At 37.9% G+C, this 144179-nt stretch overlaps 3 protein-coding genes and 1 long non-coding RNA gene across 12 annotated transcripts; 3 read left to right on the forward strand and 1 right to left on the reverse strand.

The window, feature by feature from the left end:
• Positions 1-3008: 3008 nt before the first annotated feature.
• RGS17 (regulator of G protein signaling 17) lies at positions 3009-96015 on the forward strand. 2 transcript variants are annotated; one of them, XM_078054563.1, is made up of 5 exons: positions 3009-3168; positions 63467-63610; positions 79951-80028; positions 82184-82418; positions 90882-96015. In XM_078054563.1, exons 2-5 carry the CDS (start codon positions 63492-63494, stop codon positions 91068-91070), a joined length of 621 nt encoding a protein of 206 aa, XP_077910689.1. In that variant the 5' UTR covers positions 3009-3168; positions 63467-63491; the 3' UTR covers positions 91071-96015. The 2 variants fall into 2 exon arrangements, with proteins under 2 accessions (XP_077910689.1, XP_035926033.1); XM_036070140.2 differs by having other exon boundaries at positions 79939-80028; positions 90882-95156.
• Positions 96016-99164: 3149 nt separating this feature from the next.
• On the forward strand, positions 99165-110838 carry MTRF1L (mitochondrial translation release factor 1 like). 7 transcript variants are annotated; one of them, XM_078054557.1, is made up of 8 exons: positions 99410-99548; positions 103184-103278; positions 103950-104029; positions 105276-105459; positions 105951-106114; positions 107665-107782; positions 109197-109333; positions 110340-110838. In XM_078054557.1, exons 2-8 carry the CDS (start codon positions 103275-103277, stop codon positions 110538-110540), a joined length of 888 nt encoding a protein of 295 aa, XP_077910683.1. In that variant the 5' UTR covers positions 99410-99548; positions 103184-103274; the 3' UTR covers positions 110541-110838. The 7 variants fall into 7 exon arrangements, with proteins under 7 accessions (XP_077910685.1, XP_077910686.1, XP_077910682.1 ...); XM_078054562.1 differs by having other exon boundaries at positions 105301-105459; XM_078054558.1 differs by having other exon boundaries at positions 99414-99548; positions 103189-103278.
• Positions 110839-118072: 7234 nt separating this feature from the next.
• Positions 118073-118651, reverse strand: LOC118540291 (uncharacterized). The gene is made up of 2 exons (XR_004919557.2): positions 118532-118651; positions 118073-118136 (listed from the first exon to the last, which is right to left on the reverse strand). It is a non-coding gene; the product is annotated as an uncharacterized LOC118540291 (long non-coding RNA).
• Positions 118652-118752: 101 nt separating this feature from the next.
• FBXO5 (F-box protein 5) lies at positions 118753-130195 on the forward strand. Of its 2 annotated transcripts, XM_036099403.2 has the most exons (5): positions 118753-119165; positions 124788-125505; positions 126719-126809; positions 127737-127919; positions 129300-130195. In XM_036099403.2, the coding sequence occupies exons 1-5, from the start codon at positions 119069-119071 to the stop codon at positions 129549-129551; spliced, it is 1341 nt and encodes a 446-aa protein (XP_035955296.2). In that variant the 5' UTR covers positions 118753-119068; the 3' UTR covers positions 129552-130195. The 2 variants fall into 2 exon arrangements, with proteins under 2 accessions (XP_035955296.2, XP_035955297.2); XM_036099404.2 differs by lacking the exon at positions 127737-127919.
• The last annotated feature ends 13984 nt before the right edge of the window (positions 130196-144179 follow it).

Genomic DNA, 144179 nt, shown 5'->3' on the forward strand with positions numbered 1-144179 from the left:
TCTGATATGCAGCAATGAGAACCCAAGAAGAAGCATCAGAAAAAATAAAGAATGCTTAAAAAAATAAAGAATGCTTTTTCTAAGTATGTTATTTATTCGTTCAATCATGAATTCATCCACTAAATCCTGAGTATATACAGTGTGCCGAATCTTGTTCTGAGCCCTAGAGATAAAACAGTGAAAAGTGCAGGCAAAGCTCTTGAGATACTTTATTCTAGAGGGCGAGAAGGAGATAATAATAAACAAGTAAACAAATGCAAGCTGACTCAGTGAAAAGTATTCGGAAGAAAAACAAGCAAGTGGATGCAAGAGAGAACTCTGGGAAGATTACATTGAGTTGTTAGGTAAAGCCTGAGTAGGTGATACCCAGAGACGGGTAGGATATTAAGGAGCCTACTCTAAAGATCTGGGGGCAGAGGCCTCCAGGCGGAGGACTCAAGTACTGTAAGCTAGATTTATTCAAGAAAGTAAAAGAAATAGGCTGATGTGGCTACACTACACTTAGCTATGGTCTATGGGAACATGGTATAAGAAAAGTAGGTTGGGACAAGATTACGTAGAACCTTCTTGGCAGTGCTAAGGATTACAGGTTGTATTTAAAGTACAGTGAAAACTCGTTGGAGAGCTTTAAGCAGCAGCATGACATGATGTGTTTTTGTTTTTAAATTTCTTTTTTAAGTATGCTCCACACCCAGCGTGGAACCCAACACAGGACTTGATCTCACAACCCTGAAATGGAGACCTGAGCTGAAATCAAGAGTCTAACACCCAACGACTGAGCCACCCAGGCGCCCTGATGTGATTATGTTTTTTTTTTTTTTTAAAGATTTTATTTATTTATTTGACAGAGAGAGAAACAGCAAGAGAGGGAACACAAGCAGGGGGGAGTGGAAGAGGGAGAAGCAGGCTTCCCGCGGAGCAGAGAGCCAGATGCAGGGCTCAATCCCAGGGTACTGGGATCACAACCTGAGCCGAAGGCAGATGCTTAACAACTGAGCCACCCAGGCGCCCCTGTGATTACGTTTTTAAAAGATCACTCGGCTGTCATTTAGAGAATGTATTGTTTTGGGGTTGTGGGAGAGAAACTAATTGGTGGCTTTTGTGGTAGTTCCTGTGAGAGATGATAGAAGCTTGGACTATGGTTATAGCCAATGGAGAGGGAGAGATTTGGATGAACTGGGGATACATTTTGGAGGTTGAGACAAGGTGACTTGCTAATTAATTAGAAGAGGGGTAAAAAAAAAAAAGAGAGAGACAAAACAAAGATAACATCTAAATTTTGACTAGAGTGAGTGGAACAATTTGAAGAGGAACAGGTTTGGAGGGGGTGGATATCCGCAGTTCTGCTTCTGAGATGTCTGTTAAACATAATAATAGCATCTACCTTGTAGAGAAAATAAGAAACATATGTAAAACATTTAGATCAGAACCTAACACACAGTAATGGTTCAATAAATATTAACCAGTATAATTATTCTTCAAATGGAGCCATAAAGGTAGTTGAGAACGTAAAAGTGTTCCATGAGATCAGGACTGAAGATATAAATCTGGGAGTGATACAGAGTTTGGGGCTGCCCAAACCATAAAACTTAATTTTTTCAACTTTTGTTTTGAAAAAAACTTTCTTTTAATTTATATTTCTGCATAATGGACCAATACTTCTATAAAATCCAACAAAAATGAATTACCTTACAAATAAAATAAGACATACAAAGTACAACTGACTAATGTGCTTGGATACCAAGGCATGCTATGAAAGTTTCTAAATGTTACTCTCAGTTTCTGTACTTCTCTCTCATTACAGACCAGTAAGGAACAATTTCCAGACCAACAGCAGTCCAGGGGATACACTTTGAAGAACACTAGTACCCAAAGCCATGATGTGGCTAGAGAAAGAAGGCCCTGGAGCAAAACCTGAAACATATATTTAACTCAAGTAGATAGAGAAGGGGATGGGGGAAAGCCAGGAGGCTGTTCAGTAAGGGAGCCTGAAATAAGAATTACACTGGTTGAATGTAGGGACGCACACAAAGCAATGGGAAATCACATATATTTACAAGTAAACAGTTTTAAGGAGGTATAAGAAAAAAGCCTAATCATTCCAGCCAGGAACTCACTCCTCTTCCCACAGATGTCACATCTGAAGGGAGACACCCGCTTCCCTAATTCGCCCTCACAAACACTTCAATTTAATCATCGGAGATGCAATCTAGCGCTCATGATGCATTAAGCACCCAAAGCTTCTTCACTACCAAGCTGGGCTCCGCTAGCGAAGGGAACAATTATCAGACCTGATAGCTACCGAGCTGTCCCCAAAGGATGCTCCAGGCCCCTAGCATCAACATCTCTGTTAGTAATTCACGACTCTTGCCTTGTCATCGGCTTTTCTCGCTCAAAACTCTGGTTCCAGTGTCCCAGACGCCTGGGACAGAATATATGCCCCCAGACCAGATCTGAAATAATTCTTAAGGGAAAAGGGTCAGATTTCTGGGTGAGGACGTCAATAAAGTAAAGAACTCTTCATACGGTCGAGTCCTTTCGTGAACAAAACTTGCTTAACTCCACAGTTCCTTGAAGCCCCACGCAGGACCTGCTTCCCCTGGGAGCGCGCTGCTGCAGCTCCTCCCCAGCCCCCCCACCCCCTTTAAAGACAAGCTTCTGGTTTCCAGCAGTCTCCCAGAGCGCACGAGAAAATAACGCGGGCTGCGGGCGAACGTGAAGTTGAAGGAGCCCAGCCGCCAGAGCCTCTCCAATCAAGGAAGGCTCCCAGGTCCCCGAGGCTCCCCGCGAAGCTCCGCGGTAGACCCCCGCACCGTGGGCGCGGAGCCGAGGCGAGCGCGCGGGGGCCGGGCCGCCGGGAGGGGCGGGGCCGTGACTCACGCGGCCGCGCGCCGGGGGAAGAAGCGGCACCTCGGGCCGAGCCGGGCGAGGGGCTGCGCCCGCCCGCGGGGCGCATGCGCGCTGCCGAGCGGCTCCCGCTCCCTCCCCGCCCACCCTCCCTCCTCCCCTTCCCCTCTCCCCTCCATCCTAGCCTCTCTCCCTCTCTCCTCGCCCGCTGGGTGCTGAAGTTGGGCGGATGGCAGCAAACCCGCTCCGCTAGAGGACCGAGCAGCCCAGCCTCGCGCCCCCGGACCCATCGGTGCGCTGCCCACACCTCCAGGCGACTGGGTAAGATGTTGCCTCTGAAACCGAGCGGTGCTAAGTAAATGACATCAAAATGTCTGCTTTGCACCGATGGATGAATTTTTAAAAGGTGGTGGCTGGGGGAGGTGAAGGAGAGAGGGGGCGGAGAGTGCAACTGCCGGAGCCCAGGCGGAGGTGTCTGCGGGCGCGGGGGTCTTGGCGCCGGCTGCGGCGCCGCGGGAGGGAGCGGGGGCCGCGCCGCAGGTTTGGGAAGTTGAATCCCGCGTTGCTGCCACCGCGCGGTCCGCTCGCCGCCCTCCAGCTGCTGCGGAGAGGCTGGGCGAGTGTCCTGCCCGCCCGGGGAGCCCTCGGTCGGGTCTGCAGCGGCGACCTGGGCGCCTTCGGGGAACCGGCAGAGAGGGCCGGGGGCGGCAGGGACCCCGCGGGGGCGCGAGGTCCTGCGGGATTTTCGTGGTTGTTTGTTAGAAAACCGAATGTGAAATTAACGGTGCCCAATCCACCGATCACCTCGGGGTGGTATTTTTTTTTTCTTTCATTACCTTTAGTTAAATGCACTAACCAGGTGGGGTATGTGTAAGTCAAAGGGATTGCAAAATGCATACCTAGAGCATCGGTGAGCTGAGTGTGTGTGTGTGTAGGGCGTGGGGGTCTCTTTTGTTCCTCCCCTCCCGTTAGTCGTAGGAAAGGGAGTTTTTGTGTGCTCGGTTTAGGGTAGGTCTCACAGCCACCGGGGGGACCAGGAGGAGGAACGCCCACCAAACCCCTTAGCCACTGCCCCGGTGGGTGTATCCGGGACTCCCCTGCTGGGGGTGATGATGATTCTTTTTATTATGGATGGAATCACAGTTTAATAGCTTCCTCTTCGCCAGCCTCCTTCCTCCTCTCCTCTTCTTGTGCTGCGGCAGAGTCTGGATGCAGACGCTCGGCCGTTTCCTCTTCTCCCTACCTCCCTGTCTCCGTGAAAAATGTCGGAGGACTTGAGGATGGCGGAGGGACGGAGCTGGCCTCGGAAGCCGCGGATGGGGAGATGCTCCTCGCGAGCGGGAGGCTGTTGGCAGCGCGTCCCGGGCAGCCCGCGCCAGCCTCGGGTGTCGCTGGGCTCCTGGAGACTGAGAAGGGGTCGCCTGGCCAAAAAGATGCCCGCCGTGCGGGGACCCGCCCTGCGTTCTCCGCCTCCATCCGGAGCCCGGGACACTGCTCACCTGGGACAATCTTAGTCGCTCCAGGAAGACTGACCCTGGCTCCCGGCATAGTTTTCCTAACCTCCCTGACCCTTCGATAAATGGCTCCTCCTTTAAAAGTCTCTGGAAGGTTTGTCTGGAGAACTTTGAAAGCTTCCCATAGTTGTTTCTTTCTTTCTTTCTTTTTCTATCTTTCTCTTTCTTTCTTTCTTTCTTTCTTTCTTTCTTTTTCTTTTTCTTTCTTTCTTTCTTTTCCTTTCTTTTCTTTCTTTTCTTTTCTTTCTTTCTTTCCTTCCTTCCTTCCTTCCTTCCTTCCTTCCTTCCTTCCTTCCTTTCTGTTAGATTATTTTACAGGGAGATTATTTCCATCATGGGAAGGCTATCATAAATAATAGAAATCTTATAGTTTGGTTCCCATTTAGAATAAACATTTCTGAGACTGGATGTTATCTGCATTTCCGGCGTTCATACATACCGGTTTTCCGGGTAATGAATCCTTCTGAAATCATTTAATTGGAAATATGAGAAACAGTTTTTACCGTTGTAGTAGAAAATAATGTTTTCCTCCTGGTCGCATAGCTCCTAGACACTATGTGTATTAAATAATTTTGAAAACTGAAACACTTTAAATTGTATTTGTTTCTAAAGACTTTTGTAGTAATAGTAGCAGGTACCCGTGAAATATACATTATAGCACTAATATCAAATGCAAAGGTGATTTGTACTCATTAGTTTAAATGAATGAGCAATTTGATCTCCTCCAGTTAAGTTACTGTTATTAAGCCATTTCTTCTGTTAGCATGAACTAAAACAGTAATTAGCACACTCATGGGAGAGTAGATTTACTGAGTATTTTTATAATCTTAAAAAAAACTATATTTAGAGAAACCATGGGAGGGTAGTTTATGATATTCCGAGATGATAAAACAAGTGTTTATTATTATGAGAAGATTGGATGGTATAATTTATTAAATAAGATGAATCTCCATGGCAGTGACATCTGATCTCAGAACTATGGGCACTCATCCTTCCTCCTAAATTTGTGGTCTGAAAGATGAAGAAAACCACCTAATTTACAAACAACGTAAGGTATCTATTATACCAACTTAGATGTTTTTTTGCTCTGGTTTCTCAATGATTCCTTGGTGTTTAGTCCAAATGGAAGAGAATTAACAAGGAGAGTTAATTTGCTGTCTGTGTTCAATTCTAAGGCATCCCAGGTTTTCCTTCTCAAATAGATACCTCTCTGCTTTTAGTGATCTCCCTACAAGGTCCAAATTTATTTGAACTCAATATTGAAAGTCTAAGTCATTGTCATCCATATGGACTTCTTATACTTTTTCTTAATAGTAATATTCCTTAACATTTCCTACCACTAGGGCCTGGGACTTTGTAGACAAGGAGAAATATATATTTATTTATAATATGTGTATTCTAACTTATTTGATCTTATTATAACAGCCAAGTAAAAGTAAATGATCTAAATCTAAATTGATAAAAATTTTGGTTGACTCATAAGCTAAAAAGTAAGAAAGCATTTACCTGTTAATCTACAGTTGTAGAGACAATGGCCTTCGCATTAGAAGTCATTTGCTGAAAGACATGAGCTTTTCTGGAAAAGTGGAAGGTGGGCATGGACAAAGAGATATGGAGCCAAGAGGAATGGAAATCCATCCAACTGCATTTCTGCTAAGAATCCTTTTTCTGATAGTCCAGCTCTGCTTACTTAACAATGAAAATATTGTGCCACCCAGGAAAGCAAATGTATGGCCTGTGCAGGAGAATAATACTATGTGATGTGTAAAAGCATTTTAGTTCATCTGACTAGTATAATTAGAGTAAAAGTATGAATGCATTGTAGAGGTTTCAGATTGTATGACATTAACAGGGGGTTGTCCTGGATCCTCAGAAATATTATAAGTTTTCATGGAAAGTTTAAAAAAAAACGTTCCTTAGATGTATGTAGCCAGGACTTTCAGTGTTAGACTGACAGTCTTATCTTCCCTATCTCTTTCCCTCTCCACTTATCCCCCAAAGACTTTCCTACTATCCAAAGAAAGTCATTTAGACTGGTTCTCCTGCTATTGTGCCAACATCTAGCACAATATCTGGCAAAAGACAGGTGTTAAATAAGTATTTCTTAAATGAATAAATGTTGCAGAATTGATGTGGCTCATGAAAGCCTTTGGGATTACATTTATTAAAAGGAGTGCTCATGCTCATTACTAAGTACACTTGTTTGAGATCCTAAAGATCCTATTCATGGTCTAACATCTTTGAAGGAAGCAATTTTTAGAATTGTCACTCTGTGAATATGCATACTATTAATATAACATTTGTATTCTTGATTTGTTTACAAATTATAAAGGCACTAAATGCTTATTTTAGATCCCCTAGAGCACATAAAAATATATGAAACAGAAAATTAAGATTACATGGATATGATGAATAGGAACTTTGGGTCAAGCTGACCTTAGCTTATGTCCTGGCTTCTCCATGTAAGAGCTTTCTCAGGGTGGTCATGTTACTTACCTGTTCTGAGTCTCAGTTTCTTCGGATATTCAACAGGGATAAAGACCCATTTCCTAAGATGTTTGTAAGCATAAAGGTAATGCAGTGTATATACGGTGCTGAACATATGCCTGTCATGTACTAAGAACTTATAATTATCCCAATGCCCAGAGAATTGCTATTGAAGTTACAAGGTAGTTTACCCCATTATGCATAATGTGTACTATTTTTTTAAATAATTAGAATCATATTGTAAAATTTCATACTTTTTTAAAAATTAGCATTACTTTGTTGGTGTTTCCCAAGAAATTTCCCTTCCCTGCTGGAGGACCTGCAGGGCATTCATTGAAGTTTCTCATCAGAATGCAATCAATTAAGTTGAATTATAAAACCGCATCAGATTGGAATTGTATCTTATCTCAGATTTTCAGCTGGAGGTAAAATTTAAAATACCAAAACTTAAAGCCAGTTTTGGTATTTTTAATACAATTAGTAACTGGAAAATAATTCAATGTATGGACATCTTAATTTACTTAGCCTTTGTTTTATTTTTAGATTTTTATGTTATTTCCCATATTTTACTATTGTAACTGATGTACATCCTTATGCCTGGCTTTTGTCTGCTTATCTGTTTAGCATTTTGTGTGTATGTGTGTGTATGTGTGTGTGTGTGTGTTTGTGTAGGCTTGATGCTTAGCCAGAACCTCCAGTTCTCACCAACATAATATCATCTTTTGAAAAATCTTTGCTAACTTGATAGGTGAAAATGGTATTTTTCAAACTTTTATTTCTTTTGTCACTAATGCTAATAACTTTTTTGACATGTCCATTTTTTTTTCTTTTTGGTGTTAAAGGATGGCTTGTTCAAGTCTTTTGCCCATTTTTCTCTTGGTGTTCTGGTGTATTTTTCTTATTTCTTTAAGTGCTAATGTGAATTTTTAAAAATGGCAGAAGCAAACAAAGAAAGGAAATGCTTAGTGACAAAGAGGGCATGTGGCAGAGACTCCAGAGGTCTTTGTGGCCGAACCAGACTCCAGCTTAGCTGGAGCGGAGCAAACATCACCAAAGTCTGGAGGTGGATCAGCCACAGGATTAGGACTGCTTTGCTGTCCATAACATAGTGCCACCTGTCACTATACCTGGGCGTTCCCTTTCAGAAGCCCAGGGTCACTTAATAGTTAGGGTATGCTGTTGTTCTGTTTGAGCACTGTGCTCACACACACTCACACCTTACTACATGATCAGTTCCCAGATTTTCATGGATTGTTTCTGTCATTGCCAATGCTGTAGGAGAACTTGTGGGTTTTCCTGAGATTTAAAAGGAAATATAGGAGTAGCTGGAGGACCTGCAGGGCATTCATTGAAGTTTCTCATCAGAATGCAATCAATTAAGTTGAATTATAAAACCGCATCAGATTGGAATTGTATCTTATCTCAGATTTTCAGCTGGAGGTAAAATTTAAATATTTAAAAGGTGAAAATCTAATCTAGTCTGTTAATGAATTCTGTATCTATAGTGTTTCACATGATTCAGCATCTTATAAGCTCCTGGTTTTGACTTTTTAAATTCCATAACTTTTGACAAATTTGGTTTCAAAAGCTTGAGTATTTAGCTGGAAAAATCTGCAAAGTCCCTTAGATAAGAAACTACCTAGAAAGGGTAAACAGTTATATGACTGCTGGTTCTGGTTTATCAAATATAGTAAAACCTCAGTAATTCAGCATGAGTGAACTTGGAATTTATAATGAATGGGAGGTCCCAATAGGAAAAGCAGTAAGTTGTGGTGGAAGGAGAGATCTTGTTTCAAAGAGAACTGGATTTGAATTCTTGCTCTACTCTTTACTAGATGTGTAGGCTTTTTCATTAAATTATATAAATGCTTCATACTTGGAATTCTAGCATGAGTAATAAGTATCTAAAAGCTCTCTGAATTTCTTAAACTTTGTGTTTGAGATTTTTTTAAAAATCTGTGTCAATAAATATAATTTTATTATAGACAGTGAATGTGGTTCACAAAGCAAATACTTACTCCCTTGTATTAGGTTACAGGCTTTTCGTAGTACTGCTGATTGTCTATTGAAATACAAAGGTTATAATTCAAGAGCCATGACATTACAATAAAACAGACACAACCCAAGGGAAATTATGACATAAATGAAATGAGCAGGTAAGTGTTTATTTCATTTCTTCAATTATCTCAGGTCTTCCCAATGGCATAGTGAGTTAAATCCAGTGAAAACTCTTTTGTTAAAGTTGACAACACCGTCTCTATTCTAGTCTCAGTGAAAGGCAGGGGTTTGTTTTGGGTGTGTTATGAAAGGCTATCTAATCTAGAGATTTTATGAATCAGTTTTGGTTCTAGGAAGACAAACCCATGTCTTCACCCTGTTTCTCTCACCTCTTCCACTTAGTCAGTCTTCAGTTAATCAAAATCAACAAATATTTGAAAGTCTGCTATATGAAAAGTGGCAATCTATGTGATTTAATTTAGAAGATGTGAAAAAGAATGTGGAAAATCACCCTTGAAAGAAAGGCACTTTTTTAAAGCAGAGAATGGAGTTCTGTAGAATGAGCCCAGATTTGGGATTCAAATAACCAGAAATTTAGCCTTAACTTTGTGGAGCCTTGGTATCATCATCTATAAAATTGAAGACCTGATAGTGTAGATCTCAAAAATGTGCAAGGATTAAATGAAATTATGTCTGCAAAAAGGTTTCAAATACTGGCAATCACTATGTGAGTGTTAGATACTGTGCTAGAGTTAAATAATTTAAATTAATCCAAGAAACCTCATGTAGATGGTAAGTGCTTGAAGGGATTTTAATTTCTTGCCAGTATTTGTCTTCACTAATGGGACTTTATTAATGTTGAAGGTGTTCTCTGTGTGTTTGCTGTCTTATCCTTTCCTGACCAGCTTGTTTAACCAACCAGTGAAAGGAACATCCATTCATTCATAAACACTCTTAAGCACCTACTACGTGCTGGCCTCTGTGATAAGATTTTTTAATGCAAAAATTGATTAAACATGGCCCCTTTCTGCAAGGACTTCACAATAAATTCTTCAATTTATTATTTTGCTTCTATCTAATGAGCACTGATCATTCTGTTTACAAATCATAATGAGTAATCCTTAATGAGTAAGGATCTCCTTAGGATTCAGCAGTTTTAGGCTGATTGACCTCAGAGTGTAGACTTCTCTCCTCCAAATGAAAGCAATGAAGCAGAGACTCAGATAAGGGGAAGGGAAAGCAGGAAGTGGCTCTCACTGGTGGATGATTTAACAACCACCTCCACATCCAGACAACGAAAGACTGGAGGCTTAATGCTCTTTGTGAATCCACCCCAACTCCAGTTTCTCCCTCATTAAAGAACATGTCTGTATACATCTGTACTGTGCCCTTTTCCCCCCTCACTTAAAAATTACCCTGGATGATCATTAAAATATTTTTTAAAGTATATTAAAATGTTGGGGGAGGGGTGAGCAAAGGGAATCAGAGGGAGTGATATCCCCACCTTCCTTAGGATTCACATTTCCTGTGTAATAAAAATATAAAATTTTCTCCTGACACTGTTGTAGTTCCTTCTTTGATAATAATCTTTTTGTAATGTAGTAAATTGACCAGAAATCCAGAATACTCTTTTCAGATTACATTTGATTTTGGAGAAAGAAAACCATCTTCAGTACCTACTTGTTGAAATCATTAGGGTAATCTCTTAAGCTAGCAACTAAATGTATCTTGATCTAGGAAGATTTGATATCACTTATAATATCAGGGTAAAGACTTCAAATCCTCCCTAGAAAAACGTGAATAGATAGTTAATTTACCTATATGTAGTAATGAAAGACATTGACATTATGAATGAATTAACTTGAAGGTAAGCTACACCCTCATTTCAGCCACTAAATTTAACTTGCTTGTCATTAAGCCTTTAACTGGGCTGTTAATAAGTAACCATATGTGATAATTTGAGATTTGAACCTATTTCTTTCTCAGTTTATTTCTACTCAGCACTACCATACTATGCAGCATTTTCCTGTGCCCTGTGAGTTTAGTATGATCAAGACTTACATAGGGATGCCTGGGTGGCTCAGATGGTTAAGCATCTGCCTTCGGCTCAGGTCATGATCCCAGGGTCCTGGGATCGAGCCCCACATCGGGCTCTGTGCTCAGCAGAGAGCCTGCTTCTCCCTCTCCCTCTGCCTGCCTGTCTGCCTACTTGTGATCTCTCTCTCTCTGTCAAATAAATAAATAAAATCTTTAAAAAAAGAAAAAAGACTTACATAAAAACAAAGGAAAAACCAGTATCTTTTATGGGGGGCACTAAGGCATAGACATGCTTTAAAGCAGTACAGTGACCTAGATAACTTACTTACGACTAACTGAATGTTGTATTTTGGAGTATTAAATACTCTAATGTAAATTAGAGTATTAAATATTCCATTGTGAATTGGAGTAGTATCTTCACCTACTGTGTGGGTGAAACTTGACATTTGACTTACCTTTGATCTCTTTTTAGTAGTAGTAGTATGATTGGTAATATAAGTATTATTTCTAAACAGATAAATTGAAAAGAAAGGAGTAGCAATTCTTTTTGTATATCTAACATTTTACAGAAAATAGGTGTTTGTTATTTTATATAATTTTTAGGATAGTTACATAATTTTTGCCTGAAATTTAAAACACATCAAGAACTCAAATATTAAATCTATCAGGAAAAGAAAATAAAACAACCCAGCTGTTTTATTCTCTTTTGGTAGTCAGGAATAAACTGGCTTGATTTTCGTATCTCTGTTAGTTTACGAGTAAATAATATTGGCCATTTTGATTATGCTATCAGAGCCTGTGTTTTCTTACCCTGCTCATGTCCAGTAATCTGTTTTTGCTGTTGAAGAAATATTTTAGACTAAATTATCTTTAGTAAATCCAATGCCTAATGACCCACCCATATTTATATAAATGCTGGATTTAGTGGAAGGATATATTTATTTATCATTTTTAATGCTAAAAACCAAGAGATAGAGAATCCTTATTCACTGATATAGTCTTCAAAGTTTAATATTTTGAAAAGGTAATTTTATGTGTCAGTGTCTGAGTGTATGTGTGCATTTCCCCTTTTTGTTCATTGGTTGAGAGAGAGAAACAGACCTGGTGCCAAGTGTTTAGGAGGAAAAGATGCATAAGTTAGAGTACAAGGAGAAGAACCAATGAGATGAGAAGGAAAGTCAAGTAGAAGGAAGACTGGGCTCAGAAAACAAGACCATTAGCTAAAAACTCATATCTTCAAGTATATCATTCAATATATTATTACATAATTCTGCGCTATTATGTAACCACTTCCAATTTCATGAATTTGTGTGACCTAATCTTAAGAAGGTAATTTTTTTTCATTAATTCAGTAATTTCATTGACTGAACATCTGAGTAATGCAAGTGGTGTTTTATGATGTAGAATTTCATTGAATAAATGTTAATTCCAGGAAGCAAAAAATGTGAAGCACTTTTCTTGACCTGACATAGGTTTTGTTGAATAGTTAAAAATATTTGTGGGTAATACCAACATTCACTCACATCTATTAAAAATCTGCTCCGGGGGCGCCTGGGTGGCTCAGTCGTTAAGCGTCTGCCTTCGGCTCAGGTCATGATCCTAGGGTCCTGGGATCGAGCCCTGCATCGGGCTCCCTGCTCGGCGGGAAGCCTGCTTCTCCCTCTCCCACTCCCTCTGCTTGTGTTCCCTCTCTCGCTGTGTCTCTCTCTGTCAAATAAATAAAATCTTTAAAAAAAAAAAAAAAAATCTGCTCCAATTTTTTCTTTTTAAATGTAACTATTCCAAAGTCCATCTTATATAAAATCCATTTTATTTTCATGATATAAAGAGACTTTTACATTTTGATTTAAAATACCTGCAACGAATAAATGCACATGCTAAGATTTGTTTTATTGAGCAGTGGGCAGTGCAGTGGCTTAATGGGGAAACTATTTATTAAGATTTCAGTTAGGGGTGGGGAGGAGTGACAAGTGTGCTTGGAGAAGATTATCTGCTCATTGTCATTGAGATTATTTTTAAGGGAATGTGGATTTATGGCTTAGTAGGATCACCGAATGTAGTTACTCAGTGATGCTACTGGTTACAACCAAAATCAACTTTGGCATTTAGTGTGCTGACCTCTGACCCCTAGCCCTGGGAGTTCTAGCCTGGTTAGATCTCAGGGAAGAAGAAAGAGTTCATGTGTTTGAGGGTAGAGTCCACAATTTGAAAAATGAAATCAGAGGGAGGCAGAAATAACAGAGAAAGTGATCTTTTGGTGCGCCTAAAAATACGGCCTGTGTGCGTCTGATTTTCCAAGTATTTGCATTAGATTGCCAAGTTTTCTTCAGGTTTAGCTTGTCGTCAGTTTCACCTTTTTTGTTTCCTGGCTCCTTTCTTGTAATTAATGCAACTAATTAGAGCCCTGCTCTGTAGCTGGAAATAGTAAAATTAAATAAGCCATATTTAAGATGTAAGGGCCTAAAGACCAGTTGAAGAAAGAAATATGTATGTAAATTGCTCTTGCTCTTCTATTCTAGGAGAGAAACAAAGTGCTGCGAGAACTCAGGTACTTTAGATTAATTTTTGATGGCCAGACCCAGGACCTGGCAAAAGTTTCACAGAGGTTGTGACATTTTTCTCAAGTTATTGAAAGAGAATTTTGACAGGCAGACAGGCAAACAAAGGCCTTCTGGGCTTAAAGACAATGTAAATAAAGGTGCAGAACTAGGAGCATTCGAAAAATACTCTGTGGCACAGTTATCCAGAAGTATATAATACTTGCAAGGAATCACAAGATGGTAAGGCCAGAAAGAAGGCAGGTACTGATGAGCATTGAGATGCGTGTGAGAAGCCAGCCAGGCTCAGAGCACCACAGTGCTGTTCAAGGAGGGGGTGCGGGTTAAGAACTGTCTTCATCAGGTCTGGGCCATGGTGGGGAGCTGGAGGGGAGCAGCAACAGGATTTTAGCTGTCCAGGTGAGAGAAGCCAAGCCCGGACTGGGAAACAGAGAAAGGCCCAATCCACGGCAGTGGGAAGGTGACATTTTGAGAACATGTTCAACTCCGAGCCTCAGGACTTGGTCACCAGTGAGATTTAGAAGATGTGAAAGGCACCTCGAAGCCGAGCTGGAGGATTTGAGCCTGTGTGTCTGGGTAATACAGGTGCCACTGAGATGTGAAAACAACCCGATGAAGAGGGTAGGGAGGAAATAAGCTGAGTTTACTTGAAGAAGTAGTTTGATGTACCCATCAGAGTTAAAAGCCTAGTTGATTGTGTAGGAAGCGATAGGTCTGCTCTTGGGCTGTGTCCGCAGAGACACACGGTGTCTAGAGTGAAGCTGGGGACAGTTCTGCATATTCAAACCACAGCTGGAACGTTATTATTTTGAATTTCTTTCCTTCCGGACACCGTGGTTGGAGGTTTGCAATACAGATGGTAAAATTAACAAAATCCGGTAGTTCATGTAAGAAGTGATTGGACGAATCTGTACTTTCTGAACCTGGAATAGAGCGGTTCCCCTTAGAGAATATGTGTATTTCACCATTTGGAGAAGAGTCATGGGAATAATTAGATTAATTAAAAATTGCCCCAGTGATATAATGGGAATAATAAAACCACGTGGCAGAGTTGTAGAGAGAGAATGTGTGCGGAGGTCCTGGCACACGTTTGGTATTCAGTGCATCTTAGCTCTTAATGTTACTCTTAAGAACAGCATTAGGGGCGCCTGGGTGGCTCAGTCGATTAAGCATCTGGCTCTTGATTTCAGCTCAGGTCATGATCTCAGGAACCTGAGACTGAGACCTGCTTTGGGCTCCATGCTCAGCAGGGAGTCTGCTTGAGATTCTGTCTCTCTGCCCCTCCTCCTGCCCTCAAATAAATAAATAAATCTTTTTAAAAAATAGCGTTAGAACTGGGGGGCATGTGTCATAGAAATGGATTTTGCCATCCTATTGGAAATAACTTTTTAACGGTCAAAACTGGCTAGTTAGATGGGCTGCTTTGAAAGGGAGTAAGTTTGCTATCAAATGCCTGGTGGACACACATTTGGCAAAGATGTTACAGAGGAGATTTAAGGATTGGGCGGGTAAAAGAACTGCAGGACTTCATTCTGACTCTGAGGTTCAAATGGTTCCAAGGAATTTGGAATGTGAACTCAGGAGAGACGCTGGGGCTAGAAGTACAGTTCGAAAATCTTTTACTTAAAAGTGACAGTAGTAGGTGATTGCCAAGAATAAAAGTGTAGAGAGCAGGGAAAGCTTGGAATAGAATCCTAAAGTATATCTGCATTGAATGGGCATGAGGGAAAAGAAGGAAACTAAAATACACGTGTGCACGCACGCACACACACATACACACACGTGCATGCACACACACACTCATACAGAAGATGGTCAGAATGAAAAAAAAATGTGTTAAAAGGAGAAAGAAGACACTGTAGTATGCCGTGAAACCAAGGAAGTGGAGTTGCTTTTAACCAACTTTATTTATATTTATAGTAATCTTCCCCAAAAGATTGGAAAAGGGAGACAGGTTTATGAAGGAAGAGCAGCTGAGTTATGTCATGTGGCAGAGAGGGTAAGACTAGGACCGAGGCAGCACATGGGATTTTGCAATGAGGAAGTTGCTTGTGATTGTCCAGAAGGCACTTGTGATTAATGATTTATACATCATCTATTTCCAAAAGGTCTGAGGCAGCTTAAATAAAAGCACTTTCACACAGGGCAATGAAAGTGAAACAAAATAGAGATAAGAGGCCACAAAAAGAAATGGGGGGAGAGGGTGGACATACCATAAAACATGGACAGGGCTGTTATTGTAACAGGAGCACTAGGTTTTACCTCGGAAGTTCCAGCAACCAAAATGAAAGGGTTGCAGGACAGGTTACCTATAACTCATTGTGCAATGAAAGAAAACAGTTTTCCAGAAGAAGTTTTATTTCCTGGCACTAAATTCCATGAAGGGTATATCCCATTGATTCTTAAATAAGGAAAAGTGACATATTAGACAATGTTTCTGCCTGAAGATGCAGACTTGATTTGAGTTGCTGTTTCTTTTTTAAACCCTTGAAGGTCAAGTATGTGGCATTAAGTCTGTGAAAGACTAGCTGGGCATCTGAATACTCCTGAGTCTGAAAAATCAGCATTTAGGACAGCATTATTTCTCCTAGAAGGGAGAAAGCAGAGTAGTTCGGGGAACACGAGGGAGGGAGGGCACTGAGCACCTTACAACCTCCCTGTCCTCTGTGTTTGCCACTCCCTCTGCCTAAAAAACTCTCCCCGATCCTTCTCCTCATTCAAGTTTCAGTTCAGGTGTCACTTCTTCAAAGAGACCTTTTCTGGACTCTCTGCCTCATGTTGTTCCTCTCTAACAGTAATCTGCTTTGATGAATTCGTAGCATTTACTGCTCTCTTAAATTATGATCAGTCTCCTTCAGCCCATATGGCTGAATGTACACTAGTACACTGAGCAATGCCAAGAACAGAATAGGTGCGCAGTACGGGGAGGGGATGAATGTTTTGTGGATGGGGAAGAGCTCAGTTCAGCATTGATGTGGTCTCTAAATGGAGGTAGTGCTGGGAATGGTAAGTTGACCCTAAAATGGTAGCTGAGAAGAGAATGATGATTATAATAATGACGTATTTTTTACTGGGAATCTTAAGAACACTGAGGTTTAAAAGAAGAGCACAGATTCTCTGTACATTTTCCTTTCTTTTCTTTTCTTTTCTTTTTTTTTACATTTTCCTTTCTACTCACAAGGAGCCATGGCACTAACAGGACTGGTAAGTTCATGAATATTCGTTGATCAGGTTTCTAAGGGGCGGAGTCTAAGTGGGAAGAGCACAAAGGGCCCTACATTGTGGCAAATTCCCTTTTCTCTCTCTTTGGATAAGATTATTTAATATTACCCATTTACATTTTGAAGAGTATCTTTCAAAACTATCTTATGCTATTTTAGCATAAATAATGTGGCAAGACTCTTTCTAAGAGTAATTAGCTATGAGGTACGATTCCTTTTAGGATCCCTCCTGACAGCTAACAGTAAAACCCCTATTGTGTTATATGTGTGTGTGAGCACATGTGGGTAAGGAATGCATGGTGTGCGTAGCAGAAAAGAATGCATCAAAGTTGCCTAAAATGTAAATCAAGTCACTGACATACAAAGAGAAAAGCAGAGGTGCCAGGTGAGGGAAGACCCTTAGTAATGAGGAACTAGGAAGCAGCTCTTGAGAGACTGGAACCGGAAAGGGAGGGGAGCAATAGAGATGAATTTTTTGAAAGAACTAAGGAGAGGACTAAGTGGAGGAGGGCTAACAGCAGCCTCAGGTGGGGAGCAGAGCCAAGGAAGACCTTTTTTAAACATTTATTTTGGGTGTAGAGAGGACGAAGTTTGTTGGCAGTGAGAAGCAAAATTATCAATGGAGAAGTTTTGGGGAAAATGCCGTAGACTTATCCAGAGCACTCGTTTTATTCATTCTTGAAAAATTTAAAATGTTTCTGTATCAAAATAAATATATAATATTATTCATTCATTCATTCATTCATTCAAGGTCAGGCCTGGTGCCTGGAAGAAATTTTGATTATTTAGCCCTATTTTGAGCTTTACCTCCAGAGTCCAGGGCAGTTAGCGGTGCCAGGGTAGTGGAATTTCCCCAAGGTTATGGGCAGGCAAGGGATTTTAGAACCATGGAGCATAATAAGCTCAAAAGGCACCTTGAAACTATCTGAGTCCACAGAAATAATGGGTTCTTTTTTCCCTCATCTCCTAATCACTAACATTTTAACTCATGGCTGGAAGAAAGATGTTGTGGGACAACTATTACAAATTGGGTTTTCTCTAATGGCTTTACTGGAGGCATCCAAAACGACAAGAAGCAGCTTAGAAGATAGAATAAAACATTCTCAATCTAGTTTTCCTTGTATGCTGAATGAGAAATTTTAATCATAATATTAACGGTATTAGTCAATTGATGAAATGTTTGGTTGTTAAAACAAACAAGTAAGCAGAGACTTTCCTAATTATAATTCGTTAAATCATTCCACATGGGGATGTCCGATCTAGAAAGTGTTGCCTTTGTGTAATGAGCAAAAGTAAATTATCATAGTGTCAACTGAGTAAGAATGCAAGTTTAGAAAATAGAAATTAGTGTTAAAAAGAAAAATACCTCACAAATTCGTTGGGAAGGCAGTCTTTTGAATGCAAAATGAAATAAGGTAGATTTTCATACATGCTCATTCTCCCGTTTGAAGACAGAACAGTGACCTGTCATTCAAAAGTAGTGGAATAAACAGGAAACTGAAGCTCGGATAATAACAATGAAAGGAAGAAATCAGTGTTTAACTGCAAACCTCTCAAACTACAAAGCAGAAGCTATATTCATAATCTGTGATATTTTGTTGTTGTTTGTTTTTAATACTGCACTGCATTTGGCTTTTATAGGAATAATCTGGGAATGAAGAATAAGTGATTTGGGGAAAAAGTTGTAAGTAAATTGGATCATGAATGATTGAGAGGGAGAATTTTTGTACATCACTCATCCAGTAAAGTTTCTCTTTTTTTTTTTAACACTTTTTTATTTTGTTATGTTAATCACCATACATTACATTATTAGTTTTTGATGTAGTGTTCCATGATTCATTGTTTGCATATAACACCCAGTGCTCCATTCAATACTTATTGAGCATTTACTATGTTCAGACACTGTTCTGGGAGATTCAAATTTATTAGAGAACAAAGCACACAAAAATGCCTGCCTCCATGAGCCATACATGTTTGATCTTTGATTTTTTTTTTAATAGACTCCAGAGGGAATCATATGTAAAGCACTTGGGATCCTTACAAAGCAGGACTATCAAAAAAATGTATATGTATATTCTCTCTCTCTCTCTCTCTCTCTCTCTCTCTCTATATATATATATATATATATATACACACACACAGACATATATATATTCCTTATATATGTATATGTTCTTTATATATATGTTCTTTCACTCCTATATTAGGTGTAAATAAGTGATGCTAAATGGGGGTGTACCAAAGACACGGTAGCTATATCAGACTGGAATGGAATGGGAATTTTCTAGACCTTAATTCTTTTAAAAATTGACCTGACTTGATATCAGTTCATTTCAAACCAGTATGTTGTACTACTACAAATGTATTAATTGCAAGTCAGAAAATACTGGAACGCGAGGTCAGAGGAAGGAGACTGTATTCTCCTACCTTCTCTCATTCAGGGAAATATATGGCTGATAGCATTCAAAGTTTTGGGCACAAGGGGGAGAAGTGAGCTCATTTTTCTTAGGCTACAAATCTGACTTCCCTCCAGGTTTTTCCCAGGAAGAAGCTGCCTGTTTTATGTTCATCCCTTAGTTGTTTCTTGCATTGACCTGCCAAACTTGCTTCCTAGTATGCTATGCTCTGAGGTACATTTCAGAGAATTTAGAGCATAATTAACTGAAGTAGAAGAATTCTGAAGTACATCAGAAAATGTAGATCACATTTAACAGAGGTAGAAAACCAAAGGAATAAGTCCCTGAAATGCATATTTAGACGGTAAGATAGGAATGCAGTTTTATTGTGTCTAAGCTCTTGGAAAAATCATGTATGGAAGTTGTATAATGTGCAGAGCCAGCATGGGAGTGAAATGAATAAAAATGAATAAAGTTGTAAAAGAGAAGAGGCAGAGGCAGCTTAAAATTGCAAGGAAGGATGTGGTACTTTTTTTTTCCCCTTCGGACGTGTGTTTAGGAAATTGCCCTGTAACTGACATGTACTCACAGTTTCCAATTATATTATAAGAGAAGCAATATTTCCTGGAAGAACTGGTTTGGGGCAATCCGAGCACCCCTTTTACCTGTGATTTGTCTCAGTTCGTAATGACACATACAGAATCACAGGATGGCTTTGTTTTCAAGGATGGCACTGAAGCAAGAAATGATGAATTATCAAGAGCTGTTACGGATTTGATTGTTGCCAAGGGGAAATGAAGGAAAGACATCTGAATATGTTCCTGGAAAAAATAAGTAAGGGTAGCTACGCTCTGGTTGCTATTTTATTTGTGTTTCAATAATGGACTTGAGAAGACATTACGAGTATTCCGCCACCACTTGCAATAATTTAAGGCTAAACAGAGCAAGTGATATTTTTTACAGCTGGGACTTTAAAATATTTTTTAAAGTGATGTGTTGTTTGGGTGGAATTAAAATTTGATTATCCCTGTGCCTGATGACAGAAAAGATAGTATAGACTTTAAGAGGCTTATTTTGTAATTGTTTTATACAAATAGTATGAAAAATTCATCGTAGAATTTATTTAGTTTAACTTCCAAGAACAATTAAAGGCTTCATGGTGAAATGAAATCAGCTCAAATGAAGTGTTAAATTTGTTTTTGACAAATTAGGTGTTGGGAGAAAACAGGGCGTCCGTGGCTATGCATACTGAACTGCCAGAATGTCCATTTAATCTTGACATGGGATTCAGGAGGGCCAAGTTCTAGCTCTAGCTGCAAAGGGGCTCAGTGATCTTGTGAATCCTAGCATGACAAAGAATTGTGATATTTAAGTGGGATCACCATCAGTATCACCAGGATGTTTCTGGTGGCTTCCATTCATCATCTAGGATTGCTGATCCACAGTGGACCACCATACCTCACTCAGTAGTAAATCCTCTCCCCCAAAAGGAAGATTTTAGAAGCAGACTCCAGGTCATTTGAGGACCAACCTGTTCCTCCCTTTTCTTCTCCCGCTCTTCCTACTCGCAAAGACCGATATACTTAATCTGCAGAAAATAGTTTCTCTGCTGCCACTTCCATGCCTTTCCTTGGACGTTCTTCTGTCTGGAATGCTCTACATGTTTCCCTTACCTTTTCTAAATCCTGACCATCTTTTAAGGTCTAAGCTAACGTCCTGAGACCTTCTTCATGAATCCTTCTCTGGCCACCTCAGAGGGACCTGTCCCTCCACTGAAACTGCCTGCATCACAACAGTGAGCCTTCTGTTGTTGTCTCCACCAGGAGCAAACCCTTTTCATTACCGTATTCTCGGGAGAGGGTGGCATCTACTCAGTCACTCATGCTGGACCCCCGGGAGTTGACCTTGAACCCCCTCTCACCCACACCCTGCTCCTAACTAATCTGTCCCTAACCTGGGCTTTATTTACCTCTTGAGCACGTCTTACATCTGTCCCGTTTCTCCATGTCTGTTCCCCGCATTCGCCACCACCATCCTGCCCGCGCTACCGCAGTAGCCCCTGCCTATGTTCTCACGTCATTCCGCCTGTTTCGCCGCGGGTGCTGGAATGGCCAACGTATGACTTCTGTTGCTGCTCTACACTCAGAAAGCATGCCGTGCCGCCCCATCCCCTCCAGATAAAGTCTAAATATTCTGCATGGCCCTCTCCATGATTCCTCCCTGCCTGATTTTCTCCAGTTGCTGTTACTTCTCGGGCACCTTATGCCCCAGTCACACTGAATGAATGAATGGGTGGATGGATCGATGAATGAATGGATCCTTAAAAAATAGGCCATGCTATTATAAGCCTCCTAGTTTTTGCTCATGCTGTTACCTCTAGATGAAATGTTTTGCCTGCCTTTATCCACTTAGAAAACCTCACCTTACATATTGCTTTCAATAAAACTGTCTCTGGCTACCCCTGGCCTAATTCCATGCTTGCTCTTCCACAAGTGAACACTTGGTACAGACTTTTTTGAACTCACAGCTAAGTTATAAGCTTATTGAAAGTGGGGACTAGGGCTGCCTGGGTGGCTCAGTTGTTAAGTGTCTGCCTTTGGCTCAGGTCATGATCCCAGGGTCCTGGGATCGAGCCCCGCATCGGGCTCCCTGCTCGGCAGGAGGCCTGCTTCTCCCTCTCCCACTCCCCCTGCTTCTGTTCCTGCTCTCCTTATCTCTCTCTCTCTCTCTCTCTCTCTCTCTCTCTCTCTCTGTCAAATAAATAAATAAATAAATCTTTAAAAAAAAAGAAGAAAGTGGGGACTAATTTTTGTTGGGGTTGGGGTGGCAGAGGTGAGGAGAGCTTTTTTTAAAATGCCCAGCATAGATAATAGGTGTCTAATAAATATTTATTAGCTGTCCATAAAGCTGGAATCTTACCTGTCAACACCCTCTAGAATAGGCAATGCTTTATAATATAAGGTAGATATAGAGTGACATCTGTTTGCCAAGTAACCCAAGATTAAATTGGGCTGATGAAGTAGACATACTTGGGATGCCTCAGACAGATTCATTGAAGTTGACCAGATTTCAAATTCCTTGAGGCTTCTCTGCCTAAGGTTATCATTTGGCTCTGAGTAGAACCCAGAGTCCTTAAAATGCTCTGCAGGCCCTATGTGATATGTCCGCGGCCTCCTCTCTATCTCCTGTCCTCCATAGCCCTCTGAAGTCATCACCTCCACTCCCCCACTGCTACTGTGCCCCAGCCACACAGCTTCTTGGCTGTTCGTGCAATGGGCCAGAACATTCCTAACTCAAGCCCTTTGTTCCTCCTGCCTGGAATGAGTTTCCCACAGATATCCATGTGGCTCACTTCCTTATCTCCATTATCTTTGTTCAGATGTCACCTTTTCAGGGACAACTTCCTTGACTACTATTTAAAATTGCAAGTTCCCTCTCCCTTGCTACCTTCCACCTTGCTTCTCTCTATAGCACTTAGAAGTCCTGTGTGATTTTTATGTCTTTTACTCATTTCTGTATTCCAGGTACTAAAACAGAGCCTGGCTCAAAGTAGCCATTCAATGAATATTTGTTGAATAAATCAGTGAATCCATCTGACATGTGCAACAGCTCTTCTTGGATATTTCTCTTTGAATAATCTTTATGTCCATGAACTAATTTCAGGTCCGGTAGTTGGTTAATGTCTGATCTTAGTCAAACATGTTCTGGCTTAAGAGTCATTTATCTTGGGTTTCACTCTTGGCTCTGCCACTTACCAATTATGTGACCTTGAGTGAGACATTCCATCTTTCTGGGTCTGGTTTTTCTCATTTATAAAACAGGGCTAATGATACCTAGTGAATTACCAGGAGTATGACAGATACTTCAACAAGCAAACATGTTGGTTGATAACTATTTTTATTTATTATCTGTACGAAGAACCAAAGAGGCAACATGGCATAATGAACAGTCAAACGGATGTAGATTTGATGTCTGTCTCTACCGCTTATTAGCTGTATGATTCTGAGGAACTTTACCTCCTTTCCTTAAATAAAGATGTTTTATCTCGGAATTGATTGAAATACCAAGTGAAGTAATATACCATGTTTCAACAATTCTATATACAGGTGGGTTTTTTTTTCATATTTTAATATTTTCAGAACTCAGTATGTACTTGGACTTTACAATCAGTGATATCTTATGTTCAGTGAAATGTGGCATCTACTTCAAAACTTTTATATGTTAAACAGGATGGTAATTATAGTTTAGACTCTTTGAGGTCACTCTGACAATTTTAAAATATTTGTCTCTCTCCCTTATGGGGAAAAAGTGGCTTTCAGTGAATAATGACAAAGAAGTGAATTTTTATCTTAAAATGTTTAATAGCCATTATTTTGCAGGTTGTCTTTAAAATTTGTTATTTCTTCTTCTGATTTTACACAAAAGAAAAGAAACCATATATTTATCTAACGTATTAACAAGAAGGTAATTTGCTCAGCTTAGTTCCTCATAATAAGAGGAGGGCCCTTTGTTTTTCTGGGTCCCTCTCCCTGTATCTCCACCTCGAGTTTGGTTTATGCTTTCTCTTCCCTTTGGTTTGGTCATGGAGAACAAGAATAGAAGAATATCCTGGCAACCTCAGCAACCGTACTTTAACAGAATACGGTTGCTAGGAGAAGAGGGTAGTAGCCGCACTTGAGAGGACACGTGGTTCTGCTGGCCTGGAGGAGCCAGTGGGCTGTGGCAGAAACCACCAGACAGGGCAGCCCTTCTCCACCCTGCCTTCTGCAGGAAGGCATGGAAATAGAACTCTCCTGCCATGCCCTCCGTCAACGGGTGGTAATATTTTCTGGCTATTTTAAATAAAATATACACACAAAGGGAATAAAAACGTGATTACTACTAAAGATGTCATCGTAAAGAAATGGCATATTTCAGCCCATTAGTCCTAAAACCCTCTCCTGTTACACAGAAACTACCAATGCAGTGTTATAATCAACAGTAGGCCATTACTCAAATGCTGCATCCCCCTGTATGTTTTGTGGTTTGTTGTAGTGCCCTGGTTTTTAGTTAACAGAATTGGAGAAGAGTAAATGACGAGGACTATGTGTATGACTGCAAGAAATTCTATACACATTAGCCATGCTCTTTGCTCACTGGACTATAAGCATTCTGAGATGGATGTATACTTCCATAATGATTTGCAGGGAGAAGGCTCATTGCATAGTTCATTTTATTCCTTCGACAATTATGGCTGAGGTTCCACCAAGTGCCAGCCATGGAGTATCAGGGCTGTGGCCAAAAAGAAATATTTTAAGATAGAATGCATAAAGCAAGACCCATACACAATGAAAATAGAATGCCTAATGTTTGCATTGTACTGTTCCTTTAGTTGATAAGGGCACGAAAATGTTTTGGGCTTAGCCCTTATTAGCATTTGAAAGAAAGCAATATTCAGACAAATAAACATTTTTGGATCCATCCACATAGGCTAGCCCTCATTTGGCGACTGTGATTAGATTCCTCCCCATGCACAGGGGGCCTGAGGGGACCCTGAGTGACCACCACTGTCTATGACATTGTCTGTGAGGGAGTGAGATAGGCCCACAAAAGTCAATGAACGATCCCCGGAGAATTTTAAGAAAACTCAGATAGTCATCGGTCCTGCCGGTTTTCATTATCTGCCTGATGGCTTCTGGACAAAGTCTGACCGCAGCATACACCTATTACATTCCGTAGCTGCGTTTCTTAGACTAAGGAACACGTGATTCCGTTCATCCAGTTGCAAGGCCTGTTTTCCCTTCTCTGAAGAACTGATTAACCAGATGGACGTGGAAGAAATTCCTCGAACTCGTGAGCCTATGCTAACTAATTCTTTGATTATTTTTTCCCTTTGATCTGAACATTAAAAAATAACGTTAGCTTCCATTTGGGTATGCTTCAATCCAAAATAAAAATGGAAAGAGGTTACAGAGTGGTGCGGATACGACTTCAGTATGGAACTTAGAAACATTGTTTTTCTTTGGGAAAGACTAGAAATTTATATCCAAAAAGAAAGTTCTAGTACAACGAATTATTCTACTCCTTCTTAGTCCATATCATATTTTTGGGACCATAACAACTCTAGAACTAGTCTTTCTGCATGTTCGCATATGTTTGTATACATATACACGTTATTATATTCATGGTTTTACTTAACTTGAAAGATGTGTGAGTTTTGCCAGTTTGACCCCTAGGGAAAAAATCAGCGACAGACTATGTCTCTGGCAGGCTGCATTTCCTCTCCTCCCTACTGGTGTCCCATCTGACTCTCCCAGCATCATCTGGTATCTGCTGTTAGGACTTATGGAAGGAGCGAGGTGATAAGGCTTATCACTTCCCTTAATAGAAGGCTGTGAAGGAGCAAAATGCCTTTGAAGGTACAAAGACAGGTCATGGCGTCTGGTGGGATGTCAGGCATTGAATCTGGTATCTTGCTGGTAGGTCCCACTTCATAACCACCTAACATAGTCACCCAGGGGGCCCTAAGGCCACTCCTACCAGCCTCTATTTTTCTTTTATGAAGGGATTCTGCTGTAGATAGAAAAGATGTCTGCCATCACTTTTAAATCAATAGCATATAATATGGTCACTAATAGAATATGTAGCAGTAGAGTGGGTGTGAACTTTGAAGTCTATCAGACTAGGTTCAAATCTTAATTCAAGTGCTTGTAAAGTGGAGAGTATTTACCCGTCAGGATTATAAAGAATACATTAGGTAAATTAAAATATCTAGCAATCATGTCTAGTATCTCTTAGTACTTAAACTTTTATTCCCAGACTTCAGCAATCCTTTGACCACACAGGGACTTAAACTCCATTAATGAATTGTCCTTCATCCCCTTGATGTCCTCTCACTCCTGGATGTGAAAACTTTTGTAAAAGTTTGTCTCCAGATTGCTATTGTCTAAACGCTGTTGGGCACATAATAGTTGTTCAATAAGTGTTGGATTAAAAGAAGAAGAAATGAATGTAATGAATGTTTAAACCCACAGGTCATTTTTCTTTGCTTTCGTTCTTAAGAAATATTTGACCATTTTCTCATGCAGTAACAGCACATATTTTATCAAGAGCTACACATAATAGCTGACTAGTTCACTGCTTTTTCCATTATTTGTCAAGGAACAAATAAGTCAAAGTGCCCATTAAGCTATTACACTTCATTCTTAAGTTACAATCCAACGAGACACTGAGTTGAAACAGCCACAAAACAAAGAGGTTCTGGATGGTTCTGCTATCACCAATGTTATTTTTAGAGGAAGAGGCCCTGTGATAAAGAAGGCCAGTCTCTACCTTTGGCCATGTTTTTCACATGCTTTCTACCATCTTCCTAAAACCCTTCAAGAAAAGTTCATCTGAGATAAACATGAAAGAGACTTTCAGTTTTAAATGAAGCATTCAACCTAAAGACATGAAGGCCAGTGCTCTGACCCTTTTGTCCATCAAGTTCGACAGCTCAAATTTTGTAATGGGACATTTTCCCTCTAGACAAACAAAACACCCTATATTTTGGAGGTTAATGGGAACTATTATTTACGTGGCAATGGCCACAATGGCTGTAGAGCTGTAATAGAATCATCTGTAAGCTGAAAGAGACGAGATTGTCATCTAGTTTGATCCTCCTCCTGTTAGGGAAAAGGCAGGAGAAACCCAGTGAGAAGAAGTGGTTGACTTACTGTGATAAGGAACTGAACCCAGCTTGACACCCATGATCTCAGTTTTGCAGTTGCTCTTGCTTACTGAGCGTTTAAGTGCAGAGCAAACACTTTGCCAGGCCTTTTTACGTGCATCACAAAATCCTCACAATAAGGTAGTGAGGTTAAGTCTTCTTATCATTCCTTTTTTTTTTTTTTCAAATGAGGAAACAGCCCAGAGAGGCTAAGTAACATTTCTATATTACACAGCAAGTAAGTGTCAGAGCCTGTCTTCAGACTCATTGAATGCATTTTCCCCCAACCCTTTATGTCCTTTCCTACCCTATGCCTTCGCATATGACGTCTCTCCTACCTGGCAGGCCTGTTAGCCCTCTTCTCTCATTCTTTTCTTTTTTTAAAATTGTATTTATTTATGAGACAGAGAGAGAGAGGGCAGGGAGAGTAGCAGAGGGAGAGGGACGAGCAGAGGGAGAGGGACAAGCAGACTCTGTGCTGAGCGCCGAGCCAACACTGGGTTTGATTCCAGGACCCTGAGATCATGACCTGAGCCCAAACCAAGAGTCAGATGCTTAACCAACTGAGCCACCCAGGTGCCCCCCCACTTCCCTCATTCTTAACACCCAACTGAAATGGCACTACTTTGGGAAGCCACTCCAGCCCTCTCCTCTGGATTCCAGTAACAGTTTGTTCATACCTCTGTCAAAGCCCATATATTGTGGCATTATGAATCCTCTACTTGTGTCTTTCTTCCCACAACACTGTTACCCGCCTGAAGACTCTGTCTTACTTTTCCCTTACATTTCTTGGACTTAGCATTCATCCAGGACATAGAAGATGCCTAACGAGTGTTAGTTGGATGACTATATTATAAGACAAACTCTGTGTTTTCAAGAACTGGAAAGCTGATATATTCAGATTTTCCGAGCTGAAAACAGTTTGGATCCTAAGTATTATTTGTACTTATTTGCAAATCAAGCTACAAATATTTCTTATAGACTCTAAATAAATCAAGTGCCTTCCCATATGGAGAATTATGCATCCCTTTTACGATTCAGCCAATATGAATAATATATAATTAGATCATTTTTTCATAATCTGCCAAAAATTGGAGAAATGGCATTCTGGTAACCAATTTGAGATCCTTCCTCTTAAAATACTTATTTGAGAATCATTTGGAGTAGTTTTAGAAATTTTGAATTCTGAATCTCTATAGAATAGCATATATAATTCAAAACCCTGCTGTACTACAGATTCAATTATTAAATGGATAGATTTTCCTAGAGTAAATACATCTGGTATGCAATTTCAAAATAATTTATCAAATTGCAGCATTTTACCAGAACACAAAGTAGAAATATTTAAAATCATGAACATAACAATACTACTTCAAAAATGTTTCTCCTGTTTTATTCATGTTGTATTCTTTTTGCTGCTTCTGTTTTGATTTTTTTTAAGATATCTATCACATGGTGGCCAAGATGTACACCCTTAAATCACTTTTAATAGACTCTCTTTAATATCAAAGTACTCATTATGGAACATAATGATTCTCTCTCTGCTACTCAGAATCTTTGAATTATTTGCCAGCAGCTGAACAAAACTGAATTTCAAAAATATTGTGTATGTGCCCTCAGAGAATAAGTCACTTAAATTTGTATTTTCCCCAAATTATATGAATTTTTTCCTCAAAAAAAATAAGATTACTGGTAGCCAGAATCACGGAGACAGAAAATACGATAGTGGTTGTCACAGGCTGGGGCGGGGAGGGAAGAATGGGGAGTTACTATATAATGGGTTTACAAGGCAGAAATAGTTCTACAGGTGGATGGTGGTGAGGGTAGCACATTCTGAATGTATTTAATACCACTAAACTGTACCCCTAAAAATGGTTTAGATGGTAAATTTTATGTTTGTATATTTTACCACAATAAAATTTTAGGAAAAAAAAGTTACGATAGTCACCTCAAAGTCTTTTACGCTGGAAAAAAGTGCTAATGAGAAATAAGAGTTGGTCAGTGATATTTTACCAAAATTTTGCCACAACTCCATTGAAAAGAATTTAAGAGCATGGTGCTCTGATTTCAACACTGGCATCATTAACTCAATATATTTATTGAATAATTGATCCCAGCTCTCTGCTTAGATCTTCAGTGATAGTTTAATCAAAAATCAGGCTATTTATCTCATTATTTTCACACCCCATGACAGGCATATTAATGCAAACACAGGAATCCATACACAAAAATAAATAGCATATCCATGATGGATTAATAAAAATGATATGCATATTCTAGAAATATATAATGACTCAGAAATTCCCACAAAAACATACAAAACAAATATTAAACTCTTAATGGACATGCCTGAGATTTTGCATTATTATTAAAATTGTTTTTTTGAGATAAATGTTTATCTTATTTAATTTATGAAGATTATGTTGGCCACAACATTATATTTGAATGTGGTAACTATAAAAACTACCTGTTGACTGTAGTAATATTTTTAAAGATTTTATTTATTTATTTGACAGAGACACAGCAAGAGAGGGAACACAAGCAGGGGGTGTAGGAGAGGGAGAAGCAGGCTCCCCGCTGAGCAGCGAGCCCGACGCGGGGCTTGATCCCAGGACTCTGGGATCAAGACCTGAGCCAAAGGCAGATGCTTAACGACTGAGGCACCCAGGCACCCCTGTGGTTATTTTTTTAAAAGATTTATTTATTTATTTGAGAGAGAGAGAACGTGCATGTGCACATGGTTGGGGGTGGGGGTGGGGAAGAGTAGAGGGGAAGGAAGAGAGACAAGCAGACTCCTCACGGAGTGCAGAGTCCGTTGTGGGGCTAGATCTCATGACTCTGAGATCATGACCTGAGCTGAAACCAAGAATCGGATGTTTAACCAACTGAGCTACCCATGTGCCCCTGAATGTGGTAATTATAAAAAAGATTAAAAACTTTTTTAAATTGAACATCCTGACTCAATGTTTTATGGAGATTTAACTGACAACAAAACGGATATTCTATTTGGAAGAAGGTATAAAACCCCCTGCACTGAAAATATATGCCTGGGGATGGATGAGAAGGGGAAAAGAAAGAAAGGGGGCTGGAAAATTATTTTGAGACTTTTGCCCTTCTCCCATTGATTGCTTGTGCAATTTTCAATTTATTGATACATTGAAAACATCTCAAAGAACTACAAGAGAAACAAACCGATAAAGAATTAAAATTACTCCCCCTAAAAAAATAAAAAATAAAAAAAATAAAAATAAAATTACTGGGGCACCTGGGTGGCTCAGTCGTTGGGCGTCTGCCTTCGGCTCAGGTCGTGATCTCAGGGTCCTGGGATTGAGCCCCGCATCAGGCTCCCTGCTCAGCGGGAAGCCTGCTTCTCCCTCTCCCACTCCCCCTAAAAAAAAAAATAATAAAATTACTGGGGCGCCTGGGTGGCTCAGTCAGTTAAGCGCCTGCCTTGGGCTCAGGTCATGATTTCAGGGTCCTGGGATCAAGCCCCACATCAGGCTCTCTGCTCAGCAGGAAGCCTGCTTCTCCCTTTTACTCTCCCTCTGTGCACTCTCTCTCTCTCAAATAAATAAATAAAATCTTTAAAAAATGAATTAAAATTACTCAGTGGAAGCTCATCTATTTCCTAGTGACACAGAACCAGACTTCCTAAAGTTGTTCAGTGCTCTGAATTTTCTGTATTTGATGTTCAGAGTAAGTGTCATGATGAAAACATAGAAATTAGATGGAGAAAAGCAGAGGACTAGCACTTGTTCTCAAATAAAGGGGATTTTTTTCCTCTAGTCACCAATTTTAAATGCGTATCACTTGAATATTATAGTCATCCTACCTTGGATCATGGATGTGTGTAACAGAGTGTAGAAGACTACATACAGAAAACCTCATCCCTTGATGATACTAGATAGAGCATAATCATATGTATATACTACACTTTCATACACACTCCAGTATTTGGGCTTGAGGACAACCCTGTAGGTATTAGAGGACTTTATCCCTATTTCACAGATAGAGAAAGAGGCTCAATGAATTTAACTGACTTGTTAAAGGTTACCCAGGGCTGAAGCCCAAGTCTTCTGGCTACAAGACCAGTGACCCTTTTGCTAGATCACTTTGAGTTTCTCTCCAGGAAGCTAAATGGAAATTTATTGTATATTTATCCCCTTATCTACTAAACCAAGATTGTGTTGAGTAATGCCCTTCTGGGCCTCTCTCTGTTCTCCCTATCTCTGTGCACTCTGTAAAGTATATGTACCGTTTATCCTACCCTTTAATTATCTTACCCAGATGTGTTGCAGTATCCCCACCACTTGTCCCCTTGTTTATTCCTCATCCTTGAAGAAAGGCAAGGAATGGTCATAATCAGGAGTTGGGTCCCTTGCATGGTAGTTATGGGGTTTATGGAAGATAAAGTGAACTTTCTCCTTGTGGAACAAAGAAAGATGAAGCAAACCAATGCTAAAATCACATGTGCATCATTGCCTTAAAAAATGGTCACCATATTAGTTACCAGTGAAAAGACAACCCTGGAGAAGAGTGAGTTTCAGGGATACAGAAAGAATCAGGTCAGATTACCCTAATAGTCTAAAATGGAGTTCATCTGCCTGTAGATAGCAGGAACGTACCATGAAAAATATCCGTGTTGAACAACACCAACCTAGGGGCGCCTGGGTGGCTCAGTCGTTAAGCGTCTGCCTTCGGCTCGGGTCATGATCCCAGCGTCCTGGGATCAAGTCCTGCATCAGGCTCCCTGCTTGGCAGGAAGCCTGCTTCTCCCTCTCCCACTACCCCTGCTTGTGTTCCTTCTCTCGCTGTGTCTCGCTCTGTCAAATGAATAAATGGGATCTTAAAAAAAAAAAAAAAAAACAAGAACAATACCAACCTAAAATCTGGAATCAAAGGAGACACCACACGTGCAGTATTTTTTTAATTAAAAAAATGTTTCAAGTGCATAGTACCTGGTTGTAAGACTAATTAATTACTGTTGATGATAACATTTCCTAAGTAACATCTTCATATTTCTTGGTTTCCTCAAGTTATCCATAGTCTTTGGTAGGACTCTCTTTCTCCTATAGGAGAGTGAAAATTTAGTATTCTGAAGCTCCTGATAATGTCAGGAGTTAGTCAGTCCATGTCCCCCCTTTTACTGGTTTCCAAATGAAAGCAAATCATAGAAGGAAATTGAAACCATAACTGCTTCTGTAACACTTTGTTCCTCAGGGGGTACTTGGACTAAAAGGAATGCACGACAGCAAAACACATTTAAGGTACAAGTTATGTGAGTCATCAGATGCTGTTTGTATAATTCCAAAACATTCATAAGCTAAATTGTACTGGGATAATTTGTGAGCAATGTTCTGACCTCTAGCATTTCCAAGTCTCACTTGACTTTGTAGCTTGGAGGTATTTTTTTAAAGTGGACTGTGTCGCTTTAGTTTTGTGATTCCCAAGCCCATTCTGCTCCAAGCCATGTAGAATTGTACATTCTTTATTCAAAAGGCAGAGTGAATACGGATGGAGCTGGAGGTGGGTGAAGACAAGAAACACTCTATGACAAAACAACCAAATTAATGGATATTAATTTTTAGAATACTAATACCAAAATACTGTGGATTCTTAGAGAGATCTTAATAAAACATATTGATAGCAGGAATGGAAAAATGAAGGGGGGGAATCAAAGGGGGAGACAAACCATGAGAGACTATGGACTCTGAGAAACAAACAGGGTTCTAGAGGGGAGGGATGGGGTGATGGGTTAGCCTGGTGATGGGTATTAAAGAGGGCACGTTCTGCATGGAGCACTGGGTGTTATACGCAAACAATGAATCATGGAACACTACATCAAAAACTAATGATGTAATGTATGGTGATTAACATAACATAATAATAATAATAATAAAACATATTGATAAAGCTTTAGCATCAGAAACCAAACAGCAAGAACACTTTTGACTGTCTTAAAGAAGCGAAGACCTAAGTCTTCAACTGCTGCTATGAAAATCATGAAGTTAAAGTTGCACCTCAGTATTTATTTTTTAGAGAGGGGAGAGAGAGAGAGAGAGAGAGAGCACGCGTGCGCGCGCACACACACACACACACACACACACACACACACACATGTGGTGGGGGAGGGGCAGAGGAAGAGAGACTCTTAAGCAGGCTCCAGGCTCAGCACAGAGTCCATAACAGGGCTGATCTCATGATCCTTGAGATCGTAACCTGAGCCAAAAATCAAGAGATGGACACTTAACCAACTGAGCCACCCAGGCACCCCATGCACCTTAGTATTTAGATAGATCAACAAAACAGCATTTTCTTCAGGCAAAGAAGACTTATCCAAAGTGGACATACCTTGTAAGATTCTAACATAGCGCTTCTCTAGATGGGTTAAAAGATGAATTATGTCTAAATTTCTTTTTTAAGATTTTATTTATTTGAGAGAGAGAATGAGATAGAGCATGAGAGGGGGGAGGGTCAGAGGGAGAAGCAGACTCCCCGCTGAGCAGGGAGCCCGATGCGGGACTCGATCCCAGGACTCCAGGATCATGACCTGAGCCGAAGGCAGTTGCTTAACAAACTGAGCCACCCAGGCGCCCTATGTCTAAATTTTTTAAAAGAAAAGAATACAAAACAGTAATGTTTTGAAAATTTTTTAATGATTTTCTTAAATAACTGGCTTACATTAAGTTTTCTTGTAGTAGTAAACATCTGTCTTAGGATGTTTCCAGCCGAATCTAGACATCATATTTCCATTAGTTTCCCTAATGCACTCTTTCTTTTTTCATGTAAGAAGCTCATGGTTTGATCTAAATATGTGTTTTGCCAAATACTGATTGAAAATTGATATTCATTTTTTTAATTCCCCCAAGTTTACAGAATATTATTCAATGAAAACAGTATTTTGAACTCAAGTATTTGTACTAGGATCTTTATGCTTAAATTATGGATTTTAAGTGTTGTATCTTTGCATAAAGCATACCCATACCTCTGGGAACATTAGTTCAACAACCATTAATGATGGTATTTCCTTAAAAATACTCAAGGGTTTACACTTGACAAAATTATGAGACAGTTCTCCAAAATAACCACATTTTTCAAGAGTGAAATTCAGTATCTCAATACACCAATGGAAGACATTTTTACAATCAGTTGTGCTTTTACACAATTATATTCCTAGGCAGCCTCAACATATGAATATCATTTTCTAATGAGCTTAATTAGTAGGAATCTATTCTAGATTCATGCTTTGTATAAACCAAACTTATTATTCCATGTAACTTTCTGGCCTATAGAATTAAGTAACTATAAATACTAAAATTTCTTTAAAATACTTAAAAATGTTTAAATTATTTAGTCTTCCTAAATATGTTTATCCTTGTGTAAATCTTGTATTTATTATTGTATTGATTGTTGTTAAGTGGTGTTATTGTAGGCATTAGCAACTAGGGGGTGAAATGTATACTTTTACCTCCATCTATTGTAGAAGACCCTTAATAATGAAGTTATCCACATCCCAATATTTCCTTTTTCATAAATTGATAATATTTCTTTTATCTAAATTGATTTCCCTAACACTGTAGAACAAATAACATTTGTGAAAAGGAAAATTTGATTATTCTGAAAGCTTCGTATACTGTTCAGTCCTTAAGTTAATCAAAGAAAAGTAGGTCAACAGTAAGATGGTCCTGCCAAGAGAATCCTCTGTTAAAGATTATGTGGACTGGGCGCCTGGGTGGCTCAGTTGGTTAAGCGACTGCCTTCGGCTCAGGTCATGATCCTGGAGTCCCGGGATCGAGTCCCGCATCGGGCTCCCTGTTCAGCAGGGAGTCTGCTTCTCCCTCTGACCCTCCCCCCTCTCATGCTCTCTCTATCTCATTCTCTCTCTCAAATAAATAAATAAAATCTTTAAAAAAAAAAAAAGATTATGTGGACTATATGTTGATGTCTGGAAAAGATTTATTAACACTTTATCTTTTACCTGGAAGAAAGGTTTCATTACACATTTAATAGACTAGGCCTAGATATTTTAACCAGAATGATACAAAAATTATAAAATTATGTAATTATAAATTTTATATATATATATTTATATTACATGTATAAAATACTAGGAGATTTTTTTTCTTTAGCAGACTGTAAAATGAGTAAATAGTGAAAGAAAAACCAAGTTTAAACAGATCATCAGTGTGGGTAATTGCCTTGAAAAAAAGATGGTGTAATCTTCTGTATCAATTTTAGAATCACACTTTTTTGTATACATCTACCCAAATTTTCTTAATATCACTTTTTTTACACAAAAGTGCCATGCCTCTTTAATGTGTTGATGGCAGAAGCAGCATTCACCAAATGACTGGACCACTTCCAAACTGTTCCTTTCAACCACTTAATCACCAACATTACAGTTAGTTTAGAACCACGGTTTTCAGTTTTATTAAAAATGGACTTTGTTTCTAGTTGAAACATTTTTTAGAATTCTAATTTCAAGAGTATAAATGTTTTTACTAATTGGATTCAGTTGGCAAGATGAGCACATACATCTATTTCTGCTTGCCCAAATCCCTTAAGAAAGAAATATATGTATATATAAATATAAATAAGTGTTTTATGATACATCCATAGTAATAATGAAGGAGGAAAAAAGAGAGTACCATTGGCTGAATCTTTGATTTTGAGGCATTCCTGAAAGAAACAAGACAAGAGGAAACCATAGTCCAAAAAATGTTTGACAAAACTCTCTTATAGGTGAGAACAGTTTTAGAGCTTCTGCAAACACATAGTCAAAATACATAGGGTAGGATGTGTTTCTGGGAAAATCATTAGATGAGCAATTGGAACTGCATGTGGACCAGCTGAATTGTTACTCATTCTTTTTCCCCTTATAATAATCTGGGCAGCTGCAGTGTTTACCCCAGGCTAAAGCAGCAAATATGGCTTAAAAAGACATGGTACTATCCCAGATGGCTTGTAATCTGAAATATAAATGGGTAAACCACATACTCCAAAGATAAGCTACCTGCATGCACCTTACCCCCAGCATGGCACACTCTGCACCCCACAGTCAACAGAAGTACCTGCAGATGGGCAAACAGATGGGAATCTCACATACCAAGATGAGTGGACCACCAAGGAAGACCAAGAAAGACAAATATCATGAAAGAAATGCAATAATGCCAACAAATTGAGGGCCTAATATCTGAGAAAACAAAATAAAAACTTTAAAATAAGAATAATGATGTCCTCAGAGTTCAGGTAAAACATAAAATACCTCAAAATAAAAATAAAGTTCTAAAAAGGAAACAATTAGACATCGGAAATAAAAAATACATTTATTTGTAACAAGGATAATAGGTCAGGTTTAATGCATATGAAATGTTTAAGGAAAATAATAAAACATGGGTTCAGTTTTATACTGTACTCGGCATCTGTACTAGTTATTCACTGTTATATAAAACTTGTCACCCCAAAACTTGGTAAGTAGTGAAACCAACAAATATTATCTCACAGTTTCTCTGGGTCAGGAATCTGGGCACAGTTTATCTGAGTGCTTCTGACATAAATTGTCTCACGAGGCTGCAAAGAGAGTGTCACCTGGGGCTTCAGTCATCTCAAGGCTCAGCTGGGGACAAATCTTCCAAACTCAGTCATATGGGTGTTGGCAGAAGTCTTCTAGTCCTCTCTGGCTGTTGGCTGGACACATCAGTTCCTTACCACATGGGCTCTGCCACAAAATGTCAGAGTGAGGGATGAGAGAGAGGGGCCAAGACAAGCCACAGTCTTTTTATAACCTAATCTCAGAAGTGACATCTCATCACTTTTGCCTTATTCCTTAACAGTGAGTCAGTAAGTCCAACCCATAGTCCAAAAGAGAGGATTACACACATTTGTGTGACTACAGGGAGGCAGGGATCATTGGGAGCATTTCAGGTTCTCAAAAGTGCCCTCCCATTACATCATTAGCTCAAACCTCAGACTCTCCTCTAAATCAGATCCAGGTCTGCTTAGGCATAGTTCCTTAATAAGAGCTCACTGAGCACTCCATCTGTAAGATGAAGAGACCTCCAACATCCAATGGTGGGACGGGCAAAGGAGAACCACTATAGACATTTCTCTTCAAAAGTGGGGAGGGGGGATGGGAAACTCAAAAAAATTACTGTTCCATAGAAATTCTGGAAAATGTTAGGGAAGCTGGGAAAATGTTGGGGAAGCTGGGAAAATGTTGGAAGTTCTTGATTAGATCTCAAGGGCTAGGACTAATTCCCCATGCTTCTCAGCTCTGCATCTGAGACATCTTTCCTTTTCTTTGAAAGGCAGCATGTGTTTGCAGCTGAATAGTATGTGCAAATGTTTGCATTGTGGAAGACTAGAGGCTGTGTGTGTGTGTGGACACACACACACACATAGTTAAGAGTTGTTTCTAGGTTATAGAATATTTTTCATCATTGTGAATATCTGTGTTTCCTAAATTTTCCGCAATAAACATCTTCAACTTTTGTAAAAGACACACACAAAACTTTTTTTTTTTTAAGAATGGAGGAAAATGCACTTAATTCAATATCCAAAGGTAATCTAATGAACTAACTTTTATTACCAGATCACAAGACACAAAATGTATAAATCACATTGCCAGTTTATTAATTCATATTAAGAAATATTACTGCTGGCATTCTTTCCCTATAGCATTAATTATGTGAAAACTAAGTCAAAATGAGAAGATTGCTTGAACACCGAATCCAAGCAAGAGATAGAATGAGTAACCTGTATCTTCACAATGTAGGTTGATCAGTGTTTTCACTGTGGTACAAATGGTTAAAATGAGTCAGTCTGTCCAGTGATACATGGCCTTGAGCTGAGCTGGTTTTGCCTTCCAAATCTGTGTCTGCTGTGTGAAGAGATCATCTCTCTTCTGTTATCACAGTTTTCCTCACAGAATACAATTCAGTAGCTTAGATTTCAGTCTTAAAATACAATTGCATTTGTATCGTGTCTCCTAAACCACTTTATCCCAGCAGTTACAAAAATATCGGGGGGTGATTCTTGCAAATGACAAACACCTTTATATTTGAATTCTCACTAATTTTACTCTCAGAGTTCTGTTACTTCTTTGTTACTTTCATGTACTAAGAATATTTTGGTTGCACTTCCTCAATTACTTTTTAAAGATTCAGTGTCTTCGACATTGGTAGACTTTTCTTCCTCTAGAAACCTACCTACCACCTAAGTAATAGTGCCTACGTCTCAATTAAATGATGTAATATATTTAGTGTGTTTAGAATGTTGCCTGCTGGCATTAACCATGGTAATAATAATGCTTGAGCATTTTAAACTATCCTGGAAGGGACATTGTAGGAGTTTGCATTTCCTTCAGGGCAGCTATAAATATGTTATCCATCACAGTGAATGTGGCATCGCTTCTTCCTCCAGAGATCTTTAAAAACGGGATTCATAATTTCAGTATAATTGATGTGCTAGCTGATTTTATAAAGTGAGAAATGAAATCAATGACCCCCGGTGTTCTATTTTACCCTGGTGATCCAATGGTAATTTTTCTCATGCTTAGAATTAACTTTCAGATAGCCTGTGAATTATAGAATATATTTATAAAAGTACTATATCCAAATTTGTCATTAGTTCTGAAAATCAATTCTCATTGAATATGATGAATCATGGCATCATGCTGTCATATATATATAGTCATTTTCTCCTTTTGGGGAGTGGGGGTAGGGAGCAACAGGATACAATTGTCATGGTGCATTTTGTGGTTCAATCCATAAAAGAATTCTTGAAACACTTATTTTAGTGTAGTGGTCAGGAATAACTAAAGGCTGTGAGTTAGCAGGGATGTAATTATCCTTCAGGGGTTGAAGGTTGTTTCTCTTAGACCAAGACAGGAGAACATGGATCTCAAGAACTCTGCTGAATTATCAGACAGTACAATTGATCAGGCTAACAGGACATCCCATCTCCTTTACACTCCATCTTCGTATGTGAATCCCTCTAAATAAAATCATGTAAACCTGCACAGTAAACGTATTATACTCATACTTGCAGACTGGGTGTGTGTGCTTTTTTTTTCAAAAGGTCAATGTCTTGGGCACATATTTGATTTTGTTAAGGAAGAAAATGTAAGAATAATGAATAAATGTGGCTATGAAATCCAACATATTATTTACTAATGCCATTGATAGCTACAGAGACAACCAGACATTTTGTGAGTGATTTTTCTTTCAATTAGAGCTGTACTACTCAAAGCATATTCTGTGGACTGATGCTGGTATGTGAGCTGATCGCTACTGATCAGTCACAGAATATAAAGCAGTGCACTGTTTTCCTTATTCTTTTGCAAACCCCTGATCTCAGTGTGGACCAGTAATACTCATTTTAGACTAGAATTTTGAGAAGCACTGAGCTAGAGGATTATAGTTCCAATCAGTTCTGCTAGCCTGCTGTCCATGTCATGGCCTCAGGGTCTGGTCTTGACCTTGCTGCTCATCTGCTATATGACCCTGATGAGATTTACTCAGCTGTTTTGCATCTTGGTTTTCTCCTCTGTACGAAGGATGTGGCACTGATAATCCCTGAGCTCCTTTGCAGACCTGTAATTCAAATTGATGCAATGATTGAGTTTAGGTGTAGAGAAAAGGCTAGGTAAATTATGGCAATTAAAAAATTATACTATTAACAGATGCCTGTGAATCCTGTGTGAGATGGAAACATGATTATGATAAGTGAAACAAATAGTATGCCCTATACCATCTGCAGAGACACTGTATTTCAACTATGTAAAAATACATACACAAAGAAGACTGAGCATACCTTTCAAAAAACACAATCTTAAAAGCATTGTGAAACTCTGAGGACTATGCATTGACATTTTTCTTTCTCTGTTACCTAAATTTTTATAACATGATTACATTCTTCACCGATATAAGTGAAGGAGTGGCATACAAAGGTATTCAGTTAAATGTAATACACCTACAATTTTGACTCTTTTTCTATATTCCTGCTCTGTTTTCACTACTTGGAATATCCTGTGGCATTTCTGTGTTCCTTCTTCCTGTACCAAGTAAGGCTCTTCCAGAGCAAATACTTGTATATTTCCAGTCACTCTGGTTTCAAAGAAGCTGTTCAGTGGACAGTACCTGTGTAACCTTCTATTACATTAAAAGAGGCACAGCTTCTAGCTAAGCTAAGGCAGCCTCCACCTGTCCTTTATATTACCTTCTAGTCTTCTCAGAAACCTTAAATCACTTCCATCTTTAAAAGTAAAACATTTACTCCCTTTACATCCTTTTCGAGCTGTTCTCTACCATTCCTCTCCCCTTCACAACCAAACTTTGAAAGAGATGTTGAATCTTGTCTCCCTTGCCTTGCCTCACCTTTGTACCTCACCCCTTCTAATCAGTCTGATGCCCTAGACCATATATATAACCATTTTCTGATTGTCATTGACCCCCGTGTACTTAAATCCAATCAGTTATCTTGATCTCAGTGTCTATCAGATACAGAATCCACACTACAATAAAACAGAAAACAAATTTGCTAAGGGCTTTTTAGTAGCTCACAGATTTCTAAGAGGGCCAGTGAGAAGCTCTATAGCTAAATGTTCAGGAGCAAGGCCCAACTGGGACATTTGTAGAGAAAATACCATTGCTACTTCTGTTCAGCGTTGATAAAGCTCCAGGCTGGATGACAACCTCTGCTACTCCCATCCTTGAATAGCCAAACCCTTCTACCGCCTTACATGCCAGAAGACCAATTCTCTGCAATGTGGCCATCTCTACCCTCTTATAAATAAACAAATCAGTCATTCATCTAAATTCCAGTGAGTTATTCATCACTACATTCTCACAACCCAAGATCATACATCATGCCTGAATGTTCTACATCAATACTATCAACGTTCCTATTTTATGATAATGAGGTTTGCAATGATATTTTCAGTATTTGCATGTGTGTGCATGTGTCTTTAAAAATAACCTCTTAGGGCGCCTGGGTGCTTCAGTGGGTGAAGCGTCTGCCTTCGGCTCAGGTCATGATCCCAGGGTCCTGGGATCGAGCCCTGCATCGGGCTCCCTGCTCAGCGGGAAGCCGGCTTCTCCCTCTCCCACTCCCCCTGCTTGTGTTCCCTCTCTCGCTGTCTCTCTCTGTCAAATAAATAAAATCTTTAAAAAAAATAAAAATAACCACTTAATCTGAAAGCTATATTACAGTTTTTGATATGGTAAAACTAACATTGTCTCCTCGAGAAAAGCATGCCATTTGGCAGTTTGCAGCATTAACAAATTCAAGCAGTTTTAACTTCTGACCTGACAATTTTAGCTTAAAAATCTTTATGTTTTTCTTTGTTAAAATGTGGCTCTTTGGGTTTAAATTTAATTTATGTTGTAGCAGTTCTTACATTTCAATTCCAAGATCTAGCCCTGGAGTAATATTTACTGGTTTTGTTTCTTGTTAGTTTCTCCTTCTGCCCTCTCTCATCAGTATTGTCCAAGAATTAATGAGTTGTGTCCATCAAAGATTAGTACTAATGACCTTATTTCCATAAAAACAGACTCACCACTCTACCAGCTTTTTCTTCTGCAAGCTTGCCTGTAGGAATGATCCATTAGTTAAAAATTAAAAGAAACTAGAAGATGTTTGTCTCTCATAAATCTGACTATGCCACTGGCCTTCACCTGTTTCAGCATTTTAAAAAAGATATTTTTTAAAAATCTGTGATGAAAGCTATAATAACTACTTTTTAATCTATCTAAAAACTGATGAAGAAAACTAGCTTTCTTAGCTTCATGAGATATTCATTGATTCATTGTAAATAAGACAAAATGTTTCCTCACCATCGGAATTCAGATAAAACATTTAATTAGAGATACAGTCTTACCTTGGAGGAGGTGGAGACTGGAATTTGTAGGGAAGAGTCTAGAGAGGAGGGAATTTTTCAGATAAAAAACTGCAGAAATCTGCTTAGGGTCTTCCTGAGTTTTTGCTGGGTACTAGGCCATGAATGCATAAGGTAAAATTCCACAAAATCAAGCAAAGAAAGAGGCAAGAATAGCAAGGAACAACTCCCAGGGCTTAGTTAGGCAGGAGGCCACTCAAACTCCAACCAGCCAGAGTAGATGGATAGTCCACAGTAATCAGCTGGCGCATCTAGTGGGGACCCTGGTGGGGTCAGGCCTTAGTAGGAGATCTGAATTGCGTTTGGAGTCATGGTTATTCTAGACCCACTAGCAAAGCTTGCAAAGGGGCCTTCAGTGGATTATGCCTATCTGCAAGTAGCTTACTAGCCTGCCAGAACAAAGTCCGAAAACAAAATTTCTTCTTTAAATATGTGAGTGGATTAAGCAACTATTTGGACCTTATTTTGGGGGGAAATTTTATTTATTTTTTAATTTTTTAAATTTTATTATGTTAATCACCATACAGTAGTTTTTGATGTAGTGTTCCATGATTCATTGTTTGTGTATAACACCCAGTGATCCATTCAATACGTGCCCTCTTTAATACCCATCACCAGGCTAACCCATCCCCCCACCCCCCTCCCATCTAGAACCCTCAGAGACTGTGGACTCTGAGAAACAAACTGGGGGGAAGTTTTAAAGTTATGAGTTCTCTGCTTTCATAATTACAGGAACATTTAGATTTTCTGTTTCTTATTCTTATGTCTTTCAAGGAATTAGTCCATTTGATCTAAGCCGTCCATCATTGGCATAAAGTTGTTGATAGAATTCCCTTACTCTTTTAATATCTATAGGATCTGTCATGATATCCCTTTTTTCATTCTTGATATTGGCAATTTGTCTTCTCTCTTTCTTCGTTGACTTGAATTGATTTCAGTTAGCTAACCCCCACATTCAGGGACATTTTGGTCATTTCCAATCTTTTATTACTGCAAATTATGTTTTAATGTATAACAATGTGCATGTGCGATTTCATATTTACAGAGATGTATCTTCATGGTAGATTCTTGGAAGTGAGCTTGGCTAGATCAAAGGGCAAATACATATGTACTTTTGTTAGATATTGCCAAATTTCCCTCCATAATGGTTGAACCATTTTGTTTTCCCTCTAACAGCATATGGAAATTCACTCTTTACAGCTTTTCTGACAGGATATGTTGTCAAGCTTTTGATTCATAAACCTGATATTTGAATAGTGGTATATCAATGTAATATAATTTGCATTTATTTATGTTTTCTTACGTTAAAGTGTAATTATATACTTGTTTCTAGTGAACCATCTATATATATCTTTGTCCACTTTTTATTAGGTTTTTGGTCTTCTGTTTAAAAGAGCTCTTTAGATCGGCAAATTGTAACCAGGCCCAGACCAAACAAATACTCTCTGATAGTCTTCACACCTCTCAGTATTTGTACTCTACATATCCCATTGTTGTAGTTGCTTCTTCCTATGAAAATTAACCCTCTAAGCTATAAATTTTTTTAAAAAATTCTTCCAGTTTAGCATTTGTCTGCTGATTATACTTATGGTAGTGTTATTTTTGTTTTGTTTCTTGCCATGCAAAGTCTTTTATTTTTTCTAAAATTTGATCATGGTTTGCAAGTTTTTCCCTTCTCCCAGATTATAAAGGAATTCACCCATATTGTCTTGTAATATTTGTATATTTTTCAATGTTTGCATCTATGTCTGGAATATATTTAGAGTATATTCTGGTATATAGTTGGAAGATTCAATGAACATTATCTCTTTCTAAATAACTATTCATTTCTTATAGCACCACTTAAAAGAACCCTTTTCACTTTTATTCTGTACTAAATTTCCATTGTTTTTGGTCTATAAATAGTAGTATGAATATTGAACTAGGTTTGCCTATGAATGACAAAGAAGAATGGAATATTGCAAAACAAGAAATCAAATTATTTTTGGTTTATTTAAAGCTATGTTACCTAACTTGAACTATGTAAATTTTTTTTGTTTTCTTGAACTATGCGAATAATTTTAAATACAACACATAATAAAATGTATGAATTGATTTATTTATATTGTTACTTATTCACCATTTTGTAAATTCATGTTGTTGACGTAATCCGACCAGTTTTGCTCTCTATTCTGATCAGCACCCAGGGCAGAACAGCTCATGGTTTCATGCTGAATTGCACTGACACAAGAATGGGTGATGGCCCCTGCCACCTCAAGCTTCTTCCCTCTTAATAGTGTACTTCAAAAGGAAAACTCAAAGAATAGATTTTAGTTCCTTTCCCAAACTGAGGTTTCCATATGAAAGTCAAGCAATCAATCAACCAATAAATAGTCTATTTTGGATACCAACGGTGGGCTGCTGTACATACAAAAATCCTTTTTAAAATATCACCAACCCAATTAATGGTGAGACTATAGATTGCAGACAACAACCAATTTACTAAGGCTAAGGAAGAGTTTCTAATAAACTGTATCCTGTTTGTAACATCTATACACCTGGTAACTGGGAAGGCAGCCTTTTCCTGCCAATTACAGAATTAAGGAAGCACCTTTTTTTTTTTTTCATTTTACTCCATAGTCATTTCAATATGTTAACTGGAGAGTTCCAAATATTTCTGACATCCATTATGCTTTGACAGGGACTTTGGTAGTGAGGAAGCTGTTGAGAATGAGTAACGTTCTATATAACCTATTTTATGTGACTAGTTAAAACAAGGGATGCAGAGCCAAACAAAATGAAGGGCATGGATTATTAGGAGGAATACTACTCAGCTGGAATCGATTTTGTCTGCCTGTTAAAACTCAGAAACACTGACTTGGGATCAACAGACCACTGCTGACTTCAGGTTGTGCAGACTCCTGTGTAAATGAATAGCCAACAGCCAATTGTTATTCAACAAGCCACAGAAAACACCGTTAGCTTTGGAAACGGAAGATTGCATAAATTTGTGTTACAAATAGGGATAGCTCTTCTCTTAGGGATCGTAAGGTTCATTTCCTCCTCAAGAATTTTTTTAAATGGGGCGCCTGGGTGGCTCAGTCGTTAAGCATCTGCCTTTGGCTCAGGTCATGATCCCAGGGTCCTGGGATCGAGCCCCACATCGGGCTGCCTGCTCGGCGGGAAGCCTGCTTCTCCCTCTCCCACTCCCCATGCTTGTGTTTCCTCTCTCACTGTGTCTCTCTCTGTCAAATAAATAAAATCTTTAAAAAAAAAAAAGAATTTTTTTAAATGTTGGGGAAAAAATTCCTTCTTTTTATATTTCAAGAGTGACAAGAAACACTCAATAGTCTTAAACTATATCTGAATTCTAACTCACCTACTGAGATAGGTCTGAGTTTCATTTCTTCATTTTAGGTCTGGATGACATACTTAGCAACATTCAGTAAGGATCATTGAACTGAACCCCTTTCAGTACATTTTGTCATCAGTCAGTGAGAACACAGAACACACATGAACATGGGCCAACAGAGGCACCATCAATGGTGGATAGCCACCATTTGTCCCTCTAGAATATTCTCCTCTCTTCTCTAGCCTCCTGTGTCCCAGGACACTGATGAGTATGGCCTCAAATTGAAGAGCTTGGCCAATATGGAGCATGGCAGGAGGTCAAAGGGAAGGCAGAGGGGATGCTTGGGATATTACTTCCTGCACAGTCACCTGAGCTCCCTGCTTCTCTTGATTTACCTCAGATCACAGCTTTGGTCAGAAGGCCTCTCCCCACATAACACTCTCTGTCCCAGTCTCCTCATAACCATTTTTCTCTCCTGGTACCTGCATGACTAGGAACCATAACATCACTTACATTACCTATACCTATCACCTGTTCTCCAGAATACTGCCTTGTCCCTTGGGATCTCCATACTTTTCCCCCACACACACACACCCTTTTTAAACAGCCCATTATTAAACACTCTTTAAACCTGATGGTGCCATCAGTTACTCCTGGGATCCTGACTGCTAAACCCTCTTTGAAAATTTCACAGAATAGCCTCAAACTGTCCCAGGCATGCCTGTGGCACCTCAAGATAAGGCTAGAAAAGTAGCAGATGCTAATAACACTTTCTCAAGTGGAACAAGCCTGTTTGGATAAAAAGCCAGGAACTGCTTCTTCTGGGCAGGGCTTGAAGAGGAAGAGAACTGGAAGAGAGGGTAGAGCAGAATCAATGGTTGCACAGAAGATGAGTGATACCTCTCCTTACGGTAATTGTTGTGAAACAACATTTATCTTGTTTTCTGAAATGTTTTATTTTATTTATTTTTAAGATTTTATTTACTTGAGAGAGAGAGCGAGAGAGAGAAAGAGCTCAAGCAGGGGGAGGGGCAGAGCGAGAGGGAGAAGCAGGCTCCCCTGCTGAGCAGGGATCCAGATGCTGGGCTCCCTCCTGGGACTCCAGGATCATGACCTGAGCTGAAGGCAGATGCTTAACCGACTGAGCTACCGAGTTGCCCTCTGAAATATTTTAGAAGCCCCTCGGGAGATGTATTTACAGTGAAGGGGATGCTCTTTTATTGCAAACCAACCTACAAACTTCCACTGTAACCAACTTAATGAAAACTGATGAACCATTAAGATGAAAAACATGACACCATCTTTAGACTGATATGAGCTGTACATATAGGAATTTAATGTATGCATGTTCATTGATTTTCTAGATTTGTAAACCTTCAATTGCAAATCACGATCTTTATATTTTTAATTTTATATCAGATATTTCACAGTTCATATGAAATCGAAACCAAGTATTATAAATTTATTTCTATAAGGAACAAGTATTTCCAACAGGTATTTAAATAAAGGCTGACTTTTATAGGCTTCTTCACTGAATAAAATAATGTAACTCTGATGATTTCAAGTTACTGTGGAAAAAAACAGAAGTGTAGACAATCACAAGAGATTGACAAAATCATGCATCATGGATGGACTGAGCTATCCAGCTTTTCTGGAGCATCTGGGATATGCCCATTGCCTGGCAGAGAGATTTACAAGAGGGCTGTTAATCAGGTTCTGATTACTTCTTGGATCCTATCGGAGCTTTGCCCTACAAATCTGTGCTAGAGCACATTGCCTAGGAATTACTAATAAAGAAAGAAGGATCACAGCCTTTGGAGATAGGCAGGCTTAAGTTTAAACCTATACTAGGTATTAGCTGGATACCAGGGACTAATCTCTCTGGTTTCAGCTTCCCCAGATATAAAGCGGCAGTATCTACCTCACAGGTTTGTTTTGAAGGCTGCATGAGAACCTATGTAAACACTGCTCAAAGAAAAAAAAAATCTGGTTCAGTGTAATGGAACAGCCACGTTGGAAGACAGTTTGGCAGCTTCTGACAAAACTAAACATATTCTTACCATATGATTCAGCAGTCACACTCCTTGGTATCTACCCAAAGGAGCTGAAAACTTATATTGACATAAAAACGTGCACACGATGTTTATAGTAGCTTTATTCCTAGTTGTCAAAACTTGGAAGCAACTGAGATGTCCTTCAGTAGATGAATGTATAAATAAACTGTGAGACATCCAGACAATGGAATATTATTCAGCTCTAAAAAGAAATGAGCTATCAAGCCATGAAAAGACATGGAGGAACCTCAAATGCGTATCACTAAGTGAAAGAAGCCAATCTGAAATGGCTACATACTATACGGTTTGCACTATAAAACATTCTGCAAGAGGCAAAACTATGGGGACAATGAAAAGATGAGTGGTTGCCAGGGCTGGGGAGCGAGGGGAGGGATGAATAGGCAAAGCACAGAGGAGTTTTAGGGTAATGAAAATTCTCTTACGGCATTACAACGATGGATATGTGTCATTACCCATTTGTCCAAATCCATGAAATATTAAACACTAAGAGTGAACCCTGAGGTGAACAGTGGACTTGAGGTGATTACGATGTGTCAGTGTAAGCTCATCCTTCTGGTGAATGATGATAGTGGGGAAGATATGCATGTGTGGGGGGTGTATGGGAAATCTCTGTACCTCCTTCGCAATTCTGTTGTAAACCTACAACTGCTCTCAAAAAAATAGTCTTAAAATTTTTAAAAATAATTATCTGTATCCCACTTCTATTTAATTATATAATCCATTTCTCTCTAACTCAGTAATACAGTGTCAGAAGCCCTACTTCATGAGGCTGACTTTTGCTGCAGCCTGTAATAACTGCAGTGTGTTTTATTTTATTTTATTTTTTTTTAAAGATTTTATTTATTTATTTGACAGAGAGAGACACAGCGAGAGAGGGAACACAAGCAGGGGGAGTGGGGGAGGGAGAAGCAGGCTTCCTGCCGAGCAGGGAGCTCGATGTGGGACTCGATCCCAGGATCCTGGGATCATGACCTGAGCCGAAGGCAGACGCTTAACGACTGAGCCACCCAGGCGCCCCTGCAGTGTGTTTTATATTTTAGTATTTTAATGGTTTATGAATTATGTGGAATAGAGCAATGTAGTAGCATTTTTTCCAAGAGCATGTGGATTTTTTATACATTCTCACTCTCCTAAGTATACTAATATTTCTGTTCCTACAAGACAAATCATTACCATCAGCATTAACTGAGCAGTTAATGACAGTGGGGCACCGCCTTAGATAGTGAAGATACATATAGTAATTCGACAGTACCCTTCTCTTCAAAACATTCATAGAGAAAGGACAAAAGCATACAAATCAGTGTAATTACCAGAAATTGAGAGCTCACCGTGTGCCCAGCACTGTGCTTATTACAGGGATCTTTTCATTTAATCTCATACATTTTGGTGAATGATTAGGTAATGTTATTATCCTGATCTCATAGTTGCATGACCTAGAGCTCAAAATAGTTAGGTAACTCGCTCACAGAGTAAGAGATAGAGCTTTAATCCGAATTTTCAACTACTGCGATAGAGTATATTCTCTCTAACAATGCTAGTTCTGACATCGGGTACAGACAATTAAGTGTTAGAACATTGCTACTCAGTGTGTGATCACATGTGATTCCTGTGCTGATTTGCAAAACGTTTGTTATTGGTTCATAGCAAAGTAAATAATGAAATCGAGAGTAAGCTTTTAGAAATGTTTAGAGCAAATTTGACAGAGTAATTTTATGTCTATTAAATCTAATAATAAAAACAAATTGGTGCTTTATATTGCATTTTCCCCATTTTATTATTTGTTTTTGTTGTATTTGACCAAAGTATTGTTCCATGGCTGATTGGAAATTTAAAAACAAAAAACAAAAGAGGGGCATCTGACTGGCTCAGTTGGTAGAGCATGCAACTCTTGATCTTGGGGTTGTCAGCTCAAGCCCCACATGGAGCCTAGAGCTTACTTAATAGGAAGGAAGGAAAGAGGGAAGAAAGAAGGAAGGGAGGGAGGAAAGGAGGGAGGGAAGAAGAAGTAACCTCTATTAACATTAAAAAGAACAAAAGAAAACAAAAAAATACCCTAGTCCTTCACTACCAATAGTGTGCGAGTCACTCTTCTAATCCAGAGGATTAGTGGGATGGCAAAGAGTCAGAGGTGAAGTGGGAATTATGACAGTGTTATCATAGTGTGAATAGCTAATGATAATTGAGTACTTACTATGTGCCCAAGACTGTGCTTAGTTTCTCTCTCTCTCCACACATACATATGCACACATACCATATAAACCACATGTATATCATACACATGTATATATGTACATACATGTATAAATATATGCATACCGTACCATATATATGTATATACACATATTTCTTTGTATAGAGTTATCATTTAATATCTTTACAACAACCCTAAAATTTTCAGTTAGATACCTACCATGTCCATTTTACCTGATTATTTTCTGGATATTACTGCTAATATCTACTTCTTCCCCCAGAGTTATTCTTTGCTAAAAAACAAACCAATGGAGTTCTTCTCATTACCAGTGCTCTTTTGTGAATATATGAGGATGGAGAATAATTATGCTTCCCCAGCGCCCCCTTCCCCCCTCAAAAAAAAATAAAACCTGTCACTTTACTTCTTTTCTCTTTTCTGTATTTCAGAGGGTACTTAGTGGGAGGTTGGGAATAGCTCTGTCAAGGGCTTCGGGAAAGCCTTTATTCCCTCATCATGCTTAGCTTTTCTAGTAACTGCTGCCCACTCTTCCTGGAATGAGTAAAAATGTTTTGCCATGTGAGTGAAGAGTGCTGACTGAATTGATTCCATCACTTGTGTACTTCCTGGAGTTTGGTGAATTCATTAAAAAAACAAAACAAGGAAATTGAGATGAGGTGGTATGAATTTTCTAACAGGACCAGTTTGCTGAACATGCGTATGTTGAAGGCAGAGTGAAGGGAAGTAACTGTCTTGATTAAACACACCTAATAATGTGCTATAGGGAAAGGTGACCATAAATCCTCTTCAATGAATTTTTACCTTGAGTAGAACACAGGCCAGCTTTTGAAAAAGTTTCCTGGCTACTGGATTGTATCTTTAAATGTTCTTTTTTCTATAGATGTCTGTTAGTGTGAGACAATATATACGGAATGTAGCTTTGGAAAGAATAGATAGTATATTACCTCATATGCTGAATATATCTGAGGAGGTGGTAGAGTTAAGTTGTTCTTCAATATAGAAAGTATTAGGAAGTACAAGAGAGAATCCGAAGTAACCTACATTGGCTTGGGTTGTAGAGAAAGATTTGGATTGCATATAGGGATATTATGATAAACACAAACATAAGTGGGATATAGTTTGTGTTTTGTTCTCTTCTGGTGATGCTTCCACATAGTATTATCCCTTTATTCCAATTTAATGTGTTTATTTAGACATTGCTCTGTATTGAATTTCCATAGCAATTATCCCTGTTTGTGTAACTATCTTAAATAATTATATGAATAATTACTATTGGGAGAAACAGTCTCTGGCATACCCTTTTCAAATGTGATCTTGTTTTCTCTACTGATTTTTTTTTCTGTTTACAGTTTGTCTCTTTTTTTTTGCCTTTCCTTCTGTTAACTTGCTTATCTTTTTTCTAAAGATTTTATTGGGGGGAGGGGCAGAGGGAGGGGAGGGGCAGAGGGAGAGGGAGAAGCGGACTTCCCGCTGAGCAGGGAGCCCAACACATGGGACTCCATCCCAGGACCCTGAGAGCAGGACCTGAGCCCAAGGCAGATGCTCAACCGACTGAGTCACCCAGGTGCCCCTTAACTTGCTTATCTTTTTTATATGAATTGCAGTAATAAGTATGTCTGCTCTCTGAAAAGCAATTCAGTGATTTCCAAAATGAATATGTCACATAGATGAAAGTTCTGTTACTACTTCTCTAAGTTAACATATGATGATTCCATGTTAATCAATGGCATTTTCTAGAATGGCACAATGAAAGTAACAGGGCCATGCTGAGGATTCTCATTGTCAACATGCAGTGTTTATGGCAAAGATTTGGTCCCATTTCTATAACGTTCACCCTAAGCTAATGCTTCTATTCTAAACTAAAGCCAAGCCTGAATAAGTCAGGTAAAGAGTGGATTTTTTTTTTAAAGCTCTACTTCGTCTGTATTGGTATTTTAGACTTTCTGCTACTGCTAAGTAATTGAGTGACCTTCCTCTTCATATTAACTGAGCAAATCTGACTTCTGTTGGGGAACCTGTCTACTCACCTATGCTAGAAAGACACCTTCTCTTTGTCTTATCTCACTCCTTTAACACACATTGACTGAGCTCACTGGTTCTCAAGCTTATTCATACGTGATGAAGTTCCTGGAAAATACAGTGCTTTTCACCATTATCATGTTGATGATGTTAATATTGAAATCACTGATTTTTAAATTTATGTGTAAAATTAAATACTGGCTTTTATTATATTCCAAAGTATACAAACAGTAGTAGATACCAACATTTTAAGAAGAAAAAAATGGGATACAGTTTATGAGAGACATTTCTCCTCCTTAAATTAACTTTTTTCTTCTGACCAAAACAGAGAGATGGTTCTATGTGGAGTGGAATACTTGATCTATCTCACAAAATTTCAGTTCTCAGTGGGAGCTTAATTGAGACACATAATTACTCCTTTATGTGTATCAAAATTACCAAGATGAATGGCCCAGCCTCTGCCCTCAAAGAGCTCATGCTCCTGTAGGAAGAACTCACAAACGGCAAAACTATAAAACAGTATGAAATTGCAGATCAAAGACAGTCGAGCATTGCTAAGTACCTTCCCGTAGGCTGGTCTGGCAGAGACTGCCAGGAGAAGAAGAGTGAGTCTTTAGGATGTCAGAGTCCAGTAATGTAACAGGCTTGCCCACAGATTACAACTCAGAGTGGTAGGTGCACAGTACTGGGTCAACACTGAGAGGGAAGCGCTTACTTCTGCCCCAATGGGTAGAAGACGGAGGGGATGGTAAGTGAGATGAGCATTGAAGGGGTAGTATTTCAACAAGTCCTTTGGAATTGATTTTTCCTCCCACTTTGTGTTTAAGTAGAACATACCGTGTCTTTCTGACTCCTGGATATATCTCCTCTACACACCGATCACAGTGCCCCAAGTTCACAACTTAATGTGGCCTGAACCTGTGCTTCTCAGGCCTTACTGGTTATATGGATCATCAGGGAATCTTGTTAAAATGTAAAATCAAATCCAGTAAGTCTGAGGTGGGGTGTGAGATCCTCATTTCTAACAACCTCCCAGGGGGTGCGATGCTGCTGATCCGTGGACCACACTATGAATGGCAAAGGCCTGGTTTTTAACTCTTTGTATGAGAACCTTAGCAATTGCCAAGTCCATCAATCACCCTGGCAGTTATATTTAAAAACCCATCTTAAAATTTTGAAGAAAAATCTTCATGTAAACCTGAAGACAGAAGTTGTCTAGGACTAATAAGAACAAGTATTGTGATTGTGATTACAGATTAGTAAATGCTGTTCACTTGGCACACTGCTAAGGTTAGTAGTCATAATAGCAATAAATATGCTTTGCTTTCCTTCCTTACAACTACTGAGTGAAGTAAATACCATTTCCCCATTTTACAGACAATGGCAGAGGTTAAGTAACTTACTCACTGCTACCTGGCCAGGACAAGCCAGACCCTTGTGACCCTAGTCCAGATCTCTCCTCCTCCAAGCCACTACACTCTAAAAAGCGTAGTCAAAAGAAGAAAATGGAAAGCTGATAGAAGACCAGAATCATAGGATAAGAAATTGTGATGTCCTGTGGAATCAAACTGGCTGAATCTTCTGAGGACAGAAACTAGCATCCATGCTGTCTGCGTGCCCTTATAAAATAACCCTGTCAAATAATGCTTTTAAGTGTGTCCTGTAGATGCACAAGAGCCAGAACAGGGAGAGGGACTGACACTGATCTGATTCTCTACTTTAAAGGTAAAGGAAGACACAGCAGTGACTATATTTAATCTTACATATACTTACATACTTATAAATACATATGAAAATATTATCAACATGAAGAGAGAATTGCAGACTCAACATAATGTGACATTTTAGCGAGCTTTATATATCACCTAAGAAAAGAAACACATGGATATATTTACTGATGGAGTCAGACCTAACCACCCAAAGTATTGACCAGAATCACATTCTTAGGAGTATTCCCTCTGAGTGCACAGAGATTACTTCTCAAATTCCTCGTAGTTTTAATGTAATCATAAAAGTGGTGTTTTTGAAAACAGCACAAAAAGCAGCCCCTTTGACCCTCCCCCCCCACAAAAAAACAAAAACTAGTTTGGATACAACTCTTTAGATAAACGTATCTTGAGACGGGAAATGACATGGAAAGCTCGCTCCATCACATAGATAAATGCTGGCTTAGGTGAAGCAGAGTAGTTATCAGAAATGTTAAATTGAGGACTGAGTTGTTTTCCTTCACAGGGAAAATACATCACAACCAGGAATAAATATCTGTACATAGTGAATTTGCTTCCTTGTCCACCCCAGTGCTAAAGAAGGCCTCACAAATTTGGCTTATTTAGCAAATACCTTTTTGGGGCTAAACATGGAACCAATGACTATATGGCAAAACTAAATGCTTTCACTAAACATGAGAAGATGGTGGCAATTATAATGAAGTTTGATTGTTGGATAAGGAGTTGATTGTGGGTACTATGAGTCACTTGAGACTCCGTTCATTTACATGTGATAAAAATTACAGTGTTAGTGGTGAAATGAAAAACCAAACTATTAGTCTTCTTTCTTCACTGAGTAAGCCTTTGTGTAGATCCCTGAGATAGGGAGATTCTATCCAATGGGTACAAAAATTTGACAACCCACCCTATAAGAAATGATCTCTCAGCAAGAAGATAGTGATGGAAGTCTTCAACATCTGTAGCTTGAAAACATAGTACCACACCAACTTTCTGGCAACATTAGGAACAGTTCTTTCCACTGCTATCTTGAGAGGGCTGTCACTTATTGAGTGCTTACAATATGTATAAAGATTTGTTCCAAGCATTTTACATATTCAACCCATTTGACCCTTACAGTAATAATGATGTACTGAGGTGTTCTATTATTATCAATCCCAAAGGGACACTTTGGGAAAGGATAAAGAACACTGTTCAAACTTGACAGTATGTGTTAGAGCTGTAAGAATTGTATGTAAAAATTTGAAATCTCTGCCTTGGTAAAGTAGATTTTTTTTTAATAATCTAAGGAATCTACCATATTCACTGTCACAATATTCAATATTTATTATGCATCTACTATTGACAGAAATTACTGCTAGATTCCAGGAAAACCAATATATATGAGATACATTTTTTTCTTTCTCTCCTTTCTCTTAAGAGTTTTACAATTCTATTGGGAAACAATATATAAACAAAAGAGATGAAGAATAATATTAGTCAATGCTCAAGAACTGATAATATGATCTACAAGAGTGTAGAAACTGATAAAAACAGGGGTTCTCCTCTCCCTCCCAAATGTATTTTGAAGAGAGTAGTTAACTTGGGCAGCCCGTTTCCAGAATAGTAACTTCAGAACTAAGGTATTTCCTCAGTCTCAGGAGGCTGGGTGGCTCATTCAGTTAAGTGTCTGACTCTTGATCTCAGCTCAGGTCTTGATCTCAAGGTCATGAGTTCAAGGCCCGTGTTGGGCTCCACATTGGGCATGGAGCCTCCTTAAAAAAAAAAAAAAAACAGGTATTTTCTCAGTCTAACCATCCATGTAAAATTGAGGCCTCTGTACATCAGCCTCTTTCAAGGGGTTGTCGAGCCTCCATTTGAATACTCAAGAATACTTGGCTTGATACCAATCTCAAAGGTAAATGAAGGTCTCATCTGAGTATCAGACAGACTTTCCATATATGGAAGCAAGAGTCTTAATTGCTTCTATTTGTCAATCCATCTTCTAACATTTGGGATCTTACCAAAGCAGATCTATATTTTCTCCTACATGACATCACTTCAAATGTTAGAAAGGTATGATTCAGATTGTCTGTTTTTTCTCCATTAGAGCAAACATCTTTGTTCTAAAAATAGTATTCTTATGAGACTTTTTGGGGGGTTTTCTTTTTTTTATTCTCCTCCTTCTAGTCTTCTGAACATATTTCAGTTTCTTTCTTAACTTGTGGTGACTGGAATTAAACACAACCATTTAACCAGCCCAGAGAAGACCCATCACCAGCTTAGAAAGCATGTTTTAGAAAACATGCTTCTATTAATGCATTCTAAGTTTTCATTAACTATTTTGTTTACATTGTACTATTGATTAATACTGAATTTACTGTCCAGTAAATCACCTAGAATTTTTCATATGCTCCTTGTACACCATATTTCTCCCATCCTCGTCTCACGAAGTTTTTTTTAGATCCAATCGCATATCCTTATATTTATCTTTTTAAATTTCATCTTGTTTTATTTTGTTCATTGCTCAAACTGTGAAGATATTTTTCCAGTTGAGATATAAGTGACATATAACATTGTGTAAATGTAAAGTGTACAAGTGTTGGTTTGATACATTTATATATTGCAATATGATTGTAGCATTAGCTAACACCTCCATCATGTCACATAATTATCATTTCTTCTATGTGGTGAGAATATTTAAGGTCTAGTCTCTTAGCAGCTTTGAAGTATGTAATATGGTATTGTTAACTGTAAGCACAATGCTATGATCTCTAGAACTTCCTCATGTTCTAACTGCAAGTTTGTACCCTTTGACCAGCATCTCCCCAGTTCCTCCACCACCAGCCCCTGAACCACCATTCTACTCTGTTTCTACAAGTTCAGCGTTTTTAGATTCCACATAAAAGTGGCAGCAAACAATATTTGTCTTTCTCTGTCTGCCTTATCTCACTTAGCATGTTGCCCTCAAGGTCCATCCATGTTGTTACAAATGGCAAGATTTCCTTCTTTCTCATGGCTGAATTATCTTCCATTTTACATACATATATACATATATATGTATGAAATATATATGAATGGAATATCATTATATTCCATTTTACATATATATACATATATACATATGCATATGTATACATATATACATATATGTGTGTATGTGTGTGTGTATATATATATCTATGTGTGTGTGTATATATATATATGTATGTATGTGTGTGTGTGTATATATATATACACACACACACACGTACACACAAACACACCACATCTTTATCCATCATCCATTGACAAACACTTAGGTTGGTTTCCATATCTCGGGTAGTGTGAATAATGCAACTACAATGAACATGGGAGTTCAGGTATCTTTTCTAAATCCTGTTTTTATTTGCTTTGGACATATACCCAGAAATGGGATTGCTGGATCAGATGGTAATTCTATTTTTAATTTTTTGAAGAACCACCATACTTCAAAACTTTCATGTTTCTCATGTGGCTAAATCAATTTATATTCCTAACAACAGTGCATGATTATACCCTTTTCTCTACATCCTCAACAATACTTGTTATTTCTTGACTTTTTGTTAATAGACAATCTAACAGGTGTGAGGTGATACCTCCTTGTGGTTTAGATTTGCATTTCCCTGATAATTAGTAATGTTGAGTATCTTTTCATGAATGTGCTGGCCAGTTGAGTGTCTTCTGTGGAAAAAAGCCTATTCAGTTCCTCTGCCCATTTTTTTTTTACTGGATTGTTATTTTTTATTATTGAGTTACATGAGATCTTTATATATTTTGGAAATTAAGCCCTTTGCCAGATACATGGTTGCAAATATTTTCTCCCATTCTGTAAGATGCCTTTTCATTTTGGTGATTATTTCTGTTGCTGTGCAGAAGATTTTATAGTTGGATGTAGTCCCACTTGTTGATTTTTACTTTTGTTGTGTAAAGATGGTTTTGATCATTGAATGTGATCCTGGAAAAGGGGAAAAAGCAACATGGAGTAAAACTGTGATCAGGTGGAAATGACATCAAATGTCCTCCTTCTTGAAAGATACAAGTAATGCCCCAAAACAACAAAAAAGGCCTCCCTCATCACTACCTCAGATTTATTGGTTTACCTTGCTAATAAATTTACCGAAGCTTTGAGGGGGAAATGATGATGCTCAAGGATTAATCTTTATTCCGTAACAGCTTTCCCAGCACCTCACTGTAAGAACTAAATTAAGTGTTTTCCAAGGTGGCCAGTGTGAGAGGAGCAGTCTGGGATGCCACTATCCATGCTCCCAGCCCTTCTGTGCCCCTGGGTCATGGGCCCTTCCAGAGCCACACAGCTCAGACATTAGCTAACACCTCCATTTTGTGCACAAGTATGTACTTCTCTGCAAAGGAGAAGCCAATTTCCCTTGCCTAAAGTCCTAATTTTGTGCACAAGTATGTACTTCTCTGCAAAGGAGAAGCCAATTTCCCTTGCCTCATTCTCCTCTAGCCTGCGAAATTAATTAGTTTCTTGACAGTCTATCTCCCTAGGGAGTTTGGAGGAAAGAAGAATTGGCCTCCCCATACTCAAAATTGTTTGACTTTTAGTCCTTGGTTATGCACCCTTTTGCAAAACATTTTTTCTTCTTTTTTCCTTTATGACATTAAGAAAATTTGTTTTGCTTAAAACTAGAATCAGTTACCTCTAGAAAAGAAAACTATAACAGTTACACAGATTTTCCCTTCTGTATTTACAGATAAACCCCATGAATTATCGTAAGTACCACTGTTTAGAAGGACACACAGGAAGTAGATGCAAGTAAGGATTCCAGGATGTGAATAGCCGCTATTCGCCATGCCTCTTCACCCAGAGAAAGTCCTGTCACTAAGTAGCTCTCTCAATAGTTTTTCCTCCCCCTCTGTGTGTGTAATTCTTTGGACAGTGCAGCTATGTAGCAAAATATGACAACAGACTGTTTTTCTTATATATAGTTGTATGCCAGGCAGCCCAGGAGAAGTGTAGACTCCAAACACAGTTGATAAAATACAGAGTATAAATACCGAACTGCTGGGTATTCAGGGACACATACAGATCAGTCAGAAAAATAGAAACAACCAGCTCCAAGTGGTATGGGTATTTACAGAAGAGAAATCAATGAGTAGTATTTTCTCTTTTTTTTGTCAGAAGGAAAATATTTATGACACAATACACACAATTACCTCAGAAAAGCACAAAGAAAGCATTTGCCTGTAATTTCTTTTTAATTTTTTAAAAGATTTTATTTATTTATTTGACACAGAAAGAGAGAGAGAACACAAGCAGGGAGTGGGGTAGAGGGAGAAGTAGGCTCCCCTCTGAGCAGGGAGCCCGACGCAGGGCTCCATCCCAGGACCCTGGGATCATGACCTGAGCTGAAGGCAGACACTTAACTGACTGAGCCCCCCCCAGGTGCCTCTGTGATTTTTTTTCTAATGAACCAAAGGACTTAGAAAACAGTGAAAAGTCCTGCAAATCTACCATAATATTTGAACTCCTTTTCAATGCTTTTAAACTACACTATTGCACCCAACATGGCATTTCTCTATGAATTTTCCAAAATTGAATATTTAACAGTGAGAAAATGAAGGTATTCAATTCTCAAGAAGGTGATTGAATCTTTCTGCAAACTTCTGGGATAAGATATAGATAAGGACCTCTGTCTGGTATAACGCTGTATTATATTTATGTATGTGTGTATGTGGGAGGGGTGGGGGGGTTCTGAAGAAAAAAATATAAATAAGTACAAAAGATAATAAATACTCCTGCATGCAATACTCCAATTAAACAAATATTAATATTTTGTTACTGCTTCAGGTCTTTGTAAAAGAAATGATCACATAAAGTTAAAAATCCCCTCTTTTTCCAATCACATTCCCATCATCATCCCCCAGAAGCATCCAAAGTCATGGCTCTAGTTCATGCTTTTATTACTTTACTATATATATTATCTGGAAATAAAAGGTAATTGTTTTGTGTAATTACAAAAATTAAGTTAATAATACAGACTATATTTAATATTTTACAGCTGTTTTTTCCATTCAATGTTATTTTACGATCTCCCCATTGAATCTATAGATCTAAATTATTCGTTTTAAGTGTTGTTTTATATATCATCATATAATGAGATCCCCATTTTTATTCACTCCTGAAAAGATGAAAATATGGATTGTTTCCCATTTAAGTTATTAAAAATACTGTCATTAATGTCTTCGTATGCATATGTGAAAGTTTTCTACAGTGTATAAATATGAGAGTGGAATTTGTTAGCTACACTGTTATGTAGCCAATATTATTCTTCAAAATGATTGTATGAGAGCTTTTTGTTTACCCACATCCTCTCTCAAAATTTGGTGCCCTGTGACTTTTTAACTGTGGGGAAATTGGTTATGGAAGAATTGTTTATTTGAATTTCTCTCATTACTAGTTTTGAGTATTTATTAATCTAATTTGGGGCATTTATATTTTCCTCTTCTGTAAACTGCCCACACATCTCCTTTGCCCATTTTTCTATTAGGTTATTTGTATTTTTCAATTGTGATGTGTTACTTCTGTATTACAGATAATAATCCTTTGTATCTTCTAGTCTGGTTTTCATTTTTCACTTTATTTATGTTATCCTTATTTGTTCAAAGGTTTTTGATAAATTAGACTATATCAAAAATAATAATTTCCTTTTTGCCTTAGTCTCGTAAGAAATCCTTTTCCTGCCCTGAAACTATAAAAGCATTTTTCTATATTTTCTTATCAGAGTTTTATAATTGTTTGTAACATCTATCCCTAATTCATTTGAAGTTGGTGTGTGTGTGTGTTATAGCTTAAAGATGTGGTTTTTTTCATGTTTAAATCAAATTGTATCAACACCAGGTGTTGAACTTTTTCTGAATGATAATGGAGGTGTCCTCTGATTTAAGCCAGGATGGCATACATGCCTGAGTCTGTGTCTCAGCTCTATACAAATTCCTTCTGCTGATCTACTTATGTATTCCCGTACCAATGACATACTGTCATAATTATTATTGTTTCATATTATTGACGTGATATCCGCACTTGTTCTTGTCTTCAGAAATATCTTGGTTTATTTCTGCCCTTTTATTCTTCCACATAAATTTTAGAATCCCTTTGTTGAGTTCCATGAATGATTCAATTAGAATTTTTATTACAGTCATATTGAATTTATAGAATAATTTGGGACAATTAACATTTTGAAGATACCCCATTTCCCCACTTGAGAAAATAACCTATCTCTATCCAGGTTTATTTTTTATTTTTTGATAAAGTTTTGTAATATTTTCAAAAAGTTCTTGCACAACTTTTGTTAGAAATACTACCAGTTGTTTTCATTTTTATAATTCATTTGAATGATGCCTTTCTTTCTTTGATATATTCTAATTAGTTATTGGTAGTATATTAGAAAGACATTGATTTTTGAAGCTTAACCTGGTATCCTCCATGAACTTTCTCTGTTAACTTCATTTAATCTCTTGGAATTTCTTTGTAGACAACCATATCACTTGTAAATATTAAAATGTGTGTTTTCCTTCAACCCTTATTTACTTTTTCTTATTTTATTGCATTGGCTAGGAAATTAATAATTTTCAGTGTTGGGTGTGATAGAGTTTATTGTCCTTTTCTTGTCATCACTGAAGTTGCTTATAAAACTCAGCACTCAACAAACATTTTTGTGTTATCTACTATGTACCAGGCATTGTTACAATGAACAGAATAGACAAAAATCTCTACCTTCATGGAACTTATTTTCTAGTTGGTTAGACAAACAAGGGTGGATAGGTTATGCTTGGGGTTAAATACTCATTTTATTTTTATTTATTTATTTGACAGAGAGAGACACAGTGAGAGGGGGAACACAAGCAGGAGGAGTGGGAGAGAGAGAAGCAGGCTCCCCGTGGAGCAGGGAGCCCGATGGGGGCTCGATCCCAGGACCCTGGGATCATGACCTGAGCCGAAGGCAGACGCTTAACGACTGAGCCACCCAGGCGCCCCGTGGGGAGGTGTGATTTTAAATAAGATAGCAGGGAAGGTTCCCCTGAGAACGTAACATAGGAGTAAGGATGAAGTCAAGCACTGAGGGAACAGCCAGTGCAAAGGCCCTGACACATGACTGTCCCAGGCATGGTTGAGGAACAGCAAGGAGGCCATTGTGTTTTAAACAGAGTGAGCGAGGAGGAGAGAAAAGGAGATGCATTCAGAGAAGTGATAAAGGACCAGATTGCAAAAACATTGGCTTTGACTCTTGAGTAAAATGGGAAGCCACTGGAAGATTTAGAGTGGATTTGGGTGGAAGAATCTTTGCTGAAATCATCTACTTATGTTTTAAAAGACTCACTGTGGCTGCTGTGTTGAGACTAGAATGGAATGGAATGGGAAGAGAAGAGATGAGATGAGGAGTAGCAAAAACAGAAGGGAGTGGAAGGGAACAGTAAAGAGGCCTTGCATTTGCTGATCTGCTGATGTGAGGTCTGAATGAAAGAGAGGAGTCTAGGATGATTCCACAGGTTTTTGTTTTTTTTCCCCCTTGATCTGAATAATTAGATAAGGCTTTTCATTTACTGAAAGTGGAAGAATTGTGGGAGGAACAGATTAGTGGAGGAGGAAAGAGAGTCGGATTGGAACATGTTCCTGAGTTGAGAAAGCCAAGGGGAGAAAGCCAAGGGGAGACGTCAGGTAGGTAGTTGGATAGATGAGTCCTGAATTCGGGAAAATCATCTTTACTGGACTTGTAAATTTGAGAATTCTGAACAGGAAACAGGTCCAGTAAAAGTCTCAATGAGTTCATCAAAAAAATGACAGAGAAGAGTTCTAGGGACAGAGTATTGTGGCCAGCCAAAATTTGGAGGTGAGAGACGAGAAAAGGAAAGAACAAAATAGACTGAGAAGTGACTCGTAAGCTAGAGAGCGAATAGGTGAGTGTGGTGCCCAGAAAGACAGGAGAAGAAAGCATTTCAAAGAGGATGGAGTGATCACTCTGTCACAGGTGCTGATTGGCCTGGAGATATTGATAAAAGGACTCTTAAATTGAACAATCTGGGGACACTGTGATACATATAAAAACAGTGTTAGTGGTGGGAAGGAAACCCTTCCATTTCCCTAATTTATGTGGTCTTAAATTTATTTCTAGACTGTTCTAAACAGAGAATCGTGGGATTTTACTTTAGCCAGTCATTAATTAAGTCCAACATCATTATTTTTATCAATTTTCAGTACTTAATTGCTTCTTATATTTCACTCTTTCCTCTGACTTTGTTTTCTTCTGAAGTAGATTATATACCTGATAACTAGAAATGCTACAAGAATATATAAGCATTTGCCCATGAAAATTCTTTAACTACATCCCTTATGTGAACACAGAAAAAAATTTTTTAATACATACCTTATTCTCCAATTTAAAAAAAGTCAATGCTTGAAAACATAATTTTTAAAGCACGAGCTCACAATACCAAAATAACCCAAAGTACATGATGGTTTTAATAAGTATTGCTCACATTCACACATGACATTGTATGTACATGATTTACATACGTTGCATATTTCTGAAAAAATCATGCAGTAGAATTCATTTCTTTTTCTATGAGGTCATGCTATATTTGATATTATTCTACTCAAAGTTTTTTTTTTTTTATCCTCAACAAAGTCCTAGGTCATCTATACATAGGTGACAGCTCATTTGGCCTGTTTCATAAGGTCACAGGTAGTTCATCCTGTACCCCAATATTTTTTCTCATTTGCCATGATATCGACATTCCGCCAAAGTAATTTCCCTGGATTTGATGACTTTTTATTTTTTGACGATTCTCTACTGAATGAAAACTCATCTGGGGTGGTGGAGGGAGGGGAGGTGTTACCTTTACAACAGGGACTCCTACCAGCGAAAAAGCCACTTTGCCAATATATATGATCAAGATTCGGCCCCTGAAGGGCGAGTCAGACGGAGATGCAATGTCTTAAAAGAAGCTGAAAGAACACCAAAAACAAACTTGGTCTTCCTCACAATGTTACATAGTTAGAACCCTTGCAAGCTGATTTGTAAACCTCAATGAACCCGACTGTAAGTGAACACCAGGGGAGAAACAAGTTATGTTCCCCAGCTACAGTCATTTAGAGGTGTTCCCCAGGGAAAGCAGATGAAAGCCTTCTTGAGTAAAGACAGAAGTTAGACATAAATTTTCCAACCTTGTCTGCTTTACCTTACCGACTTGATTTTGATTACGTGACAACGTTGTTATGATCATTTTATGTAGCAGATAAGGGTGGAAGTTTGTCCCTCAGGTTTTTAAGATAGTCTCCTAAAACATTTTTCTTGAGAATTTTTAATTTGACTGCTAAAGCCTATTCATTTTTTTTTTTTTTACCTTCATTTATCTCCCATCCCAATTAAACTATGTTCCCTTCAGCAGAGGCAACGGATCTTTCTTTTAATTTTTTCATACCTTCTGTTTTCTCTCTTCTTTCAGCCAGTTGGGTACGAAAGTAGCTGAAATGCGAAAGAGACAGCAATCACAAAATGAAGGAACACCTGCTGTGTCTCAAGGGCCTGGAAACCAGAGACCCAACAACACGTGTTGCTTCTGCTGGTGTTGTTGCTGCAGCTGCTCCTGGTATGTGGCTCTCGGTAGGACCCCCCCCCCCCACGCTAGCTGGGGACTAACTGGAGTGAATTTGCAGCTTCGTTCTTGGGATCCTGGAAACCTCCCAACCTGTCTCCTTTTCCTCCCTTACGAGTAGGAATTATTGGAGACCATCCCTGGGAATAGAATATTTCCCCAGAATCTACATTTAAATTGAGAGTAAGGTAAACAGTTGAAAACTTACTTTTTTATCCTCTTTTTCTCCATCCACCCTTCTTAAAGAGATAGGTAAAATGAAGATTATGGTTATAGACTTGTTTAACCATAAACAATATTCTCCAATGTTCTGGAAGGTACAAGAACATGAAGATAATATTCAGCAGTACTGTACATCATAGTCGATGTTGTGTTTTAGTTATATGCTGTTTCACAGGATGTTGATCATTCCGTCACGGAGCCACAAAACTGTGAGTCAGGGTGGCCCTTTCAGCCACAGATGCCTGATAAAGGACAGAGAAAGAAGTGCCCCAGATCCATGTCCACAGGTCTAAAACGCCAGGGGCTATGATGGGTATGAAGGCCAAGTCAGTCAACTAAAATCTCCAAACTAAGAGCCAGAGAGCCTGCTTTCCTTGGTGATTTTATCACTGACAGGTTCTGTGACATCATCCAAAGTTTTAAACTCTGCTTTTTGGTTTCCTCATTGGCAAAATGATAAAGTTAGACAAGCTGATTCCCAAGGTTCTGTCTAATACTAAATGTCTGTGATTCAGGCACCTTGGGAAACCTGCTCCAGTTCCAAATTCCCCAAGTGCCTTCCAGTAAGAAAATCTGCAAGACCCAGAGTCCTAGGATTTATGTGGATGAGATGCCCCAGGGGGATGCTAGACTTAATGGAACTTTCCATAGAACCATAAGTTTTGGGGTCCTTTAAGATCGAATTCACAAGTGGATCTTCTGGATTAGTAGTGGTCCTCTGGATCTCCCCCGACTTATGTCAAAGCTCTGAAGAAAGGCCCAAATACTTGAATCATCTTCTTGTGTATGATCTCCGCAGTTTCCTGACATTCTTTGAGGTTATTGGTATGATATGGTGGCATAATATTCTATCATTGTGGCCGAAATAGATGAAACTTGTTATGCTTTAGCAGTAGCCTTGGTGTTAAACAAGCTCTGTCCCTTTTAAGAAACTTCATTTCCAGAAAACCATCAGACATTTTAGTAATTTGGAAGGTTTAGGTTTTATAAATATCAAAATTGCCTCCCAGATGATGATTCTTTGTTAAGGAAAATCATAAGGGACTCCTTTTCCTTCATTTTTAAGCCTTAACTATTTCAGATGGAGGAAATATTTCACAAAATTTTACGTATTTTTTTTTCATTTATCACTCCTAAAGAGATCATCTATCTCTGGTTTGAATCCATGGAGTAAAGTGTAGTGACTTAATATGGTGGTTTGGAAGTCAGACTCCCTGAGTTCAAATCTTGTCCTCATCATCACTGTCTGTTTGACTTTTAACAAGTTACTTAATGTACTCAAATTCTTCATATGTCAAATTATAGTAATAAGAATCCCTACTTCATAAGGTTGTTGTAAACATTAAATGAAATAAAACACATTCAAGCTGAAAACAGTGCCTGACACATAGTATTCATTTAAGAATCAGCTCAGTGGGGGGCACCTGGGTGGCACAGTCGGTTAAGCGTCCTACCCTTGGCTTCAGCTCAGGTCGTGATCTCAGGGTCGTGAAATTGAGTCCTGCATCAGGCTCTGCACTCAGCACAGAGTCCGCTTGGGATTCTCTCTCCCTCTCCCTCTGCACCCCCACACCCCTGTCTTTGCGCGCTCTCGTGCGCGCTCTCTCTCTCGCATTAGCTCACTGGGTTATAGAACACTTCATATTGGCAAAAATAAAATCTCCTTTATAAAGAGGAGCTGGCTTGAAATAATGTATATATATATATTTAAAGATCTGCTTATGGATATAATATAAAAACTAATCTTAGAAAGGAAAGCTATTTTATTTTAGATTCTGTGTAAGACGTCGCAAATACATTGTTACAAAGTGTTGAAGATTATATTTCTGTTTCTCATTTGCACTATGCTATGTTCCAGAAATCAGTATATGATTTTATTTACCTGCCAAAATTTATTTCTGAATTGCTTTAGGATTATAACACCAAAACAGATAAGAGTACTGAAGTTTTGTTGCACTATATTCATTTGCTGTCAAACAGCTATTTGGTGAGATTTGTTTTTTTTCGTCTCCTACATATATTTAGTGAGACTTGCTTTTATAAAGTGCACACTGAATAACAAAACATTCAACATGAGCTCGTGAGCATCAAACTGTCAGAGAACACAGACTATGGATGGAGAACAAAACAGTTTTTGGAAGCTGCATTAACTCTCCACACCTCTAAAGTGACGCCGATTTGAGCTCAAACACTTGGTGCATTGGATGAGGGCTCTGAGTTCTAGACTCAAGTGTCATTGTCAAGAACTATGTTTGTTAGCAATGAGTCATGGATGCCTGAGTCTAAGCCATAAAACACACATTCTATAAATTTATAAATGACAAATCATAGATAATTTATAATGTAAACAACTTGAAAAAAATGAAAGTTAAATTGCCTTAACTATGAATTCTAATTGTGTTATCTCATTGCGAATGAGAATCTCAACACGTGCATTTTGAAAATATCATTATTTTTATATTTTGAGTTTAAGAAAAAAAATTTTAAAACCTTATTAGAGTGGAAAAACAAAAGAAATAAATGTTCTTCAAATTTTCCAGGGTAGGTCAGAGGAGCAGAACAGAAGGAAACACTAAAAAATGTTAATTTGGGCACCAAAATAAAGTTAGAAATCAAAATATGAAGTGTAACTGTCATTTGTAAAAAGGAACAGTTGTCCTGTAGCTGATTTCTCCTCCTTTTAAGGAAATAGAATGCTAGGAAAGTAAATTTCTATATCTAATAATAAATACAAATGCCTCACCCTAGCCTTACACATTATAGGTTTTTTCAACAACATAGTATTTCCCTCAGATTTGCATTTCTCTTTCATATTTCAGTATCAGCTCCTCTCCCATATTTAAACTTATTCCTATCTTAATAAAATTACCACTGTGCTTTGGAGGGAGGGGGGATGAAACAGGGATGAAGTACAAAACTGCTAAATATTTCCATAGTTTCCTTCCAACATCTAAAAAGTTGGGACTTAATCCATAATGACTTGTTAAGCCCATCTGTTCTCTGTCCCTTTCAAGGAACCACTTCTGTCCCCAAATCAGTCTCTTTCCCTTCTCTCCCCACAGCCTTCCATTTCAAGAGGAGAAAACAAGGGAATGTGGTTTAGAGCATGTGAGCTGTGTAACAGAAATGAATCACGGAGGTCTGAGTTTGGGCCATAAAACAAACCATGTATAAATTTGCAAGTCCTTCTATACGTGGGACTAAGCTGTTCCTGACCAGAGGACAGAGAGTTTTGTGAAGACCACTTGTCTAAAGGTTCAAGGTTGCCACTGTGAAAACTTAATGTTCCTCTGACATCAAGATTCAAACAGAGGTAGTTAACTCTCTTCCCTTTTCTTGGTGAGAATGAAATCTTGGAACGATGTGGGCTCCCCACCAAATTGCCATCTCCAGGACAGTAGGGAGCAGTGAGGACATTCACACACGTGCACTCGAGATGACACGTGTGACGGGGCATCGCAAAGTAGAAACTGCTGTGGGCTCCCAAAAGTAAGGGGCCTCAAGAAGGAGATGGAAAAGTAGAGATTTCAAAATTTATGTCAAGCTTAAAGCTAATTTCCAGATTGTCCCACGAACCCTCTTCCAACATCAGAGGTTATGTTAAAATAACCCAGATTGTTGTTTTTTTTCCAAAGAAGTCTTTAGGTGCTAATCCATCCCTGTTTTAGTTCCTTGTTGCTCCTGGTGGTGTCCTATCAAGCAAGACAGATTTCCATGTTCAACCATAAAAAATTAGAACTCAAAAGACTTCACCTCTCATCTCTCAATCTCTCCAAATGTTCCTATTGACTTCTCATGCCACTTGGTGGGAGTGAGGGGATGGCTCCAGGGGAGTCTGGGGCTGGGAGCCACAGCCCCAGGGAATGGCTCTGTCTTTAGCTATTTTACATATTAGACTTAGGTATAAGCTTTAAAAAAAAAAAAAAAAAAAAGATTCATTCATTTGAGAGAGAGGGAAAGAGAGAGTGGGGGGAGGGGCAGAGGAAGAGCGAGACAGAATCTTAAGCAGACTTAAGCAGACTCCACATGGAGCCCAATGCGGGGTTCAATCTCACGACCCTGAGATCACTACCTGAGCAGAAACCAAGAGTCGGACACTTAACTGCGCCACCCAGGTGCCCCTAGCTTTTGGCTGGAAGAAAAATTGGCCTTGTTAAAAAAACTAATGTCTAGAAAATGCTGTGTCTAATGTTCCAGATAAGGAAACTGAAGGCTTCCCTACTCTCACGAAGCTCATTGGTGACAGAAGTGAGGCTAAAATGCAAATCTCTTAATATCCAGTCCATTGTTTTGTCCACTTGAAGATGACACTTCCAAACTTTTCATTTCTTTGTTTGATATGAACCATTTCAAAACTTCCTAGTTTTCAAATTGAATTCACAGTCCTCATGCACTACTGTGTATTGCCTACAAGATTTGGCCCACTGCATTGGATATTCTTCATTCTCCTCAGGAGAAATTGTCCCACAGACTGAAATTAGCTAGCCCTGTGAAAGCTAAAATTCTCTCCCTTTTGGACACATGACTTCCCAGAGTTCCCAGACCATGGGACAGATCCTACTAAGAAGGGCTGGAGAAAGAAAGTTAAAATTAATTCAAGTCAGAAGGAGGCAAGGGGCAGCTTAGAAGGGAAGGCAGCTCCTCTATAGGAGGATCCGGAGAGGCAGAGAAGGGGAAAGTCAGATGGCATAAGCCTCCCAGAATGTGGAAGAGGAATGCCAGCCCCCACCTTGCCCTGTGGGGAGTGTGGGAGGAGCTGCCTGAGAGACGCCTTCAGAGAGCTGGGTGCCAGGTAGGGTCAGAGCAGGAACAGGGGCTATAGGAGGCTGAGAACACAGGAAGTGTGCTTGCCATGGAAAGGGAGTTCCAAAGAAACAAGGAGTATCCTCAGAGTGGAAGAGAGAGAGGAGCCTCACTCTAGCAAAGAAGCCCAGAGGCTGATAGGAGGAAAGATACTGTAGGTATCGGGGTTGGGAGTGTGTTCTGGGACAGGGCCCTGCATGGGCACGTGAGCGGGGTACACTGGCCTGGAGATTGCAGTTGACTTCAGATCATTTCAGGGTCAGACTCAGAGAGCATCTCTCGAATCTCTGCTGACTCACTATCTGTGGTGATGTGGTGAGGGCCCCCTGGGTCTGGATGGGCCAGGGTGTGGCAGACGTCTAAGATGACCTTGGCATTGAGCTGGTGCTCTTCATACCCGTGGCCATGCCTCCCTCTGCCCTGAACAAAGCTGAACACAGGGAGGGCCAACTCACTCTACTGGTTTTCATATTAGTGAATTTCCTTCTGTTTAACATGTGTTTCTGTTTTGGGGGTTAATACTTTTAAAATTTATTATGTGGATTTTATAGTTGAATTCATAAAAGTTCATATCGGTCAGTTGGCACTGAACATTTCTGTAAACATATACTAAAGTTTCATACTTTAAAATAGTCAAAAATAAGTTAGCTATTAACATATTATTGACACATAGTAGGTGTTTAATTAATACTAAGGTGTTAGATGGATGACTGAACTTGGATTTTCTATTTGAGTCCAACTTTATAAAATATGAAAATTCATGTCTCAAAAATTATTTTAAAAAATAACAGGCATATTCACTCAGGCCTTTGTATAATTATGTGGCAGGTGATGCTTATTAGGCACCAGATTCCTTCTCATGCACCATCTTCCTTCATTCTCCCTTGTGCGTGCGTGTGCGCGTGTGTGGGTGTGTGGGTGTGTGGGTGTGTTAGCAGTAATTAGTAGTAGAGAGGGCCAAAGGTTCTGGGGGAGAGCACCAAAATCTCTTTAGTGTTTCTGGGATATAAAGTCAAGAAGGACAAAATAGAAGGCTGAAGAGATGGGCAGTGACAAGCAATGAAATGCCTTTAGTGCTATATTAAGGAATAAGGACTTCATACTGCTTTGGATATAAGAAGTGACTGAAGATTATTAAATGAGGAGACAAAGCCCATTGTATATTTTAAGTCTATCCTTCCGGAGGCAGTGGAAAGTATGTGGGAGGACAAGACAAAAAACAAGGAGAATATTAGGAGGTTTTGTAATAGCCTCAGTAAGAGATGTTGGGGGCCCCAAATAAAGCAATGATAAAAGGAATGGAGAGATTACCGATTCAAGAGACACTGGATGTACAGTCAAGAATTTGCAATAGATGAGGAAGAGGAGGGGAGGATACCGCCATGTTGCTTGCTCCCGTGGCCAGGTTGATGGCGGCCCCATCAAATGAGAGGACACGGCAGTAGGAGGTTGTTTAGGGCAGGACAGGTGGTGAGCTGGACTTGCTGTGTTGAAGGCACCCAAGAGTTAGCTGTGGAATGAAGCTGTGAGCTAAGGACGGGCACCTCGGGAAATTCCAATGTTGAGAGAGAAAGCAGTGCAAGTGCCTCATACATGGAATGCAGAGAAGAGACAGTCTGAGGGGTAACACGAAACACAGTCCTGGCACAGAAGCCATGAGAAGAGCTTCACAAGGAAGGGAATGACGGACGTTGCCAGTACCCAGCACACCAGGGTGGTCCAGTGCGGTAAGAATCATGGGACATCTTGTCACCTGGTCAGCTGGAAGCTTCTTGGTGAGCTCTGGGAGAGTCAAGCTTCTCTTTAAAGTGCCCAAGGAGGGGGCGCCTGGGTGGCACAGTCGGTGGAGCGTCTTCCAACTCTTGGTTTCGGCTCAAGTCGTGGTCTCAGGTTCATGATCTCAGGGTCGTGAGATCGAGCCCCGCATTGGGCTCCACACTCAGTGCAGAGTCTGCTTGGGATTCAGTCTCTCCCTCTGCTTCTGCCCTGCCCCCCAGGTAAGTAAACAAATCTTAAATAAATAAATATATAAATAAAGCACACAAGGAGGAAGAATTTAGAGAGAAAAGCTGCCCACAGTGAAAATAAATGCTCCCCTCCTCAAACACTGTGAGGCACCCTGATCTCAGGTGAAGGTTCAGTCTGAGGAAAGATGGAGTTCCCTTCTTGATTTAATCAAAGCAAAATTATTCAATTTCTAAAGCATTAAGAAATTCAGCCCTTTAAATTCCAGACCAAATTCATTAACTCTCTGGACAATATTTAAGAACTTCCCCTCCAGCCTCCCCAAGTCAATAATAATACCAAGCATACGGTTATGACATTTTTGCTACCCCTACCCTATCTACAAAATGTAGTCATTGTTACATTTGATTGAAATAAGTATTAACTCTTTATTTTTTTTCTTCTCATTAAAACAATTATTTCTTTTAGGCCTGGCTTACTTTTTCAAGGTCTAGGCACAATAGACCTATTAAAATATGCCTGCTATTTTAGGACATCATTCAGGAATTACTTGTTCCTTGTCAGATACAATAATAAAATCCACTTCTTCTGAATATGAAGTTTATTGTGATATGATTAAGTATGATGAATCTGCTTAATTGGGTTGTAGAAATATTTTAACTTCCAATGCTATAAAATTTGTATCTTTGTATCAGATGTCAAAATACTATATATCAGTGTACACCTGGGAGCATGGGTTCCTAAGGAGAAAGCAAATTTTTGCCATTGCTAATTTTTCTATAAAGCACCATAGATTATTTAAAAGTACAGGACCATTTTAATCAACTGATTCCATAAGTAATGGCAGAATAATAATTCCATGTGTTTTATTATAAACAGATGTCGTCTTGCCATATTTAAAGACTATATACAAATTCTAATACATCTTCCTCATATAAATAGCCTACTTACAAGAGACAGCAACACTGGAATTAGGCCTGAATGTGTCCTTGTTCCATGACCTACAACTGTGAAACGTTCGGCAAGTGACTCAATCTTTCTGAGCCTCGGTTTCTTCATCTGTAAGATGTAATTAATAACATTCATAAGTCAGTGAGTTTACATTTCAGTACGTTCTAGAGGTCCTGAGTAATCCCTTATTGGTAGGTATTTCTTCTGCCCCCCAACCCCCCATGAGTCTCAGTCTGAAAGGAAATTACCAGATTTTGTAGGATTTGACCACTCTATGCTTACATGTTGTCAGTGAATGTAACAGAACCCGTTCCTGCATTCTCTGTCCCTGGCCCTTTCTCCGGAACTGTCACATTCACCTGCACAGGTACAACTCAGCATTCCTGGAGCACGCACCACACCGCCATAGGATTCCCAGAGGGCTGTATGTTCATTCTATTCAGGGGCTCAGTTTCTCCACAGATCAGGATTATTGCTTTCAATCCTAATTGTTCTCAGGGATGCTTCCCGCCTCATCCCATACATATTCACATACACAGGAACTAGAACATAGCAGGCGAGGGATGCATGGGGGGACGGATGAGTGACCACCTATCAGATGTCTTTCTGAGTATCAACTGCTAGAGTCCTAACTCTTTCACTCTGCTTTGGATGAAAGGCACCCAAGTTAACCAAAACCAGAAGCTTGAGCTCCAGCTTAGCTGATGCATTTAAAGACTGAGATGACTACTTGCCATTTTAATAACAGTGTCTACTAACTAAATAGAAGTCCATTTGGCCTTTTCAGATCCAAGATATTTGCTTTCCCACAAAAGCATCAACTTAATTATGGCTTACAGGAAAAATTACAGTGGGTTGAAGGAAGAACTTAAAATAGGATTTCAGTCAACCTGAGAACTGAAATAGAAGATTCTGATGATTGGCGTGTATTATATAAAGTACATCTAAATATTGAATCCTGTACTTCTCTTAATTTTAAGGGGGAGAAAAAAAGAAACCTTGTTTATACCAAATAAAAAACTTCGGTTATTTAACTAAAAATAAGCTTTACATAATGGATCCAGATTTTAACTATGTAATAACTTGTTAGCAGTTGGCCTTCTAAATCAAATGTGTCGATGAACTAAAATACATAGTTTGGAGTTTGAAATAAAAATGTTATACCAATGGAAAAGGGGAACCTTTGAAACCCATCTTTTCAAACAGTAGCATGTGTAGAGAGAAATTGGTAGCAAAGAAAGAGAGGATGAGTAGATAAAAAGATTTGTCTTGGGCGCCTGGGTGGCTCAGTTGGTTAAGCGACTGCCTTCGGCTCAGGTCATGATCCTGGAGTCCTGGGATTGAGTCCCGCATCGGGCTCCCTGCTCAGCAGGGGGTCTGCTTCTCCCTCTGCCCTCTTCCCTCTCGTGCCCTCTGTCTCTCATTCTCTCTCAAATAAATAAATAAAATCTTTAAAAAAAAAAAAAAAAAGATTTGTCTTTAGTTTCCATGCATCGAAGGAAGAAATGATTGCTTACATATAGCCCAAACTGGAATGAAAATCGTTTGGAGAATCTATTCTCGAAATGGCTCTTTTAAAGAATTCTCAATTAAAAAAAAAAAAAATTCCTGTCTGCTGCTAGATAGAAACCTTGTCAAATTAATTTGTTTTAAGAACATATGACTTATGGGGCGCCTGGGTGGCTCAGTCGGTTAAGCATCTGCCTTCGGCTCAGGTCATGATCCCAGGGTTCTGGGATCGAGTCCCACGTGAGGCAAAAAGTCTGCTTCTCTCTCTCCCTCTGTTGCTCCCCCTGCTTGCACTCTCTCTCTCTCTCTCTCTCTGTCAAATAAATAATATCTTAAAAAAAAAAAAAAAAAAGAACGTATGACTTAAGTTCCATATTACCCCAGCAAGAGACATCAAACAACTTACTATTGGAAAGGATAACTATAATGGTAATAGGATTAGGCTTGCCTTTTTTTAAAGACTAAATTATTCCTAAGTCAAATGACTTAGGGCTGGGGACCATCCAGAACATTTTCTAAATACCAAAAAGGAAAAATGGGTGCAATTATGCACACCTCCCGAGATTAAAAGTATCCCCTTCAAGTTTGATTATTTCGCTCACAGAAAAACTGAATGACTCCTCTCCAATTCCTTAGAAAGATATAATTATCAAACCTCCACACACATAAGAATAGGTATTTTCCCAAATAAGGGTAATTACTCCCAGAAACTTTCTCAGTTTTCTTTTATTCAGATTTGATTTAAAAGGATATTTATAAAGGCAACACAGCCATCTAGTGGGCAGATTTTTAACAGCGGATTATTTTATTTTGGAGAGGTTTAAGTTTATGAAATAAAAACTTAAGCCAAATAAAATACTCGTTTTATGACACATGATTCTATTTCTCCTATGTCATACGATTATTACACATGATTATCAAAAGCAGGGGGAATATTTTTAGGGGCAATGTTTTGTTTTGTTTTTTTAGACAAGCATTGTATCACATTTCCAAACACAAATTTCTAGCCACCATTCCCATCCCCACATACCCCATTCAAAACCGAGCCATTTTTCCAAAATGTATACATAAAACTGATGAGGTTGAAGTCATAGGCTTGACGATAACTGATTTGTTTATGTGAGAAATTATGGATGGCCTGTGGTTACTGCCCTACCTTCTGGTGCCTTTTCTCTTCCGTTTGTCGTCTTTTCTAAGCAATGTATCGGTGCCGTTCTCCTTTCTGCATTCCCTTCTCACAGTTACTCTGCTGATGGGAGCAAGTTGTACTTCCCAGGAGGCTCTCGGCAGTAGCAACCCCTGATCTGCAGTCATGAGTAGCATCCTCTCTTCTCTTCCTCATTTAGGCTTTGCTGTCAAAAACCCTCTGTACCACTCCGTCCTGGTCATCTCCAATTCCAGGGAATTAAGAAATTGCTCCTTGCCAGTATCTACCGTATATTCAGCCCTCTGGGCAGTAACTCCTATAGCCCAGTAGCCATGGGACAATTCCAAGAGAGAAGGCATTTGCACGCAGTCAACTGGTTTGTCCTGAGGTTTCCCGCTTCCAAACATTGAAGAGCAATCCATCTTTGTAAATAACGAAGAAGCTAAAAAAGGCCACAATTAATTCTTTTATATAAAGAGAAGTGGCATTGAGTAGTGAAGATGAATATGAGACCGGAAGTCAGAAGATGGGAGTTCAAGGCCAGCCCTGATATGATTTAGTTGTGGGAATGGTGTAGATCAACCTCGACTGTTTCCTCTGACATAAAATGGGAATGATGAATAACAAATCCCCTGCTTACCTTACAGGACAGTTGTGAGGAAGAAGTAGTAAGGTAATGTATGAGGAGGGGTTTTACAATAATGGCAGAGTGTAAGGCTTTATTTCCTCAAATTGAAATTAAAAGGTCTTTGGTAAACGTGGAATTGTCATTTCAATATGTGACTAATTTGCCCTTACATTTAATTAAGCATGTGTAATAATTTGCCTTTTTGCCTCAAGTTTTTAGTCTTTGCTTTGCAACCTTGTGTAGTGGGTCTTAACATTATCCCCTTATGAGAGGAGGAAAATAAAGCAATAAAAGCAAAAGTCATCATAAAGGAGGTATATTTACTTTTGGAGAGCACCTCATTGTCTTCTTGGCCTGTTACATAAGCACACCTCACTGCCTATTCTAATGTATCACTGCCACCCTGAAACATCTGATCGGCCCATTTTGATCTACATTTATATCGTGCCTTTTTACAACTCCCAGCCTCTTACATGTGACTTTCCCCCCTCTGCTTGGAATTCCCTTTGTCCCAGTCTCATCTGAAACACCTGCCTTCATTGTTCAGCTCAGTTTAATCATTACCTCCTCTGCAAAGCCTCTCTCAATTCTCTCATGCAAAAGTGTAGACACTGTAACTACCTAAGAAACATTATATGCATACCACTATTTTAGCTCTCATTGCAGTGCTGTGTGATGCTTATTACCTGTCAGAGCTTTTCAGTTTCAGAGGCTCTGTCATATTCATCTTGAATTTCCAACCCAGGCAACATTGCATGAACCAGGTGTCTCATACATATTTATAAATTGTTGTTGACTCCTAAATAAAGCTGTAGTATTATTTTACCATGGTATTTTTACTGGGGGAAAAAAATGAAACATTTGAAGAATAACTACCAATTCTTTTTCAGAGCCTGAAGGATGTTGATTCCATTTTTGCACTGGAAAATTTGAGGTAGAAGCTGTTAAATAAAAAAAGAAAAACTGATATACTGTGAGAATTTTAAAATACTGAATAGTATCTGTCTTTACCAATGACAGTGGATCTTTCTTGAGCCTTGATGTCATAGTGAATTAAATTCAAGCATCCTATTGATTCTTCAGCTGAGATTTTGTGTAAATTTATGTGGTTTTGTGATCGGCCCCCATCCTAGAGTTACCATGGCTACTGCAAAGTTTTCATCTTATTTGCAGCCATTTCAAGGGCTCTCCCTGAGAACCAGTTGTTTTTCCTACAAAAGTAGACTGTCTTCCAAAATAGGCCCCACACACATCCATGATGATGAATCAGTAGGTAAGCTCTGTAATGGGCAGCAGGTAATGTTTTCCCCACCCTACTCATTCAGCGCCCCTGTAAGCAAACAAAAAATTCACCCACACACAAGGAAAGCATATTTCCTTATTTTCTGAAATGTACCAAATGTATTTCTCCCTTCTCAAAGTCACCATTCTATAAAATTTCTAATGGGGTTTTAAATGCTTATTTTCGTATACTTAGCCTAGATTATTGGCACTGTCGTCTATAAAATACTTAAGCTTTGATCAAGACTCCCACAGTGAGCATTATACATGCATTCTGTTCTCTTTATGGCTTTAGTTGCTTAAAAAGCAGAAATGTTAGTTAAGAATGTTACAAACATTGTAAAAGGGAGAAAAAAAACATGTCTCCACATGACTACTCGTGACTGTTAAACTTGGTTTACTTTTAGAGCTTTTCTCAAGCACATGAACTATGTATATGTTGATTTAGAGCAAATATTTCCTGTCATTTATTACCTTAAAAAAAAAAAAAACTCCACTATATTACTTAGAGCAAGACCAGCTGAAACTTAGTCATTCCTAAGACATAGATGGAAAGCAGTCTAGTACCAACTCTGTTACCATTTTATCCATTTCTCTTCATCTTAAAGTGGCATTATTAGCAGTTCTTCATAACTGGAACTTTGAAACCAATTTTTTAAGAATGGTAGTAAAGGAAAGTTAATTAAAAGGACACTTGACAATTGCTGAAAGTCCATTTCTTTCTACAGGGCAATATTTAATCCAATATTAGATCAAGAAACGGAGTAAACACTGAACAGTTAAGCAGTTATTGAATATCTGTTATAAGCAGTTTTAGTACAAATGTGTGTCCATATTTTACCATCTGTAGAAATGAAAGATATAAACACAACCCAATATTTCATGATGATCACTCTAATATGGTGGCATTTGGGATGTTTGTAAATATCACAGAAACAGATATAAGAGCCAGAATTCATGTTCAGAAACTTGTGAATCACGCATGTGGATTCCAGATTTGTTACTCTACAGCAAAGACACAATGGAGAACAAACTTTTTTTTCTAAGATATTGCCTAAAGTGAAGTGTAGCTGCATTTGTGTGCATACTCTTCGGGACACTGTGGAAATGGAACAGAAATAAATTCTCAAGGAGTTTATTATTTAATCAGTGAAAGCAAGCTCATTATCTGGCCTTTTTATGGTATCTTACCATGTGTGCGCACATACACATACAAGCTCAGTAAAGGTTGGCAGAATGGGTATTAATATCCTATTTAAATATGATCTCTCCAGAATTTACAAAAATTTTGCACATTTTATATATTTGGCATCATGAATTTCGCCCAGGAAATTTCACAGGATGTTGTCAGTATGTATTCCTACCTCCTCCCACCCACTTTCCCATAATTACTGGAAAGATATCAAATTCCAGAAAAGCACTCCTACTCAAAGATACTTTGAGAGGGTAATGGATCTCCTCTCAAACACATCCTTGACAGAAGTGTGTTGCTACATCGAGGGCTGAGTGTTCTGGACTACCTCAAGCTGCAGATACATTCACAGAATCCACATGCAGACACATAAACAACAGTGCTGCTCTGTCTGAATCCCACCTCACTGTTTTCCCCGTGGCTACCCCACGCTGAAGGCGTGGAGGGTTCTAACCCTGGAACTGCTGCCTCTCTGCAGAGCACTAGTCAGTTTGCTGGGTGTTTAACGATCAGCGTTTCTGCTTCCCAGAATCCTTTGAGCCACACCACTTTTGCAATTCCCATTGAATTCTCTTTTCTCCGGGTAGTCCACTTTCCCAAGTAGATTTTCCTATCTAATCTGTTTCAGTTGCAGATTGGCCTCTCTTCTTAGATTCTTCCCTTTCCAGCATTCTCTCTATCCTTACCCTTGCTCATGAGAATCAAAGAATGAATTAATGTTTGGGTGCCTGGGTGGCTCAGTTGGTTAAGTGTCCGACTCTTGCTTTTGGCTCAGGTCATGATCTCATGGGTTGTGAGATTGAGCCCCGTGTCGGGCTCTGCACTCAGCACGGAGTCTGCTTGAGGATTCTCTCCCTCTGCTTCCCCCTCCCCCCGTTCGTTCTCTCTCTCTCTCAAATAAATAAATCTTAAAAAAAAAAAAAAAGGAATGAATTAATGAGCCAATGTCATTTCCACTTCCATTACCAAGCTTCTCAGATTTAAGAACAATGGCTTGTTGGAATCCTTGTCCTACTAACCCCCTTCCTTTTGTCACAACCTTAGTTAGTGCCCCTTTTCTGCATTCACACAGGTAGTATGTTGCTCAACGCCTATCAGAGAGCATGGTTTTTAACAGATACTCAATAAAGATTACAGATTTGCGTGACAGAATTGGATTCACATTCCAGTCATACAACATATTTCGTGTCCAACGTTGGGCGAACCTACTAGACAGCTCTGTGGCTCAGTTTGCTCATCTATAAAATGGAGATAATAAAACGAGAGAGAAAAGGACAGTGCCTGACACATAATAGGTACTAGGAAATAATAGTTTCCATTTCCCCTTGTTGAACAAATGAATGTCTGACAAATGAAAGACATGTTATCTGGACTTTTGCTCTCTGACAGGCTCCAATGAAGCTTCTTGGCTTCTAGACCAAGGGATCAGTTTGCTAATTCAGTAGCTTGACTTTTCAAGGCCATTGAGCCATCCCAACCACCCTGCTTCTTAGTATCACCCATAACCTCCCTCATTACGTTTCATTTACACCTAGAACCTTGGGTGTTCCACCCTCTCGTGCTGCTCAGCAGAGGTTTCCCTGAATCAGACAATTCTTGTTCTGGGTGACTAAAGCCCATGGGATTATCCTAGCTCTTGCAATCCTGCAGAATTTTCAAATTTACATCCTAGATACACAGAGACTCCTCCGACCCAGTGGTCCTACCCAGACCCTCACAGTAGCTGGCCTGTCCCTCCCAAGACATTGAAGACTGACTAAACGGGAGGAAAGGGCAAAGACAAAAATATAAATCCCGTAGTTCGAACTTGAGTGGATGGAGGAGTGATGGTATCAGGGACGGAACACCTAGGATGCAGAAAATGATGTGAATTTAGCAAATTTTGTTTCAGAATCTGAAACATTTTATCTTTTTAGCTATCAATGGGAGAAAATAAATGGAAAACAAGCTATGAATAGAACTAACCAAAAGTCAAAATGACATTACTCCAAAGAGTAACATAATGATGCATATCAAATATTAAAGCACATAATCATGTGAAGTATCTGGGAGATTTTAAGTAATTCAAATTATGTAAGGATGAAGTCAGAATGTATAACAGTATCCATTTTTGAGATTATTTACTTCATTATTTTATTAAGTAATTATTTTCATTTCTTTAGTGAACATAGGCTTCCCCATCATTTTTATTTTTATTTTTATTTTTTAAATTTTTTTATTGTTATGTTAATCCCCATACATTACATCATTAGTTTTAGATATAGTGTTCCATGATTCATTGTTTGTGCATAACACCCAGTGCTCCATGCAAAACGTGCCCTCCTCAATACCCATCACCAGGCTAACCCATCCTCCCACCCCCCTCCCCTCTAGAACCCTCAGTTTGTTTTTCAGAGTCCATCGTCTCTCATGGTTCTTCTTCCCCATCATTTTTAAATGGTGTCACTCTTTGTACACTTTATATATATATATATATATATATATATATATATATATATATATATATATATTCTCTCATAGTTGAGAATAAAATTCTTCTGTGAAATAGTTTCCTGCAATTTTTTTTCTTTTCTTTAAGTAATTGGTTTTCCCTAGACAAAATAAAGTGTTATACTACCTTGCAGCCTCACTGTTAGGAATGAAGAAAGAGGGGAAAATGCAGGAAGACCCACACATACCACAAAAATGGAGAGTATCCAAGTCCTGGAGGAATGGTAAGTGTGCTTCACCTTGTAATCGTGTCTTGTGTTTGTACACCGTTTACATCTACTCAGTGCTGGAGTATTAGCTCTTGTGTCCTGGTACTCCTCAAAATGGTTTTGTGAAATGAATGCATTCTCAGTCTGGGAGATCTTATTTGTGATGGCAACTGCTTTTCATCAATTTTTCTATTACCTATGTTAAGCTATCAGGTAAAACACTGCCTGAGTTTATCTCTCTCTTTCAAAAAGTAATGACTGTTAAGGTGAATTAGCCCCTGATTGCCCTAATTCTTCTCTTTCCTGTGAATATTTTTCCTAAGCTTTTCTCTTTATCAGGGAAGAGTCTAAAACACATAAAAAAAAAAAACCAAAAAAAAAACCATATGTAATTACCTAAGTTGGTTGGTCAGAAAGGGCACCCAGCTGGTCCCTGGTCCCATTTCCATCAGAACAGACTCTAACCAGGTATTTTTCCAAATGAAAATCAAGTTCTCATTGTAGTATCTACAAAATAAAATTAAAATACAAGTAGATTACTTGTATAATTATAGGTACTTTCTTTTTCTGCTTCCTATGAAAAGATTTTAATGTTGGTGCCTCATAGTAATTTTTCCACCTTTAAAATTTTTTAAATGAACGAAGTTCAGACATTTTGGATTAGTAACAAATATATTTAAAATACTTGGTCAAAAAAATAAAAAATAAAATAGAAGTACTTCTTGGACAAATGTATTTTGGGTTGGAAAATTTTTTTCTTTCCCTTTTTTTTAAAGTTTTTATTTAAAACCCAGTTAACATACAGTATAATATTAGTTTTAGGTGTATAATATAGTGATTCAACACTTCCATACAACACCCTGTGCTCATCACGACAAGTGCACTCCTTAATCCCCATCACCTATTTCCCCCATCCCCCCACCCACCTCCCTTCTGGTAACCATCAGTTTGTTTTCTATACTTAAGAGTCTGTTTTTTGGTTTACCCCTCTCTTTCTTTTTTTTCCCTTTGCTCATTTGTTTTGTTTCTTAAATTCCCTATATAAGTGAAATCATATGGTGTTTCTTTCTCTGACTGACTTATTTCACTTTGCATAATACTCTCTAGTTCCATCCATGTCATTGCTGAGTAATATTCCATTGTATATATATACACCACATCTTCCTTATCCATTCATCAAGCAACGGACACTTGGGTTTTTTCCATGATGTGGCTATTATAGATAATGCTGCTATAAACATTGGGGTGCATGTATCCCTTTGAATTAGTGTTTTTGTATTCTTTGTGTAAATACCTAGTAGTGCAATTGCTGGATCGTAGGGTAGTTCTATTTTTAACTTTTTGAGGAGGTTAAAAATTCTTAAATAAACCAATGGATAAGAAAGCAAGATCTGGATCAATTTAACCATAAGAATCTCCAAGCTTCTCTTTTCCATTTCTTTGAAGTATAACCAAAGGGAGTAATAATAACTGGTGGTTTCTGAATGAACATAGTCACTGAAAACTTTAATATAAATATCTAGAAAGTCCTCAGTGTCATTATAAAGGCCCTGAGATTTTTAGCTCTAATAATTCCATTCATGGGTAATACTTCATTCATAATATTTAGTAGAGTAATACTAGAGCTGAGGAAAATATGTGACAAGTGCATACAATGTATTCTTATTTTAGATCCAGTGACAAATGAAAAAGTAGCTATCAGAGAGGAAAAGAGACTGTACCTTATGGCTTTAAAGTTAAAACTCTACATCAAAAAATATAAACAAAGAAATTAAATTAAAATCTACATCAGAAGCAAACAAAAATTTCAGTTGCCCTTCAAATTAATGCATAGGGTGTCTTTTTCAATTTGCAATATATTGTTAAGGTTTGAACATGTCTGGGCTTCATTACGAATTTATGATGACCATGTGCATAGTGTGTCTAGCCCCTTGCTATTTGAATGCTTTGCTCCCTAGCACACACTTATGCCTAAACAAATTTTTCTTAATACCCAGAAATAACTAGCCTAGTAGTCCTGGCAGATACTTATCAGATCAGGCTAAACTAATGGTCAGTGACCACTAGATGGCAGCAAGTGAATAGCAATGTCTATCTTTTCTCCCCTACCTGGGCTAAGTATTCTGAGGTCAGAGTTGCCTTTGATAATGGCCCAATTCTGTCTTTGCAGCCAAAACCCCACTTCAGATGAAGTCTTGTCCTGGTCTCAAAATTTTGACAAGATGATGAAGGCCCCAGCAGGAAGAAACCTTTTCAGAGAGTTTCTCCGAACAGAATACAGTGAAGAGAACCTACTTTTCTGGCTTGCCTGTGAAGACTTAAAGAAAGAGCAGAACAAAAAAGTAATTGAAGAAAAGGCCAGAATGATCTATGAAGATTACATTTCTATACTATCACCAAAAGAGGTAAAAATCTGGAAAATATTAATATGGGCTTCCTAAGACCAAGGATAAACGCAAAGGGACCTGTGTCCACATTGGGTAATGCATGGGGTGTGGACAGGCTCGAAGGCTTCCCTGGGCAGATAATTTAGATTTCACTCTGACGATCTACCTGAACACAGATTTGAAGGCTAGGTTTCCCCACTATGCTTTGATCATTTATCTCTCGCTGAATCGTGGGGTAAGCTACTTGCTTTTCAGAACTAACTTTACGAAGCCTGTTAAATACAATTTGCTTAGTACAGTGACTTACGCTAAAGAGGAAAAGAAGAATTTACTGTGGGGCAGTGTTTCTCAAAGTGTGGTCCCCAGATCTCCTGTCTGAGAATCACCTGGAGCATTTGTTTGAAAAGCAAATTCTTGAGGCCTACCCAATACTTCTAAATCTGAATTTTTGGAAATAGAGCCCAGGAATCTGGACTTCTAACAAGCTTTCCATGTACATACTAGTTTGAAAACCTCTGTAATAGGAGCTTTAAAAAAAAAAAAAGCTACCATGTTTGTTGATGCTTATCATAGAATTTTTACAGATTGAAGAATGGGCCTTTATGACCCATTAATATTCTTAGGGGAGAGATGGGTAATAGCAATACTTTTATTTATTCCAGTTATCCTGTTATTCAAAATGCAAGCTATTTTTGCCATTGCTGAAACATACCTAATAAACAAGGAACATTTCAAGCAAACAAATTAACAATTTTCCGTTAACTTTTTAAAAATTAATTTGATCCTAAGTAATGCTCCAGCTGCCAGGGTTAAAAGCACTTGATGAGGGAGGAATGAATAGTGTAGCCAGGCCTCTGGAGTGCTGCGTGACAGAGTTCCAGGGTCCTTTAAAGCATTTGAATTTAGAGGTTCCTGAATGCCTTCTGTTCTCCACACCACCCTCTTTTTGTCATTCCTATCTCTGTGCATTTAAATGTCCTGACCTGGTGCCTTCTGCTTCACACTCCTCTCCTGTGTTCCCATTTGTAAAGTTCCCTAGAAATAGGCTCTGCTCATTGGTGCTTCATCCAATCCGGGATGTGGCCCCAACCTGCCTTACACCCCTCACCCTGAAATCTATAAAACAAATCCATGTCTACTTTATCGAGGCTGTATAAAGGATTTCACTTCTAATAAGGTATACCTTAGTAAGTTTAAAAAATTTGTTAAGGTTATAATTGCCATTGGTATTCCAGAGGACTCCAACAGTATTGTCTCTACAAAATGAGAAACCTGGAATTGGATACACAAAGATTGTTTTATTTTTTATTTCCCTCATTAATATAGAAAAAGTATTCATAGAAACAAGGTGGGGAGAATTTTTTCTGTAGCCTCAATGCATTTATTACTGATGCCACTTTGTGGTTCTAACATCAGAAATACATTCTTCAGGTTTGTGGTCTGTCTGGAACCTCAGCATCTAGCCAGTTCTACTTGGATTTTATTAGCATACACATTTCATTCTCATTTTTATTTTAATTTTGCATTACATGGCAAAGATATCAACGGATCCAAATGTGCCCAATGATGTGCTTCTCTTGCCCATAATTGGTGCTTGGGAAGATTATCTAGCCCATTTCTCTCCCCAAAATATATAATATGTATCATGTGAAAATGATAATTGTCTCAATTACCTAGTCCATTCTTTGTACTACCTATGATTGGTGTTCAATTTAAAAGAATGTTGGTAGAAAAAGTATTCTCCATATGAAGTACATAGAATTCCTTTATTTTACAGTCTCCATTTACTAGTTTTTAGTTTTTATGGGAAACACTTTCCCGTTGTCTTCACACTTCTGATTTTCAGATGTCACTGATTAACGGAGCTTTGTAAAATAAACAATTTTTATAAAATTACTTCTTTGGGCCATAGTTTTAAGCTATCTTAGTTATTGACTACTGAAATATAAACTCTTGGAATTTCATTGTTTTCGCAAAAGTAATGCAGTTTTGTTTTAGCCTAATTTCTTTATTTTGAATATGAGTTTCACCAAAAAGTCATTAAAATACTATTTCCTGATCAAGAGCACTACCTTTCCTAAATTAAATGGACTAATATTTAGTGTACAGACATATATCTTTTCTCCTTTGTGTATCTATATTTGGGCCATTACCCACTCTTTAATATCCTCAAAATACCACAGAGAGAGAGATGGAAGCAAAATTCAGATTTTCATCATTTTGCTACTTGTGTGCTGACTTGTACATAACTCTTGACATAGAATCTAAATGATTGCACTGTATGAGCGCCTTTGGTTAGTCAAAGGATTGTTCTGTCAACATAGTAATTACATTTGGTCATTTGGTCATTGTTGAGTAGCAAAAACAAATAAACCAAAAGTAGGTATTTGCAATTATAAAAGAAAATTGTTTACAAGTTATATTTTAAGCCAAGGTATAGATATATTTACTCTGACTCACTGATACACTCAGAATATGGCATGCACTTTCTGGCCACCCCAGAGCCCTTTCTAAACTATTACATCTCACTGACCTTTCTGTGCAAAAACTTGTCAATCTCTAATCAGCCACAATACAATAATAACTGTCTGATGATACCGAGTTGTCACCTTCCAATTTTGTTTTCCAGCAGTGGAGAGAACATATGTCACATCAGAACAGCCCTGACTATATAGTGGTAAGAGCACTGAACTAATCATTCAGGTGCACAAGATTCTGGTTCTGGATCTGCTTCAACCTGATTGTGTGGCCTGGGATAAATTAGTTCACTTCTCTGATTTGTTATTCAGTTGCTTTGTTTACCAAAATAAAGCTAAAAAGGGACACAGAGAATAGTAAACCAAATCCAGAATGACAGCTGTAAGGCTCTCTGCTATTACTCCATTCTCTTCACCAAGTGGCTTATCAATCATGGTTCTTACTGCTATACCCAGATTCAACCAGAGAATTTCTCTCAACACAATATTCAAAGCAGCTGCTACAAACTAATTGGAGTTGGGATCCATTTCCCATTTGGGGGCTAGATAATCTGGCCTTTCTACCTCTGAAATTCTATGACTGTTTCTACTTATTCTGAATATTTTTAAAGAACATGAATATTTGAATCATTTATAAAATAATGACTGAGCAACTAAAAATTGTCAGGATTCCATTCTTAACCAGAACCTCATTTTTCTTCACTAGACACTCATTTTATCTTAATTTGATTGAGTTCTCATGTTCCTCTTGGTTAAATGTAGAGAAAGTGTACATTCTCGAAATTATTTATATCTAGATAACTTATTTTCTTCATGAAGCCAGTATGCTTGAAATCACATTTCATTACTCGAAGAGCGTGTTTTATGCATTTTTAATAACTTGAGCAGTATGTTATAAAATAGACGTTTGCAATCAGGAGACAGTATAACTTTCATTTTTTGGTATAGCGTATATTTCAAGAGGGAAAGGACAAATTTTAATTTTAAAAAAACAACTAAAAACACATAAAGAAGAGCATTTTTCAAAAGTAAATTTTTTATGTGATGTTCTCAAAGAGAAAATAAATGGGGGTAGTAAAGAGGAATTTAAGATTGATAGTAATCTTGCAGCAGATAGCAGATGCTGATGGCAGTTTATATTTATTAAATATTGAAAAGACAAACCCAGCAAAATTAAGAACTTTAGTAAAAATTCTATTTGTGTTTCCTGGGCTGGCTCATGCAACTCTTGAACTCCTGTAAGTTTGAACCCCACGTTGGGTGTAAAGATTACTTAAAAAATAAAATCTCAAAAAAAAGTCTATTTAGAAGCTATTATCTACTATAAACAGCATTGAGCTATTGAATGAATAAGTAATTATAAAAAGACATACCTATAATGAAGAAAACTGTTCAGTTTTCTACAAATCTTTTTAGTGATGGCATTATCCTTAATCTGGGCTGTAATCCAGTCCTGTTACTACTTAACATCCTTATGACACTGAGCAGCTCATTTCAGGGGTCTCTGACCTCAGCTTCCTCATTGTGTAGAGTAATGGCATAGAAAAAGCTCAAAAACTCACTAAATCTCTAACTTTACAGCTCTCTCTCCCGTGGTGATTTGAATAGTAGTAGGGGTTGTTTGCGTCTTCTGATTTCATCCCGAATTTCCAGTTGTTATCTGGGAGAAAAAAAGCAGTAAACCTATTTAAAATCCAAATTATCTAAAAATAATGCATATGTGATAGACATGTGGATTCTGTGTTTGCAAGTATGTGCCTCTTTAAGCAAAATTATGTGAATTAGCACTTTTGATGATTTAAATTGGCTTTTCTAAACAGGACTCATTTAACTGTATTTTCCCAGATTAATTTCTTTGTGCATGCATATTATCAATCAAAAAATATTTGTCTGTTTCCTATGAGCCAGATACTGGGTTAGATGTTGGGAATATGTTGGTGAACAAGAAAAACATTGGCCTATCTTTTACAAAGCTTACATTTCAGGACAGACAAATCATCTCAAAAGCAAATTACTAAAAATTGTGAGAAACATTATGATGGAGGTGGAGGTCAATGGTATTGTTTAGAAGAGGGGTAGTCAGGTAGGGTCACTCTGAGAAGGTAAAATTCAAGTTGATAGAAAGTCTGAAGACACTGTGATCAAAAATGTGTCATGATACTGAAGGTCAATTATTATTATTATTATTATTATTACTAATATCACTTTACATTGAGCTTAAACTTTGTTATTGACAAAATGGTCTCACATATATTATCACAGTATAGGTCTCACAAGAATCCTTTAGCCCCTAGGACAGAGGGCACCATTTTACAACAAAGGAAATAAATGGATTCTCAAAGAGGTAAACCAACTATTGTAGGACACAAGCCCAAGGTCTTCTGATTCCAAATGTGGTGCCCTTTCAACTGTAATATGCTGGCTAGTAATCCCATTGCCTAGTATTTTCTTCATGACTTCTATAGACTTCTATAAACCCAACCTTAGAACTTAAGACACCATGAGAAACAGCAATCATAACCACATGCCTGAACTCTCCCTCAGACAAGCAAAATAAACTTTCCCATCATTTGGGCCATACCCGGAATATGGCTACTGCACTTTATCCAGTGATCTTTGTTCCAAGAAATAAATTCCAATAGTTTTATTTATAATTATTTTCAGTAGAAATAATCAACACAAAATAATACAACTAAAAGTACACATGGTATAAATTTATTAAAACTAATAGGAGAATCCATTTATTCTTTATAAAATTTAACATGAGAAAACCAAATTTAGTTAAAATTAAAAAGAATATCTCCAGTGGCAGAAGCTATCACTGGTAAAATTTAATATGAACTTATACAGGAAAAAGAAAAATATCAGAATTTTACTTCCAAAAGAATCCTAAATAAAGCAACTTTGGTAAAATTAAAAATAAAGTGGAAAAAAAATGAAGGAAAAAACTTAATCATGATATCTAAAGAATTGTTTAAGGAATTAACCTAATTAATTTAAGGAGGGTCTCCACAAGGGAAAAAGACTTTCAGTGAAAATTCATCCTTTTCAGCATAATTCCGCCCCAAATGTCCATGAAGTCAAAATTTCCATTGCCTCTTGATGGCTAGAACAGAAAGGCAGGGTCAACACTTAGCATACAACCTTCTTAGCATACAACCTTCTGGCAATATTCACCTATCTTGATGTTCTCCTCCACTGGGTAGGAAACGTAGCAAGATTAAGCAGGTGTTATCACTCAGTTTGAGCCAGGTTTTCCCAAGCCACACTAGCAAGACTTGGGTCTTCATTCCTTCCACTTTACCACCACACTCTTGTTGAACCTTCAGCTCTCATGACATTTTTCTTCTAACTAGCTTGTGGAGTTGCAGGTGGATATTTGTATGTTTGCAAGCCACTTGCTTTCCTCCTTCCCCTGTCTCCTGCTCCCGGTGCGAGTGAATGCTTCCCAGTTCCCTGAGGCCTCTCACAAAGTCATGTAAGCCTTGTAAACTTCACTTGCCACCTCTCAACACCGCCATTGTTCCCAGCACCGCCACAGCTGCTGGGTGAATGCTGCCAAATCCGTAGGAGCTGTGTGGTGCCCCGGCCCACAGGAATACTTCTTTTTCTGTTAATGCTGTGACTGCTGCATTGTACCCTCCCTTCCCCCACCTAGATATGAGTCTGTGAGGACTGAGTACTACCAGAATTCCCATTGCCCAACGGTAGCTCTTGTCTTGTGCCTCTCAATTTTCTCTTCCCTTGGGATGAGTTCTTTATGGGAAACTCCTCAGGCCCTTAGTCATTGGACCCCAGATTAGATGGGATTATGAGCCATCCAGTTGTGCCCGAATCCTATGGTGACTATGGCTCAGGTCCATGCTGGGATCCACCCCCACTAATTTGTATTATAGATGTTCCACAATCTGAAGCACAAAGATGCCACCAGATGAAACTCTATTGTTATACCCATGGGGTTTATCCTTGTTATTTGACCTCTCTACACTTCTTTTGACTGACAACTTTTCCAAACAAGCAGACGTTAAGGTAAATATTTTATTTTTTAAATAGAAATAGCAAATGAGTTTTTGTTACAGGTTACTAAATGTTGGATGACTTTCTCTGTGATCTTTCACTACGGTTTTTAATTTGCAAAAAAATAAAATAAAATTATACAATGAGAACTCAAGACATTTAATCATTCAAGGTAGTTTTATTTCTCTGTCTTAAGGTAACGGATATGGTTCCAGCCACAAACAATTATACTGTATTTAATTATGCTGTTATTTAAGAAATAAATGATCTTCTTTCTTTATCACTAATCTAACATTTCCCTCCTCCACTGAAACAAAAAGTTCTCAAGTTTGAAAGTAAGAGCAAAAACATTTACAAAAACAGTTGAGTGTATTTGGTAAGATTTCACCCTACCATAACACCGCTTTTCAGTATGAGATCAGCTTGGACTCCAGTGTCAACATATTCCTATTAGGTGGAAAGATAAACAATATTTTTAAATGAAAATCTTAGGAAAAAATTCTGTATTTTTTATTTCTTTGTACTGATGATGACCTCAGATGGCTCAGATAACACAGAGAATAAAACCTAAATGATCCATTTCCAGAACTTTTTTTTTAAAGAATTTCTTAAGACAATATATAGTTCAGCCAAGAAACCTTTAATTTTTTCTGTAACGTTGGTCTAGCTAAGCCATAGAAATTTAGTCTGGATCACCATTTCCCTCTCATAGCACCAGTCTCTGGGATGTAGCAATCAACCCAATTCCACATGAGCCATAGAGCTCAGGAATCTGGGGACACCCAAGCAGAATATGAGCCACTTAAGTCATTAGGACTCTCTCAGACCCCAGGCTCAATCCAAACAGTAGGGGAGAAAAGAAGCCAGAACCAAAAGGCCTTTTGCAAAATGCTTACAACAAAATGTTCAGCTATAAATACAAAAGGTTTGTATAGACGTGAGTACATCATGAGACAGATAATATGGATCACAATGCTCTAGTCCGTGTTCAGCAGTGAGGACTGAGGAAGCCAATCAGGACAAGTTTGTGATGGCTGGCCTCTTAGGTTTTGCTAACATGTCACTTCAGAGCAGAACTTACTTCCGTTCCCCAAGCCTGCCCTTATTGCTATTTATTTTTCCCCAGTTCCCTTTCCAGCAGTCCTACCAGCTCCAACAGGATCAGCATTTAGTGATGGAAAACAAAACAAAACAAAAACTATCATTTGCAGAATTTAATTTATTTTGGCTTTTTAAATAACACTGTACTGATTACTTGCACGGGTATTCTGAATTCCTACTTACATTTCTCTTTTCAAAGACTCCACTTCAAGCAATTGTTCTACTTAATCTTTAGAACAGAGATCTTTAGATGTATCTCTGGATAAGGACCATATAGTTCTCTGTGCCTTGCCAGGTACCCCCAAGACATGGAAAATGCCTGCTCTGGTTTTGCTCTACTACACCCTTCCACGTTCCTGGTTTCTTACTTTGATGCTATAGGATTTGTTGGGCTATTAAAACTATCAGGAATCAGCACTTGATATCATGCTAATTTTTGCCAGAGAACTACTCTCTGACAGATTTTTACCTTGTCCCATCAAGAGAGTCACCCCAGCAGTTACCTAATAGGAGGAGATAAATTTGTCTTCTGGCTACAGAATTCTCCAGTGCCTCAACTATGAATAGAAATGGTCAAAAACCCGAGTGAGTGCATAAAAAAGATAAATCCAAGGAAGCCAGGATATCTGTGAACTAAATTTCTGGTTTAAAAGACAAGTTGTTTTTTTGTTTGTTTTAGTTCAACTTTTGAGGAAGAAAAGTATGCAAGGTTAGGTAGTCTAGGTAAAGGTAACCTCAAAAAAAAAAAAAAAAGGTAATGTCAAGATTTTAGGTAGTTGGATTTAACTCTTTGAAGTTTCTCTGAAATGTCACAAACCTATATTTACTTAATTGAAAGCTTTTGAAAAAAATTTTATTTAATGTATCTGCTCTTATTTCTTTTTAGGTCAGTCTCGATTCTCGAGTTAGAGAGGTGATCAATAGAAATCTGTTGGATCCTAATCCTCACATGTATGAAGATGCCCAACTTCAGATATATACCTTAATGCACAGAGATTCTTTTCCAAGGTTTTTGAACTCTCAAATTTATAAGTCCTTTGTTGAAAGTACTGCCAACTCTGCTTCTGAATCTTAATTTTCATTAAAAAAAAAAATCATTTTGGAGGGCTGGGATGGGAAATAAAAGTAATTAAATAACACCAGAAACTGAGTTCCTGGAGAACTACAGTTTAGCATTCCTCAGGCTACTGTGAAAATACAACCATATGGTCTTTGTCTCCATTTTTATCAAAGTTATCCTGGTTAAGTTTGGAGAAAACACCACAGAAAAACAATGAATTGCCAAATTAAGTTTGTTTTATTCAACACTCATTCTACTTGCAAGCAAACTGTATTTGTAGTCCTATGAACAGTCTCCTAGTGTATCCCGAGACTGCATGTGCAAAGTAAAACTGCTTCATTTGCCATGTAGCTGTTGTAATATTTAATCCAATGGCATAACTTATATCTGTATTTAAAGACTTTTGTGCAATATGGTCTTATAGAAATAATTGCCAAAAAAATTGGCTGTGGCTTGCATTTTTAAATATAATCTAAGACAGAAAAAGCCAATTTTTAAGTTGTAACAATGGTATTCAACATGCTATATACTGTGTTCAGTACACTCATTTTGAAGCCAATATTTCTGTACATGGAAAAAGAGCTCTTTATCTCTGTTTGTTGGGAAATCCTAATGGGGGATTCCTCTGGTTGTTCACTGCCAAAACTGTGGCATTTTCTTTACAGAATAGTTTGCTATGTAAAAAAACAAAATAAACAACAAATAATAAGAAGAAGAAAAGAGAAAAAAAGCACAAAACAATTTGAAGATATTCTATCTCAATGACAAATCAAAGAGTGATAACTGTTTTTAATTGTAATAGAAGAAAATCTATGTATATATCAGATGTCCAATACTGTAATTAATTTATTAAAGACTGGCTCTCCAGTTCTAAAACGGTTGTGTAAAGTATGTACTTTAGCAAGAAAAAAATAGTAAGCTCGATAACTTAGTTTTGGAATATAAAAAAAAAGGATTTAATAAAGGAATGCCTAAATGTAGCATCATAAAACATTTTGACGAATAGCATCTGTCCTGTGGCATATTTTCCTTGAAAGCAAAATCCAATGAAAAGCTAAGTTTTTAGCCAAGAGAAGTTTTGTAAGGGTTATGAAGAAGATAATTCTCTACTTCAGACCTTAACTGTTTTCATAGTATCTTCAGAATGACTTATTTTAAAAATGTTAAAACCAAACTATTAATACTCATCCATAATTGAAAGGCAGTACAGTGCTCAAATCTTCTAGCTGCCATATTATTTTTTATAAGTACCACTAAATCTTTAAGACAGAATACTTGCCTGATATTGGCATGTTCTTTTGACATTCAAGAAAACAGTATCCTATCACGTGCACACACAGAAAAGTCAGTGTCATATTTATATCAAGGTGTTACATTTGAATATTAATATCCCCTGGAGGCTATTTTTTTAACTTAAACTTAATAAATATAGTATTGAGTCACCTAAAGGGAAAGTTTTAAAAATATTTATATCCACTGAGAATACTGGCCTTATATTAAGGATGATATTAAAATTATGGGTTTTGTCATTTTTTAACTACCTCTCATTTTTAATTTATTAAACATTTTTAAAATAAACAAGTTTGGGGTTTTCTTTTTAAAATTTATTTTACTTGAAAGGTTGGCATCATAAGTTTCTTTTTCCATAAAACTTAAGACATTTCAAGAATTGTTTTTTTAAGTGAATTTGATTTTCTAATTTATATAGAATTCAGGAGATATGGTTAAAAGGGCTATTATCTATTCCCTATGCAAATATTTTAGCTGTTGCAGTGTTTGACAAAATGGGATTAAAAAAAAGTTTGCAGAGTTAGAAAACAAAATGTTCTGTTTACACTGGCGTTGCTGACTATCCTACCATATTCAGCACTTTTAAATACATTATTTATGAAAATGTAGTTAGAATACAAGATAGAAAATATTTGTAATAATCCTTTCTTTTAATAAATGCCTGTTTTTGTCTGAAAGTGTTAGTGTGTTAAGACATACTTTATCCATGTCGATTAGATATTTCCTATTTGAATAATAGCTTTCAGTAATATGTTGAAAAAAAGATAGCTATGAAGATGTTTACAAAAAGTCCTATTTTTTTCCAAAAGAGTGAAGAAAAACCTACAAGAATCATCACTTCTATTGTGAAGTTCTATTGTTCCTAAATTATTTAATTTTTTCTTGAGTAGAATTGAGTTTATTATGCTCCTATGATGTATTCACATATATGTTGTAATATCATACTTGTTGCTATGTTTGAGGCCCAATAAATTGGTGCACATGACCAGATAATATGTAATATACTATGATACACCGCATGCATCCATCTTTTTACATGTAGACTTTATATTCTCGTTGTTACTATATATGATGGTGACCTGCTAGCCATAAGTTATCTTTATAAGATACTTTGGACTATTAGATGAATTGTCTGTTTGACAATACCTTTAATATTTTACCAAATGTAAAAGATAAGGGCCCTTATAAAGAGTCCTAATCTCTAACCTGGGCATTTGTAGAATACAGACTTTGAAGTTAGTATATCCTTTTGAGGCATGATTCGGAAGTTGGGTTGAGAATTATTCTAGAGCAGATTTACACATCGGATGTTGGCAGCCATGTTATGTGAGCATTTCTGCGCTGAATTCCTACTGGGGGGAGGGGGAGGTTTCTCATTTAATTTAAAAATGTTTGAAGTTTCTATCTACGAGTATGTGTGTATATTTGCAACTCTACCACTTTTTAAAGTATGGTATAACTCCTTCTGTTTCAATTACAGAGCTTTAATAAACAAAAAGCCCTCAACTGGTGTCTATGCCACCATTCCAAGAGCACAATATTTGTTATGATAGAATCTGATTTTTCCTAGTGATTATATTCCTCCCTGGGGACAAATTAGCACTTTAGAAGGTACACTTTGTGTTTTAGATTGTCAGGATATCTTTGTGTACTGTTAGAATCTGCTAATGCACACAGGAAGAGATTAATGCTCTTTCTATAGTGCCTAAATTCAGATGTGTCTATCATGGAAAGAAAAGTGAAGGGTATAGATTATATATAAATGTATATAACTAAATTGGAGAGCCAGATTTCTTCAGAGATGGATCTTGTACATAGATCACACTAATAATGGATGGATGATGCTTCTTCTTCTTTACTCTGGATAATTGTTATTATGTTACCCAAAGGTAATACAGATGTTCCAACAGTGTTATAGGGCAGCTCTAAGCACAATGGGTGCACTGGCATATGAACAAAAATAGCAAAACACAATTTTGATATCAATGTTATGGAGTGCAAAAATCAAGACCATAATGTGGTCTTTTAAAAAAAAAAAAAAGTCTTAAAATATGTACATAGGATGACCAGTTCTGATATTTGGTCATGGTGCATGGGGTGTTTATTAGTATCCTTTAATGCTGCCTAGGTTCTTACTTACAGAATGAAATGCATATCATATATTTACCTGGTAGTTCAGTTTTGCAAAAGGACTATAGAAGTAGGTAAATAATGTTTCTATATTAGGGGCAAAAATACATTTTCACCCCATTAAGCTGACTTAAAATAATACCTGATTCTTAACCTTGAACATATCCATTTTTTCTATACACTTTTAACATACTGAAAAAATGTCATATCGTAATTGTGACAAGTTACATTTGCAAAAAATACAACATGTCAGATGCTTTGAGGAATAAATACAGAAGGAAGAAATTTTAAATACAATCAGAAAATAGGAAAATAAGAACTCTTTCAAAACCCACCTAAAACTTCTTGGGTCTAAAATGCCTATAGATAGAACCCTATCAAACATGAATTTTAAAAACTTTGCTCTGGATACAATGGCATATTATTTTGAAAGGTGGTAAAGACAGTTCCACAAAACTTTCTTGCCTGTGTTTTTATATTGACAGCTGCTGACCCTATTTTTCAAAATATATTATGCAAACATTTATATTTGCATGCTTTTTTCAGTTCTTTTTAAATTTCTGACTGATATAAAATGCTTGTTCTCCTGAGAAAACAGTATTAAATCTGTAAAAGTTTTAGTTATTCCTCACTTGTTACAACTGCAAATATTTATCAATAAAACTGATACCAAAAACTTGGCTTCTGATCTTCCCTGCAACGTTCTTAATAGTATCCTTGCCACACATGGTAGTGCGTAGATGGATACAGTTGTTCCCAAATACCAGGCTTTACTTATAAATTTGAATTCAAGTTACATTTCTATCTCATGGGACTTTGGGCAAATATTACATTGAACCTCTCTGAGCCTGCTTCCTCATCTTCAAATGGGGAATAGAATACCCTTATTTACAGGGTGGCCATGAGAATTAAAAGAAGTCAACGTGGAAAGAATAAAGTGTTACATATATTATTACTACTTTATCAAACTTCTCCAGCTCAATAATTATTCCCATTTCAAGAATGTATGAATTAAATGCCACTTTAATGCACTTTTCCCCAATTCTTTAGAAAAACATACTTTAAAAATCTGATTTAATTATTCATCCACGCTTATTTTAAGATGGAGGACTATATGAATCTGTTACTGCTTTGTTCAATATGATTCAAATTCAGTTTTCAGTTCATGAACATCATACTGAACCTACAACCAGGAAGTATGTTTCTTTCCATGACACACATACACAGATATATGTATATAGATGTGTGTATGCATATGCATGTATAATACTGTGGGTTTAAAATAAATGTTTAAATAAGATAAATAATAAATAAGTCATTGAAAAATTTTATTTCCAAAGGAAATAAAACAACATTCCCAAGGACAGGAAGAATATAAACATCAAATAATTTGCCAAATAAATATGGGAAATAAAGCTAAAACTAAGTTATGAGAGACTGGCCATGAGAAAACACTGAAATTGGCATGGAATAGAAACATTCTGGTATGATTTTTTTTTAATTTTACCATGAAAATATGAAAATAAAAGAATAAAAGGTGGTTGTGTGTTCATAAAATTTTTCATTAAACCTTTTAGTTTAGAATAGTTGTAGATTCACAGAAAAATTGTGAAGATACCACAGAGAGGTTCCATATACTGTACACCCATTGGGACATTTGTCACAACTAATGAACCAATATTGATGCATTAAGTCCATGCTTCATTCAGATTTCCTTAGCTTTTACCTAGTGTCTTTTTTCTGTTATAGGATTTCATTCAAGATACACATAATCTTTAGTCATCCTGTCTTCTTAAGTTCCTCTTAGTTGCAACAGTCTCTCAAACTTTTTTTGGTTTTGAGGACCTTGACAGTATTGAAGTGTACTGGTCTAGTAGTTTGTAAAATGTCCCTTAATTGGAATTTGTCTGATGTTTTCCCCATGACTAGACAGGTGTTAACCAGTTTTTGGAAGACCACAGAAGTAAAGTGCCATTTATATCACATGGTATCAGAGGTACATACCACCGTCATGACTTATCACTGTTAATATTGACCTTGATCATCTGGTTGAGGTAGTGTTTATTAGGTTTCACCACTGTAAAGCAATACATTATAAGAGATCATATTAGAGGTAAATGTACTGGACATTAAAGCTGAGCTAAAAAAATTCTGAGCAGATTCCTCAGTACTGCTATTAGGTTCCATTAAATGACTGCTAACAAATACCATGGAGAAAATACAGTGCAATGGGAAAATAAAACTCCAAAACTATGTTAGCTTGAATATTCACTTAATGGAGGTGAAAGTGAATTTTTTCCCTTGAACTATCTTTACTTTATCCTTTACATCCCTTGGATAGCAAAGACTTTAGTTTAATTGTCATAAGAGGTAATTTAAATCAGTAATCATTTTGTTGAGTGCTTTTCCATATTGCCCTCAACAGAACAATGAACACTGATTATTGAAATAAGGTAAAAGACTTGATTTTTCCCCCTTGCTTTAACCTATTTGTCATAAATACAGCTTCTTGTATATGATTTTAGGGTGTTTGCTAAATATAAAAAAATAATTTCAATGTGTTGGTTCTGTAAAATTTATCATATTGAATGTGTGCAGTTTTTTGCTACTATGTTCATTGTACTTAATAATCTATATCCATATTTTGTAGTCCAGTCATAATAGTGGACCATGAAGGAATTTTGAATGCATGAATGCAACTTGAGACACATGCTTGGTTATTTTGCAGTGTCAGAATAACTGTAGGTACTTATAAATTGAATAGATAATCTAGATTATTTTTCCTCCAGTTTAAGTTGTTTTGGGTTTTTATTTCCCCGTCCTTGAATCTATTTTATCATTTTACCTATGTACAGATAATAGACTTCCTGAAAATGCTAGAATCTTCAATATGTAATAATAGAATTTGAGCATGACAATAATGTAAGGAAATTCAGAAGTCTCACACTTTTTTTTTTTTAGTTTTCAAAGTAAATCAAACTACAGTTGTTTTCATTTAACGATACTGTGGAAACCTATGGATATTATTGTAAAATGCACATGCATTACACTTTTTAAAAATGTTTTGAATTAATAAAGAATTCACCAATGTATCCTTAGACAAGTTACTGTTTCCTCATTGGTGTAACACTATAGGAGTAAAAGGTACATTTATTTATATTACTTAAATTGCTTATACATCTTAGGGAATATAATAATTTCTGGCTGGATTCTTCACAGCGTTCCATCAGGTTTTTTCACCTTTTATAAATAATATTCTTGAAATGACTTGAGAATTCAGCTGAGAAATTTAACATACTGCGTTCAAATGACTCCCACCATGTCTATGGTTTAAAAAAAATTCAGAGTTTAGACTTGGGAAATAGCTAATTCTAATAAAGATTAAAAAACGACCTGATCAGTACTATTCTATACTCGGATCAGAATTAAAATGGGTTTCAACCACTATCTTAAAGAAAAACGATTTTATAAAGCAGTGTGGCTTGAATACAGAAAGTGAAACGAATAGTTGAGGTAATCAGTTGGAGCTTTTAAGTAGCAAAATCTATTTTTGCTTTATATAATTTGGAGAGTCATCTCATTCCTCCACTTCACTTTGCATTTGTATGTAGAGCTAAGGAGTGAATAAGAGATAATGCAAGCTCATCTTCCAAGAATTTTATACCAAACCTCAGTAGTTTTGATTAGACGACTTCGGGATGACTTAACCTTGCCAAGGGCTCCCGTATTTACCATTTGATTTTTTAAAAAACAAAACTGCAAGAGTGTTCAGTATTTCAGCTCTCTCAACAGTGAAAACATTTAGTACACTGCGCAAACCAGTCAGGTAGTGGAATTCCCGGATTGAGTCAGCCCTTGCATCCCCAGGACTGTCTTGGTTATATTTATACCCCCATATCCATCCCTCTGGTGGGCTGTGAAAAGCTCTTTTGAAAAAATGCAAAGCGTTATACCAATAAACCTCAGTATGCCTGGCACCAATCCGCTATCTCAAGGTTTTTGGAGGCAGATGGAGGTTGGGCTACCGAAGGCGGGACTCTGAAGGTTTTGCTGCGCTGTGATTTATTGGAACATGGAATCACTCAATCTCTTTTAAAAAGTAGCTAACGATAACTCGGAGTGAGAATGGACGGGCAAGAGACTCGGTGAGGAAGGAAGTCGTTTGAAAGCAAGTAAATTTCGTGGCACATAAAGGCAGGAAAGCAGATTTGGGGAAATCACTCTCCTGGTTGCCTTCGAGTAGACTAGTCCCGTCCTTACCCACCGTCGAAGAGACATGAGCAGAAAAAAGGAAGAGGAGTAAACACACAGCGATGCCCGTCCTACAAATCACTCTTGGAGACGAAAAGCCAGGCTGGTACTGGAAAGGACTTTCGTGGCTGTGACCTCAACCCCGCTAGCGGACTACACTACCCTCCACTGCGGTACTCGAGATCCTCATTCAGTGCTTGGGAAATAAATCCTCGAGATCAGAAAACCGAGTGGCAACTTTCAGCATCCCCCCTCCTGCCCAACACACCGCCCTAGTACATTCAAGGAGGCGCTTCCGACCCAGCTTCTAAATGAGCCGGGGATCTCCGGGACCCACTCGGATCACTTCCCGCTCCGCCCCCTTCCGGCCTCCGCGAATAAAAAGGCGTTTAAATGCTTGCCACGAAGTTCCCACCGAGGCTTTCGGGAGGCCCTTTAAAACTGGCGCGTGCGCCGGGCTGGTCACGGTCAGTTCTCGCCGGATTCCAAACTCCGCGCGGTGTCGCGAGATTCGCCATCCGAAACTTCCGGCTCTGGTCGAGCTCGGGGGTTGCCATTCAGCTATGCGGTCCCAGCTTCTTCGGAGTGCTGCTCGGTGTCTGTGGGCCCGCCAGGTTGTCAGCCCGGCCCGCCGGCACCTGAACTGCGGAAGCCTGCCGCTGGAGGAGCTGTTCGCTCGCGGCGGGCCCTTGCGGACCTTCTTGGAGCGTCAGGCAGGATCTGAAGCCCAGTTGCAGGTCAGGGGGTCTGAGCTGCTGGCGGCCGCCAAACTGCTGAGCGAAAAGGAGCGGGAGCTGCAGGAGACCGAGCACTTGCTAGACGGTGAGGGCCGGACCCAGGGGAACGGGATTCAAAGCCGATTCTTGACTCTTCGTTTGCTTTTCCCCACTATGCCCCTGGTCAGGTGTTCACACCTCCCCGAGTTAGAAGTTCTTTACTCAGTTGCAACCCTTTTTGGTTTAAATCAAAGGTCAAGGCATCGTTGTGTGCATTCTCATCCCATCTTTTCCTGTTTGAGCCCTTATAGTCCCTTGACACAATGCTCCGCCCCCTTTTACAGAATTTAAGTTTATTGATTGCCTGCCGTCTGGCAGATCTTTAGCTCACCAAGGACAAGTAAGGGACTGTCTCTGTTACGGGCTTGAGAGCAGTGTTTCTCAAAGAGTGGTAAAGAGACCACCTGCGATAGTGCCAAGAGAGGTGCATAGCCAGACTTTGGACTCAGAATCCGAGACCTAGAAATTGGCGTTTTTAACAAGTTTCCTCAGTGATTTGGTGTGCATTCAAACATGGATGGGTCCTAAGTTTCTGCATTTCTACACCTCCCTTTGGCTAGCATGGTTCTAGAGAGGGTCACAGTGTATTCAGGGAGAGAAAATTAATACCACAGATGAAACGTGAGAACAGATACCTGAAAAGACACCTAGGGAAAGCAAGGAGAACTTGTTGGGAAGGCCTTGTGCAGGGATAAAGGTCCACCCTTAGAGGATACTAAGAATAGTTTAACCTTTACTGATCTTTTACCATACTCTATTATTCAGGCTCAGTTTTCTTAAACTATTTTTATGTATTAACTCATCCAGTTCACATACCAAACTATGAAGTAGGTACTATTAGCCTCACGCACCAGAAGAGGAACATGAGGCATAGATGTAAAATAACTGCTCAGGCTAAACAGCTTTTAAGGAATGGAGTTTGGATTGGACTGACTCCAAATCTTATGCTTTCAATCACTGTACTCTTTGTTAACCAAGGAAGGGGAAAGATTATGGAGAGTGGCAGGCTGAAACACTTTATAAGGGTGAGGGTGTGAAATACTAATCTAAAAAGGTTGATTTTATCCTGTTGGCAGAAGGGAGCCAGTGGAAGCTTTTAGATTGAGGGAGTGAACGTTAGAAATGGCTTTCTTGCTTAGAAAGCTTGATCTGAGGTAGTTTCAAAGGCAACCTGGAACGAGATTGCAGATGCCATGGAAAACAGAAGACTAATGCAATAGTCTAGGTGAGAGGTAAGGAGCATCTAAATTAAGTGATTTAAGATAAAAAGTAGATGCCCCAAAGTGGAAAAAAGAATTAACTGTATTGGGAATAATACTTTTGGGGGAAAATTAAATTGGTTTCATAGCTTAAACCAAGCTTAAAAATCAAGTGGATTTAAGGTTTAAATATTTTAAAAATCAAGCTATAGAGAAACAGAATGTTAGAAAATTGTTACTGGCAGAACACAACTCACCTTTATATAACGATAGAAAATAGCATTCAGCAATTCCTGAGTTACTTTGTCAGACACCTCTAATTACCAAAAAAATAGGGAACTACTTTTTAGTTGACAGCCTAGTGAAGAAGAGCAATGTTTAAGAAGTAAAAATATAAGTGGATAAGTGCTTGTTTTAATTTCTGCAATAAAGAGCAATGTTATAAAAAGCAAAAGGTGGCATTTAAATGGATCTTGAAGGGAATACAGGAGGTTGCCAAACAGTGCAAGAGAAGGAGACTGAAGGCAGAGGTGACCTGCAAGAAGAAAGTACCAAATTGGAAGATTAGAATATAGCAGGAGCACAGAGTAGGTGTGGGTGTCAATAATGTAATAGAAACTTAAAACCAGAAAGACAGTTAAGAACCCTTCCTGACAAAGAAACTGGATTTGTTCTTACAGACTGTGGGAAGTTAGCACATGTTTTTAAGCAGAGAAGTGACATCTTTTTAAAGAAGGATTAATGTTGGCCCCAGTGTTGAAGATGGATTGGGAGTATTTTCCAGGGACCCCAGTGGCTGACAGGCCAGTGAGGAGGCTGTTAAAACAGTCCAAGGAAGAGGTGGTGGTAAGCAGGGACCTCACCAACAAGACATTCTAACAATAGTCTGCATTTGGCGGCTTATGTCCTGGGAAGGGTGAAGAGCCAGAATTCTAAGAAAAATCTTAAGCTTCTGGGTTCAGAACGTGAGTGGTACTGTAAGATGAGAATATAAAAGTTGGGTAAATTTTAGGAGAAAGATGTTTTGCGCTGAACGGGCAGCCATATTTAGCTAGGAGTACCTATAAGGACATTCAGATAAAGAAATTCAGATAAAGATCATGGTCTAGGAGAAAAAACTACTGGCATAGGAGAAAAACTGAGCCTGAATAATCATATGAGAACTCTCAGCATATACTTGATAAGGTAAAGCTTGGAAGCAGATGAGAGTACTCAGGAAGAATTTGTAGAGATACAAATAAGACGCTAACAAAGACAGAAATACATACTATTTGAGGAGCAGGCAGAGGAGGAAGTTATAAAAGATCAAGAAAGAACAAGCAGAACTTTGGGACCTTGAACAAGATAAATGAAGGTATAAAAACCAACTAAAATTTCAAGTTAGGGATTGTTGATACCTGACTTAAAAAGGGCTCACCTTTTCAGCTCACTGAAATAAGCCTTTAGATTTGGCAATTTTGTCATGGGTGATTTTAATAAAAATGGTATTATTGATACGATTATGAAATCCAGTGTAAGAACTTGAGAAGTAAATGAGAATTAACAAGAGAAATAATAAACATGGCATTTAATCTCCTGAAGTTTGGATAGGAAAAGAGGGGGTGACAACAAGTCGGTACTTGAAAGGTTGAAGAGAAAAAGACCCTTTTACCTGTGATAGGTGCCCAGTAAACATGTTGATTAATAATACTGAATGAGAAAGGACTAGTGTATTTCCATTGCCTAGAAATAACTACTCAGTTTAAACCCTCTAGAGCCAGCAGCCATATACGGCTGACGAGCACCGATGATGTAGCTAGTCTGAATTGAGATGTACTGTAAGGATAAAATAACACAACAGATTTCAGAGACCTAATATAAAAACATAATTTTTAATATTTTTAAAGTACATGTTGAAATGATAATGGTTTGGGTATACTGGCTTAACAAATAAAATGTAGTATTAAAATTAAATTACTTCTAGACTTTAATTCCAATCTGCTTAGCCTTACAGAAGAACTGCACTTCAGAACTGAAAGGCACCTTAGAGGTCATCCAGCCCAGCTCCTTCATTTTTCTCAAGATAATGGAGACTCAGAGAAATTGTCAGTGTTGGCCTAAGAGAACCTTAGTGGTTGAACTAGGACTAGAATTCGTTTTTCCTTTTTCTGTTTCAACCCATTTGCCATTTCACCAAATTTCTTCCATGCCAGATTCTTGCCAGAATAATATCTTGCCTTTCCACCAACACTTCCCATCATTGCTTATCTCATGGTTTGTGTTGTTACCTCTCCTTGAGTTAATGCTTCTTTCCATTTTCTGCCCATCCCCAAGATAAACACAAAAACAATCATCTAGTGTGCTACTATTTTAATATTTAATCACCTAGTGTTTTAGGTTGTTATTCTTTGTTTTTCTCCCCTAGAAAGTTATAAAGAAACTAAAATTATCTAAAACCCTGCCTTGAGAGCAGGTCTTACATATTATCATCTCTAATTCCCAGCATAGTTGGATCTTCATAAATGAACAAACATACAAACTGATACTTTGGAACAGTCCGATCTTTCACCAAAGTGAGCTGCTCAAAGACAGCTATGTGTAAGAGCTAAAAAAATTTCTCTTCTCTCCTTTCTGTAGGTTGCATGTTGTCCATAGGATAGAGGGATGAGAAGGTATATTTTGTAAGATAAAAATGAAAACTCAAAAGATGAAGTAAAAGAGTAAAGCGAGTTGTGGGGGGAAGTACTTCATGTAAACATTCTGTGAACATGAGGCAGGATCTAAATACTTGGGTGGATATTTATTTTATATTAATGAAATGTTTGTTAAAGAGACAATAAATAACTTTCTATTTTTTAATTCCATTGTGGTTTAACTGATGGAACCTTCAATTTCCCTTCTGGTTTAACTACTCATTATATTTGTTAGTAGTCTAAGTTGGAAAACTAAAACGTATTTTTTAATATGAGTATTTCATGGAGGTAGAATTATAGAATAGTTTAATAGCTTCTTTATTTTTTTGTAGATTCTTATTTTTTATTTTACTTATACTTCTGTCATCAGGAAAAATGTTTTTTGTTTTAAGTTAATAAAATAAAATAAATAAAAACTAATGCATAAAATGGCACTTTTAATTAATGGCAGTTATTAAAGGACAAGAAAGACACTTTATTTTTCCCTTCAGCTACAATAATAATAAAATAATGACTTTGAATTCTGTTGGCAGTTTGACATTAAGGAAAACTTAACCTACTGCTTTATTTTCGCAGATGAAAATGAAGACTTAAGGAAACTTGCAGAGAATGAAATAAGCTCATGTCAAAAAGAAATCACTCAGCTGAAGCATCAGGTATGGTATCTGTGCAAAGAATAAAGCATTTGTGCTATTACTTCTAATGAATTTTATTAGAAGTTTATAAAAACAACTCAAGAACTAAGTAGCTTGTTATTATTTAGAATTATAAACTTTTTTAAAGCAGGAAAAAGCATACTCCATGTGGTCCTATTTTTATCATACCAAAAGGGTTGGAGAGCCGTGGAAAAAAAGGTGACTCTCAACGTTGATAGGATTTTTTGGAAAAGTAATGAAATAAATATCAGTATTATATCTGCCCCCTCTTTAGGTTATTTAAGAGAGGTGAGGGTGGGGGTAGACGATGGGTAGAAGAGGTTATGGAGGAGTGGTAGATAGTGAGCTCCTTGGCAGCAGGAATATTTCTTTACGTTTGTGTCTCTGGCACTATTAGAGTGCCAGGCCTAGAGTGGGCCCTGGGGCTTTTAGAACTGAATTGTGGTGCTTTGGTTTTATACCTAGGAGAATCTATAGGCTTTAGATGAATAGTAATCATTATATTAAATAAGAACCACTCTTTGCTCATTCTGGAAACCAGAGCTTAAAGATTTACAATAGTTATCTCTGAGGATATAAGTAAAAGGACATGGCAAGGTGAGAAAGGAGCCCAGAAAAGAGGGAGCTTAATTTAAAGATTCTGTCTTTAATCAGATAATGGACTCATCAAAAGTTAATGTCCTTACCACCCATTCCAGAGGGAAAGTTCCACTATGAAGTGAAAAGTCTCATGTAACTTGCCTTCTACCCATTTTCTAATTTTGTGAAATAAAAGGACATATGTTCTCTTCCAAATTAAAGAAGCTTAAGAAGATACAATGTGAGAGTTTTTTTTTTCTTTTCTGCTTTAGTAAGCTATAGATTTCAGAAGGATAGAGTTAGAATCTTCTTTTGCATTCTACACAATATAGTGTCCTACTCACAACAAACTCTTAATTAACTGAACAGAGAACTGACATAAAATTATACATGAACATCAAAAAGAAACAAAACAATGCAATGCAATATAAGTTTCAGCTGGACCTTACAGCATTTATAATATAGTTGTTACACTAGTATTTTATAGAAGTTATGCATTACTAGATGCTTCTCATTGGCAAGATAGTTGAAGAGCAATCAGCAATACTGTTTGCTTAGAGAAACTAATACAATATTTAAAATCCTGCATCTAATCATTTAGCTTTATTTTTTGTTAAGTTTTAAATAATTCCTAATTATAGGAGGGGTGATATTTTTGTATTTACAGATTATTTTACTTTTGGTTCCCTCAGAAGAAACAGATGAAAATGATTTGATCTTGGAGGTAACTGCAGGAGTTGGGGGTCAGGAGGCAATGTTGTTTACTTCAGAGATGTTTGATATGTATCAGCAATATGCTGCATTTAAAAGATGGCATTTTGAAACCCTGGAATATTTTCCAAGTGAAATAGGTCAGTAAACTGTTTAAGTCGTTTTGGGAAGAGTACAGATTTAGTTTATCTACATGTGTACTAGGATAAGGGTTGGAAAGACTACGACTAAGCTTTAGAATTTATTGATAAGGAAGCTTACCTGATTTTATGCTCATCATTTACTTAATAATTTTGAATACAAATATGCCAATTTTGAAGTGGTCTATGTTAGTCATTCACTACTCACCATTAAATGATTAATGGTCTTTTAAAAGGGGTCTTTTAGACATGTTATTCAATCAGTTCATTAATACCATAAATGCTTTATGTTTAGTGGTTATTAGCAATAAAGGTATTAAATATTAAAACACTGAATATCATGGACTTGCTAAGGTTTTCAATGTGTTTTACATTCTGTATGCTTCTATTGTTTCGTAGCTCTTTTCAATGTAATTTCAAGATGGTGGAAGTGATGGTCAGTTGTTTATAAATCACAAGAATAATAATTCTGTTTTCCCAATATTTTCAAGGTGGCCTTAGACATGCATCTGCCAGCATTGGGGGTTTAGAAGCCTATAAGCACATGAAATTTGAAGGTGGTGTGCACAGAGTACAAAGAGTGCCAAAGACAGAGAAGCAAGGCCGCATCCATACTAGCACCATGACTGTAGCCATATTACCCCAACCAACCGAGGTAAGGCATCACAGTCTCTCCTTGGAATCCTGGGCCCAGCACTGCCCCCATAGTAACAACTCATTTTACTAAACTGATATTCAGTACTAAATTCCTTTTCTTATCATTTGGCCTTCATCACGTATTTTGGGTTTTTTGGAGAATCTCTTACCTCGGTCTAAAAAGTGTGATTTCACAACAGATGGTAACAATTTATAAAGATGTATAAAGGACCTAATGTTGCACTATTTATTAATTTTTCTCCACCACTAAGCTTAAAGTAGTTATTCTGAGATCATCTCTATAGAAGAAACATTATTAATCTACTTTAAATAGGGTTTACTGATCACTTTCGTAACAATTTTTGCTTTGTCTGACTTTCCCAGTGTTAATAGAGGAGTCGTGTTTTAACAAGGGTAACTACTTAACAGAATTGCTGCTTCATAACCCAATCACACTAAAATGGAAATATACTGTTACAGTGCTTATAATGAATACACTTCATTCTCACAAGCAAATTCTCAGTTTATGTATTTGTAAAAAAAAAAAAAAAAAGTTATTTTGCTTCCATCCCTTCTGCTGAAAGTGATAAGAAATATATGACTTGTTTTTCCAGGATGAAGTATGAATGACTGGTGGAAAAGGAAGTTTAATTGAGGGTTTCTATTAATTTGGGGGAAAGGTGCTATTTGACTCTAAGTTCCTTTCTTTAGATCTAATTTTTGTGTAAAGCCTAGATGTGGCACAGAACAGTTAAGGAAGAGCATGCAGTAGAATACATGGCAGGAGCCACATCTAGATCCTAGTCATTTTGGTTTAAGCATGTTGGAGATGGAAGTGGTTTACAGGAGAAGATGGGCTGAAGTCCATATTTAATGGTTCTAGCGGCCGTACAAAGGAGCCATGTAGGGAGACACTGAGGGCCTATGAATGATAGGAGGCCTGCTGCCAGGGTTGTGGACGTGTCGCAGGGGGTCCACAGCTGTTCATGAAACAGAGCTTTTTAAATCTAGTGCTCCAGACGTAACACGAGCATTACATTGATGTTGGATCCCAGTGTATGTATGACTTCTTGGCTTTGCCCTGTGCTGTTCTCATGTGCTTCTCCCCTGCCTCCAAATATGTTTAAGTCCTCCTTTATTTAAAATTAAACAAAATAAGCCTTCCCATTGTTCTTAAACTAGCATTGTTTTTTTCCCGTGTTGTCTTTTTAAACTCAGAAATAATCCACAGAAGCTCACATTAGTTCCTGTATTCCCATTTCTAATATTAACTAAGTTCTTCTGTTCATGTGGTAAGGAGAGGGTAATTTTACAGAGAAGTCTAGTTTTTGAGGATTTGGAGGGCTTGTTTTTGTTTTGTATTATATTTTGATCCACCACTCTTCTAAAAAATAGACGTTTTAAAAACGGTATTCCAACTACTTTATATTCTTAAAATTAAAACCTTCTTAATCTTCTATTAATTCTATACATGACATGTATTTATACTTATAAATGGATAGTTCTTGCCTTTGAACAGTTCATATACATGTGATATTTTTAAGTCCCAGTATTTCCTCTTGTGTATAGATTAATCTGGTGATTAACCCAAAAGATTTGCGAATTGATACTAAGCGAGCCAGTGGAGCTGGAGGACAGCATGTAAATACCACGGACAGTGCTGTCCGGATAGTTCATCTTCCAACAGGTATGTACTTATCCCTTCAGCATAAAACTTTGAAGAAAGAAATCAAATTCTGAATAACCTGACTAATTCTCCACTGTAATAGATCCTTAATTACCAGAATATATACTATTATTATAGTATATATTATTATTAAATACTTTATTTAGAATCCTTAGATGAAACTCTGCAGGATAATTGCAAAGCCAGGAAGACGGAGGGATCTAAGCCCAGAGAATTTCCATACTGGTGACCATGAAGAAAAGGTGTGGAGAGTGCTTCCAGGTAGCTTCCTGAAGCTTATACTTAGTAAATATCACTATTAAAAGAAAATCCGGGGCACCTGGCTGGCTTAGTCAGGTACAACATGTGACTTTTGATCTCAGAGCTGTGAGTTCAAGCCCCACGTTGGTGTGGAGCCTACTTAAAATAAAAAAATATAGGGGCACCTAGGTGGCTTGTACTCTCCCTCTCTCTCTCTGGCAAGTAAAATCTTTAAAAAAATTTTAAAAATTTAATAAAATAAATAAAAGAAAATCCTCAGAATGAAGTCATTATCATAGGTTCTTCTTTATCAGAAAGTGCTCTAAATCACTATTTCTTAGCCTTCTTGGAAGGGAGGAGACATAGACTCCTTTGAGAAGATGAAAGCTTGGACTCACTACCTAGAAACATGCTCACCTGCAAAGTGCTGCACTTAACTTCCAGGCCTGCTTCTCCGTGAAGTCCACCCGCAAACCTCCAGCAGTTCTGACCGTGGACAGGCAGTGGAGCTGTGTCTAAATACTTCTTACGTCTTCCGTCTACTATCAGGGAGCACTAAATGTGCTTTACAGTCATTACTGCAGTGATTTACATGTGATAGAGCATATGGATAGCAAACTCTGTTACCTGGAAAGAATACAGGAATCTCTTCCTGTGACCAGTCTCAAATAGGCATAATTCCCATGGATCAGCAGTGGTTTATAGGAGCAGACTGATAGGTTTTTGTTTTTTAAAATATGAGGAAATCCTCGAGTTAAACTTTATGATGTCTATGTAATACATAGTATGTAAACAGGAATAGGAAAAAATGGATGAAAATCCTCATAAAAATATGAATAGTGACTATCTCTAGTAGTAGGATTAACTTTATTTTTGTTCAGTGATGAGTAATTATTACTTAAAAAAATTATGGTGGCTAGCTAAGGGTATGGGAAAACAATCCATATTAAATGATTAATGCTTATTGTTCAGTATGTCTGCCTCCAATATGAATATATTTTCAGTTTTCTAAGAACCCTATAAAAGTCTTTTGTTAATAGTCTTCCTTTTTTATTAGAGTTCTGTTTTTTCTCCTTATAAGGGTAGAAGAAAAAGAAGGAAAAAGAGTATTCCTTGATAATAAATGAAGATTTTCCTATTAAAACTCTTTAATAATTCTCATAACACTATTCAGGTGTTGTTTCTGAATGCCAACAAGAGCGATCTCAACTGAAAAACAGAGAGATGGCTATGAAGAAGCTACGTGCCAAACTGTACAGCATGCATCTGGAGGAAGAAACAAGTAAAAGATACAGTGCTAGAAAGGTTCAGGTAAAACTGGATTTAAAAGGATAAAAGTATTTTTAGATAACCCAGTTTTTATACATGTTAAAGTTATTCCAATGTATTTGTTAAAATAAGGAAACAATTCAAGTAGCTCAACCTAGGGTTATCTTTGTTTTATAGTAATTTTAAATCCCTACCCTGGTTTCTATATTTAAGGGCTTTTCTCAGACTTTTATTATTTTTTTTTTTTAAAGATTTTATTTATTTGAGAGAGAGAGAGACACAGCGAGAGGGAACACAAGCAGGGGGAGTGGGAGAGGGAGAAGCAGGCTCCCCACCAAGCAGGGAGCCCGATGCGGGGCTCGATCCCAGGACCCTGGGACCATGTCCTGAGCCGGAGGCAGACGCTTAACGACTGAGCCACCCAGGCGCCCCCTTTTCTCAGACTTTTAATCAAAGTTACTAAAAAAGGATATATGGAATTCCCATTTTTGAATCCTTTGAAAATTATGGAAGAAATTTGGAAAGCAAACTGAACTACTTTCTTCCTATTTGGTATTTACTTTTATAATTACAGAGCCCTTTATTAATTTATGGGAATTTATCACTGTGTCATCACTGAAAATGATCAGATTAATTCACAGAGATTTTATATATATATATATATATATATATATATATATATATGTATATATTTAGCTACCATTTGAATACCATCTCTGTGCTAGGCTGTATGTTTACATCATCATGGTGTAGTAGCTATTATTTGTTTGTATTTTATGGATAGGGAAACTAAAGTTGAAATAAATGCCTGAAGTCATAGAGCACTGAAATGGCAGAGAGAAGATCAGCTACAAATTTGTCGGCCTTTAAAGCCAGTATTCCTTTTTTTTTCTGTTATGTTCCTATGTTATTTGAGGATTCAAAATGTTTAAAACTTGGTTCTTACATTGTGTTTCAAATTATAAATCAAGAGCTTAATCTCCAGGTAAGTTAAATTTATAGGTTTAGTTGCCCTGAATCTAACTGTATCTTGTATCTTTTTATATAGGTTGGAACTAAAGGAAGGTCAGAGAAAATAAGAACATATAATTTTCCACAGAACCGGGTCACAGATCACAGAATAAACAAGTCACTTCATGATCTTGAAACCTTCATGCAAGGGGAGTTTCTGCTGGATGAACTCGTACAGTCCTTGAAGGACTATGCTGATTATGAATCTTTAGTAGAAATTATTTCCAAAAAAGCTTAAATTGATTTATTATTAAAGACTTTTATAGCTTATGAAAATTCACAGCAAATTACATTGTGTGTAAATACTCACTAGCATTCTCTTAAAAAAAAATGAGTTAACTCAGCTGGAAGTAATGTGTATATTTTTAAGACAGATAATTTATATAAATCTTCTCTTAGGGTATTAGTAAAAAAGTATACAATACAATCATGACTCTGGTTATATATTTTGGACTCTTCCTATGAGAAGTACACAAACAAAAACAGTACTTTGTTTTATGTAAAATGTTTAATAAATGATCACAAATTTGGTATAACTAATGAAAAACCTCAAACATAAAATAATAGTAATATGATAATAAATACTGTATTAGTCAAAGTCCAATTAAGAGACAGAAACCATACCATGAATTTGAACAGGGATAATTTTGATAACAAAGAATTTTTAACTGATAATAGGATAAGCTATTAGGGGATAAGAGTGAACTCATACACTAAGACTGAAAAAGAGTACCCAAGGGAAGAACACCTTTGGAAGGGGCTTCCCTTCCCCCAGAGGTGGAATCAAGCCTACTGGAGAGAGCGTGGCTTTGGTCCACTTAACAGAAAAGTTTCCTGGGCTGCCCTGGGCCAGAGCTGGTCTGCAAGTGGTGGTGGATCAGGCCTTGCAAACAGAAAACCCTCTGGAATGGTAAGCAAGCAGCCTCCCACCCAGGGTGTCAGCAAAACTTGCTATTGGGTTAAGCATCAGTTTGTATCTGCATTAGTGAGGATTTTCCAGAGAAACAGAACCAATAGGATGTGTGAGACTTATTAGGAGGAATTGGCAGGTATGACTTATGGAGGCTGACGAGTTCAAAATTAGAATGTGAGCGAGCAGGCTGGAGAGAGCCCAGGGAACTGAGGCTGCAGTTCCAGTTCAAAAGCAATCTGCTTGGAGAATTCTCTCTTGCTCAGGGGAGGCCAGTCTTTTTTCAGGCCTTCAACTGTTCGGATGAAGCCATCCACATTATGAAGGGCATTCTGCTTTACTCAAAGTTCATTGATTTAAATGTTAATTTTATCCAAAAACCCCTTACAGAAACATCCAGAGTAATGTGGACTAAATATCTTGGCACCCTGTTAACACGTGGTCCAAGAGCACCCTGGGCAGCTGTGCCCCAGATCAGAAACAAGAAGAGAAGCCCCTTCCTCCTACATGTCCTTCCACCACCCCCTACTGACAAAGCAACATGGTGCCAAAGGACACAGGTCCAGCTGCGGTAGCACAAAGTAGGGCAATGATGGGTAAATTTGTTGCCAAGAGGCAACAATTTGGTAACTGGCACAAACACCGATATATGTTACCTAATTTCAGTAACTGATATGTTTTCATATTTTCTTGGTGTTAGAAGTTACAAATATTATTTATTTATTTCCACTTGCATTGTTAAAAATAAGGACATTCTCCTCCTTAATCATTTACTATCTATCACACATAACAAAATTCACAGTATTTCCCTAATATCTTCAAGTATCTTCAAGTACCCAATTCAGATGTCTTCAGTTCTCCCCAGCTGCCTTAATTGGCTTCTTCAGACCAGGATCCAACTAAGGATCACACATGGAATCTGTGGTTACATTGTTTAAGTCTAGAACAGCTCTGCCAACTGCCACCCCTTTTCATGACCTTGCACTGAATTTTCATTTCAGAAGATCAGGCTACTAGGGTGGCATTTAACTTGTTCCTCAAGTCACAGTATTTCCTACAAACTGGAAGTTAGAGCTTAAGACTCAGCTAGTTTTGCATACTCCCTTTCCTCATTAAAATATATATGAAGTAAGTCAGGTTTGAATGCTGATGCGCTGAGATGTACTAGGTTCTCTAAAATACACTGACAGATGAAAGAAATGACTTCACCTTTGTGAAAGGAGAAGAATTACTGTTTAAAGTGCGCTTAAAGCTGAATCGGCATGATCTTCATCAGTATTTTTTCATCAGAAGATTTAAAAGAAGTTTAGTGGCTCTTATTTACCATGGGATTCCTTTTTTTTTTAAAGATTTTATTTATTTATTTATTTGAGAGAGAGAGACTGAGAGAGCACATGAGAGGGGGGAGGGTCGGGAGGGTCAGAGGGAGAAGCAGACTCCCTGCCGAGCAGGGAGCCCGATGCGGGACTCGATCCCGGGACTCCAGGATCATGACCTGAGCCGAAGGCAGTCGCTTAACCAACTGAGCCACCCAGGTGCCCACCATGGGATTCCTGGTTATGATTAGGTCTTCTGTGAGAAGACAGACTCCAGAGAATTAGGGCCTAAAGAGAAAGGAAGCCTGGGAATGTCTGCTTGAGGCTGCACAGCTGTAAAAGACCTCTTGGTGTTGACAGGAACACTGAGTACTTAGTACTTACTGTACTTGATAAACAGGAGACACCCCATTGTTCTGCCAGGGTGTGTGTGCTCCTTCATTACAAGGAAGAGTAGTAAATTCAACTAGTTTAGGGAAGGGAAGGGGGAAGGAAAGGGGATAAGAAAAGAAGAAAGAAAACTGTAGGAAAAGTCCGTTATCCCATAAAGAAGAAAAGTTGGAAATGCTGACTCAAGTTTTTGAAAACATGAGATACACGAAGGACTACAATTATGAGAAGAGCTCTACCTGGTAGATAATGAATAAATGTTAAATTTATAGTAGTTACAACAAGGTAGGCTTTCCAGAGGAAAAAAAATGATTTAATTATTAAGGCTATATGATTAAAGTGTTAAAGAATTACAAGACATTTAGTTAACTCCCCAAATTGCATGCCTTTCTCTATTTGTTGGAATCTACAGTAATATGAATCCTTGTAAGCATATATACTACATAGATTTAAAACTATATTATTGTGGGCTAATGTGTTTCTTTTCAATGTATTAATTAGCCAAATTTCCTTTAGAGCTTTGTGCTTTCAGAGTAATTTTATCTTGCTAATTTATTCTTAGAATTTTAAAGCTGGCCAAAGATTATCAAATACAGCAGAGAATTTGATTTTGAGAAAAATCCCTCTCCCTTGTAACACTGTGCTCACGAAAGGCACTCGACCTTCACCAGAACATTTGATGAAAATGGCTTTCAGTGACCTACAGAACTCAAGAACACAGCAGGACCTGTTCATTAGACCATATTCTGTCCTGCAAAAGGCCCATGCAAACCTGCGTCTCCCAGTTTCTTTTGGTTTCCTTTTTGAATGAAAAGGACATATCTACATGTTACTAAATATTACCACGTACTATTACTTAATTTCTCTTGACCTCTTCTAATAGGTAATAATTAGAAAAGTTGGATTGAGATTATGAAGAGTCTCGAATGTTGGATTTCATTCTGTAAACAAGAGAAGCTATTAAAAGTTTAGTTATTTCCCCCCTTATCCGTCTCCACACCCCCTTTCCCAGTCCCATGGGAAAAGGTGTGAGCGCTGTACTAATGAAGGTGGAAAAGAGCTTTTGATCAATTTTTAAACTTCCTGTCCATTAGAACATCACAGCTGGTTAGAAATCATCATAGTACCTAGGTAATTCTAACAATGTAAGACATGTATCAGTAGGTGTTTTATGAACACCTGCAGAGTAATTGGCAGATTCTGGTCTGTGAACTGACACTGGCTTCCACTTCACTAAAGAAGTTATTCCTAGGTCAGGGAGCAGATCAGCATGTACCACCAGACCTCTCACATTGTCTCATTAACGGACAAAAATGTGTTTTCTTCGTTCTTGTTTCCTCAGGACCTAACATTATGCTACAATAGGCACTAAACAGATGCCTAAAAGGCAATTATATCTAAAGTATTTGTCTACAAATCTGAAATATTGTTCAGAAAAAAACAACAGAACTTAATTTCAAAGTGGCCTACAAAAGCAGTTAATCAAAACTCATTTCAGCTGGAATAGCAATTTTGAAGAGGCATAAACAGACAATCACTATGTTTAAAATTTAACTTATATTCCTCCATAACCCATTTCTCACTGTGTAATCTCCGCTTCCTTAATGGCACTACCATTCTCCCTCTCTCTCAAATTTAAAACGTAGTCATCTTTAAAAAAAAAAAAAAAAGTCGTATTTGATTCCTCTTCCTCACATGCAGTTTATTGCTAAATCCTACTCTCCTAAACATTCTAATAATCCTCACTGATTCTATTACCACTACTCTTGTCCAGAATTACTTCTCTCCTGGACTACTTTTATGGGCCCCTGACCTCTCCAGGCATCCTATCTGCTCTCTAATTCAGGTTACACATGCATAACTGCCAGTTTCATTTTCCTAAAAACCAAGGCTCTGATCTTGTCACTCTTTTACTCCACAACTTAATAGGTTCCTACTGTGTTCCAAATAAAGCTCTAACTCCTAAGTGTGCATACAATACATCCATATCCATATCCAGCATCATTCCATTATCGGCCCATTTTACTCACCACTCCCGTTATGTCACATCAAATTCATTTTTTCTGATAATTGCATTTGCATTTAAGCTTTCCCCCATTATGTTCCTTATGCCATGCTACCCTCCTCCCTGGTCCCTTAAAAGACATCCCCAACAGCACTGGTTTTCATCTAGGGGTTTGTCCCTAGGGGCATTTGGCAATGTTTGGAGGGGACATTTGGCAATGTTTGGAGACAGCAGGAGTTGGAGGCTGAGGATGCTGTTAAACTCCCTACAATGCACAGGACAGCCCCCCACAACAAAAAATTATCTGACTAAAAATGTCAACAGTGCTGAAGTTAAGAAACCCTGTCCAACAGATTATTCCCTTATCCTGGCATATAAAAGTAATGTCTCTGTTCTCTAAAAATTCCCAATGTAACGTGATGTATTTATCCAGTGTTGCATTATTGCTAAATCTTATACCCCTTATCTCCTCCCCTCTATGCTCATGATGCTTTTATTCAAAGATTATTTACTGAGCATCTGTTATGTCTATTAGATGGCAGTCCCAGATAGTAAGCACAAGCACAGGTAACATATCCCAATTATTTCCAGATACCCTATGATGTCTTGCATGCTATAGGTCTGCAATAAGAATTTGCTGAAAGAGGGCAACTCCCTCTCTGCTTCATTTTGTACCTAAAAACTCAACAATTCTGATATTAATGTACAGGAAGAAAGAGGTTACATACATCTATTGACATCTACTAAAATTCAAAATGGCCATTTCTACGTTTCTCACTAAAAATGAAATTAACAGGAGGGCGCCTGGGTGGCTCAGTCGTTAAGCGTCTGCCTTCGGCTCGGGTCAGGATCCCAGGGTCCTGGGATCGAGCCCGCATCGAGCACCGCATCTGGCTCCCTGCTTGGCGGGAAGCCTGCTTCTACCTCTCCCACTCCCCCCACTTGTGTTCCCTCTCTGTCAAATGAATAAAAATCTTTAAAAAAAGAAAATAAATTAAAAAAATAAAAAATAAGTAAAAATGAATTAACAGGGGGTCATGAACCCACTGAACAAGTTGTCAGCTAAAAATATTTCATAATAGGGGCACCTGGGTGGCTCAGTCGTTAAGCGTCTGCCTTTGGCTCAGGTCATGATCCCAGAGTCCTGGGATCAAGCCCTGCATCAGGATCCCTGCTCGGTGGGAAGCCTGTTTCTCCCTCCCCAACTCCCCCTGCTTGTGTTCCCTCTCTTGTTGTGTCTCTCTCTGTCAAATAAATAAATAAAATCTTTAAAAAAATTTTTTTTTCATAATAATCAATTAAACCTCTAACAATTAAAATCAACATTAAATAACTTAATAGCCTGAAAAGGACTTTCAGAAACTATTCTAGTATGCAATAAAATATGCTTAGCTATGTATATTACCTTATATTGCTACAATAATTTTAATTTTTCCAATAATATATCTTAGCCTTTTCCTGAAAAAATAAATAACTGCTGGAGAATATCTTTTAAACAGTGGTTAAAAGCCAATATAGTCCAGGTGCTCAATTAATTTAATGAAAACCCTTCCTCCCCTCAAATTTCATGCATTTGTCTACATCTGAAAATAAAAGAGGAATAAAGATGATCTCTAAGGCCAAATGGGGAAGTAACGTGAAAATGTACTATAAACGATCAGGCCTCCAGCAAATACTACCATTCCTCAGTATAACACAAAGGAAAGTACATAGTTATCAAGCAGAATGGGATTGGAATTTCTGCTTAGTAGCTGTGTAGTTCTGTGAGAATTAACTTACACTTCTAAGCACAATCAAAAATGAAAATAATGCCAAGGTTATTGTGAGACTTAAAGGCTAACATTTACTAAATGCCTAGAAGGGGCGCCTGGGTGGCTCAGTCGTTGAGCGTCTCCCTTCGGCTCAGGTCATGATCCCAGGGTCCTGGGATGGAGCCCCACATCGGGCTCCCTGCTCCGCGGGAAGCCTGCTTCTCCCTCTCCCGCTCCCCCCGCTTGTGTTCCCTCTCTCGCTGTGTCTCTGTCAAATAAATAAATAAAATCTTTTAAAAAAAAATGCCTAGAAGACAAAAAGCTACTATAGTTTTAACATGCATTCAACAAATCACTCCCTGGCTGAAATCCCTCCAACTAACCACAGTAATCAGAAGAAACTCGAAACTCCACATGTAAACATACAAAATCCTACAGGATCTGGCTTCTATCTCTCTGACCTAATCTCCCACTCTTGCACTTGCTCAATGCGCTCTAGACATCCTTATAGCCCTGAAACAAGCCAAGCACTTTCCATCTCTGCCCTCTGCTTATTATACAGATCTCTGCACTGCCCACTCAATAGTCAGATCTTGGTTCAAAGCTCCTCAGCCCTCTTGACCACCCGAAGTCATTACTCAATGCCCCTACTGCCCACTTTCTACCCCATTATCTTGTTTTATATTGCTTTTTCCTGCACTGAAATTGGTAACTTCAATTTCTTTCCCCTTACTATGTAAACTTGAAGGATAGGACTTTTGTCTTTTCAACCCTCTATCTCCCAGGCCTAGCTCCAAGGCCAGGCTAAGGCAGGCGAGCGGGACACCATCACTAAGGTGCAAAACTTAAGGGGATGCCCAAATTTCAGTAATCCAGAAAAATACTAATTTAAAGCAACATTCTAAAAGATGAAAAGTAATGCAAAACACCATGATGAATTCATTATCACAATTCTGCACAAAGCGGATCCACCCAGCACTTGCAGAACTCACCCCATCTCAGCCCTGCCTCACCAGGACTTGCCACCAATTTAACTGAACGCTTAGCTGTAAGTCAAGTATTAACTCTCCCTAAGGCTGCAGAAAAGCAAGAGGGAGAGGGCTTCTTGGAGCTTACACCCCGTGGCTTCACTGGGCTGTGGCCAAAAAGCTGAGTGCAAGGAATGTACTCTCACCACTTAAGTGCACACTCTGAAAAGTTCAGCATGACTAATAATATGGTGCCAGCTGTCATCGAAGACTTAATAAATACTTCGACCCATTCCCTTGCCTTGAGGCCTCCAGCCCTAGGGTGTGGGAACTGGAACTCTTACGGCAGGACGTTTTATAAATTTATTTTGTTGCAGGACTACTGTCTCTTGCGTTTGGACCCTGAAGTAAATAAACAAAAACCCAGAAAAACGTAGATACAAGTTTAATAAACTTAACGTCCGTACAAAGCAGTGGTGGCTGAAGAACTGTGGCTGAAAATACAAATAAATACGCTTACAAGAAAGAAGTGACTGTCCCACCATCACCCCCACGGGAAAGCCCTTGGGAGACGCGGCCCCAGGTCTCCAGCCATACCAGCCGCTAGACCCGCCATACGCGCAGGAAGCCACGCGCATCCACCCACTGCCGCCCGCTCCTCCGCGGGAGAGAAACGTGGGGGTCCCCAGCGCGCAAGCGCCACCCCGCCAACTCTGCAGCCACCGCCCGCCACAGACGCCTGCGCAAACGCATAGGGCAGAAGGAGGGGCGAAACTGAGAGCGAGAGAGGAGCGCGCCTAAATCCTAGAGAGGCGGGCTAAGAAGGGCTGGGGGGTGGGCTCGTCTTCCGGAAAGTTTGGATTCCCGGACGAGCGGAGTCGCCGCTCACCAAACATCCGCTTGTGTGCTGATCGAAGAAAGTCGGCTACCCTTTGTACCCACTGGAGATCTTCAGACAGAAGCCGGAGCTGCCTTCAGGATGAAATTAGGACTTGCAGGAAACCTCTTCCCAAGACGGAAGGAAGCGTGGCGGGTTCACGCATGCGTGGTAGGCTACCTCCACGTGCGGCCTGGCCGCGGCCTCCCCGCGCTCGGAGGCCTCGCCCCTAGGCCCGCCCCCTTGCTCTGCATCTTTCCGGACGCGCGGAGCCGGGAAGAAGGAGGGAGGTTGGGCCTCACAGCTCGGCCCCGCCTCGGCAGCCTCCAATTGGGCGTGGGTGAGGACGCCCCTTCCCACCGCCTTCCTATTGGAGCGCGCGTGCGAGCAACGCACCCCATTGGGCCGTACGGATTTGGGCACCAAATTCAAAGATTTTAAAAGTACCAGCTGGCGCCTTTTAGAAGATATAGTTCTGTGAAGCGGACGACCGGGTGTTCTGCTGTGGTAGCCGTTTCCTCACCTGAGGCAGACCCCACTTCCACTGGCATGAGCCAGCGCCCCTGCCGCTGCTCCCCACGGCCCCCCTCCAGCTCCTGCCGCTGCAGCGCCCTGACAGCCGCCGGGCGCCCTCGCCCCTCAGACGGTGAGTGAGGAGAGGGTGCGGAGGGCACGCGTTCCAGGAAGGGGGTGCGGGGTTGGGGAGCAGCTACGACCGAACCCGACCCCCTCCCGAGTCCGGGCGTGCACCCCACGCCGGGCCGGGCCGAGCGGGCGTCGGCGGCGGTTCCTGGGGCAGGAGGAAAAGAAGGCTGGGGCTCAGGGAGGGGAGGCCATAAGTGCGAGGCGGGTGGCGGGCCCGGGTCCCTCCTTCCACGCGGAACCTGGACGCCAGCTCCGAAGGAGGTGAAGGTCTCGGCCTTTCGGGGCGCCCTATTCCCCTTTCAGGATCTACCTAGCCTTGTCCCCACCCCGCTTGAAGAGGCGCCAAATGCCCCCTCCCCTCCCCCACCTTGGGGCCTGGGCTCTGACAGGGCTCGCGAGCCGCCGGCCCCCGGGGCCTGGCCAGGTGCCTCAGCCCCACTCCCTGCGCCCCTTTGCCGTGTTTACCCCGCACCCTCAGGTCCGCAGGCAATTTCCCCGGGTTTTCGCCGCCTCACTCTTGCTGGCGGGCGCGGGAGATCCTGCTGGCTTATCTCCCGCCTCCTCCACCCGGCCCGCGCCCTGAGGGGCCACCTCTTCGACCCCTCAGGATTTCCATGGTCTTACCCCTACCCACTCCCGCCAAATGGAGGGACCCCCTCATCGGGCCAAGCTGTACAAGGATGTCCAAACAAAAACTTTTTTTTTTACCCCCCCTCTCCATTTTTCCCTTTGCCCAGTAACTCGTTTTCAAGGCCTGGGGTCAAAAGGAGGAAGGGGGGGGGGAGCACTTTTTAATACAAAACGGTGAATTTGCCCTTATATAGCTGATTTCCTGAGAATTGAAGAATTGGTTATTTTTTTTCCTGCGCTCTTGAAGAACTAGTCCTTTATTCCCAAACTCGGTTAGAGTGGAAGGCACTCAAACGGATATTTTTATCCTCTTTGTTGCTATCTGAAAAGAGATCCAAATGCATTTATTTTGCCTCGGAAAGTACCAAATTTTTTTTTTTAATTAGCGATTCGATTTTGTGATATTTGGCAGTCACTGAAAGATGCTCCTTTCATTAGAAAAGAAGTCTAGAAGACTCGAGGAAAAGATAACTTTAACAGGTTAAATCTATTTCTAGAAGATCCTCAATCAAAAGCCTCCCCATGAAGTTCTGAAGCTTGATGGTTTTAAGAAGTAGTATTTTGATTATTTAATCCAATCGTCTGGTATTACCACCTTGCTCCTCAGAATATTTGCTATCTCCATGAATTTTATTCCCTTTCTACAAATTTGAGAAAATGAGATTAAAAGTTTATTGCATCCAAGTATTTTTGAAGGCGGGCTTTCCTAAAATTTCTCTTAGAGATGGCTGATTTGCAGTTTATGGCTGCAAGCCTTGGGGGTCTCAGACTTCTAAGGAATAGCCATGCCTAACTTTGGGCACATGGTGATAATCTTATAGGTATCGCAGACTGTAGAACTTAATCATTTAACATTGGGATAGTTGTAAAAATTTTTAAGCTTTGTAGCCTATTTAACTATGGTATTTTAATATGGAGCGTTTGCTCTGACTTGGAAAGTTAAATGGAAGTCAAACTTTGTACAGTTAACTATAATACCACCTTTTCATGATTGGACAGTGTGTTGGTAAATGAGATTTTAAAAATGCAGCATGTTGAATCTTCACCCAACAACATGAGGTAGATACTAGTATCTCCATTTTAGAAAAAATGAAAGGAACTAATTGAAAATTTTATGTCACAAAGCTAGTCAAAAGACTAAGCAAATATTTTTACTTGAAGTTGGATCTGATTCCTAGAAAAAGTATATAATCTGGAATACAGTGTGGAATGTATTTTGCCACTTTTAAAATGTTTGTGATTTGCAATAAAAGCATTATGAAAGGATTTGGTTTAAAAATGTGATAAAAATACCGTATGTGATGGGACTCTGCCGTACATTTAGTCTAGTTTTATGTTCTTAACCCCATTTTGTAGATGAGAAAACAGGCTTGAAAAGTTAACTGCCTCAGTTTTCCCTGATTCAGCAAATAACACTTTATACCTTAGATGCTCAAGACTTAAACCCCAGGGTATTTATTTTTATTTCACTTTCTCTCATTCAACATCCAAAGCATCAGCAAGTTCTGTTGACTCTCCTAAATAGATCTCAGATCCACCCACTTATCTTCATTTCCACTGCAGTCATCCTGGTATCAGTTACCCAGCTCTCTGGATGCCTGTGATACTACTAACTAGCCTTCCTCTTTCCACTTGTACCTTTCTACAGTCCGTTCTCTACAGTTGCCAATGATCTTTTGAAAATGTAAACCGGATGTCTCAACTCAACCCCTCAAGGCTCTTTATTACGCAGTGAATAAATCCAACGTACCCTAAAATTCTACAGACCATTTTACCTCTCCAATTTTAAAGTATATTACATAATAAAAAAAATAATAAAGTATGTTACATAATTTCACATTTTAAAACTAAACCTACAACCAGGATCCAGATTTTGGAACCAATGAAAGGAACCAGAGTTCTTGGAGAAATACGTAATTCTAGGGCTGGAACAGGCAAAATACAAGATGAGCCTAGAGCATCTTTTCATGCCAGAAAGTAAGAAATGCTCCAAAAACGAAATAATGGAAGTATTTCAAGTGGACGTGAACTTACAGTAGTGAAAGCTGAAACAATTTGATCAGCAACATTAATAAGGCAATATTGGATTATAACCCAAAGTCTGTGAACCTATACTTGTATACTTTTTTTATATACTTTTATCTCACTTTCCAAGTGAGGTAGTGGAATGAACACTGAATTATAGTCAATAAGGGTAATCTGTCTCTCTTAACTACATGTCAAAATGTGGGCAAGCTACTTAACTGAGCTTCAGTGTCCTCATTTGTAAAAATAAGGTAATAATACCTCTTCATCCTACATCAGAAGGTTGTGAGCAAGTGTTTGAAAACAAATTGGAATTGTAAACTTCTAAACAATTATAAGATGTTTGAATCATCATTAAGTCTAAGTTTTAAAGAGCTGTTCATATTCAAAGTGTGGTATTGAATGAAAGAGTTCTACAACAAACATAGTTTCCCAGTAACTGGGTTCTAAAGATGAGCAGAAGAAGGGCGACTAGGTGGCTCAGTCAGTTAAAGCGCCTGCCTTCGGCTCAGGTCATGATCCCAGGGTCCTGGATCAAGCCCCACATTGGGCTCCCTGCTCAGCTGGGAGCCTGCTTCTCCTGCTGCTGCCTGCCACTCCTCCCGCTTGTGCTCTCTCCCTCTCTCTCTCTCAAATAAGTAAACTCTTAAAAAAAACAACAACTTATGAGCAGAGGAAGAATGCCTTTGAAAAGAATTAAGTTTCTGAAGTACAGTTTCAGGTCTCTTCCCTTTAGGCAACTAAACAGTAAAACATGTCTTTGTAGGTGGCTTCTACTTTTTTATCCTCAAACAGAATGTGGCCGTATGTAAGTTGTACTTAATTCTTGAGGCAAAAATTAAAACAATCTCCTGGAATTTTTTAATCTCCTGGGTGGAAGAGAACCACTCAGAATAATTTGTTCTAGAATTATGGTTAATGTTGGTGTTAGAAAATGTATATTCTTTATTTGCTTTTTGTGTCCTTGAACTTAGTTTGAAACTAGTTTTTAGGGCTAGTCCAAGGTTTAATGGAGTCCTGGAGCATATACTCTTTCACTGTGTTAAACATTGGGAATTTAAAGAGACTACCTACCTACAGATGTCCTTTTAGTACTTAAAGGTTTGCTCTAAATAAAAACTGTAAAATTAACATGGACAGATTACCAATACTTGGTACAGACTAACAGTACTGACTGGTACATACACTGACAGGATAAATTGTTAACTACCTATGATTGGCTTGCAGGGGGAATAGTAGGTATGGAATACATTTGAAGCATATGCAGTTCATATACTCTGCCTTCAGTAATACTAAGTAATTTTCCTGAACCCATCTACTATATTCCTTCTCAGAATTGTGCTTTTGCTCAAGTTAACCTTAAGTGAATGCTTTTTCCAACCTCTACTGCCTGACAAAATCCTAGTCATCCTTTAAAGCAGGGGTTCTCAACTGGGGAATGGCAGAGATTTTGACACCACTGCCTCCCCCAGCCCATCATTTGTCAGTGACTGGTGACTGGAGACATTTTTTATTGTGCTTCAGGGGGTAGGGGTTGCTGATGACATCAAATGGGTAAAGCCTGCTGAACATCCTAAAATGCCCAGAACAGCCCCCAACAACAAAGAATTATCCAGTCTAAAATGTTAGTAATGTAGAGATTGAGAAACATGGCTATAAAGATATTTTTAAGTGCTGCCTGTTAGCTGTAGCTTGGCTGATTTCTTTAGGCCATGGGGGTGGTGATACAACCCTAAACAAGTCTTTGGCTTTTTTGAAGCTTAAATTTGAATTCTATGAAGTATGAATTCTAATGAATAATATCCAGAAATAATTGCATGGTTTGTTAATAGTATCATTATTGGTTTTCCCTTTTATGCTACTTACCATAAATAGCAAGTACATTATCTTCTCTAGTTATTTAAAATAACTGAACAGTAATGCACACTTGCTGCCCAACCACCCTCACATTCTTCTATCTTATACTGATTATAGTATTGTTCTTATTTACCAAATCTTCTGATTGGTACCTGAACTATTAATTCCTCTGGCTCTGGTTAATTAGTCATGAGAAATCTTCATTTAGTAATTGAAGATCTCAGAGTTTCTATTTCTAGCACGTAATAGATAGAGGAGATAAAGGGAAATGTCCCTGTGCTTGAGTTCACTATTCAGCAGAGTAGACAAACACCTTAATTATATCAGACTCACCCATACCACTGATCCAGATAAAACTTAGAAAGTTGTGGGAGTTCAGGTAGATTTTAACTGATCGGTGTTTAACTTTACTGACTTTGAGTTCTTTCTCTAAGCTTACTTACAGATTTCTTGATTAATTATTGTAAGGCTTATAATAAATGGCTAATGTCTAAATCTTAAAACATTTATTACTTTAAGGATTTCTCTGACTCCAGACCCCACTCAATGTATCACATTTCCTTATTTGTTCCATAAGTACAGATATGTGTTAAATAGTCCCTTTTTCCAATATTTTTTACTCAATCAGCTAGAGACTCTAAAAGTCAAATGTTTTTATACACTAAAAGCAATCTTTTGAAGTCCCCTTTTAAGAATAAGATGTACTGGGGCGCCTGGGTGGCTCAGTTGTTAAGCTTCTGCCTTCCGCTCAGGTCATGATCCCAGGGTCCTGGGATCGAGCCCCACATCGGGCTCCCTGCTCCGCGGGAGGCCTGCTTCTCCCTCTCACTCTCCCCCTGCTTGTGTTCCCTCTCTCGCTCTCTGTCAAATAAATAAATAAAATCTTAAAAAAAAAAAAAAAGAATAAGATGTATGTACTTACTAAAAGATTTAAGTACTATTTCCTCATTGTCACATCTCAGTAAATAAACTTGAATAATTTCATAGCTACATAGGTAATACATAATACTGAGAGAATGGAAAGTAATTTTATCTCTGTATATCCCAATTTAAGAAGTAGAGATGTATGAAAATTTTGTCATTAAGTAAATGGTTTTTTGTTGTTTTGTAGGTTGTAAAGAAGAAAGTTCTACTCTTTCTGTCAAAATGAAATGTGATTTTAACTATGACCATATTCATTCTGGACTTAAATTGGTAAAGCCTGATGACACTGGAAGACTAGGTTCCTATATTCCTGGATATTTGGAAGGTTCTTATGAAGACTGCATTAAAGACTATGTAAGGTTATCAGATATTGGGTCACCAGTTGTGAGCCCCAGGATTGTAGAAGTTGAAACTGAAAATGAAAACAAGCCCTTTCATAACAAAGAAAATCAACACGTGCAACAAATACTTAATAGTTCAAATGAAATAGTAGAACTAGAGACCAGTGGACCTTATGAAGACAGTGGCTATTCTTCATTTTCTCAGCAAAGTGGCTTCAATGAACATGAAGAGGGTAGCCTTCCCTTGGAGAATTTCAGTGACAGTCCACAATCCTGCCTACAGATGCAAAGCCCAGACCAATATCCCAGCAAAAACTTGCTGCCGGCTCTTCATTTTGCAAAAATGGTTTGTTCAACATTAAAAAAGAATGCCAAGCGAAATCCTAAAATAGATTGGGAGAAACTAAAGGAATTTATATCCAGTGAAAATTTTAAACTACATAATATAATTGGCAGGAAGATGGGCCTAGAATGTGTAGATATTCTCAGTGAACTCTTTCGAAGGGGACTGAGACATCTCTTAGCAAATATTTTAACACAGCTCAATGATATGGACTTAATCAAGTAAGTATGATTACTTTTGAGTGTTAGTATAATCCATTGAACATTTTTGTTGGATGACTTGGGACTACCAACTCATGCAAAGACATAATAGGGTAGTCTTTTGCATTGTTTAATTGAGGTAATGACTGCCTGATGGCTGGTATTTGACCATTTATATGCCACTAAGATGAAAGAAAGATTTTTTAAGTAAACATTTAATCCAGTTATTTCACTTTTCATATTTATGCAATATTAGGAAACTATTTTTGTTAAATTGGGATTTTTGTTCCTTTTAGTTGTGAAAATTTCTAATATATAAGAAATTTTCAGCTGTATCATACATGTTTAACTATAAAACAACATCCTAGTTCTGGTGTATAGGACCAGTAGGCTTTATGACTTCTGTCATACTTGAAAGTAAGAAATAGTTGCTGATGTTTGTAGGCCATTTTTAATGTAGGCTCTCCTTGGTTTGACAGTGAAAATATGGAAACCCGCAAATGATCTGATTTTGACTATTTCTTAGAAACCTTATCCTTCCTCATTCCACCAAAGATCAGTTAGGATGAGGTAACAGAATTAAGTTAATTATACAGACCACTGGATTAGAGCCTGATCAATCAGATTCATTTTTTAGCTTTTTGAAAAAAAAATTTAGAGGTGCTCTTTGCAAGTGTTACTTCACACTGGTCTTTATAAAATATAGCTAAAGCAAAACAAAAGTGAGTATGGATTTTTATTGTTGGCTAGCTTGAGGGATAATTGACATCTAGGTTGTACTTTTTTTGTTAACAAAATGGGTTTTTGAAATTGATGTCTCCTGATAGCAGTGTGTCCTATAGTACTTTGAAATTTGGCTACAACTTTTATTGATACTGAACGGCTAACATGGTGTCATATACAATGGGGGCTACTTATTTGGTGTTTGCAGATGTTGTGAAAAAATGAAGTACAAAGCAATGTTTCTTAAGCCTGGATGCTCTTAGAATGACTTGATAGGGAGCTTTTAAAAATAATCCTGGTCCCCTTTTTAAGCCAGTTAAACCCAAAAGACTAGGCCTGGGGCATCCTTAAATCTTAAGTACCTCAGGCAATTCTAATGTATAAATAGGTTTGAGAAGCACTACTAATAGAAATTTCTTTTTTGCACTGTTAACGTTTCTGTAGTATATTTATTCCTTTTAGCTCTTTGTGACACTTTAACTGTTTCCTTTATAATCTTTTACTTTTCCAGTATGTCTAAAGTGAGCACAACTTGGAAGAAGATTCTAGAAGATGATAAAGGGGCATTTCAGTTGTACAATAAAGCAATACAGAGAGTTACTGTAAGTCTTTGTAGTTGATGTTTTCATTTTAAAATATAACAGCTAGTGCTCTTTACCTTTACAAATAGGGAAAACTGGGACAGATAACAGGTAATCGGGAAATCCTTTACATTCACAAAGCATTTCTGCTTTTCACTAGAACTCCTTAAACAAAATTCAAAGATAAAGGGAAAGGAATCCCACCTAAGTCATTTATTTCTTGAGTTCTTCCTAGAAATGGAATGTCCAAAAGGGAAAATTGGTCAGTTCTCCAATAATAGGAGTTGACCATATAGCTAATCTTCATTGCCATTTGTATTTTTTCAGTTAAATTTTCAACATATTGAAGATTTTTAGTGCAGAAGGGAATTCATTTGCCTTCCAAAATGAACTTGGTAAATTTGGAGATGTTCCTGAGGGTATCAATACATGTTTGAAATTTCAGGCCTAGCAGTTGGCAGACTTGGGTCTAAATTTTGGTGCTGCTACTTATATGCTGTATAACTTTAAAGTCCAGTATTGCTTAAGTTCTCCAAGTTCAGAGTCTTTATTGATAAGGTGGTATTAGTGGAAGGTTTTCTAATCTAAAAGGTTGTTTTGAATCCATTCATGACACTGATGTGACACTTAAACGTGACTTGCCATTTACTGGTGGTGAAAAGAATGACTTTGTTTTGGCATTAGTACTTTATAAATGATGTACTTAATGCTGTATAGGCTAAGTATTTAAAGTACTTTCTCACAATTTCTGGTTTGCAATTTCTGTCAGTATTGTCTCTGTGTATAGTGTGTGGCTGTATTTAAAGCATGTGCAGGTAAATTGGATGTACAGATAAATTTTTACATTCTCATTTGCCCTTTTTTACATGTACAAACAATAAAAATGCCTGATTGTTGAGAATAAAAGAGAATATTTTTAAGTCCTGTTAAAACATTTCTTTTAATTAGGAAAAGAACATTAAGTTTTCACCACATGCTTCAACCAGAGAATATGCTATGTTCAGAACCGCATTAGCTTCTGTTCAAAAATCAGCAGCCCAGACTTACACTCAAAAAGGTGCTCAAACCAAGTTATCCGATCCAGGTGATCAGAAAGGTTCTACTTACAGCCGACACAATGAATTCTCTGAGGTAATTTTTTGTTTGTCAATAAATTAGAAACTTATGGGACACTTACTGTTAAAAGGATTTAGAGTAAGAAACAGAGAACTTTAAATTTAATTGTAGCATAATTAGAACTAGGGAATTATTAATGGGGATTTTATCTTCTGTCCCCTTCTTTCTACTCTCAGAAATGTTGGCCACCAAGAAACCATTTCAAGTAATTGATTTCCTAATTCAAATAATCAAATTAGGAAAGTACACAAAGATGTCTTTCTGTGTAGAAAATAAATACCATTTGACATTGTTTATGACGGTTCAGTGATGTTAAGATCAAATTTGGAAATACTAAGAGAACCTTGATTTTAAAATTTCTTACCAAACTGTTCAGTATACATTTTACAATTGCTGCCTTTGATATCTGAGGAACAGAACTAAACAGAAAAAGGCCAGCTTTCAGAAATTGAAGCCTTCCTATTGTACCTTCAAATCATGGGGTGATGTGTATTATAAGTTCTACTCAGCACATGGATAATTTGGCAAGCTTAATTTAAGAAACCATAATCTTACCTAAGAGTGCATATTTGAAATAAAATGTTGACTGCTGACTGCCTTCATGTTGGTCAGTTAAGTATGAATTATATATAGTCAAGTTTAATTTTCTGTCTTAAGTGTTGATGATGTAATGACTAATACAACATGTAACTTTATTCAGAAAACATATTGAGGGGCGCCTGGGTGGCTCAGTCGTTAAGCGTCTGCCTTCGGCTCAGGTCATGATCCCAGGGTCCTGGGATCGAGCCCCACATCGGGCTCTCTGCTCCGCGGGAAGCCTGCTTCTCCCTCTCTCACTCCCCCTGCTTGTGTTCCCTCTCTGGCTGTGTCTCTCTCTGTCAAATAAATAAAATCTTTAAAAAAAAAAAAAAAAAAAACATATTGAGCATCTGCTGTCAGGTAATTCATGGATAAGAAAACATGGCACCCTTCATAGCCTTGCAATCTAGAATGGACAATGGCTACATAAAAATAAATGCCATATAATGTGATAGGTACTTTAAAAAAAAAAAAAAAAACTAGAGGTTAAAGAGCAACCAATTCCCAAGTGACACTAGGAAGGCTTCACAGTAAAGGTGACATTTAAGTTAGGGCATTGATGTGTAAGTAGCATTCATGGAATAAAAGAGAACATATTTAAAAGTAGCATTAGGAAATAGCCACTAGATCAGTTGACAAGTGGTAATTATCTCACTCATTGAACAGTGAGCTCCCTAAGAGCAGGAGTTGTCTTATGTGTGGCTTGGGTCCTTTATTCATATATTGGGGAAGGTTCAGAGGTACCTTTCTTGTTTTTTCTACCTAAATTACATTCAGTCCTCACTAAAATTTGATTATGGATTTTCTTCTTTCTAGGTTGCCAAGACTTTGAAAGGGAATGAAAGCCTTAAAGCCTGTATTCGCTGTAATTCACCAGCAAAATATGATTGCTATTTACAGCGGGCGATCTGTAAAAGAGAAGGCTGTGGGTTTGATTATTGTACAAGGTGTTTGTGTAATTATCATACCACCAAAGAATGTTCGAATAGCAAACCCCTAAAAGCCAATTATAAAATAGGTCCTCTACCTGGTACTAAAAAAAGCAAGAAGAATTTACGACGATTGTGATGCCTTGAAATCAATTGTACCTGATCATGAAGGTTAGTTAGAAAATGTTTAGGTTTTAATTTAAAAAACGTAAATGTATTTTCATTTCCAATTTTGTGTTGAAATCAATGTAGTACATGGGATTTTTTGCCCTGGTGAATAAAGAGAGTATACAGCCTCTTAAAATATTTTAAAATTTAATGTGAAAAAGTTTAAAATTTGGTATAAATCAGAAAATTTAAAATATTTTAAGAAAAAAGGAAAACTATCTGATATTTGTGATTCAGGGATAAAATAAAACTGATTTCAATTTTTATGCTAAAAGAAAGCCATGTAATTTTACCTAGATAATCTTAAATATATATCTTGTTTACCATCTGTTAGCATTTGAGACATTTTATTTGCCTTACCAAATTAATACCTATTGAAATAACTTCTGGAGTCTATTAATTTAAGTGTTTTGTCATCTTTCTTTAACCTCTTTCTCAGTGTGTATATTTCCCAGAAGTACTCTTTGTGAAATCTTTTTCCTATTTGTAAAGTCTGTATGTTTTAATATTTTTGTACATATGTAAATATTTCTGTATTATTTTTTTATGTCAGAGTAAAATAAAGATCTCTTGTGTATTATATACATGTAAATTTTGTACCTGTTATGAATAAAATTGTTACAAGCTTAATAAGTAATGTGAACTTTTTACTTTGATAACATCTTAATCTTAGAAACAACTAAATTAGGAAACTAAGAGACTGCATTTGTATGTGTGAAGGCATTGAGTTGGTTCCCTTTGTGTCTGCTCATCTGGGAATCTTGTGACATTCCCAGGTTCCATTCTGATCCCGGTATTCTCCCACTCCCAGTATTTTAGTAGTTGTGGAGTTGGGTCTTGAAATAAGCATCCCAAGATGATTCAATGCGAGACCAAGGAACACTTTGAGAAATACTAATTTATTAATTCATCTATTACTAAACTAATTAAAACTATGGGTTAAATAGCTACATAAAAATACTAGAAAGATTAAAAATATATAAAATAGAATGTTATCTTTGACTGCATTCAGAACATTTGTGCCTAATAAGAGCCCAAGACAAGGGTACATACTTTTTTTATTCCTTAATTCTAGAGTTGAATATGTTTTGGTTTCAATTATGAATATGGAGAAATTCTAAGAGTTTGAACTCAAAAGTCCTAAAGGTTTAAGGGTGGGCCTCAGATCCTCTCAATAGAGCTTCAAAGACTTTCAAGGCCTTTGCTTTTCATCTCAGTGGACACCTGAGGTAGAGGATTTATCTTAAATGGATTTATGGGTGTGTCTTATCCAGTAGAACTGCCTATGAAATTATTGGTGATGTAAGCAACTTGAGGTAAGATTGACAAAATGGGCAACATTCAAAGTATAATTTGGCATTTTGATGTATATACATTCATGAAGCCATCGCTACAATTAAGGTAATGAATAGAAGTATCCCCAGATTTCTTCCTGTCCATTTGTACTCCCACCTCAGTTCCCAGGTAATCACTGATCTGTCACTGTTGATTAGTTTGCCTTTTCTAGAATTTTATATAAATGGATTAGATTAGTCAGAGTACATACTTTATTATTTTGAGATTCATCCATTTTGTGTGTGCCAGTATTTATAATTCCTTTTTCTTACTAAGCAGTATCCTGTTGGATATACCAGTTTGTTCATACATTCACCTCTTAATGAACATTTGCCTCCTGCCCGCCACCCCATTTTTTGCTATTAGAAATGAAAATGCTGTAAACCGTGTACCAGTCTTTGTGAGGTAAGTGGTGTGCTTTCATTTCTCTTAAAAATAGTAGTGGAATGTTTGGATTATATAGGTAAATGTATATTTAACTTTTTAAGAAAATACCAAAATGCTTTCCGAAGTTATACATTTTACATTTACCAGCAGTGAAGGGAGTTGCATTTACTTCATGTTCTCAACAACACTTGGTATAGTCAGTCTTTGTAATTTTAATCATTCTAAGAGGTGTGTAGTAGTATATCATTGTTTTAATTTACATCTCCCTAGTAACATTATGTTTAACATATTTTTGTGTTTGCTATCCGTAAATTTTCTTTGGTAAAGTATATAGTCAAATGATTTATTAGTGGTATTTGAAGATACATATTTTAGATAAGAGTGGTATATCAAGGTGTGGCTTACCTTTCATTTTTTTAGCTGTGCCTTAGAATTTTTATTTTTGATGAAGTCCAAATTATCTAATTATTTGTCTTTTATGGATCATGGTTTTGGTGTTATATCTAAAATATGCCTAATCTAAGAGCATACAGATCTATACTTTCTTCTAGAAGTTTTATAGTTCTCAATTCCACATTTAGGTCTATGATCCACTTGTTAAATTTTGAATATAGTATAAGAGGTATGGGCCAAAATAAGTATCCGCTTGTTCCAGCACCATTTGTTGACAAGACTACCCTTTCTCTACTGAAATGACTTTGCATCTTGGTAAAAATCAGTTTTACATAAATATGAACTATTTCACGACTCTATTCTGTTTAATGGATCTATTTGTCTCTCAAGCTCCAAATCCACACTACCTTGATAACTATATTTAAAATAAGTCTTGAAATCAGGTAGTGACATAATTCTTTTTCTTTTCTTTCAAAAAAATTTTTTTGAGTTGCTTATCCTAGGTCCTTTGCATTTCTACATATATTTTTTAATTATCTTGCTAGTTTTTACAAAAATACATGATGGAATTTTGATTGGGATTGTAATGAATCTATTAATCTATTAGATTAGATTAGCAGAGAATTGACATCTTGAGTTTTTCAACCCTTGAACGTAGTTCTATTATTTACATCTTTAAAAGTTTCTCTTAACAATGTTCTATCTTTTAGTTGTACATGCCTTATACACCTTGTGTCAGATTTACCCCTAAGTAGTTTATATTTTAAGTGGCATTTTTAATTTCAATTGTTTCTTGTTAGTATATTGAAATGCAATTGGTTGATCTTGTATCCTACAATCTTGCTAAACTCACTTATAATTGAGAAGCCCATCAGATTTTCAGTGTAGATGATTTTTGTCTTCTGGATATAAAGACAGTTTTATTTCTTCCATTGTAGTCTATGTGTCTTTTATTTCTTTTTCTTGCCACATTATACTGGCTAAGACCTCCAGGAAAATGTTGAATAGAAATAAAAAAGACATCTTTATCTTGTTCCAGATGTTAGGGGAAAAGCATTCAGAATGACCATAGTTGTCGGTTTTTTATAGATCCTCCTTATCAAGTTGAGGAAGTTTCTTTTCTTTTTTTAATTTGTTATTGTTATGTTAATCACCATACATTACATCATTAGTTTTTGATGTAGTGTTCCATGATTCATTGTTTGTGCATAACACCCAGTACTCCATGAAGTACGTGCCCTCTTTAATACCCATCACCAGGCTAACCCACCCCCCCAGCCCCCTCCCCTCTAGAACCCTCAGTTTGTTTTTCAGAGTCCATCGTCTCTCATGGTTCATCTCCCCCTCCGATTTCCCCCCCTTCATTCTTCCCCTCCTGCTATCTTCTTTTTTTTTCTTAACATATATTACATTATTTGTTTCAGAGGTGCAGATCTGTGATTCAACAGTCTTGCACAATTCACAGCACTCACCATAGCACATACCCTCCCCAATGTCTATCACCCAGCCACCCCATCCCTCCCACCCACCCCCCACTCCAGCAACCCTCAGTTTGTTTCCTGAGATTAAGAATTCCTCATATCAGTGAGGTCATATGATATATGTCTTTCCCGAAAGTTGAGGAAGTTTCTATTCCTAGTTTGTTGAAAGTTTTTATGAAGATTAGATGTTGGGTTTTGTCAAATGTTTTTCCTCCATTGATCTGTGTGCTCATATACTTAATCTTTTTGAGTTTTTTAATATGAATTTTATTGATTGATTTTCAAATGTTAAAGCAACCCTGCATTCCTGCGATTAACTCCACTTGTTCATGATGTGTTATCCTTTATAGGTATTGTTGGAATCAATTTGCTACATACTAAGAATTTTTTCATTATATTCATGAGGGATATTAAGCTGTAGTTTTCTTACATTGTCTTTGGGACATATTCTCTGCTTTTCAATTTTCTGAATATTTGTGTCAAATTGATATTATTTCTTCTTTTACTGTTTGTTAAAATTCTCCAAGGAAACCACCTGAGTCTGGAGGTATTTTTGTTTTTTTGTAGGAAGGTGCTTAAAATATACTTTTTTCAGTAAATATAGGATTATTCAGTTATTATCTGTTTCTTCTTGGATGAGCTTTAGTAGTTTATGTCTTTCAAGGAATGTTTCTATTAATTACTTAACTTATTGGAATGAATCAGTCACAATATTACCATATTATCCTTCTACTATTTGTAAAATCTGTAGTGATGTCCATTTCTCTCACTGATGATATTGGTTGATTGTGTCTTATTCCTTTTACTGATGAGAAGTTTATCACTTAGATTGATCTTTTCAAATAATCAGTTTTTTATTTCATAAGTTTTCTCTCTCTTTTCCATACCATTTTTGTTTGTTTTTGTTTACTTTCTTCTGTTTACTTTGAGTTTAATTTGCTCTTCCTTTGCTAGATTCTTAAGGTGGTAGCTGAGGTCATTGATATGATCATTTCTTCTATAGGTGTTTAGTGCTATAAATTTCCCTCCAAGTTTTGTCTGAGCAGTATATCACAAATTCTGATATTTTAATTTTATTAATTTACAAATCCTTAATAATTTTCTTTCTGATTTATTTTTTGATCCACAGGTTATTTAAAAGTGTGCTATTTAGTTTCTCAATACTTTAGAATTTCCCAGGTATCTTTCTTTTATTGATTTCTAATTTCATTGTTGTCAAACAAGATACTTTATGTGACTTGAATCCTTAGTTTATTGACAAATATTTTATGGCCTAGAATATGACCCATCTAGGTAAATGTCTCATGTCTACTTGAAAAGATGATAAATTTTGCTGTTCTTTGGTGTAATGCCTTATAAATGTCAACCAATTAGGTCAACTTGGCTAATAGTGTTTTCATATTTTATACTTTCTGATTTTTATCTACTTGTTCTATTATTGAGAGATGGATATTGAAATGTCCAACTGTAATTATGGTTTTGTCTATTACTTTTTGCAAATTATCAATTTTTGCTTTATGTATTTTGTAGCTTTGTTATTAGCTACATAAACATTTAAGATTGTTATGCCTTCTTGGTAAAATACTCCCTTTGTCATTTTAAAGTGAATTTTTAAATTCTTGATAATATCTTGGCTATGGAATCTACATTGTCTAATATTAAAATAGGCACTCCAGCTTTTTGTTGTTGTTTTAATTAATGTTGGCATCGTATATATATATCCCTTCCATCCACTTTTAACTTATTTTTTATCTTGTATTTGAAGTGTGTTTCTTGTGGACATCATATAGTTGAGTATTACTTTTTAATAACTCAATAATCTTTACCTTTTAATTGGGATAATTAGGCCATTTTCATTTAATATGATTATTAATATGATTAGATTTTACCATCTTGATATTTGTTTTCCATTTCTCTCATCTGTTCTCTCTACATTTTTCTCTTTTTCTGCTTTCTTTTGGATTATTTTTATGATTTCATTCCAACTTGTTATTTAACTAGCTATAATTCTGTTTTGTTTGATATTCCACTATAAGGATATACCACATATTGTTTATTCACCACTTGATAGACATTTGGGTTGTTTCTACTTTTTGGCTATTATGAATAGTGCTTCTATGAACATTTTATATACAAGTTTTTGTCTGAACATATGTTTTTGATTACCTTGGGTTTACCTAGGAGTGGAATTGCTGAATCACGTGGTAATTATGTGTCTAATTTTTTTAAGGAACTGCCAAACTATTTTTCACAGCAGCTGCTTTGTTATAAATTCTCACCAGCAATGTATGATTGCAATATATAATTCCTTTATAATCTGGATAATTCCTATTTATTTTTCTTGTCTAATTGCCATGGCTAGAACTTCCAGTACAGGGTTGAATAGAAATAACAAGAATGGACCTCTGACTTTTTCTTGAACTTAAGACATTCCTCTGCCTGTGCCATCATTCTGTATTTGGGTGGGTGTTTGGGAGACAGATAAATTGTCCCTTTAGCTCACAGATCCTTAGATTGAAAAAAGACTGTACTTGAGGAATTGTATTTCAGGAATATGCCTAAGGAGCCTCATCTACACCAAGATCAGATTTAGGTGGTGATAGATTTTCAGCTGAAGCTATAATAGACTTTTTTGAGAGTTTGAGGAGAGGGTAAGTGTAATTTTCATGTAAGAGGGATGAGAATTATTGGGGACCAGAAGGCAGACCATTTTAGTCAGCCTCTAAAATGCCCCCACAGTGATTTTAGCTTTTTGATATTTGCATCTTTGCTTTACTATACTGTATCAGGTTTGGTCTATGTAACTAATAGAAAACAGAAGAGATGGCATGTCACTTCTGAGACTAGGTTATAAAAGACATTGTGAGTTTTACCTCTCTTTCTCTCTCTCTCATGTCACTCACTAAGGAAGGTCAGTTGTGAGCAGCTTCTGTAAAGGCCCACATTGCAGGTCACTTAGGTCTTTGAAAAGTCCCAAGTGAAGAATTGAGGCTTCCTGCCAATTGCTAAAGCTGAGTCTTCTTGAAAGCAAGTCCTCCAGTTCCAATCAAGCCTTCAGACAACTATTGTCCCTGCCAACATGCTGAGTGCAACCTGAATCAAGCAGCTAAACTGCTCCCAAATTCTTGAAACTGTGAGGTAATAAATGTTTGGTGTTTTAAGCTTGTAAATTTCGGGGTGGTTTGTTACAGAGTCATAGATAACTAATACAAAGTGGCCAAGCCCTTCTAGGAGCATTGGGCAAGAGAAAGATAAAAAGAAGTCTTTCCTCACACCCTTTGATTAGCTATATTAATTAATATTAAGAAGATTGTGTCTTCCCCAGGACTCTTGAGACATGTAATCACTTGGTCTGGAATCAATACTGGCATACATATAGGATGATAAGCCGTCTTGCAGCTATGTAGAATGTTCTCTAAGGAAAAAAGTCATGCTCTCAGGCCAAAATAGGTTTGGGACTAGTATGATCACAAAAAATGGACTATTTTAATTTTAAGTCTGCTACATAAGGGAGAGTGAATAAATTTTAAGATATTAGTATTTTTGTGGTTACTGTGATATATATGGTATCTTTAAAAATAACTCATTTTTTTACAGAAATTCACAGTACTGGCTTAAAGCCCACTGGAATATCTTTGTATTCTGACGTCCAAAGAGACGCTCTGTGTTTTATGGATTGAATATAAATAAAGTAGATTCCTTACACAGTTCATGTTGTGACAAGAATACATGACTACATTCAGAAGGGCCCTTAATCAGCTGACCTTGGTCAAATGTGATCTGACTGAGTATATCTGATCAGTGGGAGCCACCATTTAGTGGCCAATGCTGCTTCCCGGAGGCCTTTATTCTACTGAAGAGAGTTCAGGTTTGGCAGTCCTGTAACTGCTGTTCTGTGGTCCCTTAAGGACGCTTATATTTCAGTGTTTTGTTAAAATCTCAATATGTTTGTATACATTTGTCTCTTGTGGATATTCTCAATGTCAGCCATACATTTCACTGAAGCAAATACTGTTAGCATATCAGCACTGAATCTTAGCTTGCCTTGAGCCAGGGTTCATGCTGGAGTGATTTGATTTGGCTCCCAAAGTTTAGCATTTCCAAGTCCTCTAACTGGGAAGTTTGTCATGCGCAGTTCATACATCTTGAGGACCCGCCAAAAAGACTGCATACAAAAGAAAACAATGATAGTTCCTTTACTATCATTAAGTAGTTTCTTAAACTCATAATCTTATCTAGATCGTTAGGCATCGTTCCCTTTTCCCCAAATTCGGCTTCAGCAATGTAAACAACACACCACCACAAGATGGTGCTCTTATAACACCATACTTTTGAGTTTGTTCATTCACGTGAAGTTTAATCTAAAAATGGATGAAACAATATTACTGTTCTATGAAATTTGTGTTGTTAGATTATAAAATAAAGTCCACAACATAGTGTTAAGCTAGGATAGGTAGATATAAACTATTTACTTTTTGGTCTCGAGTATCAAGAACAGGTCTTGCTTATCTTCAACATTCTTACCCATTGTTGATATTAAAGTCTAGATCTGTACTGTTTAGTGCAGTAGCAACATGTGGCTACTGAACATTTGAAATGTGGCTTATCTAAATCCAAATGGAGATTTACTGTAAATGTAAAATGTGCACCAGATAGTGAAGACTTGGTATGAGGAGAAGCAAAATCGCTAATAATTTTTATTTTGACTACTTGTTGAAATAATGATATATTGGATATAATGGATTAAATAAAAGTTCTATGAAAATTTCTAGTGTGGCATCTAGAAAATTTTAAATTACATATGTGGCTCTCATTACATTTCGATTGGACAGTGTTGGTCTACGATCACATAACAAATAAGTATCAGAGGAGTCTTTTCGGGCCCCATAACCTAAACAGGTCACAGTATAGTACCTGAAATAAGTCAAGTTCTAGGTATGGAGATGAGAGGGCATTGCTAGAATTTGAAAGAATAGAGGTCTAAATCAACTTGGATAATTTTGGATAATTTTTTTCGGAACTCCTACTACTTACAGTTTTGCAATAAGTTGCTCCTCATCTGACCTTTGCCCCATGCTTACTCCCAGATTGACAGGTAACTGCTGTTATCAGGTCTTTGTATTCCCATCACCCAGGAAATGCTTAATACATATTTGTGGAATGGATGAAGGCAGGAACAACTATATGGATTCAAGCTGACTTCTTCTTCTATTTTTAAGAACTTGGGCTTTGCCTCCACATCCCCCGTAGAACCTGCTGTGACCCTTTTCAAAAAGCTTCTCTGCTCACTTTCCTCAAGAAGAAGCTTTTCCTTTCTTCCTGAGCTTTGAAAGAACCTACAGTTGGAGGTTTGTAAAATACTATTTTGCCAATGCCCTTTTTGTTTTTGTTACTAGGGTTTATTTTTTGGTCCAGCATCCTTTTACATATTGGACAGAGATGAGAATGAAGAGTACAAGAGTCCAGCTGTAACTTGTCATTTGGATTCAAAAGGATTATAGAATAGACAGTGAAAAGAAGTTACTGTCATTCAGGTAAAAGTGAAGAGGAAGGAACCATCCCCTTCTTTCTTTTAAGCACTGATGGTTAAACATCCATTGCATTTTGTTAATATAGCTCTTGTATGTTGCCAATATGCAGACAAGAACTCCACCCATAAACAGAAGAGGCCACATTGTCATATATTAGATAAACCTGAACTTTTATTTGTCCAAAGCACCTGGAGGATATCTGTGTCCCAAAATGGAAAGAACAGTAACAGACATTTTTGTTTTGGAATTCTGACTTTCCACGTACTATTAACGTTGGGCAAGTTTTTAATGTCTACGAACTTTAGTTTTCATTTTTATAGAGAAGGTAATAATGACTACCTGATATTAACAATGATTACATTAGGGAAGATAGGTAAAGACTTAATGCAATATCCGGTCCATAATAAATAAATGTAGCTCTTGTATTTTTTTTATTTTGGCCAAAATATTAATGCTCACAAATATCTGGATGTTTTTGATAGTCTAAATAAAGAAGGTGCTTCCTAAATAAGTCTATAATTTTGATAAGGTGAGAATAATCTCATGTTAAGTTTTCCATCACCTATATTTTTTACTCTTAAGAATTTAGCTGTTTTTGTCCTTAGTAGGTAAGTAGAGAAAGTCACCTTATTACTAGAAAATAATTTTGTTAATGGATAGATTGAATAAATGTTTGTATGACTTCAAAGCTTACAGAAGTTTACCATTATTTATTTATCTGTTTATTAAAAAGCATTTCTTGAGTACCTTCTCTGTGCAAGGCAGTATGCTGGGTGATGTCAAGTGCAGTCTTTCTCAACCAGGGTTCCGGGAGAGAATTGAGTTTTAATGACATAAGGCATCTATTATATATAATAAATTAACATTTCTCTTGGGCATTTAGACTGGCACTAGTTATGAATCTTCCTTGTAGTAATTAAGAAAATAATCACTCAAATAATTCATATTCTGTGGATCTGATACGAAGTCCAGTTGAAAAAGTCTAGGGGGTAAGGAGAAAGAGGAAAAAAATACCAAATTCGCTATAATTGCAACAAAATAAAATACAGAGTAAGCAAAATATAGTAAGAGAATGGAAGGAAAATTCTAATGAGAGGATCAGAACAAAGGAAATATTGAAAAAATCTTGGGCAGTGATAAGAATCACCTTTTTTCTTGTTCCCTCCCCTTCCCCTGTTTTTTCCAAATGTGCAAATATTTTACTATGCCCTGTGATTAATTCAGAAAAGAACTGGTCAAGGAGCTTGTATGGTTTCTGGAGCAATGGTAAGCTCTGTAGGAGAGTTACACTAGCAAATCACTGTGTGAATTCCAGGTGAGAATGCAGACGGCCTCAGAAGTCCCTTCACTACTGTGAAGGAAAGAAATTCTTGTCACCCATTTTCTTCGCACAATAGGAAAAAGTGGTATCTATTTCACGCCAAGACTTAGGAAAAATCCACTGGAAGTTGTTTTTAAAGTCTTCAGAACAAGGTGGCAGAAGAGGAGAGTACGAAGTGATATTAGAGACTATGACAACCCGAAGAAGCACATGCATTGTTGACCTAACTTCAGGACACATTTATTTTTAAGGACTACCACTAAGTTTTTTAAAAGTAAACTTACTTTTTAAAAAAATTTTGAGTATTTTTAAGGACAAATTTTTTCTTTCCAGAGGAGGAGTTAAAAACACTCTAAAAGAGAGGTTAATGGATTATGAGTAGATAAAAGGGTAGATAAGAGTAACGCCCCTGGGTCAGCCTACTGAAGGATCAATTTTCTAGCTTTAGAGCATATTAGATCATGTTCTTTCTCTCTAGATAAATTATTTTCACATGAAGTCCCAGATTCTCAGAATATGGACGCACTAGGGGTGCCTGGATGGCTCAGTTGGTTGGGCGCCCAACTTTTGATTTCGGCTTGGGTCATGATCTCAGGGTCATGAAATTGAGCCCTGCATATCTCTCTCTCTCAAAAAAAAAAAAAAAGAAAGAAAAAAAAAAAAAGGATGCCCAATTACTCATTTAATGCCATCACCATCTTTCTGAGAGACCCAAAAGGAGCAGAGAGCATGGTTGCGGGCAGTAATTTCTCACCATTCCAGGGAACACTAGGAATTAATAGTCTTTCTGAGCACCTCCTGGCCTCCAGGGAACAGGGTGCTTATCACTGCTGGGACTGAGGGAAAGAGAGAAGAGAAGAATAAAAGGGCAACACTTACCAGCCTCCTCTGCTGCTTGAGCACAGGAAAAGCATCAGTATCTGACTGCATATAAAATGCCATGCAGTGGTCATATTGCACCAGTTGGCTTACATTTAAGGCCTATAGGCTTTAACCACTTGAGCGTATAGCCTGATAAACAAATAATGTCTTATTCTGCACCTGCATTTGCTGGGGGGATGCAGGGTACAGGGTGCAGAGGAAGCCTACAAGCACCTTAGGAGAGCATGACCCAAGAATTCATGAATCCTGAAAATTCTAGCGCTACGAAGAAGGAAATGCCACAATGCTCATTAGCAAGTCATTCCTGACAAGATGTTGTCATAGCATCATGCTCATGCTTTGTGACATGTTGACAAATACTTGTTTAACTGAAATTATTTCTAGTAAAACTTCTAATGCTGCTATTTATGGCTTGAAATTTTGTCTTACAATTTTTTGGTACCGTTGTCCCTCTGGAGACTTTGCTGTGTGTAGCCAGTATGCGAGGGACCTGCATCATGTTCACTGTTTAGCGTCTTACTCAGCATTCTTATGTCTTGTTCCTGGAAGATTTCCTGCCACTTTCATGAGTCTATAAACTTTCCAAGAGCCAAGAATGTCTGTCAGTCAACCTGCAGCTTTCTGTTCCTGCTGCATGTAATGCTCCTTTTCTTTGGTTTTCCACCAGAGGGCATAATAAACCTATCTAATACACTGTTTGGCGCGGATGCTTCCAATCACGAAGTCAGACTTTTTGAATTTGTTTAAAATGGTTCTAATTTCATTACCCTAAGGTGTTGTGGTGAAAAGTAGGGTCTCTGGAGCCAAACTCTCTGAGTTCAGATCCCAGCTCTATTTAGCAGTTCCAAGGCCTGGGAAATGCCTCCATTTCCTCTCTAAACACCAGGGTTCTCATCCTTGTAAATGAGAATAATAACCTGCCTCAGGCTTTGGTGAGGATTACAGGAGTATAGACACCTGCCTAGAGCGCTTAGAACCCTGCCTGGCTCATGGTTAAGTACTGTGTAAGTGAGAGCTCTCTGAAAGTGTATGAAAATGGCACTTCTACTTATCTAGGAATTACCTGGAGAGCATTGAAGAGTTGATAACTACTAAATAAAGCTAATTACTGCCATTTTTGAGTGTTGGGTATGTGCCAGGCCCTAGTTATATGCATTATTACCACGCAACAGACATATGAAGGTGAAGTCTATGCTTATGTGTTCACAGATCCATCCCAAGGGCCAGAACAGTGCCTGCACATTGGAATTGTTCAACAGGTATGTTTTAAATGAATGTAAGCTATTTTTATTAACCCATGTTCACAGATAAACAAGGTTCAGGGAGTTAGTGTACATCTCCTAGGATCACACAAGTAAGTGGAATATGTTGTATATAAACCCAAGTTCTCCCCAAAGCCTGTCCTCTTTCCATAGGGTTTTCTTACTTTAAGAAAAGTTGGGAGGGTTCAAGGGTTGAGGAAAATGAACTTTGGTTGACTGAACTGCTAGGCTGTGTTTTCACACTGTTCACAGGGAGAATGGAAGACATTCCTTTTAGTAATACTTTATGAGGATTGTTTCCTCCAGAATTTAAATGGTGCTTAGTCAACTTAATGATGAATTACTTATTCTCAAGCAAGTCTAGCAAATACTCCTAACTCACATTTTCCCTAAGCCATTTTGCAACTGAGTTTCCATAACTGAAATGAAATAAGTACAACATAGAGGAAAAAGAACTTCAAAAGCCCACTTACACTTAAATTTATTTAAAAATTTTTAATTTATTTTTATTGAGATATAATTGACATATGACATTATATTAGTTTCAGGTATACAACATGATTCGATATTTGTGTATATTGCAAAATGATCACCGCAGTAACATCCATCACCACACGGTTACAATTTTTTTTTCTTGTATGAGAACTTTTAAGATTTACCCTCTTAGCAACTTTTATTTTTTTATTATAGTAATTATCTTTTTAATATGCCCTTGAATTTGCTTTTCTTCTTAGCAACTTTTAAATATACAACACAGTATTGTTAACTAGAGTTACCATGCTGTGCATTAAATCCCCATGACTTATTTTTTTATAACTGGAAGTTTGTACTTTTTTGACCCATTTCACCTATTTTGCCCACCCCCACCCTCCATCTCTGGCGACACAATCTATTCTCCATATCTATGAGCTTGTTTCTTGTTTTTGTTTTTTGTTTGTTTTTTGTTTTGTTTTGTTTTGTTTAGATTCCACATAGTGAGATCACACAATATTTGTCTTTCTCTCCCTGGCTTAGAACAATGCCCTCAAGTTTCACCCATGTGGCAAGACTTTTTTCTTTTTATGGTTGAATAACATTCTGTTTTTTATATATATCCCATTATATATATATAATTTCTTTATATTTCTCTTTATATTCTTTATATTTCTTTATAAAGAAATATATTCATTGATGAACACTTTGGTTGCTTCCATGCCTTGGCTATCGTTAACAATGCTGCAATAAATTTGCAAATGCTGAATTTACACTTAAATTTACTTGTTGGAGGGCACAGTGACTGGTTCACAGTTCATGCTCAGTCTGTGTTTGTTGAGTGCCTGTGTGAGAGAGGAAACAGAAACAAATAACTATGGCTAAGTATTCTAGTCCCTCGGTATACCATGTGGTCTGCTGGCTGGCAGGACCCAGACACTGGTTAGAAATGTGAAGTCTTTGCTCAGAACTACTGAATCAGAATCAATAGTTTAATAAGACCCCCAGGTGATTTATATGCACATGAAGTTTTGAGAAGTGCTGCTCTTGCCAATATGGTTAATTGTGGAAAATAAATGGTTGATTCCCATTAACTAATCAATTAATCACATTTTATTGAGTATGTTTCAAAAAACAAGGAACTGGAAGAAAATTTATGCCAGGCACTATAAAACTCTGAAATATTTTTTGAGGCGAGGAGGGAGAACTCCGTGTGAATGTGTCAAAAAATGGAAACTACAAACATTTATTTTTCCTTTTTTAGAACTTGTACCCTTCATACCAATTTAGGATAGGTTACTCCAATTTTACAAAATGATTTCTTATGTGGATTACCTGTATGAAAGGTTTGATTTCCCTTTATTTATGGGTTTATGTAGCCTGAAGTCACTTTATTGTCAATATTACTCTTCACTATGGATGAATCATCAAAATGTGTTTCTTAAATCCAAGGTAGAGATGGATAGCCAAGCTTAAATTCATGGAACAGTCATTCTTTGTAACAGATATCTCATGGTAGATTATAAAACTTCTCTG

Source organism: Halichoerus grypus, chromosome 9 (assembly GCF_964656455.1).
Source record: "Halichoerus grypus chromosome 9, mHalGry1.hap1.1, whole genome shotgun sequence".
Classification (NCBI taxonomy): domain Eukaryota; kingdom Metazoa; phylum Chordata; class Mammalia; order Carnivora; family Phocidae; genus Halichoerus; species Halichoerus grypus.

Bases quoted from the DNA above. Each gene is read 5' to 3' on its own strand.
- RGS17 (XM_036070140.2), top strand. From the start codon at position 63,492: ATGCGAAAGAGACAGCAATCACAAAATGAAGGAACACCTGCTGTGTCT. The intron at 80,029-82,183 runs GTAAGTGTGCTT...CTGTCTTTGCAG, and splicing joins ATCCAAGTCCTGGAGGAATG to CCAAAACCCCACTTCAGATG. The intron at 82,419-90,881 runs GTAAAAATCTGG...ATTTCTTTTTAG, and splicing joins CTATACTATCACCAAAAGAG to GTCAGTCTCGATTCTCGAGT.
- MTRF1L (XM_078054556.1), top strand. From the start codon at position 99,290: ATGCGGTCCCAGCTTCTTCGGAGTGCTGCTCGGTGTCTGTGGGCCCGC. The intron at 99,549-103,949 runs GTGAGGGCCGGA...TTATTTTCGCAG, and splicing joins GACCGAGCACTTGCTAGACG to ATGAAAATGAAGACTTAAGG. The intron at 109,334-110,339 runs GTAAAACTGGAT...CTTTTTATATAG, and splicing joins ACAGTGCTAGAAAGGTTCAG to GTTGGAACTAAAGGAAGGTC.
- FBXO5 (XM_036099403.2), top strand. From the start codon at position 119,069: ATGAGCCAGCGCCCCTGCCGCTGCTCCCCACGGCCCCCCTCCAGCTCC. The intron at 125,506-126,718 runs GTAAGTATGATT...TTACTTTTCCAG, and splicing joins AATGATATGGACTTAATCAA to TATGTCTAAAGTGAGCACAA. The intron at 126,810-127,736 runs GTAAGTCTTTGT...TCTTTTAATTAG, and splicing joins AAGCAATACAGAGAGTTACT to GAAAAGAACATTAAGTTTTC.